This window comes from Pinus tabuliformis, chromosome 3_2 (assembly GCF_031772625.1).
Source record: "Pinus tabuliformis cultivar Carrire ecotype Pingquan chromosome 3_2, CPIR1, whole genome shotgun sequence".
Taxonomy (NCBI): Eukaryota; Viridiplantae; Streptophyta; class Pinopsida; order Pinales; family Pinaceae; genus Pinus; species Pinus tabuliformis.
In genome coordinates, this window is record NC_142302.1 from 1134557074 (window position 1) to 1134701252 (window position 144179).

The window sequence follows — 144179 nt, forward strand, 5'->3', positions numbered from 1 at the left end:
GTTATAGGTTAAGGAACAACGTTTGGCGGAGGTGGTAGAGCGTTATCTTGTGTTGTCAGAGGTCATGGGTTCAATTCCATCGGACCCCTAACAAATTTTTCATAACCATTCCAAGGCCATGTGGCAGCCTTCGGGCTTGCCATGTGTTAGCACCTGATTGGTCCCCAAAAGGGAATATTCCATGGAATATACTTTTTTTAATATTTCCCAAAACCAAATAATTCTTGGTCAAATGTCCAAAAATTGCAGTTTACTAGACTTTTCAAATTGCAATAACACCTTTATATGATGTCGGTTTTTCAAACTGTTCGCGGTGCCGGAAGTAGGAAGGCGAGATATAACTAGTTTCTTAGGTTCGAAACTCTTTCGAACACTTTGAAATATGAGCTATCACTAAGGTCATTGATCAATATCTGATCAGTCCTCCCCATTAGGAATCTTTTGGACCCCAAAAGACTGATATATTGATCTGTATAGTATATGAGAGTACAACACCCTCTTCTTTTCAACCTCCATACACTTGCCTTGCATGGCTAGTTCCTTTGAACCAAAAAGCGAAGGTAGTCGACACTTCCCTTCCTGGATGCACTTGTCCTCCAGTTAAGAACTGTCTTCCTCGAAATCATTCAAATTTCTCTTGAGAAGTTTACAGAAGGTAGTTGAACATCACTTCCTTGATCATCGGCCCAAGGTGGCTCAAACAAACGTGAGATTACATCATAAATATATGCATACTTAACTGAAATTTTCATATGTACCAATGAAAGTATGTTTTACTGCATCAAGAAGTCCAACCACTTCTTACCAAGCCACTTCTATGGCGACTTTTGCTGCTGGAAATATTCTTCTGACATCTTGTCAAAAACAACATAATGCAAGAAACAACTTGACGACATAAATTCACATCATGTGAATCATCACCATGTCTCTTACATCTTGTGTACAAATGATCGACTAAATCACAAGCTGACAAAAACATACCTTTTCAAACAACTGACTCTCCAAGTCAAGCATGTACAAAAAGAAATTGACAATTCCTTTTCAAAGTAGAAAGAATTCCACCTCTTGTGAAGCACTTCATCATTATCTCCCTTTTTCAATATTGGAGACAAAATCAACTTTTCCAAGTCGATATGACATTGCATGCATGTTTAAACAAAGCAATCGACCATCAAGTCAATTACACATACATGTTCAAATACAATGAAATCATCAACATTCCTTTGTTCATACATACCATTCTCATGTATGTATTCCATTCTTCAACTTTCTCTCAAGAAAAATCATAAGTACAATATCCTCAATCATATGTAAATGTACTTACAAAGATGAAATGAACATAATTTTGCTGCAATAAAGCGAGTCTCATACTCAACTTTTTCATTCACCTTTTTGGCAAAACCTTGCAACTTTCATTCCATTGGCAAAGAAATGTATCAAATCAAAAGACATGTAATTTTTAATTGGATAAGGACTCTAACCATTTCTTACCAATCCACATCAAAGGCGCTTCCTTTAACTGCATATTGACATCAACATGTGAATCATCCTGAAACACATCAATTATGGAAACTTCCTTTCCATTCTTGCCATTCTCTTTTTCCACCTTCTTCAAATTTCGTGGAAGCATTGTTGGATTCAAAATCCAACACTTTTCAGCAATATGTCCTTGCTTATGGAAATAAGTGCAACACATGTTCATCCTCTTTATAGCATAATTTTCCTTGTCCAATGGACCTTTGGCTTCTTTCCTCCTTTTCTTCAAAAGTTTCTTGTATGTGGCCATTTTCTTCCAACATCTAGAAACACTATGGTTAACCAAACCACAAAAGGAACATGCAATTTTTTTCCAATGCTTATGTGGAAATTTACCATGCTTAACATAATCAAAAGAAATGTGATTGAAATTATATTTATACCTTCCTCTTTCACCTTTGTTGCCTTCATGAGAAGGTGAATCGAATGAAGAAGTGGCTCCCTTCGGAACACCATCAATCTCTTCAATGATTTTAGAGCTTTCACAACTCCCTTGTTCGAGTGCATGCTTATGAACACATTCTTCTTTCAAAGTATGTTTCAAACAATTGCATTCCCCATGAATACAATATTTGCAAACTTGAGGTAGAGAACCTAAAATGAAACTCCTTCTAGGAACTATTTCAATTTCCTTCATGGCTGCTTTGGAACTTTCTCCATAAGATTTGTCCATAGCCAAGACCAAAATACTTAGGCCTTTCCTCAACCATTGTTGGCTCAACAATGCCCTGTGCATGTTTTCCCAATCCTTTCCCTTCATAGCCCCTTTTTGACATCAACTTGGACCCTATACCACTTGTATGTTTTTCAAAAGAACCAACATAATCATTCTTAGAGAAAATTCAAAACAAACTAGGATTGTTTACCTCTTCTTCAAACTGATGCTTGACTAAGGCTTCTTTGGAAACAAGGAGCTGTGTCTCCAACTCATGCATCCTTTCTAGGCTCATATTTTCAATATGAAGTTGGCTCTCCATTTCCTACAACTTGTCAAAAAGCAACTGCTTCTCTTCCTTCATGGAATTCAACTGCTCTTGAAGTTTGGTTCTCTTCCTTTCATCTTCATGCATTTGTTTCACCGTATCCATCATGATGAACAAGTCTCACTTCATGTCTTCATCAAATAATCTCGTGAAGGAGGAGGAATTTGAAAACCCACTTGTAGAAGTTGTCATTATAGAAATGAACAAAAGAACTTCAACAAAATTCACAAAGCTTTCAAAGAACTAATGGTTGTAGAGTCAAACTCTTATTCAAGCAGCCTTTTGCAAACAAACCCTCTTGTGCTTCAAGGGTTGCCTTGAGGTCCTTTGGGTAAGGAGAATGCCTTCAACCCTTCTTCCTTCATAAACTCAAGCAACAGTCAATTTACAAACAGTCAAATTCTTTATACTGTTTAAACACCTTTCAAGTCAAACAAGCAACCTATTACTCTGTCAATCAAGCAACCTATTGCTCTGTCAATCAAGAAACCAGATTTGATACCACCTGATCTGAAATGGGGGTTTGATAACTTGTTATGCTTACAAGAACCTCCCACTCAGTTAAACAAATAAATGATCTAGCTTATATATGACATTTGCGGAATTAAATACTTGAAACAAGTGTATGTCTTTTGTTTTTAACTATTTAAGTGCTTTAAGTCCATTTGTTTCTGCTGATATTAAACACATATAACAACCATATAATGCAGCAAATAAACATCTACACATAACAACAAATTTAATCTAGGAGTTCACCCGAATATCGTGGGTTACGTCTCCTTGAGCTTTTGTCATCTTGACTTGGCTCTTTGGGATTATGGCAAAGTTTATTTTACAAGTTCCATGCTTAATTCCAAAGGTTACTGAACTAAACCAATGGGCTTAGAATACCATCTATATCCCTGTCATGGCTGTCATCACTCTACAAACAAATCTAAGCTCCCTTAGACTTGATTCCTTCAATTAGTAGTCTGAGCTACCCTGAGCTTCTTAATGGCACTAACTCCTTTATAATACTTCAACTGTCACTAAAACCTCATCTACTATCTCCAGCACATATCAGACACTGAAAATAGACTGATCATTTGCTCAAAATGAGCACTGCATCCCCAAACTAGGCCTTCCTCCATGGTTGGCACTGGGCTGCCTTAAACTTCCCTATAGCATCTCGGCCTTTAGAAGTCTTCAAATGCTTCTGAAAATCCCTGCAATGGATTCAGAATGCTCATTATAGTCAAGAATGACTATTGGTTCACTAAGAACGAGTACTGGTAGCTCTTACAACTGCCTCCAACTCCTGGTGGCCCTGAGCTCCAAAATCTCCCTGGATGAAAATATCTATGAAGATGACTTCTTCAGCTTCTCTGGACTATTCCATTGGCTTCAAAAGGCTCCAATTAGCCTAGCTAGCCTCTTGTTTCACTCTCTCTAGTCGAAAATTGCTCCTGGAGTGCATTTAGTCAATATCCCCTAGGGATACTCTACTAAACTTGGTTAACTTCACTTAACTCCGGATAAAATGGCATATCCACCTAAGTTTAGCTACTCCACCAAGCTGACCATCGGAGGTAGCCGTTACATTAACTATCTGGTGCACATATGTGGTGGTTAATCCTCAGCGGTTAGGGAAACTCCCTGTAGAACTGGCGGTCATATTAATGTGCAACCGCATGTAAATGGCTTTGCAAACGACAGTTACTCGGTATTGGGACATGTGAACTATTTTATGGGACCGCTGGTGGTCCTAACCCCCAATCCTATAACTGTCACAAAAAATATGCACCGCAACTGTAATAGGTTAAGAAACAACATTTGGCAGAGGTGGTAGAGCGTTGTCCTGTCTTTCTGGAGGTCGCGGGTTCGATTTCGTCGAACCCTTAACAAATTTTGCACAACCATTCTAGGGCCACGTGGCGGTCTTCGGGCTTGCCACGTGTTGACACCTGATTGGTCCCCAAAATGGAATATTCTAGGTAATATTCCTTAGAATATACTTTTTTTAATATGTCCAAAAACCAAATTATTCTTGGTCAAATGTCCAAAAATTGCAGTTTACTGGGTTTTTCAAATTGCGATAACTCCTTCATACGGTGTCGGTTTTTTGAACCGTTCATGGCGCCGAAATTAGGAAGACAAGATCTATCCGGTTGCTCAGGTTTGACACTCTTTAAAACACTTTGAAATCTGAGCTATCACTAAGGTCATTGATCTATATCTGATCACTTACAGTGCTTGCTATTAAAATACAATTGTTAAACCACCTAGATAGTGGACTTCATCTCCTAAATGTTTGGCCAAGCCTTGGTGTGAAATTTCCTGTACAATAATCCCATATTACTATGGATCTAACTTGGGGGTGGTTAATTGCAAGAGAGATTGCAATGTAGCTAGCCTATGGTTGTGTAGAGAGTTGAGGTCCCTCCTTTAGTTTCCAACCATTTCAGTTTATTCAGATAAGTATAATGTTTTATCGATATTTGGTTTATGAATTATGATAGTCTTTTATATGTTTATGATTGATGCATCCTTCTACATTACTCATGAAATAATTCCTGAAATCATTTTCATCTTCATCATTGATAGGCCATCTTATGTATTTATGGTAATAACAAATGCTTGAACTACATGGTTACTACCATGTCCATGAATTGTAGGATATATTATATGTTTATGACTATTTTTCTGAAATTTACTTAGGATTAACATACTATTTTATAAGTTTTTAGTTATATTAAATGTTGGAATTGAGAAGATCATTGCCTTACTCATGGTTGTGTTGGCAGGTATTTACCTTGTGAAAGTTATTGTAAAACTTGAACTCCCTAAAAGTTTCATTTCCTTGTCTATGTTATTTGAATCATAACTCCAATTAATTTCTTAGAATTCACCATTTTATACATGCATGTCAATCTTCTTAAGAGAAAGTGGCAAACTTGTGTGAGTGAATTGCAGACCTATGTAAATAGGTTTTGTTTTCAGGTTTACAACAAATTTCATTTGTTTTGTACATAAGAAAAATAAATAATAAGTAAAAACAAATGGCCCTAAAAAAAATATTGCTTTTCATTTAAAAAACCCAAAAAAAAAAGGTTTTAGGTCAGAGGTTGGATATCTAAAAGTTTTTTTAAATAAAACTATGAAAATTCCTGACCATCTAACCGTCCGACTGTCCGACCTCCCAACTAGCAAATCAAGCCAATTACAAAAATCTTTGTAAATACTACACCTGGTTGCCTGACAATATCACTATCTAACTTGAAAACAAAACATTACTATTATATAGTCGGGGTCGAGATGAAATAAATCAACAATAAGTGAAAATTGCCCGACCATCTGACCTCCCAACTATAAAACTATATGAATAAAATATTATTTTTTCTTGATTTATGTGCAGTTCAAGTTTTCAAATAGATTTTGAAATTCTTTCATTTCACATTTAATTGAATTATATGTTAAATCAACAATAAATTTCTCTAATTTGTTCTCGATTCACGAAAATAAATAGTTGGATTTCTCTAAGGAAAATTAATGAACAAATAAATTCACGCCTTTCTCGTATTTCTAATCAAAATTCATAATTTCTTAGAGTATTTCACCTACATGCAATTTTCTTAAGCCTTGTTTGGAGAAAATTTTGAATTGAGAAAATACAATATCAGTTACAGAAATTATGTGTAAGTAGAATGATATTATGAGTAATTCTTAAATAAATTTAAAATTTTAAATAGGAGAAGGTTATTTATGCTCTGTTTTTTGTTCACGGGCCAGAGAATGAGGAAAAAGGAAAATCTCCAGCATCGAACCAACAAATGAAGCAAATTTGGGAGAAAATTAAAGAAATGGAGAATCCACAATTGAAGGAGGCCAGCTTCAACCCATTCCTCATCTCAGATTCAATTTACAAGACACAAAAGTAGGTACAATGAGATGGGAGGAAATTTTTTATTTCTTTAAAAGATGAGAATGGCTAAACAACACAGGATCCTCCTAAACAAAGAAGAAACGGTTTGAATGAATAAGAGAAATAGAGTTACACAAAGTAGTAGCTAGGGCCAAAATTTTTCCTTATTATGACATGATTTCATGGATTTTCTCTCATGTTGATATTTAAACCCAAACAATATGAAACCATCACAAAAATTTTATAGCCTTATGGAAAATTGAAGTCATATCGACCATCTATAAGCTCATTCCCCCAGAAGTCCACTTTAATGTCAATTTCCTTAAGAATTTTCAAAGCACTGTCTTCAAGAAATGTGGAGCGAATTATGACAGAGTGATTGAAGACTAGTTAAGGAAAGAAGATGAAGGTTTCAAGCTTAGAGAAAATAAGGAGTATCCCATAGCTAGTTTCAATAAACCCATAAGCTTTCTTATCAAAATGCTAACAAGATTATATGGGGAACAAGATCCTAAGCATTGTAAAATTAAATGGATTCCAATAATCCATATTTTTTTTTTGTGAACTTAGGCATTATTACTTTCTATATTACGATATCAAAATTTCTTACATCTTTCTTATGTTCCAGGTGGCTAGCATGCCCGCAAGAAACCAGGCAACCACTTCTCAGCATTATATCCAGACCAAAATTTGAAAATGTTCATATCCTTGGTTCTATCATATTTGTTCTTTCGAACTCTACTAATTATTCTATCTATTAGTCTATAATAAAACATCTAGAAACTATTCTTTTACTACGGTACTTCAAACAAAACTATTCGAGAAAACTACTTCATCAGTCCTCATATAAATAATTAACCAGTGCGGGCGCCTTGGCACTTGTACCAGGAGTCACGTTCTTATGCTCCAAAACCCATTTCATCTCCTGCAGCATTTATTCCATTTTTCCCAGAATTAGATTATTGCGCGAGGCTTGGATCTGAACCTCAGCAATTTCCTTAAGGAGCGTGGACTTTATATTTTCCAATTCTTCCTGTGTCTGACTCCTTAGCTGCTCCTCCCTCTGCTTCCTTTCCTCCTCCTCTTCCTCCCGGACTGCCTGGTTCATTTCCATAGCACGAGCTACTACATGCTTCATAATCCAATAATGTTGGATCGACTTATTAAACAGAGAATTGCGGCTCCGAGTGTTTCCTGGATCTGGTACTAAATCCTCCCATTCACCCCATGGAATCTCCTTGTTCGAGCTAATGGATCTCAGCTCCCGTTCCCACCCATTTATCTGTTCCTGGGTTTCGGGGGAATTCCCAGCCATGTAAGCATTTATCATATACATTCTCTGCTCGGCCTCTGGTTTCCTTCCATGCCACTCCGGGTTACTGCTCGATCCTTCTTCCTGGGTCCAAACTTGTTTCTCTTTCTTCGGAGCCATCTGCCTGCTTGCTTGGAAACTGTTCTTGATTGTGTCTTGCCTACCTATCAAGACAAGAGACCACAAGTCAGTAACTCTGTTGAGAATTTCTACTTCAACCCACTCACTTACCCCCTATCATTAATCTGGTGATCCCAAATTTGCTTATGATAAGAGGTCCTGGACCACTCCGCGACTTGCCCTGCAAGTCGGCCCTTTTCCTTCCCTCCATTCTCTGCTTCTCTGTACTTCCCTCGCTGCCCCTCTTGATGGTTTTCCATGTAATTAGCCATACTAACTCTTCTCCCTGACTGCCGGGGGAAACTGCTTTCCCACCTTTTTACCGGTGGAGTTCTACTCTTGGCCTTTCTTGAATTACCTATATGGTAGACAGTGTCATGGTTCCTGCGGCCAGCAAGAATCCTTAATCTTCTCGACTTAGCTACCCTCTCCGCCCTGCAGCCTTTCTTGGGCTTGGGTTTTTCCTTACTTAGAGAATCGTAGTTCTTTCTTCCCGAGACACCAGCACTTCTGGTGGAGTAAAGACGTTTCTTCCCATATTTGGGAATGCCTATAACCTACTCACATCTACCTTTTGACTTCGTTTTCATGGACATCTCTGAGGAATAACAGAAATTCCTATGTCTATCTATCTCTAGAGCATTAGGATAGGAGAATGAATTTACATACCACCTTTCCTCGCCTGTATCGGAGCTATGGTCTAAACTCTGCGCCTTGCTGCCACCTTTCGTTGTTCCCTGCTGCTGCGTGCTCTGTTGCATGTAAAATCCTGATGCCACCTCAAGCCCTCGGTTGTATAATCCCCTCTGTCCTCCTGTCCTTATCACCACCTATTGTTATAGACATTTTTGTGCCTTACAGCATGAAGCATGAAATGTCAATAATCTAAGGGATCCAAAGTCCCTAAACATGTTGTTCCTACCCCTAGGGGAACAAGGTCAGCAAACCACAGCACTGAATATCAGTTCTCCACCTGAAAACACTCAAAAACAAGCTAATTCTGGATCATGTCAACTGCTCCACTGAGCATCTGCGCTGAATGTCAACTGCTCCACTCTGTACCTGCACTGAATGTCAACTTCAATGAAGGCTACCTGCACTGGGCGAGTTTGGCCAAGTGGCACAGTCATTCCTCAAGGTGTCAATGCCCAGAAAGCTTCCAAAATGACACTTGGATCAGGGAATTCGCCTAGTGATGAGTAAGAGGGTCTAGATCTCCAAGTGGAAGCAAGAACCTCCAAGTGGACTCAAGAACTGAAGAATAACTGAAGTGGGAGAGGACACTAGTAAGCTCCATGCCAAGCTCAAGCTGACTCATCCTTTCTCCAAAAATCCTATATATAGAGCTCTCTCATGAGGTCTAAGGAGGCTGGAATCTTGTGAATGTAAGGAAGTGCTGTTGGTTTGAGTATAGAACTATTGGGTGATTTGCTTGAAGGAGGTGAAGAGGAGATTTCTTTCTGCTGGGAGGTGATGCTGGATTGGGTCTTCTATGGTTGTATCACTTCCTGAACTTTACTTCTTCCATTAATAAAGCATTTGAGGTTCTTCTATATGCATGTATCTCAACGGCGTATTGATACTTGTATATTTGATTTATTCTAATCCTTGAATCAATTATGAATGTATGCTTCTTGTAGTTTCCCTCTCTTGTTATTTTGCAGGATCTTGGTGTAGCTGGGCCAGTGAAAGAGCAAGGAGCTAGGAGCAAGCAGCAAAGAGAGAAGATTGGATCAATCATTAGCGGAAGACAACGGTTAGTGGATCTCTTTCTCCCCTCTCTTACATCTCATAAAGAAGTAATCTCGAATAGCTTTGCTTTGATTGTTGCTGAGGTACTATCACCCTTAGAGTGGGATAGGGTCATTCCGTATTGGATACTTTTCCCAACAACACCTATCCTTTTTCTTTCCCGGCTTTCATCCCCGAGTCCTTTCCTTGGGATTTGTCTCTACCTGTCTGACCGCCTTTACTCGTCATAACTACTACATTCTCCTAGCTGCTCTTGCTGTACCCTTTCTGTACTACCATTGCCACTTTCCATCCCTTTTCGGCCTCTTGTCCCGACTCCCCACGCTCCCTCCAATTCCTTTCTTAATGGCATCTCGGTTCTCTCTTCTGCCCCTTCAAGTGACCCTACCCTACCCTGCCCTGTCAGCTGCCCTACTCCGTCATTTGCACCGCCCCTGTCCTTTCTCAAGATTATCCTATCTGTCACCACCTACTATGATCTTTCCCCACATCTGCCACTTACTAACTTTTCCTGTCCGTTCTCCTTGGAATTGCTATTGCCACCCTTATCGACGTCGAGAAGTTTCTGCAATTGCTCTCTCTCCTCCAGGAGCAGGAGCTCCATTCCTCCGCTATCTATCAACTTTCCCCTGTTCCGGCTCCCCCAGTTCACTAACCAGTCTACCGGTTGATTGCCTGAGCGTCTTACATGGGTGGGGATCAGATAGTCTATTCTGGTAATTAGTTTCCCTATTTCGCTGATTAGCCACGCTGTTCGCCAACTCCTACTTATTTTTTCCATTGGTTTTTTTTGTTGCAGCTGCTTTAGCATGTCCACCACTAGTTTTGAGTCTCCTTCAATTTGGAGGCTCAATAAATTTTCCTAAATCACAATTTCAAGGCCGCACTTCAATGCGTGTAGTTCCGCTTCGTTATTGGTTACCTCCCCACATTCCATCGAGAAAATTCTCAAGGTTTTTCCTCTGTCATTCCTAAAGAGCCCCCTGATTCCTGCTTCGCTCGGATTGTTTTTTGCTGCTCTATCGAAATTTAATTTTGTAAATCCTTGTGGTGGATGCCTGTACTATTTGATTTCTTCAACCTCTCTGAATTGGTCCTTGCTTATATAACTGTCTATCATGCTTTGGGTTAATTCTAGCCACTGCATAATCTTTGCCTCTGTTTGTATAACCTTCCAGTCCTCTTCCTTCCAGCATTCCGTTAAAATTGTTGTTTGGTCAATTTAGTGTGTTCTAAATTTCTATTTAAAATGTCAATCTGGGATTCGTAAACTGACGAAGTGAAGTGTACTATATGTACTAGATAACCATTTCCTTAGACTTTTGTCGTTTTTGAGTTTTTTAGTTTTTTTTTAGATTTATCTTTCCTAATGTGTGATGGCGAAAATGAAAGTTAAGTATGGATGGTGATGGTGATTTCTACAATGATTTTCCAAAACTTAAAAGTGCTCAAAAAGAAAGCTTTAAAACAACTGTAATGAAATCAATTCTTAAGAAGAAGTAAATGTATCAAACAGTGAACTAATGACAATGGCCCAGTATCCTTGCTGCTGAATGAAAATAAAGTAAAAACTGAACTTAAAGCAACTCAAAGCAAAGCAACTAATTCACACTACTTCAACTCTTCAGATCCTTTATCCTTCAGCTCAATCTACCTTGTGGGAAGCAATCATGAACAAGTCAAGCAATATGATATCTAAATGGCAAGAAATTAAATTGCAGAAAGGAAACTAATCACACTACTTCAACTCTTCGGATCCTTTACCCTTCAGCTCAATCTACCTTGTGGGAAGCAATCATGAATAAGTTTAAGAAATATGTTATCTAAATGGCAAGAAATTAAATTACAGAAAGGAAACTAATCACACTACTTCAACTCTTCTGATCCTTTACCCTTCAGCTCAATCTACCTTGTGGGAAGCAATCATGAATAAGTTTAAGCAATATGATAACTAAATCACACTATAATAAGTAATATTCTGATTTCTTGCCAATAGAGTCACTTGACTATAGAAAGAAACCATAAACTGATGAGTAGTATGATGTCTGAGTAACAGAAAAATAAGTAAGCAAATCACAACTTGAAAAAGGACGGTGCTGGAATTAAACTTCAGAAAATGAAAGTTAGCAGGAAGGACAAGATGATATCATATGTCAATAGTTATCAAAAAGATGAAAATTTGCCTGGGATGCCTAAGAAAACCTGCAGAAAAATGTTGATCAGCTGACAGCTATAAGAAAAAGGAAGTGAACATATAAACAACAGTGAATTTAAAAACATCAAAACAGCACGTTATATACAAGCTAATGATTATGAAAACAGAAACATAATGAAATCAAATGACAACTATACAGGGATTTAGTGCGCAGGGGCCCTCTGCCACCTCAGCCAGTCAACGAACAGTTACAAGAACGAGCTTAGTAAAGTAGTCTTCTCATGTATTAAAGCAGCAACAACATATATAAAACAAAGTACAGTGGGGTGCTAATAGAAACAGTTCCAAAAATTACATCGCAAAAGCTTCTACACAGCGTTCATCAACGCATTATTTATAATGAAAAAGTGCTAAAACTAACTAACTGAATCCTATGCTACTAACTGCGTTGCCAAAGACACGTAGATCTCCTCAGCCGAGATCTAGCGTAACTGTCATCATGTCTATTAAATCTTCGGAGTGGTAGCTATTGGATTCAGGTTACGGGGATGATCTCGAGGTGTGCTGGTGTCTTCGTGGGTTGAGGATTGTGCCACGTAAACGTTCACGTGCTCAAAACAGAGACGTGCCACCGCTAAATTCCTTGGTTGGCTTTGCCTTTGACCCTTGTTGACCGTGACCTTCCATGGAAGATTTGGCTGATTTGAAGGGACACGTTCCATGTACCCATCACCTGTAGCTTGCCCATGTGGCTCGTTTCTTCATAGGACACCTGTAGCATAGATTTTAACAAAATAGCTGCGGAATCCTGTGCTGGCTGCAGAAACCTGTGCTGGCTGCGGAAACTGACAAGTTTCCGCAGCTGCCTGAACAAAAATCTAAACCAAACAAAAGTCATAAGCATAGTCAGAAAACCATGTGAAAAGCTCTTTTTAGACTATAATGCATGATTTAACAGCTTGGTGGATGAAGTAAGTGGAAAAAGAAGGCTGAGAGGGTGTATAGGAAGGTGTAGGTTTGAGGCTCAACATACCCCCACTGTGAAGGTGTTGCATGTCCTCATGCAACCAAAATTTAGTTATTTCCCTCTAATCCACATGTTCTGAGGCTTCTGCAAGGACATCTAGCCCTCTTTTCTTCTTCTTTGATGCTAACATCATCCTTGGTTTCCTGACTAGACATTTGAACTTGAGGTTAATCAATGCTCTGCTTAACTTTTTGCACTTTTTCTTCAGCTTCCTATTTTTCTTTTGCCACAGTCCTAAATGGAGCATAGTGTTATCATGGACAATCTTGTCTACCTTACTCTGCTCTTTGAGTGCTTCATTTTCCTGTTTGATATGCCTATTTAGGACTTCTAATTCAAATACTTCCTGTTTCAAAGACTGAACTTGTGCATCAAGTGGCAGAGTGGTACTCGGTCCTGCAGCTGATTGTTCTAAGGATTCCAGGTAGTTATATACCTCTTGTTGATTAGGATCTACCTCAGGTGTCTTTCTCGGACTAGGCTCAAAATCTGGTGGAGGAGGAAGACTGCTCTCTCTTTCTGGCCGAAAAGGGCTTTCCTCACGTGGAGGACTTGATTCAATGCTTGGCTGAGCTGGAGATTTCTCAAGTGTCTCTTCACCTAAATCAATAAAGTGAGACTGTTTTTCTTGGGTTTTATTCCCTCTTCCTTTTAGCCTAGTGCTCCTCCTTAAGTATGGACTAGTACTCTTCTCTTGTGCACTCTGTTTTCCTTTTTTCTTTTTCTTGGCTATAGCAGCAGCCTGAAGGTGTACTAATCTTTCTGATAGAGGTTGATAATCCTCTTCTATGGATTGCTCAGGGGATGGATAGACTTCTTGAATGGTTCTTTTGCCTTTTTCTTTCTTTTGTTTCTTATTTTTAGCTCTATCTTCTTCTTCTTTTTGGATAGTTTCTTGAATTTCTATTGTAGGGGAGTCTTGGACTGTAATGTTCTTTTCTTTCCTCCTACTTTTCCTTGGAATCTTTGGTGGACTGCTTCCTTGATCATCGGCCCAAGGTGGCTCAAACAAACATGAGATTACATCATAAATATATGCATACTTAACTGAAATTTTCATATGTACCAATGAAAGTATGTTTTACTGTGTCAAGAAGTCCAACCACTTCTTACCAAGCCACTTCTATGGCGACTTTTGCTGCTGCAAATCTTCTTCTGACATCTTGTCAAAAACAACATAATGCAAGAAACAACTTGACGACATAAATTCACATCATGTGAATCATCATCATGTCTCTTACATCTTGTGTACAAATGATCGACTAAATCACAAGCTGACAAAAACATACCTTTTCAAACAACTGACTCTCCAAGTCAAGCATGTACAAAAAGAAATTGACGATTCCTTTTCAAAGTAGAAAGAATTCCACCTCTTGTGAAACACTTCATCATTATCTCCCTTTTTCAATATTGGAGACAAAATCAACTTTTCCAAGTCTATATGACATTGCATGCATGTTTAAACAAAGCAATCGACCATCAAGTCAATTACACATACATGTTCAAATACAATGAAATCATCAACATTCCTTTGTTCATACATACCATTCTCATGTATGTATTCCATTCTTCAACTTTCTCTCAAGAAAAATCATAAGTACAATATCCTCAATCATATGTAAATGTACTTACAAAGATGAAATGAACATAATTTTGCTGCAATAAAGCGAGTCTCATACTCAACTTTTTCATTCACCTTTTTGGCAAAACCTTGCAACTTTCATTCCATTGGCAAAGAAATGTATCAAATCAAAAGACATGTAACTTTTAATTGGATAAGGACTCTAACCATTTCTTACCAATCCACATCAAAGGCGCTTCCTTTAAATGCATATTGACATCAACATGTGAATCATCCTGAAACACATCAATTATGGAAACTTCCTTTCCATTCTTGCCATTCTCTTTTTCCACCTTCTTCAAATTTCGTGGAAGCATTGTTGGATTCAAAATCCAACACTTTTCAGCAATATGTACTTGCTTATGGAAATAAGTGCAACACATTTTCATCCTCTTTATAGCATAATTTTTCTTGTCTAATGGACCTTTGGCTTCTTTCCTCCTTTTCTTCAAAAGTATCTTGTATGTGGCCATTTTCTTCCAACATCTAGAAACACTATGGTTAACCAAACCACAAAAGGAACATGCAATTTTTTTCCAATGCTTATGTGGAAATTTACCATGCTTAACATAATCAAAAGAAATTTGATTGAAATTATATTTATACCTTCCTCTTTCACCTTTGTTACCTTCATGGGAAGGTGAATCGAATGAAGAAGTTGCTCCCTTCGAAACACCATCAATCTCTTCAATGATTTTAGAGCTTTCACAACTCCCTTGTTCTAGTGCATGCTTATGAACACATTCTTCTTTGAAAGTATGTTTCAAACAATTGCATTCCCCATGAATACAATATTTGCAAACTTGAGGTAGAGAACCTAAAATGAAACTCCTTCTAGGAACTATTTCAATTTCCTTCATGGCTGCTTTGGAACTTTCTCCATAAGATTTGTCCATAGCCAAGACCCAAATACTTAGGCCTTTCCTCAACCATTGTTGGCTCAACAATGCCCTGTGCATGTTTTCCCAATCCTTTCCCTTCATAGCCCCTTTTTGACATCAACTTGGACCCTATACCACTTGTATGTTTTTCAAAAGAACCAACATAATCATTCTTAGAGAAAATTCAAAACAAACTAGGATTGTTTACCTCTTCTTCAAACAGATGCTTGACTAAGGCTTCTTTGGAAACAAGGAGCTGTGTCTCCAACTCATGCATCCTTTCTAGGCTCATATTTTCAATATGAAGTTGGCTCTCCATTTCCTGCAACTTGTCAAAAAGCAACTGCTTCTCTTCCTTCATGGAATTCAACTGCTCTTGAAGTTTGGTTCTCTTCCTTTCATCTTCATGCATTTGTTTCACCGTATCCATCATGATGAACAAGTCTCACTTCATGTCTTCATCAAATAATCTCGTGAAGGAGGAGGAATTTGAAAACCCACTTGTAGAAGTTGTCATTATAGAAATGAACAAAAGAACTTCAACAAAATTCACAAAGCTTTCAAAGAACTAATGGTTGTAGAGTCAAACTCTTATTCAAGAAGCCTTTTGCAAACAAACCCTCTTGTGCTTCAAGGGTTTCCTTGAGGTCCTTTGGGTAAGGAGAATGCCTTCAACCCTTCTTCCTTCATAAACTCAAGCAACAGTCAGTTTACAAACAGTCAAACAGTCAAATTCTTTATACTGTTTAAACACCTTTCAAGTCAAACAAGCAACCTATTACTCTGTCAATCAAGCAACCTATTGCTCTGTCAATCAAGAAACCAGCTTTGATACCACCTGATCTGAAATGGGGGTTTGATAACTTGTTATGCTTACAAGAACCTCCCACTCAGTTAAAAAAATAAATGATCTAGCTTATATATGACATTTGCGGAATTAAATACTTGAAACAAGTGTATGTTTTCTTTTGTTTTTAACTATTTAAGTGCTTTAAGTCCATTTTTTTCTGCTGATATTAAACACATATAATAACCATATAATTCAGCAAATAAACATCTACACATAACAACAAATTTAATCTAGGATTTCACCCGAATATCTTGGGTTACTTCTCCTTGAGCTTTTGTCATCTTGACTTGGCTCTTTGGGATTATGGAAAAGTTTATTTTACAAGTTCCATGCTTAATTCCAAAGGTTACTGAACTAAACCAATGGGCTTAGAATACCATCTATATCCCTGTCATGGCTGTCATCACTCTACAAACAAATCTAAGCTCCCTTAGACTTGATTCCTTCAATTAGTAGTCTGAGCTACCCTGAGCTTCTTAATGGCACTAACTCCTTTATAATACTTCAACTGTCACTAAAACCTCATCTACTATCTCCATCACATATCAGACACTGAAAATAGGCTGATCATTTGCTCAAAATGAGCACTGCATCCCCAAATTAGGCCTTCCTCCATGGTTGGCACTGGGCTGCCTTAAACTTCCCTATAGCATCTCGGCCTTTAGAAGTCTTCAAATGCTTCTGAAAATCCCTGCAATGGATTCAGAATGCTCATTACAGTCAAGAATGACTATTGGTTCACTAAGAACGAGTACTGGTAGCTCCTACAACTGCCTCCAACTCCTGGTGGCCCTGAGCTCCAAAATCTCCCTGGATGAAAATATCTATGAAGATGACTTCTTCAGCTTCTCTGGACTATTCCATTGGCTTCAAAAGGCTCCAATTAGCCTAGCTAGCCTCTTGTTTCACTCTCTCTAGTCGAAAATTGCTCCTGGAGTTCATTTAGTCAATATCCCCTAGGGATACTCTACTAAACTTGGTTAACTTCACTTAACTCCGGATAAAATGGCATATTCACCTAAGTTTAGCTACTCCACCAAGCTGACCATCGGAGGTAGCTGTTACATTAACTATCTGGTGCACATATGTGGTGGTTAATCCTCGGTGGTTAGGGAAACTCCCTGTAGAACTGGCGGTCATATTAATGTGCAACCGCATGTAAATGGCTTTGCCAACGACAGTTACTCGGTATTGGGACATGTGAACTATTTTATGGGACCGCTGGTGGTCCTAACCCCCAATCCTCTAACTATCATAAAAAATATGCACCACAACTGTAATAGGTTAAGAAACAACATTTGGCAAAGGTGGTAGAGCGTTGTCCTGTCTTTCTGGAGGTCGCGGGTTCGATTTCGTCGAACCCTTAACAAATTTTGCACAACCATTCTAGGGCCACGTGGCGGTCTTCGGGCTTGCCACGTGTTGACACCTGATTGGTCCCCAAAATGGAATATTCTAGGTAATATTCCTTAGAATATACTTTTTTTAATATGTCCAAAAACCAAATTATTCTTGGTCAAATGTCCAAAAATTGCAGTTTACTGGGATTTTCAAATTGCGATAACTCCTTCATACGGTGTCGGTTTTTTGAACCGTTCATGGCGCCGAAATTAGGAAGACAAGATCTATCCGGTTGCTCAGGTTTGACACTCTTTAAAACACTTTGAAATCTGAGCTATCACTAAGGTCATTGATCTATATCTGATCACTTACAGTGCTTGCTATTAAAATACAATTGTTAAACCACCTAGATAGTGGACTTCATCTCCTGAATGTTTGGCCAAGCCTTGGTGTGAAATTTCCTGTACAATAATCCCATAATACTATGGATCTAACTTGGGGGTGGTTAATTACAAGAGAGATTGCAATGTAGCTAGCCTATGGTTGTGTAGAGAGTTGAGGTCCCTCCTTTAGTTTCCAACCATTTCAGTTTATTCAGATAAGTATAATGTTTTATCGATATTTGGTTTATGAATTATGATAGTCTTTTATATGTTTATGATTGATGCATCCTTCTACATTACTCATGAAATAATTCCTGAAATCATTTTCATCTTCATCATTGATAGGCCATCTTATGTATTTATGGTAATAACAAATGCCTGAACTACATGGTTACTACCATGTCCATGAATTGTAGGATATATTATATGTTTATGACTATTTTTCTGAAATTTACTTAGGATTGACATACTATTTTATAATTTTTTAGTTATATTAAATGTTGGAATTGAGAAGATCATTGCCTTACTCATGGTTGTGTTGGCACGTATTTACCTTGTGAAAGTTATTGTAAAATTTGAACTCCCTAAAAGTTTCATTTCCTTGTCTATGTTATTTGAATCATAACTCCAGTTAATTTCTTAGAATTCACTATTTTATACATGCATGTCAATCTTCTTAAGAGAAAGTGGCAAACTTGTGTGAGTGAATTGCAGACCTATGTAAATAGGTTTTGTTTTCAGGTTTACAACAAATTTCATTTGTTTTGTACATAAGAAAAATAAATAATAAGTAAAAACAAATGGCCCTAAAAAAAATATTTCTTTTCATTTAAAAAACCCAAAAAAAAAAGTTTTAGGTCAGAGGTTGGATATCTAAAAGTTTTTTTAAATAAAACTATGAAAATTCCTGACCATCTAACCGTCCGACTGTCCGACCTCCCAACTAGCAAATCGAGCCAATTACAAAAATCTTTGTAAATACTACACCTGGTTGCCTGACAATATCACTATCTAACTTGAAAACAAAACATTACTATTATATAGTCGGGGTCGAGATGAAATAAATCAACAATAAGTGAAAATTGCCCGACCATCTGACCTCCCAACTATACAACTATATGAATAAAATATTATTTTTTCTTGATTTATGTGCAGTTCAAGTTTTCAAATAGATTTTGAAATTCTTTTATTTCACATTTAGTTGAATTATCTGTTAAATCAACAATAAATTTCTCTAATTTGTTCTCGATTCACGAAAATAAATAGTTGGATTTCTCTAAGGAAAATTAATGAACAAATAAATTCACGCCTTTCTCGTATTTCTAATCAAAATTCATAATTTATTAGAGTATTTCACCTACATGCAATTTTCTTAAGCCTTGTTTGGAGAAAATTTTGAATTGAGAAAATACAATATCAGTTACAGATATTATGTGTAAGTAGAATGATATTATGAGTAATTCTTAAATAAATTTAAAATTTTAAATAGGAGAAGGTTATTTATGCTCTGTTTTTTGTTCACGGGCCAGAGAATGAGGAAAAAGGAAATCTCTAGCATCGAACCAACAAATGAAGCAAATTTCGGAGAAAATTAAAGAAATGGAGAATCCACAATTGAAGGAGGCCAACTTCAACCCATTCCTCATCTCAGATTCAATTTACAAGACACAAAAGTAGGTACAATGAGATGGGAGGAAATTTTTTATTTCTTTAAAAGATGAGAATGGCTAAACAACACAGGATCCTCCTAAACAAAGAAGAATCGGTTTGAATGAATAAGAGAAATAGAGTTACACAAAGTAGTAGCTAGGGCCAAAATTTTTCCTTATTATGACACGATTTCATGGATTTTCTCTCATGTTGATATTTAAACCCAAACAATATGAAACCATCACAAAAATTTTATAGCCTTATGGAAAATTGAAGTCATATCGACCATCTATAAGCTCATTCCCCCAGAAGTCCACTTTAATGTCAATTTCCTTAAGAATTTTCAAAGCACTGTCTTCAAGAAATGTGGAGAGAATTATGACAGAGTGATTGAAGACTAGTTAAGGAAAGAAGATGAAGGATTCAAGCTTAGAGAAAATAAGGAGTATCCCATAGCTAGTTTGAATAAACCCATAAGCTTTCTTATCAAAATGCTAACAAGATTATATGGGGAACAAGATCCTAAGCATTGTACAATTAAATGGATTCCAATAATCCATATTTTTTTTTTGTGAACTTAGGCATTATTACTTTCTATATTACGATATCAAAATTTCTTACATCTTTCTTATGTTCCAAGTGGCTAGCATGCCCGCAAGAAACTAGGTAGCCACTTCTCAGCATTATATCCAGACCAAAATTTGAAAATGTTCATATCCTTGGTTCTATCACATTTGTTCTTTCGAACTCTACTAATTATTCTATCTATTAGTCTATAATAAAACATCCAAAAACTATTCTTTTACTACGGTACTTCAAACAAAACTATTCGAGAAACCTACTTCATCAGTCCTCATATAAAGAATTAACCAGGGTGGGCGCCTTGGCACTTGTACCAGGAGTCACGTTCTTATGCTCCAAAACCCATTTCATCTCCTGCAGCATTTATTCCATTTTTCTCGGAATTAGATTATTGCGCGAGGCATGGATCTGGACCTCAGCAATTTCCTTATGGAGCATGGACTTTATATTTTCCAATTCTTCCTATGTCTGACTCCTTAGCTTTCCTGCCTCTGCTTCCTTTCCTCCTCCTCTTCCTCCCGGACTGCCTGGTTCATTTCCATAGCACGGGCTACTACATGCTTCATAATCCAATAATGTTGGATCGACTTATTAAACAGAGAATTGCGGCTCCGAGTGTTTCCTGGATCTGGTACTAAATCCTCCCATTCACCCCATGGAATCTCCTTGTTCGAGCTGATGGATCTCAGCTCCCGTTCCCACCCATTTATCTGTTCCTGGGTTTCGGGGGAATTCCCGGCCATGTAAGCATTTATCATATACATTCTCTGCTCGGCCTCTGGTTTCCTTCCACGCCACTTCGGGTTACTGCTCGATCCTTCTTCTTGAGTCCAAACTTGTTTCTCTTTCTTCGGAGCCATCTTCCTGCTTGCTTGGAAACTGTTCTTGATTGTGTCTTGCCTACCTATCAAGACAAGAGACCACAAGTTAGTAACTCTGTTGAGAATTTCTACTTCAACCCACTCACTTACCCCCCTTGCATTAATCTGGTGATCCCAAATTTGCTTATGATAAGAGGTCCCGGACCACTCCGCGACCTGCCCTGCAAGTCGGCCCTTTTCCTTCCCTCCACTCTCTGCTTCTCTGTACTTCCCTCGATGCCCCTCTTGATGGTTTTCCATGTAATTAGCCATACTAACTCTTCTCCCTGACTGTCGGGGGAAACTGCTTTCCCACCTTTTTTCCGGTGGAGTTCTACTCTTGGCCTTTCTTGAATTGCCTATATGGTAGACAGTGTCATGGTTCCTGCGGCCAGCAGGAATCCTTAATCTTCCCGACTTAGCTACCCTCCCCACCCTGCAGCCTTTCTTGGGCTTGGGTTTTTCCTTCCTTAGAGAATCGTATGTCTTTCTTCCCAAGACACCAACACTTCTGGTGGAGTAAAGACGTTTCTTCCCATATTTGGGAATGCCTATAACCTGCCTACATCTACCTTTTGACTTCGTTTTCATGGACATCTCTGAGGAATAACAGAAATTCCTATGTCTATCTATCTCTAGAGCATTAGGATAGGAGAATGAATTTACATACCACCTTTCCTCGCCTGTATCGGAGCTATGGTCTAAACTATGCGCCTTGCTGCCACCTTTCGTTGTTCCCTGCTACTGCGTGCTCTGTTGCATGTAAAATCCTGATGCCACCTCAAGCCCTCGGTTGTATAATCCCCTCTGTCCTCCTGTCCTTATCACCACCTATCCTTTTTCTTTCCTGGCTTTCATCCCCGAGTCCTTTCCTTGGGATTTGTCTCTACCTGTCTGACCGCCTTTACTCGTCATAACTACTACATTCTCCTAGCTGCTCTTGCTGTACCCTTTCTGTACTACCATTGCCACTTGCCATCCCTTCTCGGCCTCTTGTCCCGACTCCCCACGCTCCCTCCAATTCCTTTCTTAATGGCGTCTCGGTTCTCTCTTCTGCCCCTTCAAGTGACCCTACCCTGCCCTGCCCCGTCAGCTGCCCTGCTCCGTCATTTGCACCGCCCCTGTCCTTTCTCACGATTATCCTATCTGTCACCACCTACTATGATCTTTCCCCGCATCTGCCACTTACTAACTTTTCCTGGCCATTCTCCTTGGAATTGCTATTGCCACCCTTATCGACGTCGAGAAGTTTCTGCAATTGCTCTCTCTCCTCCAGGAGCAGGAGCTCCATTCCTCCGCTGTCTATCAACTTTCCCCTGTTCCGGCTCCCCCAGTTCACTAACCAGTCTACCGGTTGATTGCCTGAGCGTCTTACATGGGTGGGGATCAGATAGTCTATTCTGGTAATTAGTTTCCCTATTTCCCTGATTAGCCACGTTGTTCACCAACTCCTACTTATTTTCTCCACTGGTTTTTTTTGTTGCAGCTGCTTTAGCATGTCCACCACTAGTTTTGAGTCTCCTTCAATTTGGAGGCTCAATAAATTTTCCTGAATCACAATTTCAAGGCCGCACTTCAATGCGTGTAGTTCCGCTTCGTTATTGGTTACCTCCCCACAGTCCATCGAGAAAATTCTCAAGGTTTTTCCTCTGTCATTCCTAAAGAAACCCCAGATTCTTGCTTCTCTCGGATTGTTTTTTTGCTGCTCTATCGAAATTTAATTTTGTAAATCCTTGTGGTGGATGCCTGTACTATTTGATTTCTTTAACCTCTCTGAATTGGTCCTTGCTTATATAACTGTCTATCATGCTTTGGGTTAATTCTAGCCACTGCATAATCTTTTCCTTTGTTTGTATAACCTTCCAGTCCTCTTCCTTCTAGGGTTCCATTAAAATTGTTGTTTGGTCAATTTAGTGTGTTCTAAATTGCTATTTAAAATGTCAATCCGGGATTCGTAAACTGACGAAGTGAAGTGTACTATATGTACTAGATAACCATTTCCTTAGACTTTTGTCGTTTTTGAGTTTTTTAGTTTTTTTTTAGATTTATCTTTCCTAATGTGTGATGGCGAAAATGAAAGTTAAGTATGGATGGTGATGGTGATTTCTACAATGATTTTTCAAAACTTAAAAGTGCTCAAAAAGAAAGCTTTAAAACAACTGTAATGAAATCAATTCTTAAGAAGAAGTAAATGTATCAAACAGTGAACTAATGACAATGGCCCAGTATCCTTGCTGCTGAATGAAAAGAAAGTAAAAACTGAACTTAAAGCAACTCAAAGCAAAGCAACTAATTCACACTACTTCAACTCTTCAGATCCTTTACCCTTCAGCTCAATCTACCTTGTGGGAAGCAATCATGAACAAGTCAAGCAATATGATATCCAAATGGCAAGAAATTAAATTGCAGAAAGGAAACTAATCACACTACTTCAACTCTTCTGATCCTTTACCCTTCAGCTCAATCTACCTTGTGGGAAGCAATCATGAATAAGTTTAAGAAATATGATATCTAAATGGCAAGAAATTAAATTACAGAAAGGAAACTAATCACACTACTTCAACTCTTCTGATCCTTTACCCTTCAGCTCAATCTACCTTGTGGGAAGCAATCATGAATAAGTTTAAGCAATATGATAACTAAATCACACTATAATAAGTAATATTCTGATTTCTTGCCAATAGAGTCACTTGACTATAGAAAGAAACCATAAACTGATGAGTAGTATGATGTCTAAGTAGCAGAAAAATAAGTAAGCAAATCACAACTTGAAAAATGACAGTGCTGGAATTAAACTTCAGAAAATGAAAGTTAGCAGGAAGGACAAGATGATCTCATATGTCAATAGTTATCAAAAAGATGAAAATTTGCCTCGGCTGCCTAAGAAAACCTGCAGAAAAATGTTGATCAGCTGACAGTTATAAGAAAAAGGAAGTGAACATATAAACAACAGTGAATTTAAAAACATCAAAATAGCACGTTATATACAAGCTAATGATTATGAAAACAGAAACATAATGAAATCAAATGACAACTATACAGGGCTTTAGTGCGCAGGGGCCCTCTGCCACCTCAACCAGTCAACGAACAGTTACAAGAACGAGCTAAGTAAAGTAGTCTTCTCATGTATTAAAGCAGCAGCAACATATATAAAACAAAGTACAGTGGGGTGCTAATAGAAACAGTTCCAAAAATTACATCGCAAAAGCTTCTACACAGCGTTCATCAACGTGTTATTTATAATGAAAAAGTGCTGAAACTAACTAACTGAATCCTATGCTACTAACTGCGTTGCCAAAGACACGTAGATCTCCTCAGCCGAGATCTAGCGTAACTGTCATCATGTCTATTAAATCTTCGGAGTGGTAGCTGTTGGATTCAGGTTACGGGGATGATCTCGAGGTCTGCTGGTGTCTTCGTGGGCTGAGGATTGTGCCACGTAAACGTTCACGTGCTCAAAACAGAGACGTGCCACCGCTAAATTCCTTGGTTGGCTTTGCCTTTGACCCTTGTTGACCGTGACCTTCCATGGATGATTTGGCTGATTTGAAGGGACACGTTCCATGTACCCGTCACCTGTAGCTTGCCCATGTGGCTCGTTTCTTCATAGGACACCTGTAGCATAGCTTTTAACAAAATAGCTGCGGAATCCTGTGCTGGCTGCGGAAACCTGTGCTGGCTGCGGAAACCTGTGCTGGCTGCGGAAACTGACAAGTTTTCGCAGCTGCCTGAACAAAAATCTAAACCAAACAACAGTCATAAGCATAGTCAGAAAACCATGTAAAAAGCTCTTTTTAGACCATAATTCATGATTTAACAGCTTGGTGGATGAAGTAAGTGGAAAAAGAAGGCTGAGAGGGTGTATAGGAAGGTGTAGGTTTGAGGCTCAACATACCCCCACTGTGAAGGTGTTGCATGTCCTCATGCAACCAAAATTTAGTTATTTCCCTCTAATCCACATGTTCTGAGGCTTCTGCAAGGACATCTAGCCCTCTTTTCTTCTTCTTTGATGCTAACATCATCCTTGGTTTCCTGACTAGACATTTGAACTTGAGGTTAATCAATGCTCTGCTTAAATTTTTGCACTTTTTCTTCAGCTTCCTATTTTTCTTTTGCCACAGTCCTAAATGGAGCATAGTGTTATCATGGACAATCTTGTCTACCTTACTCTGCTCTTTGAGTGCTTCATTTTCCTGTTTGATATGCCTATTTAGGACTTCTAATTCAAATACTTCCTGTTTCAAAGACTGAACTTGTGCATCAAGTGGCAGAGTGGTACTCGGTCCTGCAGCTAATTGTTCTAAGGATTCCAGGTAGTTATATACCTCTTGTTGATTAGGATCTACCTCAGGTTTCTTTCTCGGACTAGGCTCAAAATCTGGTGGAGGAGGAAGACTGCTCTCTCTTTCTGGCCGAAAAGGGCTTTCCTCATGTGGAGGACTTGATTCAATGCTTGGATGAGCTGGAGATTTCTCAAGTGTCTCTTCACCTAAATCAATAAAGTGAGACTGTTTTTCTTGGGTTTTATTCCCTCTTCCTTTTAGCCTAGTGCTCCTCCTTAAGTATGGACTAGTACTCTTCTCTTGTGCACTCTGTTTTCCTTTTTGCTTTTTCTTGGCTATAGCAGCAACCTAAAGGTGTACTAATCTTTCTGACAGAGGTTGATAATCCTCTTCTATGGATTGCTCAGGGGATGGATAGACTTCTTGAATGGTTCTTTTGCCTTTTTCTTTCTTCTGTTTCTTATTTTTAGCTCTATCTTCTTCTTCTTTTTGGACAGTTTCTTGAATTTCTATTGTAGGGGAGTCTTGGACTATAATGTTCTTTTCTTTCCTCCTACTTTTCCTTGGAATCTTTGGTGGACTGCTTCCAGAGGCCTCTGACGGCTCTTGGAAGTAGTTCTTTGTCAAGAATTCCTCCCAAGTATCCTTAGTTTTCTTTAACTGGTCCTCAATAAGAATTTTTATGAATCCATGATGGTAGAGATGAGGCTCAATGTTGCCTACGTGTTTTTGAACTGTAAAAATCATCTTTTTCAAACTTAATAGCAGAAAATGAGGCAAATTAAGAGTGTGACCCTCTATGAAATTCATCATCAGTCTGGCATGATACATATACATAGAACCAAAATGACTTTCACACGTGATAAATTTCTGGATGACTAACAGTAGACTAGACCATTCCTCTTTTAGTGCATGAACAGGGATGCCTTTTGTAAATACGGTGGTATCCATACCTTGGTTTTGTAGCATGATTCTCCATATTTGATCGTCCACACTTCTATTTTTAAACCACCTTTCACCTTCTTGAGGTAGGCCTGTGGTAGCTGCTATTGTGGCCTCAGTCACTGTAAACTTTAAGTCTCCAATCTCCACTGTTTGTCCATCAAAAGACCGCGCAAAAGCTTTGGTCACCTCCTTGTTATGGCCTTTAAACTTTTGGATAAATCGTAGCCACCTGGCTTTCTTCAGCAATTCCTTAGTTTGAGGATAACCCTCCAAGTATTTCGGTCCTTCCGGCTCGACTCTCAGTAATTTTCCCATCCTCTGTTTTAAATTCTAACTGAGAGTTCTTCTGCGTGTGAGGGTTCAGGAAAAATGGCTCCGTTACAGGGTTTAGGATGACTGTAGTGACTGCAGTCGGGGTTTAGGATGACTGTAGTGACTGCAGTCGGAAATGGAGAACATGGAATGGAAGTACCCAATTTACTGGAGGAATAGAGGGTGAGTGGCAGTAAACAAGTTCAAAACACAATGCGGATGCATGCGAGGAGTATGGTATTAGTGGAGTGGTAAACGAGTGAAATAACGGTGGGATTCTTTCGAATCGGATGACTGTGTATGAAATTTTTTTTTACACGTCTCAACAGACGGCTGCGGAAATTATGGCTAAGAAGAGCCGTAACACAATAGGTCATGTCTCAAGAGTACGGGTAATAAATGGAAGTGCAGTCAATCTTGAGTTTAAACTCGGAATGATCATGAGACCGTTAGAGAAATGAATGCGAGGTGTGTGGAGTGATATCGTGGAATAGGAGTGGTAGTGGAGCTATCGTATCAAATCATTGCACATAGTAGAACTTGTTATGGTTTAATAACTATGCGTAATTATGACTTGAATTGTTATTTGATAAAGATTTTTGATCATACCTTTGTCATTTCTTGCTCAAGGCTTCTAACCAATTGCTCTTCTTTGTTGTCTTGGAGATGCCCCATGTCTTTAGCTCAATTACATCTGCATTTCATGATTATGGCACTAACAGTTGACTGTAAATTTTGAAAACAGAGTGATGCTGGCTGCGGAAATCATTTCTGGCTGCGGAAACTGCTTCTGGCTGCGGAAACGGTCTCCAGCTGCGGAAACTGAGACAGCACCACCTTAACTGCACAAAGATAGTTAGAGAAGAACTAACTGAATGAAAATAGTCCTGAAAGGGACTTTTATTGATGGAGTGAAATGGAATGAGTGGAATGAAATGAAAATGAGGTGGAGTAAAGTGAAATGGAAATGAGAATGAGATGGAGGTGAAGTGAAATGGAAATGAGAATGAGATGGAGGTGAAGTGAAATGGCAAATGAAATGGAGTGAAGATGGAAAGAGAAGGAGAGAAGATTTTTTTTTTTTTTGGAAAATATAGAGTGTCAGGTGTCCCTGATTTTCACTCTACATTTTTTGTATAAGACTGCCAATCTATGATTGCTTTTCAGGCTTATACAATTTTTTTTTTTCACTGAAAGAAACAAAGGCTAGGCTGATGGGGGAGAAGGATTCTTCTCAACCAGCCTTATTGCAGAATTCTCTTGGAACATTTTGACAAATTCCTCTTTCGAGAGTGCCTTATGATAAATTTTCAATCGGTGGCCATTCACAATGAGAGGAGTTTAAAAATCATCAATGGTCTTGATTCTTACCGCTCCATTGTTAAAGACTTTGTCAATCTCATATGGCCCAAGCCAATGAGTCTGAAATTTTCCTTTGAAGTCTTTAAACTTGGAATCAAACAGTAATGCCCAATCTCCCTCTTGAAACTTTCTCTCTTTGATATATCTGTCATGCCACTTAGCTCTTTGATGTTGAACTAGATCAGTCCTTAAAATTGCATCTTGTCTGATCTCATCTAGCTCATTCAACTGCTCCATTCTGTTCTTTTGGGCTTCTGATAGATTCATCCCCAACTGAACTGCCATCTTGAAAGTCTTGACTTGAAACTCAATGGGGAGCAGGACTTCTTTCCCATAAACAAGTTCATAGGGAGAATGTCCTGTTGTGTTCCTCCATGTAGTTCTGTAGGCCCATAAGGCTTTAGGGAGCCTTTCTGCCCAATCTCTTCTGTGTAGATGAACAGTTTTGGTGATGATGTTCTCAAGAACTTTGTTTGTAGATTCCACTTAGCCATTTGCTTGCGGATGGTAAGGAGTAGATTTTCTGTGCTTGATTTTGTATTCTTCCATTAGCTTCTCCATCAAGTTAGATGTAAATTGACTTCCCTGATCTGTCACAATTTCCCTTGGGACACCAAAACGAGTAAAAATATCCTCAAAAAGAAATTGAATAACTGAATTTTCAGCGGCAGAAGGCAACGCTTTAGATTCTACCCATTTAGTGACATAATCAGTGCATACCAATATATACTTCTTTTGTCTAGATGGTGGATTAATGGGTCCAATGAAATCTAAAGCCCATTTTTCAAAGGGTTCGATGAGTACCTGTGGTTGTAATGGCATTTCATTTGAAAGGGTCGGTCTCCCAACTCTTTGGCAGCTATCACACCTTCTGACATATTGTTTTGCATCTTTGAAAAGGGAAGGCCAATAATATCCTAAAGAAAGGATTTTATAGGCCATCCTTTTGTCAGCAAAGTGTCCACTGCATGGTTCATCATGACATGCCTTGAGGATGTCAGGCATTTCATCTTCTCGAACACATCTTCTGATCACACAATCTAGCCCTGTTTTAAACAATTCATTAGAAATCCATGAATAACTTGAACTCTCCTGAATAATTTTTCTCTTTTCATTAGGAAATAAATGTGGAGGTAGCTTCCCTGTAACCAAATAGTTAGCAATATCTGCATACCAAGGAGTCTTAGTAGTTACTGCAAACAAATATTCATCTGGAAACTTATCCTCTACAGGAGAATCTTTGTTAGTATTTTGGATTCTAGACAAGAAATCAGCTACTGTATTTTGTTTCCCTGGCCTATCCAACACAGTAATATTGAATTCTTGTAAAAGTAAAAGCCATCTTGTAACTCTGCCATTAGTAACAGGTTTGTTCATGAGATATCTAATTGCAGAATGATCAGTATGGACAAAAGTTTCATAGCCTGTTATATAATGTCTAAACTTGTTGATTGCATGAACAACAGCTAAGAACTCTTTCTCAGTCATAGTATGGTTTAACTCAGTAGGAGTCAAATTTTTACTGGTGTAGTAAATGGCATAAGGAACTAAATCCTTTTGTCCCAACACAGCTCCTAGAGCTGTATCTGAAGCATCTGTAGAAATATGGAAAGGAAGTTTCCAATTCGGTCCTCTCAAAATGGGTGCTTCAGATATTCTTGTTTTCAAAGTTTCAAATGCAGATTGACAATCAGGATCCCATTTGAATTCACAGTCTTTTGTAAGTAATTTGAAGAGTGGAGATGCTATTTTGGTGAAGTTTTCAATAAATCTTCTATAGTATCCAGTAAATCCAAGAAAACTTCTAACATCTTTTTGACAATTTGGAATAGGCAACTTGGAGATGACTTCAACTTTTGATCTATCAACTTTAATCCCATCTCCTGAAATATGATGTCCTAAAACAATCCTTTCAGTAAACATCATAAAGAATTTTTCATGACTTAATGATAGGTTTGTTTCTTTACATCTTATAAGGACTTTTTCCAAATTCTCTAATGCCTCTTCAAACGAATTACCATAAACTGTAAAATCATCCATATAAACCTCTACACAATCATGGATTAGATCGGAAAAGATTCCTAGTACTGCCCTTTGAAATGTTGCGGGTGCATTACATAATCCAAAAGGAAGTACTCGGTAAGCAAAAGTTCCCCATGGACAGGTAAATGTGGTCTTGTCCTGATCTTCAAGTGCTACCTGAATCTGATTGTAACCACTAAAACCATCCAAAAATGAAAAATACTTTTTGCCTGCTAAAGTATCTAATACCTGATCGATAAAGGGTAAAGGAAAGTGATCCTTCAAAGTTGCTTTGTTCAATTCCCTATAATCAATGCAAACCCTCCATTTACCATTCTTTTTAGGTACTATAACCAAAGGAGAAACCCATCGGCTATCTGAAATTGGATAAATGAAGTTCACATTAAGTAACTTTTGGAGCTCTTCTTTCACTATCTCCCTAAGGTTTGGATTCATCCTTCTCTGAGGTTGTCTGATTGGTCTACTATTTTCCTCAATGTAGATGTGATGAATGCAAGTCTTAGGGTCAATACCTTTCATATCAGTATACTCCCATGCAAATGCAGTAGAATGTTTTTGCAAGATTTTGGTTAGTTCTTCCTGTTGTGATCTTTCCAAATTTTTGTTGATATTCAATGTTTTTCCTAGAGAGATCTCAATGGCGGAACTACCAAATTCTTCCATAGAGAAAAGAGACATTTGTCTAAATGATAGATACTCAATGTCATAATCTAACTGAAATTGTGTGTGGTCATATTCTGAAGATATTTCAAAATTTTCTAATGTGTTCAGAATTTGACTATCTTCACTAACTTCAGAAATGGTAACGACAGGTTGTATAGTATCTTCATCATCAATCCACTCATTATCTCCTATTTCTGTAATTGCTTTTGTTGGAGGATACAGAATGAATTTCTTTGTCGAATTACCATCAGAAATATACATATCCCCAGACCTACAACTGATGAAAGCATCGGTTGTGGCTAGCCAAGGTCTTCCTAAAATGAGAGGATGTCCTTCTAAATTACTCTTGGGAGTTAAAATCATGAAATCCACTGGATACTCCCAAGAGTCTAAGGAGACTGAAATGTCTTCTAATACACCATCTGGTTTAATAATTGATCGATCTGCAAGTTGCAGTAAGGTAGGTGTAAAGAGAAGATTAGGAAGTTTAAGCTGTTCCATAGTCTGTCTACTCATAATGTTGATAGCAGCCCCTAAATCAATCAAAGTATTTGGAATTTCAACCCCATTGATATGTGTTTTGACAATTGGACTACCGGGATCTACATACTTCTGCATAGTAATTTTTCCCATCATGATGTCTGCAATTTTCCCTACCAGGTGGATTCTTCTTGTGTCTCTAGGTTTCCTTCCTGGTCTTTTAAGACTCAACTCCTTTATTGTTTTTGCTAGAATAGGAATCTCTTTAATGGCTTGTAACAAGGGAATCTTGATACAGAAATTCTTCAATTCATCTAGAAAATCATAATCAGGCAACAAGATTTGTTTTTCCACCCCTTTGTCAATTTGTAATCTTTCAGGAAAAGGAGGTGTAGATGAAGATGCAGGTTGCTCAACTATAGGAGTTGTGGGGGTTAGCTCTTTTTCTTTTTCTTTCTAAGGGTTTTGAAGAGATGCTTCAGAACCCTTATTGGCTTCAAGAGATTCTTCCTCAGAAATGCTTTGATTTTTGGCATCTATAGAAGGTTTATCTAGAACTCTACCAGATCTGAGTTGTACATCATTGAGAGGAACAATCATATAGGCAGGAAATTGTTGACCTTCTATCATGTAAGCATTTTGAGGATTTTTATTATTGGGGTTTGGCAATGGCTGAGAAGGAAGTTGATTTGACTTCTGTTGGAATGGAAGCAAGAGTTGAGAATTTGGATTTTGTTGAGGGGGTTGTTGTTGTTGTTGATATGGCAATGATAGTTGTGGGTTTTGATTTGGAAGTTGTGGAACTTGTTGGTTTTGAAAAGATGGAGGATATTGATAAAATTGAGCAAATCTCCCATAAGGATTTTGCATACCTTGTACCCATGATTGAAAAGGATTTTGAGGTTGGGACCAAGGTTGTTGCCAAGGATTCCAATTTGGTGGGGATTGAAAGTTCATAGAGTTGTTAAACCCTTGATTTTGTTGCCCCTGCCAAGGTCTCCTTGCAACAAAACAGAGAGATTCAATTGTATTTGGATTTTCTTGAAAGACAACTTTGAGCCCAGGAATTGAAGGACAATCCTTGGTCTCATGATTCTCTGAACAGATTACACATGTTTCTACAACTTTTGCATCCAAGGGACATTCCCTGAGAGCATGTTTTTTTCTACATTTTGGGCAAAAGATGGCTAAAGCTTCAGCTTCTGCTTTCTGCTTATTGTGGATCTTAAGAGTGTCTAGTTGCTCACTAAGACTCCCTAGGATATCAATTTTGAATTCATCAAGCATATTGCCAATCTCAGCCCTACTTACTGATCTAGTTGCAGATTTATTTGCTCTGATGAGAGAAGGATCTCTAGGCCCTTTTCCAGTTTTAGATTTTCCTCTTGAGAGATGGACACACAGTTCTGCTATATCATGAAGTGGAAGTTGAGATATGTCTCCTTTTCCCATCATGTTCAAAATATCTATCCATTCATCTCTAATGGCTTTTAATAGAAGGGCTTTCAAGGTTTCCTCATCTAGGTTACTCATTTTTTCTCTTTTCAAGTTGTATTGAAATCTTTCAAGTAAATCCTCCAAGTTTTCATCTTCTTTTTGTACCATTTTGAATACCTCATCCTTGTGATTGGTGGGCATACAATAGTCCAGGTACCTATCCAAAAATGTTTGTTTCATATCATTCCAAGTCCTAATGGATTGAGTGAGTAATCCCATGAACCATTTCAAAGCTGCTCCTTTCAATGTTGAAGGAAATAGTTTGAGTTTTTGAGAGTCTTCCAGATAATCATAGGTTCGACATACGACCTCAAACTCAAATAGAAATGTTTCGGGATCTTCATTTCTTAACCCATGAGATTTTGGGAGGATAGATGGTGAAATATTTTTCATTGTTTCTCGAGAATCCTCATCGACTATAGGAAATCCAAATGAGTTATCTCCATCCCTATTTCCCCCATTGTTACCTCTACCTCCTCCATTATTTCCTCCTCCTCCTCTACCTCTACCTCTACCAAATCCGTTTACTCCCTCTTTTGTCATGGTAGTTTCCCTAGAGACTTCAGAGTCCTCTGGTTCCTCTACTAAGGGCGAACGAGGAGGAATTTCTCCCTCTTCTTCCTCAGGTGATTCTACTTCTTCAATTACAATTTGTCTCCCTGTAGAAGGAAAGAAAGGATCTATTCCTAATTCAGATTCGATGGATGGTGTGGGAGAGTCAACTACTACTTCTTGAATTCCAGGAATCCTAGGGCTAGGAGTGTAGGTTGGAGATGATGGAGGTGTCTCTTGTCTATTCCTTGAAGTAGATGGAGTTGTAAAAATCGAACTCTTGGCTCTAGCTAAAAACCTTCCCCTAGAATCTCTTGCTCTATGCATGTCATTTTTTTTTTCTTCAAGTCGGGCTAATAATTCTCTTTCTGATCTTCCAGGTCACTCTAGGTGCAAGAAGAGAGCATACTCAAGAAACTATTAAACCAATAATTTTCTCTTTTCTGATCCTCCAGATCACTCTAAGTGCAAGAGGAGAGCATACTTTGAGAGGTTATCAATTTTCCTTCCTTGAAATTTTCTTGTTTTTTCTTTTTTTTAAGAAATTGGCTACCTAATTTCACTTCCCCGGCAACGACGCCAAAATGTTTGGTCAATTTAGTGTGTTCTAAATTGCTATTTAAAATGTCAATCCGGGATTCGTAAACTGACGAAGTGAAGTGTACTATATGTACTAGATAACCATTTCCTTAGACTTTTGTCATTTTTGAGTTTTTTAGTTTGTTTTTAGATTTATCTTTCCTAATGTGTGATGGCGAAAATGAAAGTTAAGTATGGATGGTGATGGTGATTTCTACAATGATTTTCCAAAACTTAAAAGTGCTCAAAAAGAAAGCTTTAAAACAACTGTAATGAAATCAATTCTTAAGAAGAAGTAAATGTATCAAACAGTGAACTAATGACAATGGCCCAGTATCCTTGCTGCTAAATGAAAAGAAAGTAAAAACTGAACTTAAAGCAACTCAAAGCAAAGCAACTAATTCACACTACTTCAACTCTTCAGATCCTTTACCCTTCAGCTCAATCTACCTTGTGGGAAGCAATCATGAACAAGTCAAGCAATATGATATCTAAATGGCAAGAAATTAAATTGCAGAAAGGAAACTAATCACACTACTTCAACTCTTCTGATCCTTTACCCTTCAGCTCAATCTACCTTGTGGGAAGCAATCATGAATAAGTTTAAGCAATATGATATCTAAATGGCAAGAAATTAAATTACAGAAAGGAAACTAATCACACTACTTCAACTCTTCTGATCCTTTACCCTTCAGCTCAATCTACCTTGTGGGAAGCAATCATGAATAAGTTTAAGCAATATGATAACTAAATCACACTACAATAAGTAATATTCTGATTTCTTGCCAATAGAGTCACTTGACTATAGAAAGAAACCATAAACTGATGAGTAGTATGATGTCTAAGTAACAGAAAAATAAGTAAGCAAATCACAACTTGAAAAAGGACAGTGCTGGAATTAAACTTCAGAAAATGAAAGTTAGCAGGAAGGACAAGATGATCTCATATGTCAATAGTTATCAAAAAGATGAAAATTTGCCCGGGCTGCCTAAGAAAACCTGCAGAAAAATGTTGATCAGCTGACAGCTATAAGAAAAAGGAAGTGAACATATAAACAGCAGTGAATTTAAAAACATCAAAACAGCACGTTATATACAAGCTAATGATTATGAAAACAGAAACATAATGAAATCAAATGACAACTATACAGGGCTTTAGTGCGCAGGGGCCCTCTGCCACCTCAGCCAGTCAACGAACAGTTACAAGAACGAGCTCAACAAAGTAGTCTTCTCATGTATTAAAGCAGCAGCAACATATATAAAACAAAGTACAGTGGGGTGCTAATAGAAACAGTTCCAAAAATTACATCGCAAAAGCTTCTACACAGCGTTCATCAACGCGTTATTTATAATGAAAAAGTGCTGAAACTAACTAACTGAATCCTATGCTACTAACTGCGTTGCCAAAGACACGTAGATCTCCTCAGCCGAGATCTAGCGTAACTGTCATCATGTCTATTAAATCTTCGGAGTGGTAGCTGTTGGATTCAGGTTACGGGGATGATCTCCAGGTGTGCCGGTGTCTTCGTGGGCTGAGGACTGTGCCACGTAAATGTTCATGTGCTCAAAACAGAGACGTGCCACCGCTAAATTCCTTGGTTGGCTTTGCCTTTGACCCTTGTTGACCGTGACCTTCCATGGATGATTTGGCTGATTTGAAGGGACACGTTCCATGTACCCGTCACCTGTAGCTTGCCCATGTGGCTCGTTTCTTCATAGGACACCTGTAGCATAGCTTTTAACAAAATAGCTGCGGAATCCTGTGCTGGCTGTGGAAACTGACAAGTTTCTGCAGCTGCCTGAACAAAAATCTAAACCAAACAACAGTCATAAGCATAGTCAGAAAACCATGTAAAAAGCTCTTTTTAGACTATAATGCAATGATTTAACAGCTTGGTGGATGAAGAAAGTGGAAAAAGAAGGCTGAGAGGGTGTATAGGAAGGTGCAGGTTTGAGGCTCAACAATTGTTTCTCTCATGTTCTTGATTGTTTGTTTCCATATTTCTGCTGGGGTTCGCTTTTCTTCTTTGAAGATCACACTGTTCCGTTCCTTCAAGATGTTCTAAAGCAGGAACCCAGCGGACAGCATCCATGCACAATTTAACACCGGGTTTTGTTAAGGTTTCCTCAGCCAGTTTCCCAAGGTGGTTTTGATGTTTTGGAAGTTTCTATAGCAGCGCTCAAACATCTGATAATGACTGCTCCACAAGGTGTTGCTGACAGTGCATCTGTTCATAAGGTGTTCCATTGTCTCCTCTTGTTCATTGCAGAGCGCACATCGTGAGGGTCCCTGCCTCCCTTTTCTCTGTAATTGATCCCAGGTAAGTGCCCTGCCATGAAACAGGATCCATAAAAAGAAAGTGACTTTTGGCCAGTGTTTTATTTTCCATAAGTTTTTCCATTTCTTTGTCTCTGTCTGTTGATTCTGTTTTGCTTTTAAGTAATACCCTTCTGCTATAGAAAAAGTTCCTTGTATTTGGGTTCCCCATCTTAGGATATCTTGCCCTGTTTTTACCGCCACTTTTCAGGATGCCATTTCTTTGTGGTAATCATCCCATCTTTCAGTGTCGGGGGCCACTACCCAATCCTCCTTCTGCTTCCAATTGCGCCAATATTCCCCTATACCTGGTTTCCAAAATTTTTCGACCACATCCCCCTCTGCCTGGGAGGTGAATGCTTGGATGACTTGAAGGGCTTCCTTATGGAGGAGCTTTTCTCATTGTTGCCAGGATTCCTCCCAAAACTTAGCTTTGTCCCTCACTCTTATCTCCCAAAAATTGTATTCTCTTATCAACTCTTTATTACTTCTCGCTAAATTCCATATTGCGGAGCCTTTTTCCTGTGTCTGACTTCTCATCCCGTCTTCTGGTTTCTCAGCGGCCTCATACTTCCTCTCCCAAATTGTCTTCCATAGGTCTTGGCCACCTTGTGTCCACCTCCACCAGAGCTTTGCCCCCATCACTTGGTTGAGTATGTAGGGGTCCCGCAAGCCTAAGCCTCCATATTTGGTTGGCTTGCTTAGCCAATCCCACGAGAGTAGAGCCCATTTTCTGGTTTTACTGGTTCCCTACCATAAAAATTTCTTGAACATGGCTACTAGTTTTTGGCTAATGGATTTGGGAACGCCTTGGCTATATATCTGATAAATTGGGATGGATTGAATTACTGCTTTTAGAAGAATTATCCAAATGGGAGTGTTCAAAGATCAGAAAGTCCAATTGTCTATCTTTTTCCTGATCTTACTAAGTAGAGGTCCCCAGTTAGCAACCCTGTATTGGTGCTCATTAAGCATAATGCCCAGATACTTTGCTGGGAAAATTCTGATTCTGAATCCCATTGTTCGAGCCAAAAATCTTTGGGCCACTACCTGTGTATTAAAGAAAAATATTTCTGATTTCTCTTTATTGATCTCTGTCCCGGATGCTTGGGTGAACTCAGAGAGGATTTTTAAGATCTGTTGGGCTTCCTTAAGTGAGGCCTGGCCATATAACATTATGTCATCCATGAATTGCTGGTGTTTTGGGGAGATCATTTCCAAAAATTCTTAGTCCCTTCAGCTGTTCCCTGGCTAATCGTGCTTTCACCAACCTGCCCAGTCCTTCTGCTGCTAGGATGAATAGAAACGGGGACAGGGGATCTCCTTGTCTGAGCCCTCTCGAAGGGTTAAACGCTTCGGATGGGGTTCCATTCAACATCACTGACATCACCAGTGTGCTCACCATTGACAGGATCCATTTCACCCATCTCTCATCAAATCCGTGGGCTTTGAGGATGCCTGCTAGGTATTCCCAACTAAGGCGATCATAAGCCTTTGCCAGATCTAATTTAATTAACATGCCTTTATTTCGAGAGTTTTTCAGAGAGTGGATTACCTCTTAGGCGACTATAATTCCATCTGTTATCTACCTTCCTTTTACAAACCATGTTTGTTCCTGTGCAATGAGGTCAGGAAGAATTGGCTTAAGTCTATTCACCATAATTGTAGCTAAGATTTTGTACACTACATTACATATAGATATTGGTCTGAATCCCTGAGGTTCATCCGAGTTTCTAGTCTTTGGAATCAATGCCAGGAAGGAGGCATTAAGGCCCAGATGCATACGCTTTGTACACCTTGATTCCTCCACTAGGTCCACTAGGTCATTACTCATAAAACTCCAGGCGGCTTGGTAAAATTCAATGGTAAAACCATTAGGTCCTGGGGCCTTATTCTTCGCCATTGTATTAACCACTTCCTCCATTTGTTCTTTTGTGATTACCGTGAGTAGAGCCAGATTTTGTTCTCTGGTTACTTTTTTAGGTATATGTTGACATACTCTGGCGATTTCCTCCTCCTTGCTAATGTTTGGTTCTGTTATGATCCCTCTGAAATAGTCCACCATAAGCTTTTCCATTTCTTCCTGTTGCAGTACTCTGTTTCCTTGACTATCTTTTAGTGAAAAGATTCTATTATGTTGTCTGTGGTTCAGCATTGCTTTGTGAAATAATTTGGAGTTATTCTCCCCTTCTTTCAGCCATTGGAATCGTGATTTTTGTTTCCACAGAATTTCTTCTTGCTTTCATCTTTCCTCTAATTGATTAATTATCCTTCCTTACTCCTCGGCCAACTCCTCCCTTCTTCCTCCTTCAATGATTTGTTGTTGGATTCCTTCCATTCTGGACTGTAGTTTCCCTTTCTCTTTTTGACCGTTGCCAAATTCCTCTCTGTTCCATTTCTTTATTTTGCCCTTTATGTCTTTGAGTCTAATTTGGAACGTGTGCATTTTGTTTCTACCTTCCACTCCCATTTTTCTTTCTTGCCACCAGTTCTTTACTTTGGGTAAGAATTCTGGATCTCTTAGCCAAAAGGACTCAAAACGAAATGGTCTCTTTTTATTCTGATTGTTCATAGCTATTTCCAGTTTAATTGGCCAGTGGTCTGACCCTATAGAAGGGAGGATGGAGGCTTCGTAGAAGATGTCCATACCTATTATATGTTCAGAGACTAAGAATCTATCTAATCTTGATGCTATTTGTTTGTTCCCACCTCTTCTATTGTTCCAGGTGAATTTCCCATTTATTGTTGGTATGTCTACCAGATTTAAGTCTGTTTGGACATCTCTGAATCTTTCCATCTCTGGGTCTTCCTTCCTTATTCCTCCTTTCTTCTCCTCTTTGGAGGTTGTCATATTGAAGTCTCCTGCAATAATCCACCTTTGCTCCTGGTGCATATTCTTTAGTTTTTGCAAGTGACTAAGGAATAGGCCTCTATCTACCGGGGTGTGGGGCCCATAAACTGCTGACACTACCACCCATTCACTTTGCCCAATGAGTCTGAATCTGCCAGTCAGGATTCTGGGCATTCCTATCCACCAGTCTGATAGGACTTCTACTGGGTTCCAAATTACTACTATCCCTCCCGCACTTCCTTTAGCATCTATGGTTACTTGCTCATATCTCGGACTTATTTTATTGAGTATTTCCTCCATCTTCTGGCCTGAAATTTTCGTTTCTTGAATAAGCATGATCTGTGGTTTGTCTTTCCTCAATATTTCTGCTAAATGTCTCTGCTTCCCTTTGCTGTTCAAGCCTCTAATATTCCAGGATGTCAAAATCATTGAGGGGTTTGATTTAGGTTTTGAAACACCGCTGAAAGTGGAACCACTCTCCCTGTGTTTACTAGCATTTCCCCCATTAGTTGGATGGAGTCTTTAATATTTTTCCTTCCTCCTTTTTTTTCCCACCCTTGACTTGTCCTTGCTGATCTGTTCTGTTGTCCTGCTGGTTCTCTTGGTGTTCTTCAGGCACTACTTTACCTTTTTCCTGTTTAGCTATATACTGCTGGAAGGTTTCCACATACAACCTCTTCTGGTCTTCTGGGATAAATCACTTATCCAAGTTTCTCCATTCATTTAATAATTTTTGCAGAACTTCTTCTTCTTTGCTAAGAACATCCCTCGTTATCTCCATTTTTGTCTCCATCTGTTTTGCATGTTCTACTTGTTCTTTGCCTGTGTCCATGACATTAGTCGGGGCTTTCCTCTTTGTGTGGGATCTTTCACTGCTGGAGCTATTTTCTGTCTCTTTGTCTTCCTGATTTTCCATGGTTTGATCCTCATCTTCCCCCTCTTCCTGAAGTATTTCAAAGCTATTTGATTTCCCTAGGTTTATTTGTTGTTCCTTCTTGTCTTCTTTGGAGTTTTCTTTGGTTATTTTCCTTCTACTTTTTACCTCTTGGAATCCTTCCTAGTCTGCTGGCCTTCTCTTCTGTTGCTTACTTTTCCTCTCTTCTTCTTCCATTGTAATAGGACATTCCTTAACCAGGTGTCCATATTCATGGCATCTGTGGCATCTAAACGGTATATGCTCATAGTCTAGGTTTTGCTGCCAAACTTCTTCATGATACTCTAGTTCCACGGAATTTGGGATTGGGTTTGCAATGTTCATATACACACATATCTTGGCATACGATGTATACCTTCCTTTCTTCGTAGTTTTCGCTATTTTCACAAAACTACCTATTGTGTTCCTATCCCTTCCAAGATTTCCGGGTCCCAAAAGTCCATGGGTAACCCAAATAATCGACCCCATACTAAAGCTGCTAATTTTTTTTCCTTATCGGTGTTATAGCATTCTTCCCAATATCTCATAAATAAACCAGCATTATAGTAAAAATAAGGGCCACTCTCAAACACTTTCTCTTTATCTTGTAGGTTAGAGAAGATTACTGTAAAGAAGCCTTTAGCTCCCAAATTTAGTTCGATATGTCCTTGGGGCTGCCATTTTTGTTGAATCCATCTGGTAAGGTCTCTTTCAAACGGCCAGACTCCGACAAACTTACAGATAAGGGCATGATCCTTCATGTAGCTTCTGTACCTTTCTAGTTTATTTGGTGGGATTACAAACCTTGGCTTCTCCTTCGCACATGGCAGACATTTTCCCCTTCTACCTGCCTTCCATGTCGCTCCTAGAACAAGACCTGCATTCTACTTCTCCATTGCCGACTGACTGTTATGTCCTTCCGTTGCCGCTACATCCCGATAGGAGGGGATATCTCCCCTCTTGACCTCTTCTGTCATGACTGTGGCTCTCAGATATCCGACTTGTCTTTTGTTGTAGCTCACTGTTGTTTGCACCCTTACCTTTCTTGATTCCTCCCCACCGATTTTACCACATGGTCGCCATTAGGTTTTGGTTGTAGAGCTCCAGCCCATTATTAACTATCAATACTCCATATCATTTTAAGTGAGGGAAAATGTCTAAATTGGACGGATATTTTGTCAGAGAATATCACAGATTCTTTAAAGTTGTCATTAGCATCTCCCCCTGGATACAAACACATTTTCTATATGTCTGCCTATTTGATAGATATTGTCATTTCCTCAATTCCATTCCCACTCATGAAATGGAACTACCCATCTGATCAGCAACTACCCATCCAAAATTATGCTCCTATCTTGTGGGAGTCAAATTTTAAATTTCATTTTTATGATATTTTCCATTTTGTCTTGATTCCTTTCTATGAAATCTTGTTTGGAAAAACACCTCCAAAAAGTACTCAAAATCTGAAAGAAGACCTAGAGTCCATTGGTCATTGGTTTGTGCATGAGTTTTTGTTTTTTGTTTTTTTGTTTTGTTTTGTTTTGTTTTGTTTTTTTTCCCGGTGGTTCACGGTTACCCTTGGTCATTAGGTAGCCGCTACGTCCACAATAATTCTAAGCAGATCGACCCCGAAGGGGGATCACATCCCCTCGGCCTATGTACTGACCAGACCCCAAGGGCTTTCGGGTAGAATCGACCCTATGACCTCCCATATGGTGAGGCACTGATTTGACCGGTTGAGCTAACCCTTGGGGCTTGGTTTGTGCATGAGTTATTTTCCTATATAATATTTTTTGGAAGTGAGGTTGGTCCTCACCTTTTTCCCCGTTATATCCCTGAAATTATTTCTCTTAGAGAAGTTACAAATCAAGCTATTTTAAATGGCCAAGCTAAAAAGTTAAGTAAATTACAGAAGAAAAGTTGGCCTACTTTTAAAATAAGTTTGGTGACATAAATATCAACGACAAAGGACATGGATTCAGGAAAGCCGAAGAGTTTCAAGAAGTTTGGTTACATTATCTACCTCATTATGACTATGATCCTAATGGGATTATTAGCAGTCATTATATAACAGTCAGTTATAAGAAAATATTGACTCATTAGGAGCCTCCCTTTGATGTTATATTCATAGATATTGATGAGTTCTAGTAGGCTATTGGAAGGGGAAAAATATTAGACATTGAAAAAAAAGCAAAAGGTCTATATCTCAATATTTCTTTTGAAGAATTAAAAGATTCAAAATATTTCAATTTAATTTCAACCAAATCACTTCAGATCCTTCTATTGTCTCTCAAAAGGAACAAAAGGTTGAAATTGAAAAGTTAGAAGATGTTTTTGTCACAGGTAAGGAAGCAGAGGTCAAAGAGATGGAAATTCTGAAAGAGAAGCAAGAAAGTGCAGTAACAACAAAAAAAACAGAAAAGAAAAGAACAATCGAACAAGAAATTATTCTAATTAATTCCCCTTGCAGAAACAGACCAGAAGAAACTAGAAACTACATCAGCTGAAGAAATGGAAGTTGATGAGGAGAAAGAGAAGAAAATATCTGCTGAAACCAACACCAAGAAGAATGAGGAGACAATGGAATCTCATAAAAAGATAGATATTATTTCAACTACATCTCCTAAGACCTCAGTAACACCCATTTCTACCAAGATTCCTTGGGAATCATTTCTATTCAAACTAGTTTCTGAGTTAGAGGTGGTTCCAAATACAATTCATTTTATGACAAATTATTATTTCAATTCTTAAATGAAATCAGTTGTAAGAAGAACAAAGAAAAGAAAACATGATTCTTTAGAGACTGTGTCTGAATTCAGCTAGTAGATTCAAGGAGATGTGAAAGAAAAATTTCAAGAATCCTCTCAGGCCTTAGGATATTTTTTTAATTACAACCAATATCATTTGAATGAGCTTGCAACCTCATATGATAACGGTCTACAAAAAATTAAAGTTTTAGATAAAAAAAATTGGAAAAAAGTGAATTGTTTATTGAAGAAAATTGGCAGAAATATTCTGCAACTCTATTTCAAGGATTCGATGTAGAAAGGGAAAATACACAAAAGAATTTTCAAAAAGAATTGAAAGAGGTAAATTCAAAACATGAACAACAAACTCAGGAATTAAGAAAAATGCATGAAAAACAAACTCGTATGTGGAAGGAAGAATTTGAAAGTAATTATGAGATTATGATCATAGCTTTAAAAGAGAAAATTGAATCTCTTGACAATCAACTTAATCAGAATCAAGAAGCCACACAGAGTCTAAGAGTTTTTAGAGAGGCAAATTTACAGATTTGTCTAATTTTAAGAAAAAATCAATCAAATTTCTAAAAAAAGATGGATAAATCTCAAAATTTTATCAAGAAATTATTGACCTAAATGAAAGGATTGATTTGTTAATAGAAGAAGACAAATCTATTAAAAACAAATTTCTGTCTATTCTTGACTGGGAAAAGGAATTTCAATCTGATGAGATTCCAAAAGTTTCAAAGATAGATAAGAGATTGATGCTTGCATCCTTGATCCGTAAGGAAGATGAAGCCAAACAAATCAGAAAATGGATACAAACAACATAAGGAAAAGGTTTGACAATTTGGGAGAAAGGGACATACTTTATAGAAGAATTCAACCTATCAGGTCCCAAGCCACTGAAGGAAATTATTCCAAGAGAATTAAAGTAGTCTATGTAAGAAAATGTTATGAAGGGCTAGGTATAAACCAAAAGGTTAAATTATGGCAACAACAAACTTTCCAGAAATTTCGACAACTTCCTTTTGAACAAATCAAGATTATTGCTAAATTTGAAATCAAGTATCAGAAAAGAAAGAAAAAATTCCAAGGATTGATTTCTAGTTGCCAAATCAGCATTAATAAGTTTTCTTCCAGTCATTTCTCTGAAGTTTCCCAGGTATATTCACAATGGGAAAATCATATCAAAGTTCATGCACCCCACCTATTGCTCAGCCTCAACTATGAGGATTCTGAAGATGAGGAAAGGTTACCTACTTCTCAAGCGGATATCAGTTGAATATGGATAAGATTTATATTTTTAGAATTAAGCATTTACTTTTAGAAAATCTCTTGATTTTATTGTTCCAAGAATTATCTTATTATTATTTTTTTTAGATAGTATTTCTAGACCATTTTGCGTTGGTCAAAGGGTTGAGAAATGGTGAAGATTACAGACTTGTATTTTTTAATCAGTTTTGATGTATCATATTTTTTGAAGACCATTTTTAGTTTTAATGTGCGATGAGCTATGATATTTATGTCAAGACATCATCTTAATTACATATTGGATGCCTCTATTTGTGCTCTATAACTTGTGCTATTTAATTATGAATGAATATTTGAGTATTTTGTTAAACATTTCTTATGACATGTTACAGTCTACACCCTTTTATCACTAGGAGTTGAAATTTTGTTATTTTTTTCATCACTACTTGATCGTTGGAATTTGATATTAAAATATAGGTTTTTATCGATCTTGTTTCTGAGATAGGAGTGTAGAATTTCCTGTAGATTCACAAGCTCATACAATGTACTAAAGAACATGACAAAGATTTACTTCTAATTTCAACCAGTGGAAGCCAATAGATCAATGAAAATAGTAATCGACGAGAGCAAGATAATCAATGGCACATAACACAATGAGTTTTCCTAGGGAAAGCAACTGCTCAAAACCCCACCTATCTGTATTGCATTAATCAGAAATATGATTGAAGATACAAAGCTTGTTCTCACTAGAAGAATTTCCCACAAGTATAATCAACTCTCAACTCACAAGCTATCTCAAGAAAAATCCTTAGCCTATTCTACAGCTATCCAAGCCCCTATTTTCTTGCACAATTCCTAGGATGAATAACTTGTATTTAAAGGGCATTCATGCTTCCAAAATTGCACAATCCAAACATAGGTCTGATTGCATGCATGATATTTACAAGTCAGTAAATCATATAATTGATAGTACATTGTCCCTGCACTCTAGTCTTGACTGGGTCTTTCTTTGAACTGACATGCATGATTTCTCATTAGCAAATCTTCAGTTAATTGGAGTAACACTTGTGGATGCACTAGTGCACCAACATACTATTAGTCCTCTATTAGCTCAAAAAATAGTTAGAACTAATTTAACTGTCTATAACTCAGTAAACTGAGTTAATCTAATTACAACTCAAACCATCAATGATAACAAGGAATCTGAGAAACATTTGACAAATTTTGATCAATATCAGTTGGAGAAAACTTTAGTTTTGCTGAGGAATAAATCGAACTCCAAGAGGAGAGAGTACTAGTATTTGGAAATAAGAAAACAAAGGATAAGCAAAGGAAAACAAGGGAGCACAAGGGGAAGAGTGGAATAACATATACAATGGGAAGAGAATTTGGTTTACATGATTTCTTGATGTCATTAGCATGGGACTTTCCTGGATTGATAGTGGTTTTAGCCTTGCGTTGCATTTCCTAGATAACCATGGTGTGATGGGGTTCATTCTAGGTTGAGATTTGGATTGTAGGAATATTTCGGCTTTGGGTGAGGTGGTCTTAGGAATGAGGAAGAGCTCACAAGGGTCACTCCAATGTTGATTTCACCTATGCATAGGGACGAGGAAGAGCTCACAAGGGTCTCTCCATGCATACCACCCCCACCCACACCTCCGCCCATTTCACCTACCTCACCTCCATATTCACCCATACCACCTCTGCCACCACCGCATTTTAATATGGCAAGCTCGATAAATCTTCCTATGTTCAAAGGAGTGGGAAATGAAGATCCGGACCAGTTTTGGTTCGTAGTAAAAGCTATCTGGGAAGCATAGGGAGTAATATATGATAATATCAAGAAAGCAACATTGGTTAGCGCTTTGCAGGATCGCATGCTAACCTGGTACATACATAATGGACCCATAAATATTAGGGAGAACACTTACATGAATTCCAAAAGACTTCCAACTCGAAATTCCTAAGTTAATTAATTTAATTAAACTTAATTAACTATTTACAAGTTTCTATGAGAATAGAATTACAATTTTAATTCTCAATTTAATTCAAGGATAAATTAAATTGGAATTTCTAGATTCTATTTTTAACATTTCTTGTTGTTATTTTCATCAAGGAGTTATCGTTAATTTCCTTTAGGCAATGCATGCATATATAGATTTCAGAAAATACCAAAAAAAATGTTTGAATAAGATGAAAACCTTAAAATATATTTTTGGAGTTTTTGCATAAAAGCTTCTTAGGAAAATTATCTGTTCGATTTTTTGGAATGAAATTCCAGTTAGTAATTTAAATCACATGATATTTCACATGGTATTATGTTTATTTAAATCCTTTAATCTTTGTTGTTTAAACTAATCCTATCATACTAATAGATTGTGTTCATATTTTTAATTAGAATATATCATATATTTTCCCTAGATTAATCATAGTTATTCTTAGTTTTATTTTAGTTTTAGATAACACAGGGAACCGAGCCCTTATTCCAAAAAGTATACAACCATCTAAACGAAAAAGAGTCTAATTGGGCCTCTAATCAGGAAAATAATCACTAGTTGCAAGAATAATATTTCCGCCTATCAACAATTTGGCACTAGAAGGAGGGCCACATATAGTGTATGGATGATAAACCTATTGAGCCTATTCATCCTATAACATCAAGTTATATTAGTACCTCATCTATGGTTGTTTAGCCAACTGAACCCTTACCTATTTCATCAACATCTATAATCTCACTAGAAGAATCAGCTGAGGTATCATATGTTCTTGTGCATCCTCAAATTCAATTTTCTAGAGTATATACTTGATCTCAAAGCAAAGTCTCATGTTTATCCCATATATTATTTGATATATCTAGAAGGATAAGACACATGCACGAGTTCAAAGCTATAATATAATCCCATTTTGAAGCTAGTCCTAGATCATCAATAGAAACCAATCCTAGAGCTTCTTTTGAGTTCACAACTTTTACAAACCTCCTGTTCCCTTTGGAAGAAGTTGATTGCAAAACTGATCCTATTTCATCTCAAATAGTAATCGCCTTAACTACTTCAGTTTAGATTCCAATTTCATCCACTTCGTTAGCTCTTCAAATATTAGTCCCTCCACCTCTGATTATACCTCCTTCGGGTCCTCCTTTTCAAGGCCTTCACCTCATTCATTAAGTTTAAGTTCATCATGTCCAAAGTCACCTATGGTAGGTCAACCTTGGTTATCCACTGGACCTATTGTTGTAACTTGCAAGTGATCAACATGATCTACCAAAGAATTATGAAAGATGGCTTCCAAAGTATGATGTTGATGGTCCTATTACTACCAAATAGCATGTTAAATAATTTATGCTATCTCTTAAGTTAGGTGTATTTCAACACGAAGACCAAGTTTGCAAATTGTTTCCTTTCACTTTTGAAGGAAAATCAACTGCTTGGTATTTCACCATAGTTGATAGCACTATTACAATTTGGGAATCCTTTGAAAATTTATTTATCTAAAAGTATGGAGAGGATAAAACCAAAGCAACCTTAGTTGTTGAATTATCAAATATCAAAATGGATTCAGGAGAATCAATCAAATATTTTAATCAAAGATTTCTTTCTATCCTTAATAGAATCCCTACAGCTTCTATGTCAAGTGATGATGTGCTAAATGAGGTCTATACTACTGCTCTTCCTCCTAATATTGCATTTACTGTTATTAGAGAAGAAAAATCCACATTAGCCCTAAACATGGAAGAGGTCTTAAATGTTGAAAAACAAATATTAAATATTGCTTTGAAACATGCATTAGGATAAGAAATAAATAAAACGATATCTTCTTTTAAAAAGCCTTCAACTACTAAAACATCCTGTGATGCAGGAAAGTGTTCCCTCTACAGACAGAGGCAACCCCTCTAGCCCTAGAGTGGGTCTAGTCACAACAAGGAAAAAACAACAATTAATTCCCTTAAATAGTCATTGTTGGAGGCCTACCTCAAACCAGTGGTTGATGAATTTTCGTTGCACTGCCCCAGCCTCCATTTCCTTCTCCTTAATGAGCAATCAACCTGAAACACCACAAGGAAACAACAAAGCGCATAACCGAGAAACAACAATGATGTATTTACTCATAAAGTCAAGAAGTCATGAGCTACAAGTAAATTACATGCAAGACATAGGAAATCATCATTGATTGTATTAATAATAAATCAATAGCAAAGCTTACAACCAAGTCTTGATGTCGCAAGCCTTCTTAGAGGGTCCAACTAGTGTGTTTCTTCAAGCATTCACTCTCAAAGATGGGTCTCCAAAATAGCAATATATCTCTCTCTCCTATTCACAAGCTTTAACACAAGGTTAAGGGCACTCCACACCTTCTTGAAAACTATATAGCAATCCCACACTTGTCACACTCACACCAAAACTATCTACCAAACTCAAAAGTAGCAGTAGCATTGTACAGCCAAAAGAACTAGAAGCTAAGGAACTAGCAGACCATAGCAATGGTGAGTGATTTTATAGGAGGAGGAGCCTCCATGAAATGAGGGAGAGGGATTTTTATCCTCAAGGAAGGTAGCACAAAAGGCATAACTACCATCCCAGGGGCGGAAAGGCGACCCAAACTGACCCAACAACCAGGTCTAGAGACATCCAGAAGGCCTACTGTTGGAACAAATTCGCTCAATCTGGATCGTCGCTGGTTGTTAACTAAGCTTTAGTGCCGACATCGCTAGGAAGCAATGTATGCAAACTGGTCGTCGCTAAATATAGCTAATAGCCTCATGCCGGGGCTCGAAATCCAACCGTTGCGGGAAACAGGTGTACTCCTGTGATGGGGTCGCGACAGGACTGTTTTTGACAGGGGTACGTCGCATGTATTAAATGTATTCGCGCGACGAGGCAGAAAACTTAGGAAATGAGGGTCAATTGGCAACATTAGAGAGCATTTGCTGAATATGAGAATGTTTATTTGACACATGACACAGTAGATGGACTGGGATAAAGACAGTGACAAATTACTGTGTAATAGATTCCCCCTAAAGTATGAAGCCCTAGGGAGTGGGAGGGGTGAAATGCTTTACGAAACTATCTGAACTGGAACACCACCTAGAAGAACCTGCAAGTGCAAGTACAACTGATATCTCTGATAGCAAAATACATGTAGTCTAGGCATGGGCGCAGCCATCCAAAAGACATATGAACTTGGTCTGTGGTATGGACGCAGCCACCCAGCTAGTAAGACCATGATAATGATAAAGGTATGGTTGCAGCCATCCATGAAGACTCAGGTATGGTCGCAGCCATCCATCAAAGAGTCATGTATGTAATCACGAACCAATCCACGCAGCCTGAATATGTGTAATCTTAGTCCGGGGTCTTGAAATCCAACCAACCATAGTACAAATCCTAGCATGCGAACAGATGTGCTGAAGTCGAGCATGATAGAAAGTCACTTGATTACCGGTCAATGATGAAAACTGTTAACAAGCGCGAGAGAAACCACCAATAATGCCAATGGCTCTCAAGGTACTACCAGTACAATCCACCAAGTGCGAAAAATGAGCTAAATTCGAACATTCGTGGAATCACCCAATCAACGACCAGTGATGAAAGTCGACCGTTAAGTGCGAAGAACTTGCCATTGAGGCATGCAAGCTCCAAGGTACCAAAGGGGATCTCTAAATTAGTCTCTTGGATAATGAGTTGGCGTCGACAAGAGATGATCCATCGCAGGAGGGCCATAATCCTTCCCTCATCAACGACACAAGATAAGGAACAAGTGGTAGATGGTGAAGCAGAGTATCATAGGAGGAGGTAAGGGTGTGAACTGTAGAAGGATTATACTCTTGAACATATTGGCGACATGACTCTGGAGGGTGGCAGCATTCAAGTACCAAGGGATTGGAGGCTTAATGGAGACAGCATGGATCAGATGGAATGAGGCTAAATGGAAACCCAAAACCCCAGAAGGCCAAATGACAGTGTATGGATATCCCAACCCGACAAGAAGCAAAAGTGTCGATGTTCAAGAGTGACTAGCTGCCACAGGTAACCAATGATAACTTCCAAATTTCCCCCCACCATTGTTGGCAAGTATCCCAATTATTTTTGGAAACAAGCTTGAAAGGGATAGCATATGCTTGTAATATAAGTTCGTCCTTCAGATGAATCCAACCTAGTAATGGTTTAACAAGCCCTAGGGAGGAGAAGCTCGAGTCTCGTCATGGTGACAAGTCCAATTTCGTTAGGGTTTAACGAGTTCGACACAGGAAAAACTCGGAGTCTTTTTCATGTTTAGGGAGTTTGAAAAAGACATGGAAAAGAAAACTCTAGGGGGGTCCTTTTTCATAGATTTGTGTCCCTCAAGCCCGAAAAAGTATAAAACAATACTCAAGAGAACCACTTGACCATTACGATCAAGGAGTACTTTTCGTAGAAAAAAAATCGAAGACGCGTCGTTTCATAACCAATATCGAACCTGAAACGACAAAAGTCCGGTGATCTTTTCATGTTTATACGGTCGGAAAGAGCTCAAAGCAGACTGCCTCTTATTTCGTTTAGCGAGTCAAAAATAATAACTCGACAATATTTTCATATTTTACGAGTCAAAAAAGAGCTTAAAGGTGACTCATCCTAGAGGAACGAGTGGTATAAAGGGTAGCAACTGGTTCTGGCAATGGTGGATTTGATCAAAACATGTAATGGTCAAGAGGTTAGCTAATAAAACCACTCATCATTGTGGTCCCTCAGGAAAGGAAAAACAACCAAGTGAAAGTATATGATCAGCCAAAGAGAAGGTGGCGATGGAATTAAACAACCAAGGCTCATCTAGTAGAATTTAGCGGATAAAAATGGCAATCACAAGATGTAAATCGGGTATGGGTTCATTTTTACACAAGCTTGAACCATGGAGAACTCTGCTTGGATTCAGTTTCATGTTTACACAAGCTTGAAACGAAAAAATATGCTTTATGAGTTCACATGCCCCTAGCATAATGACACAAATCGAGGTACATGCCCCCCAGGCTTCATTGCATTCAACGAGGTGGATGGAATGAAGGTTCTCTTTCGAGATCTTGGAAAGACTCGACTGGATTTTACGAGATCTTAATCAAAGACTCGATTTGGAAAGGCGGTTGTTTCATTTTTTAATGAGGTTGACACAGTAAAAGAACTATCCTCATAACCCTTGTTTCATTTTTTAACGAGGTTGACATAAGAACAAGAACACTCCTCGGGACTCCTGTTCATGGGCCATATGAGAACATGGCTCCCAAGATATCTTCACGGGATGGAAGAACTAAGCTCTGGGAGGAACAATGTCATTAGACACCAATGACAGATCAGGTTCCAATGCCCCCAGTACATGATGTATGAGACCATCTACATGATCATCAGCAGATGAGGAGATGGAACGGGTAGCCACATAATTGACCTGTGGCTGGGAAGGTACTGCTTGCAGATAAGAACCAGCGAGGGATGATGGTGGTACAGAAGGCACCGGGTGACTAAATAACGATAATTGATATATGGTCACCATTCTTCCGTCATGCGGAAAAAAAACCACATGGAAAAGTGAAGAGACGAGGGCCCCCATGGCATAAACATAGTCACAGCCAAGGAGAAGACTAAAATATAAACCACCTTGGACAACCATTACGTCTATATAGACGGTTTTTCCCTCCAAAGTAACAGGAAGCTTCAGGAGGATCCCTAAAGGTTGACTGGTTCCTCCATCAAACGCCAACAGATTCTGTGTGACCGACACAAGCTGTGGGGAGCCCAAAGCTTGCCAAGTAGTGAAAAGCATGAGGCTAACCGACGCACCTTCATCCAAGACAATGCCAGGTACTGCCTTATCATAGGCATGTACTGTAATCTAGAAAGGCACATAGGATGGAAGGTAGAATGTAGTCAAATGACTCCAGTCGAAGGAAATGATTGAACTACTTGGTGGGGGTATCGTATGATTGCCCCCCTACTCTACAAGAATCGAAGAAGGACTCTCTTGATCAGCGGGGATAGGAGGGTCATTTTTGGACTCAGGAGAATCTGACGAGACGAGAAGAACATGAGCATGATGCTCTTCTGAAACAGAGTGATCAACAGGTGGTGAACCCAAGTCGACACTCTCTCTGACCAATGGTTGGTCTGGAACAAGCTTAGCACAACCAGGCTCAGAAAGAGGAGGATGGACAAGAGAAGAATCTAAGTTAATCTCTTTGTCAATCGGGAGAGGATCTGAAGAGAGCCTCTGATAACCAATGGGAAGTCGAGGTGAAGAAGCTGTAAGACTTTCCAAAACAACGGAAGCTTTATCCATGAGCGGACAAAGGTGAAGGGGATGGTTGCCTTCACATAGCCTATAGGGGAATCAAATCTTCCCTTTCTTCTTACCACTACCAATTGAGGATTGAACATCGACATGAGCTTCAGAGGACGATGAGGGACGAGCCAGATCGTGAGACCATACTTCTAAGATCCTAGGAATGCCAGGACAATCACAAAGAAGATGGTCACCCTTGCACAATTTACAAGGAAACTTAACCTTCCACGGAGGAGCAGAAGGTGTTCCAACCTGAGATGTACTCGGGGAAATAGCTACACAGGTGGCCTCGCGTTTATCGAACTTCTTCTTCTTCTTCTTAGTCTCCTAGTTACTAGATGTGGAACTTTCACCATGCGAAGTAGGAGATGAAGATGAAGAAACAGGGGAAGAAGGCGTAGGCTCAACCTTGGAATCAACGTGTCGTGATTCAAATGAAGGAGACGGTGGAACAGGAGTCATGACGCTTGGGACCACCGAGGTTGAAAATAACCAAACGGGCAAACCGATGGTTAACCCAGGTAAGGACAGTGTTGCCATATACGGAGCACCAACATTTCCAAAAGAAGGAAACAGAGCAGGATTTTCATCTAGGGGAATATCTGGGCCGGTAGACTTGGGGAATGTTGCCATCGGGAACAAGCCTGAAAAACACTCCTATCACAACCAAGAACTCAAACTGTTACCAAAAATATTTGGTGGGTAGTAAATTTTATGACACAGGAACAAAACTTGACCTTTTCATGTTTCAAGAGTTGAGAAAAGGACGAAAATGTGACTCTATCTCTTTCGAGGTTTAATGAGCCTGAAAGGACAAGTGCTCAGATGGACCTTTTCTTTTAAGGAGTCTGAAAAGGAATGAAAGTGACTACTCTGGAGAACTAGGCAAAAGGTTTACCAAACAATCTGTAAAACTGCATATACACCTTGGCGATCATATGAAAACCAAGGACTTTCCGTACGGCAGTCAATCTTCCCGAATGCTATGTTCGGTGCATTATAGTTTGCAAGGCGGCAGACACAGCTTCCTAGGGATATAGGATGATAACCTAGTGGGGTCTCCCAACATATACTCGACGGTACTGGGAGCACAATTCTGTACCAGACCGCTATTGAGTCACAGAAGGAGGAACCACCCAACCTTAAGTGAAAGAAATAGTGACTAGGTTTAATGATGCCGGAGCACGTCTCTAGCCTATACATCTAAATAATGTGTGTTATGTTCCAATGCATTGTTAAGTTCATTCAATTCATTTTAGAGTTGATCTTGAATTATGTTTCAGTTTCCAGGCCTTACCGTATGTATACAAAACCTAGGATGCAGCTAGAATGAGTAAAGCATATTTTACTTCAATGAACACCTACCTACAGGAGGGTAGAGAGATCATTCCCAAACCAAGGAAAACCAAGATACGCTAAGAGACACAATGCATAAACACATCAACCCTATAGTGCATGGATACCACTGATGATAGATTATACCATTTGCTTTCCAATATGCAAACTTGAAATGCAAATACACTTTCACTTTCTTATACTAAATGAATGCAAACTTTTGATTTTTTTTTTGAATTTAAAGATACAAACGAGCGAGTGTGAACTGATCGACCCAAACAATTGTGATCTATGCTTGGTAGTGAAGAAATCGAATCAACATAAAAATTCGGTTCAATAATTGTCACTAAAAGGAGAAGCCTCAAACAAATCGACAAGAACGTTGTAGATGAACCTTGGGCAAAGAAGCAACCAAGTCAATTAATTCAAGAATTTGAAAGGAAAAACTAGGTCACAAAGCCAAAAATGCAAGATTCATTCAATAAAACCAAAGAGAGAGTACCTTAACCATAAGCAATAAAAAACAAGCTAATGGGCAAGAGAAAGATAACAGGGGATCAACAGGACTGGTGAATTTAGGAGGTAGAATTGAAAAAACAACTCTACAGGAATCGCCATGGGCATAACACCAGAAACTAGGGATGATCAGCCACTAGTTGTAGCTGTTAGTGCCTAAATCTACCTCAGGCTAAGAAAGGTAGGATCTAGGGTAACATCAAACCATGCTTAACTTGGTAGCTAGCCCTACCAGGTTGGGAGAGGGCTCTCTCCTTGTCAATCTCAAAAAAGATGGCCAATGAAAGCTTGAGATGACTGATGTGATGACTAATTTTAGGCTAGGTATGTGTACATAGGTGTTTGATTGAATTTGATGATGTTTTGTTGGCTCAAATGTGAAAGGCAGATTTGGGTTCGGGGAATGAGACTCAGTTTTGCAGAGATCTCTATGGGGCAAGGTAGGCAAGTGATTTGGTACTTCAAAATGAGTGAGATGGAGAGCTTTTAGACAGGTGAGAAGTTGAAAAGGGCATGAAAAACTCAGGGATCCTTTTCAAACAGCTGAAAACATAGATAACTAAACAAACCCTAGGTAGAGCACTACACTTTCAATGTATTCTACCTTTATCCTTGTTTGATTTAGTTAAGATGAAACAAAGAGAGTTGATGACATACATATAACACATGTAAAATTACAATTACAGAAGAAAACACAATACCAAAGCAAGATGCCACATGAATCCCATAAAGTGTTACAAACCACTGGTCTATTCCTTAGCCAAACTGCTGAAATGAGTATACAATAAGCTCCAAACTTTCCCAAAAGTCAAACCATGCTAATGACTAAAAAATTACAAGATATAGGCAACCAACAACTCATCCTAGCCTCTAGGGGTCGAGCTCATAATTTTATGAGCTGTTCCAACAAAATATAAACTGAGAACTAAAAAGTAGGCAGTGGAACAACTTGCCTCTAAAAACTAGGAAACTGATTCATTCAGTTGCAAACTACCTTTTGATGGATGAATCTACCTCTATGATTGAAAATTTAGCATAATTACATCAAAATATATCATTTCACATTAAATTACATCATGAGTTTGACAATTAGAAGGAAAAAAGTCAAACTGTGAAAAAACTAGGCGACAAACAGAGTTTTTGGCCAAAAATGAGCAAAATTCCTCCAATGCATCGCGCTGATTTCCCTATGCGTAGCGCCTTTTTGCATCTGATTTTGGAGGCCTTCCCGGTGTCCAAATTTTCTCCAAGTGGGCTTGTTGGAAATTTCTACCTATCTAATTTCCATAACAAGTGGCATTTTTGAATTTTTCCTCCACTTTCCACTCCAAAACTAAGTTCTCCCAACACTGCTTCCTGTGTGTCAAAAAAGGGGGCAGAAAGGTCATTTTTGAGGGGGTTTTGAACTTTTTGGAAGCTCAAAACCTGTCAAAATTTCTTAGCCATTTGTGAGAATGCATATTTTTCCATGAAAATCCAAAAATTATAAGTTTTCCTCAAAAGGAGGTCCCCATCAAAAGCGAGCGCCAAGTGGTGCGGCGCATCGGGTAGAAAAGCCTGTTTTTTAAGCCAAAAATTTCAAAATTGAAAAAAGTGTCCCAAATTTCTTTAAATTTGGGGTGAGTGTCCTTCATCAAGTGCTATGTTGGGCCAAGGAAGCCTCAGCCAAGATCTAAAGTCTATCTTTCTCTTTTCGCTTCCTCGATGCCTTCTTCAACTTGGCCTTCAAAATCCTGATTCTTGCTTTGCACACCTTGTTTTTCGTCAAGTAGTGATGGGCCATGTGCCTCAACATAGTTTTCTCATTGTTGGCCTTCTCTAGCATCCTTTCTAGGTGAATGTTTTTTCTCTCAAGCCAATTTTCACGATCAGCTTGAATTTCTTGCTCAGGTGTGGTTAATTTGATTTTCCTCCTCTTGGCAGCTTGCCGGTTTTGCCTTCATGTTTTTGAGCTCCACGGATGAGTGGGACTGATGAGGGAAGTATTTTGATGCTAGCTGTAGGGTTTTAGGGGCTGAAAGGGTTTAGGGAATGATATTTAGGTTTTGGGATGGAAATTATGGTTTTGGGGATATTTGACTAGGGTTTGGGATAGTGGGATTAGGGATTTAGGGTTAGTTGATTAGGGATATGGGAAATGTGGAATGGGTAGATGAGAATGTAAAGAGAGGGAGAAAATTATTGAGGGAATGAAGGAGTGAGGGAGTGAGAAATGGATAGGAGTGGAATTAGCAGCAAGAAATACAACTCATAAACCCTATGCAATTGTTTTTTAACAAAAAATGCAAGGAGGTAGGGTTTTAATTTTTATCCATTAAATCACCATAAGCACCAAGAGAAATTCATTCATTGGTCATGGAGGGATGTTAACTTACTTGGGCAATGAAGAATTTAGAAATTTGAGAGTCTTTGGAGGAATATTTGAATGGATTTCAGGGTTTTTAGCCCAATGCACCACGCCATTTCAATGCGTAGCGCCAGTTATAAAATTACACTGCAGAATGCTGCCCAATGCGCTGCGCCATCTCAATGCATAGCGCCTTTTTTCAGACAAGTTTTGGAGGCCTTCCTGGTGTCAAAATTGGGTGTAGGATAGCTTGTTGGAAATATTATTGAGTTTAATTTCCAACCCAACTTGAATTTTTCAATTTGGAGTTCATTTTCCCTATCAAAAATCAAATCTCCCAAGACTGGTCAAAATGTGCAAAATGAGGCTGCCTCAAGGTAGAGTGTTGTTGCAGTCAACTTTTGAAGGTCTTCCTCAACTCCAAATTGAGCTCATGATAGCGCATTGGAAATATATTTGTGTCTATTTATCATTTGACTAATCAAATTAGTCATTTGGCCAACCAAGCTAGGATAAATCTTGATTTTCCCAAGGTCACTTCAGAGGTGCATCAACTCCCCTGAGGCAACTGTATTTTTGACATTTCTCTAAAACCATGACACCTGTGTAAAACGTGAAGGAGGTTTTTCTTACTTGGCATATTTTGGACAAAAACCTCTCTTAGTTTTCCCAAATTCATCTTTTCTTGCTCAGAAACATCATTGGAGTAAAACCTATCCCAATGTGTGGAACATGGGATTTGTCGAAATGAAGCGAAATGAAGGGGATAAGGGGCTTCTAAATTCTTGAGAAAATTTTGGGAAGTAGAGAGGGATGTTAGGAAGCATGGGAAAGTTGAATTTCAAATATTGCGGGAGGTGAAGGGGTCCAAAATGGAAAAACACAGGCCTAGCCTAGAAAATTGTCAAGTTGTAGCAAGAAAATAGGGTTTGTGCGAAAATGAGGAATTTGATGGATATCAGTGATGGGAAGTGTTTAATAAGGTACATTAAGGATAGGGGAAGGTGTATGAACATTAGGATACAATTTTTGCTGATGATTTGACCATCCAAGAGAAATTACCTTCAAAACCCTAGGAGAGGGAAATGAACCTTACCTAGGCACAACTGAAGCATGAACAAGGTGTAAAATGACCCATTGGAACCTAACATGATGATGAAAACCTCTCAATGATGGTATACTCAGCTGGATGGTGACATGGACCAACATTTGGACAACTTTAATAGGAGTAAAAGCAAACCCTAGACCTAATACCTAGTGACCAAATTTTACTTGAAGACTCACTGAAATGACGAAATTTGAACTAGACACCTTAAAATCACTTTGTAAGAGCATGTTTGATCACTGGAGGAAGGCTGCAAAGACTGACACTAACAGTAGCAACAGAGCGACATCGTCGCGAGAGTACACGTCTCTTCTGCGACGGGCCGATTTTAGGATTCGTCGTGACTCTACGACGGGATTCAGTGACTCACAAAAATTTAGAACAGAGACAAAGCGACGTCGGCGCGACTATTAAACTATTTTCAGTGACAATCATAAAAACAATGACAGATGAACCAAAGACCCCCAAACAAAGACCAGCCTATTCCACAGATAATAAAGGGATTTCCTATATTGACCTAGGTAACCCACAAGAATGATAGTTAATCCCCCAAATTCAAGAGACACTAAATCAAAACAAAAACAAGAGAAGAAACATGCAACGGAATCCCCAGCCAGTCGCCAACTTGTGATGCAAGAAAGTGTTCCCTCTGCGGACAGAGGCAACCCCTCTAGCCCTAGAGTGGGTCTAGTCACAACAAGGACAAAACAACAATTAATTCCCTTAAATAGTCATCGTTGGATGCCTACCTCAAACTGGTGGTTGATGAAGTTCTGTTGCGCTGCCCCAGCTTCCGTTTCCTTCTCCTTAATGAACAATCAGCCTGAAACACCACAAGGAAAAAACAGAGCACGTAGCCGAGAAACAACAATGATATATTTACTCATAAAGTCAAGAAGTCATGAGCTATGAAGTAAATTACATACAAGACATAGGAAATCATCATTGATTGTATTAATAATAAATCAAGAGCAAAGCTTACAACCAAGTCTTGAAGTCGCAAGCCTTCTCAGAGGGTCCAACCAATGTGTTTCTTCAAGCATTCACTCTCAAATATGGGTCTCCAAAATAGCAATATATCTCTCTCTCTTATTCACAAGCTTTAACACAAGGTTAAGGGCACTCCACACCTTCTTGCAAACTATATAGCAATCCCACACTTTTCACACTCACACCAAAACTATCTACCAAACTCAAAAGCAGCAGCAGCACTGTACAACCAAAAGAACTAGCAACTAAGGAACTAGCAGATCATAGCAATGGTGAGTGATTTTATAGGAGGAGGAGCCTCCATGAAATGAGGGAGAGGGAGTTTATCCTCAAGGAACGTAGCACAAGAGGCCAAACCACCATCCCAGGGGCGGAAAGGTGACCCAAACTGACCCAACAACCAGGTCTAGAGACATCCAGAAGGCCGACTGTTGGAACAAATTCGCCCAATCTGGATCATCGCTGGTTGTTAACTAATCTTTAGCGTTGACATCACTAGGAAGCAATGTATGCAGACTGACCATCACTAAAGATAGCTATTAGCCTCGCGCCAGGGCTTGAAATCCGACCGTCGTGGGAAACAGGTGTACTCCGGCGACAGGGTCACAACAGGTCTATTTTTGACAGGGGTCTGTCGTGTGTATTAAATGTATTCGCGTGACGAGGCAGAAAACTTAGGAAATGAGGGTCAATTGGCAACATTAGAGAGCATTTGCTGAATATGAGCATGTTTATTTGACACATGACATAGTAGAGGGACCGGGATAAAGACAGTGAGAAATTACTGTGTAACACAACCGATGACAAAAAAGAAAAAGATAATATAGATTTAGACTATATTGAAAAGGTAATAAAAAAATGTCTAATGAGATAACGGATGTGAAAAATGTCCTTTCTAAAACTCTTGTGATAAAAAAACCTTGGAGACCTTTTAGAAGGAATCCACCTCCCAATCCTAATCAAAATTCTCTTGAAGAATTCAACATTGATGATTATGCTCATGATGATTTTTGTCAAGCTCATAATGATAAACATTCTAAAAAAACTTGTTCCACTTTTATAAACATGTTTAAAGTATTTATTGAAGGTGAGAATGAAAGTCAACCAGAGAATGAAAGCAAGAAAGAAGAATAATCTAGTAAAATTAATGTCTTATGGGATGTTTCTCAAGGAGGACTAATTGATAATGATTTTGTTGAAGATGAAGAAGAAATTAACACTGTACAAACTAGATCAAAAAGTCAAAGTGCTTCTCCAAATCAAGTATCCACATCAAATCCCAATTCTCTGGCTCAAACAAAGAAAACTCAAACTGCTGATAAGGATACTTCTACATCTAATGCTCTTCCTATCACAAAGCATTTAGATTATGATTTAGTTGAAGATATGAAGAAAACTAGAGCTAATATCTCTTTATTTGAATTATCAAAACTCACTCAACAAAGAGATAAATTGATAAAATATCTAGCAAACGATCCATTTGAAAATTTTAATTCCAATTAAGCCCCATCTAAAAAAAAATTGAATATTAAATCAGCTTTGATTGGAGATAGGTCATGCTCTCAAACTCCTCCTTTCCTATTAAATTTTGAAATATGCAACAAAAATGTACTTAATTGCTTAATCGATTTAGGGGCTTCATCTAATGTAATGCCCTTATCTGTTGTTCAGAAATTAAATGACTCCTATAAACTCATCTACCCAAATTGTTCAACTGGATAGATCAAGTGTAGAAATTTTAGGAGAAATAAAAAATGTTTTAATCAGACTTGCCTCAAATCCCCAAAAAAATTATGTCATTGACATTATTGTCACAGATATTCCAGAATCTTATGGTTTAATTCTTAGCTGAGATTGGTCAGAAAAATTTAATGGTTATTTTTCTATGGATTGGTCTAATTTATTCACAAGGGAATAAATTTCTTCTTTCTTGCAGATTGAATTTCCCTTGTACAAATAATGTAGTTGAATACGAGGCTTTATTACAAGGTCTTCGCAAATCCATTGAAATGGATATAAAAAATATCAAAGTTTTAGGCAATTCAGAAATTATTGTAAAACAATGCAATAAAACCATTCATTTTGTATCCAACCTTTTGAAAAATTACAGAAAAGAAGTATGGGACTTAGCTCAGAAATTTGATAACTTTGAGTTAGATTCTATACCCTGTTCTCAAAATTCTGATGCTAATCTACTTGCTAATGTTTCATCAAAGCTACTGCGAGTTGAAATTTTTTCTCCATGACTTTTTTAAGTCGAAATTCTGTTTAAACCTTCAATTCCCGACAATATTCAAACTTTGATAGTATTTGATGATGACGATAAAACCAAATATTTCTTAACCTTTCAAGATACTTTCAAAGGATCTATTATTGATGAAGATCAACATACTGCTCAATTGTGATCTGACTTTCCGAATGATTCAAAAAATCAAAATTTTATTCCAAAATCCATAGTCCGACTGAAAAATTTATATGATTTTCAAAATAAATTCAAAGGGAGTACAAATTTCAAAACTAATAGTTATTCAATGCAATTTGAAGTTGTTAATTTGGGAACAGAAAAACAACCTCAAAATGTTAATTTGGGAAGCAATTTTACACCTACAGAAAGATCCAGATTTATCAAATTATTCAAGCAATACAAGGATGTTTTCTCTTGGACTTATGATGATTTGAAAGTTTATGATACTAAAATCATACAACATGTAATTCCAATCAAATCTGACACTCAACCTTTTCAACAAAAATTAAGGAAAATGAATGCTTTTCAAAAGATCAAAGAAGCCATTGTTATCCATCATTAATCAGTCCAAATTTTGCTAAACAATTTTTTTGTATACATTTGCATAGGATATCTCTTATACAGTAGTTCTTAATCAAAATAATTTTAAAGATATGAAAATTGCTATCTCATACTAAAGTGATAGTTCCCCATCTTACAGTTAGAAATTTGTTGGTTCAAAAGGACTTAGGAGAAAAAAGAGAAAACTGGATGACTACATTGCAAGAATATGATTTAGAAATTAAACCATCTAAAGTCATAAGAGGACAAGGTCTGTGTAAATTATCAGCTGAAGCAGAAGGATATCACCCAAAGGAAGATCAAAGTTCCAATTTTGAAGTAGGATGGTACAATGAATTTGAAATGAATCAAGAACAAATTTTGTACGTACTTGTACCAACAAATACATGGTATGCAGATATAAAACATTTCTTAATTCATGGTACTACTCCAAACCATCTATCAATCAAACAAAAAAGATCTTTATGGTTGAAATGTTCTAAATATCAATTAATTGATGACATTCTTTTTAGAAAAAATTATGATGATGTTTTACTAAGATGCCTTGAGAAATGATGCAGAAAAGGTTTTAGTGGAGTTACATGATGGACCTTCTGGTGGAAATTTTGGAGGAGAAACCACTACACATAAAATCTTACGAGTAGGCTATTATTGGCCCACTCTATTCAAGGATTCTTTTTCATATGCAAGGAAGTGTAAAGAATGTCAAACAACAACAGGAAAAGAAAAAAGACTAGCTCTTCCTCTTCAACATGTTGAAGTCAAAGGACCATTCGAATAATGGGGATTAGATATTAGTGATGATATTAATCCAAACTCTTAAAAATTACATAAATACATTCTCACAGCTATTGATTACTTCACAATATGGACAAAAGCAATTCCTTTGAAACAATTCAATGATGAATAGGTATGATCATTCTTGGAAACCCATTTCAACGTAATTTGGTTTCCAACCTAGCAAAGGATTTATTTTATATCTCTTAGTTGTGATTAAATAAAACATATACATATATATATTCCACTCCTCCTGCAAAGTCTTTCATCATTTAATTACGATTAAATAAAACATATATATTCCACTCCTCATGTGAAGTTTATGCTGGACCCATAGGTGGTTCATCGAGCTATCAATCTTGTTTCAAGGACAACCAAGAACAACCATTTTTAATTAATTGATTGTCAACAATTATGATTCTTCCAGTCATCTTTAACACCGAAATTATAGGAGGTCTATTATTATTTATTTAAATTTTATATTTTTCATTAAATTATTATTATTTTTTAGGCATAGTTTAATTATAAACGAAATAATAATTTTCACCGGACTTCACTTAAATACGCCAATATCATTTCAAGATTTTTTGTTGTTTAAAATACATTTTTGAATGCATAAATGGATTTGGCACCCTAAAAAACCCCTAGGGCACTCGAATTATACAGATTAAACAATTTAAACTCAAGTTTTAAAAATTTCTCTCTCGGATTTTGGTTAAAATTAACCAGAAAAATTATCCTTAAGAAGGTTATTTTGTCTATAAGTTAGACTACGCTATTTTTTTTATACAATATAGAATTTGTATGTAATATTTCAAAAATACATATAGTATCAAGTTATTATTCTTTTTACCTCGACAATCTTCTTTTTCAGTACATTTTTTCAAGAAAAAATATTTTTTGATTAGGCTCAATATAATGTTAAATATGTTATAGTTAAAAATATATATAAATAATAAAAAAATAATATCATTTATGAATAAAATATATCAATGTTCATTTTAATTAAAATTAGTCTATATTAACTTTGTATATAAAGAGACGAATACTTAAAAATAAAATTCCACTAAATGTGTAAATAAAGAGAGGTATAGCTAAAGCACTTGTACTAACATGATTTTTTTAAATACATCAAATTATTATTATTATAATTATACAATAAAAAAAATTATTTAAAATACTTTTAAATAATTAATTATTTAATTTAAATTATTATTAGTAATAATATTATTAATATAAAATAAAACAATGTTCTCTGATCAGGTTGCGAGTTGGTGGTAATAAGACTTGCATATGAATGAGGTTGATAATCCCAAGGTGCCTCCTCACCACCCTCCACATGCACGAAGCACATAGAAAGGTGGTTCTTTGCATGTGAGGAGTTAATGCCATCCTCAAAGGTGGTAGGGGCATAAGTGTGGATGGGATAACCAGTGTTTTCCATGGTAAGTTTGATAAGTTTCTTGACAGTGAACTATGTTTCCCTCCGCTCTGGTTAGAGCAAAAAGGTGGTTTGGAGAAGGCTTCGCCTATGCATTTTCCCTAGGTGCGGGTTCAGTAGCGGTTGTTTCAAGCTCTGGTTCACGGGTATGTTTACAGTTCCTCTATTTGTGCCCCTATGATTTGTTATATCTATTTGTTGGCCTTTGGGTTGAAAGGTTCTAATGCAACTTGGTCACTTCGAAAGGTGGAATATATGGATTTCTATGTGGAGGATACAAAAGTGGAAGCGGTTTCTTTTGTTTCTTGTCTTCCTGTGTCTGTGGTGTTTGGTATTATACTGGTTGTGGTTCTCTCACCGCTTCTCGATATTTTTTTCTCTATCCCCATCTAAGGGGCCTCTTTTCTTGCATGTATGTCAATAGTTTTGAGTTAGAACCTCCAGGGATTTGGTATGAGGGTGGCTCAACTTACAATTATGTCTTTTGGTTCCTCGAAAGGTGGTGCCTACGGGTTCAAGGGGTTTCTTTCTTTCCAGTTGTTTATTTGTGCCAGTCAATTGAATTGGGGTCTGGTTCATTTTCTGGCCTCTCATCTGTTTCCTCTAGCAGGTCCTCGACTATGTCGTGACCCCTGGAAACTTTGTGTTTTTGGGTTAAAGATCCCATTTGGGTGGTTTACGGGGCCTCTATTTGTTAGTTAAAATAATTGCAGGAGCTGAATTCTCATGGCTCGTTCCACCTCCGGAAAGGGCAAGGTTTCCCAGAGCTCACGTGGCCAAAGGAAAAGCTCCAAGGAATCCCCTGGGGGTAACCAACCAATATCCTCTAGGGGCAGAGCTTGGGGCCTAAAGTCACTTTCAAGTATCATCAATGAAGCGGTACCAATGTATCATGAGGGAACCTCGGCTCAGGTTCGTTAGCTGATCGAGGAATGGGAAGAAGAGCTTAATCAGAAAGCATGGATTATGGACATCGATTTGGACGAATGGAAAACATTAACCCCTGGTCTTGGTCATACTAGAGGCAAGGCAACTCAGTTCAAGCAAACGTTGCACTTGTATTGGTTGATGAAGAGCCTCTTGGCCAAAGCATTAGATTAGATTTCGTCTGGTGGGGCCGCGACCACTCATGGGTTTCCAAATTATAGCAAGGAATTTTAGAAAATTTAGTTTCAGTTACAGAAGTGGAATGGGTGCCTCAACCATATTGAGTAGTACATACCATGCATCCCTCAAATAGATCTCCCTAGCTCTAGCGCGAAGGACCCTTCTCATGTCGAGTCTTCGGAAGATGATTAGCTTGTCCCTCTATCTTTCTTTTTATTGTATGCAACTGCCCTATAGTGTCTAGTATGTTTATAGGTATGTTTATAGTTATTTATATTTTAGGTAGTACATTGTCATGGATTATTATACTTATCGCATTTTGTTACTGGATGGTTTATCATGTCATTAGGTGGCCAATAGATCAGGTTTCCCTCTGGTCAAGTTGAGGCCACCTAACCATATGGATATGGATGTAACTTGCCCTATTTTGATGTTAATGAAAAAGAAAGGTCCTACCAAGCTTACAAAAAAAAAACAACAACGACAATGTTTAAAATACAATTAAATAGTTAATTATTTATGATTTGTTATTAAATATAATTAATAAATCAAATTTAATTACGAAAAGAACAAAATAAATGGAACTACTAGCACAACCACATTTATATTAATATAGATTTGGTTGATAAACGTCGATAGCCATATAATATAATAATTTATATTAATAATAATAACAACTTAAAGTAATTTTAGAAATTAATAATAGCACATATAAGAAAATATTATAAAAAATAATTGAAGGCAATTTAATAAGACAAAGCATGAAATTAGATAAAAACATATTAATAAAATTTAATAACCTAAATATATAACATTATTTATGACAGAAAATATGATAAAATAAACAATCAAATTAACGATAAAATATTAATAACAAAAATCAATAACTGAAATAGAAATACAAAACCATATCATTAACCAATGTAAAATGTTGCTAATTAAAAATCTAAAATAATGTTCGTAATTGACACTATTAATAATAATACTATTTTTTAAAATGAAAAATATTATTATTCAAAATACTATTAATATAATAAAAGATAAAACAATATAAATAATACAATAAAAGATAAAACAATATAAATTAAAGAAATAAAAGTTTTAATATAATTACATGAAAATAATTTTAGAAAATTAAAAAAAACCCAATATAAATACAAATACTAAAAAGTATAAGCATAGGAAAAAGAAAATGCATTGAAGAGAACATAAATTTCGACATCAACAACAATTGTTTTGAATCACTAACAAGCATTGACGATAGTTAAGAAAGGATGATTCTCACAATCTCGGTCGTAATGCGACAAAAAAATGAGATGAAATTTTAAACATTACAAACCAATGACAACAACACAAACTTTACTAACATTGAAAGAAATAACAATAACAATAATAACACATTCCACAACTAAATTCAACTCTCAACACTTGATCAAAACATGATTATTTCATAACAGCCTCTTCCAAAACACACCTAGAGTGGTGGAAAAATCAACACCAATTCAAATCAATAGGATAATGATAATGATACTTCACGCTTTCAAGCCAATCCATTCTTTTCTTCCTCCCTAATTCTCTCCGGTGCAAATGATATAAAGTTTGAACATCTAATTTGTTTACACTCAAAACACAAATATGTTCATTGACAAAATCAGGATGGAAGCCATGTCTTCTATCAAACTTTGCGCGAATAAAGATAAAAAAACTAATGGTTTTCGTAATAGAATTAATTGCTCTCATGTAATAATTACCATCATTGTTCTCTATATATGTGAATAATTGACAAAAACATACAATTATAATCAGTACATTGAAAGAAAGTAAATTAACAGAAAGAAAAATATTGATTTATGTCTTTGGTTATTTCATATTCAAACAAAAATATAAAAAGATTCAAAAGAACGAGAGAAAAAAACACAAAAAACTACAATTCAAGCAATCAAACAACAATTGCTCTGAAATAGTCAATTTACTTACTTCAGTAATCAACAATTCTATTCAAATCAACAAAAAGGAAAACAAAGAACTTATGAAGGTGCATACAAATAATTGCAAAAAATAATAACTAAAGAGAAGTAATCTTATTTTTTCTTAAACAGATGCATACAAATAATTGGAACCAAGAAGAAAAAATACAAAAAAATAATTCATGAACAGTAAACTGTATTGAAGATAAATACCCCAAAAATGATATTGACTTTAATCACTCCTCCTCTTTCTTTCTAAGTGTAACATATGCACTATCTTTCATTTTTGCATAACGTTGAAAAGAAAAAGGCAGTGAAATCTGCAAACCATCTATTGATTTCACTCTCGATATAGTTGTAAATGTTAGACCCTGCCTCTCTCTGTCTCCAATATCTATAGTGGCTCGTTGCAAAGTCATCCCCTGTGATTTGTGTATTGTCAATGCCCATGCCATTTTCAAAGGCATTTGCCTCATATTCCCCCTAAGAACAAGCGAAATCGGTACAAGAATTGGAGAATCCTTATCAAATGGAACACCACAATACTTTTCAAACATAATTGTAACAAATTGTGGAAGTTGTGGCAGCTTTGAACTAGGCGCAAAGAAAATATTTTCAATATATCCAAGTGCACCATTAACCAGACCAGCTTCAACCCACAAATTACACATTAACATCATGTGCTCTTCATGACATAGCAATACTTCATGCTCCAATATATCATCATCACTATCACTTATTTTTGTTCTTCTACTACTTTCTACAACACATCTCACAATAGGAGAATTTAACACTTTAAGCATTTTTTGATTGTGCAAATTGACGAGATTATTCGTCACAAATAAGTGAATAGAAGAATCAAACAAAATCCTTTCTTGTCGATCCAAGAAACTATCAACACGGGTCATAAGAAAATCCCAATCAACAAGAGAAGGCTTTGCATTTCTAATATTGGTTAAAAGATTGTGAAAAGATGCTTGTCTCGGATCATCTCCTTGCTGCCTATAAATTTTTTCCAGAGCCACTACAATGTTGAAGATTTCCCACAAAACTTTCCTAGTTTTTCTACCTGCATACAAGGGTTTATCCTTAACAGGAGGCAGCTGGGCAAGGTCACCCACAAGAATGATGGACCTACCACCAAAAGGACAATCCTTATTTTCAGGAAAGGCTTCTCGCAAACGAGAATCTATTTGTATGAATAGACTTGGACCTATAAATTTAATCTCATCAATCAATATATATCGAGCATGCCTCATTTTGTCCTGGAACACTACCAAAGCCTACCTACATAGTGGCTTTATATCTTTTATAAGAATTTTTAAAGCAAAATGTATTGTTTTCCCACATATGTTAAAAGTAGCAATAATAGTTGGAGCAAGAAATAACAAAGGACTTTTTCCATTTGTTGTTGCACTAGAAAGAGCATGAGAAATACACCCAATGAAAGAATACTTCCCTATTCCGGTAGTGCCTGGAATAATCATTTTCAAAGCACCATCATTTTCACCATTATCAAAGTTTTGAAAAATATATTCAAAAGAATCTAGTTGTTTTTCCTATAGAGAGGAAGGTGACAAATATGTGTCCCTAACAAACCCACAATTCAAAACACCTACAGACTATGCATCTTTTACAAAATTGACCCCTTCTTCTAAAAAATCATTTGAGACCATCATTTCCTTCCAATTTTAATCAACATCAAAGTCCCTTCTACCAAGATTATCAAGGTCTGAAATGTTTACACAACTTAAAATAACTAATTGCGAAAAAACCTGCCACTCTTCAAAATCTCGATCAACATTTTCTTCATGTATAAGCGGCTCCACATCCTCTTCATCACCTTCATTTGGAAAAGGGCCTTGATCAACATGCCACGCATGATATCTCCAATTCCTCCAACTCTCAACAATACTTTCAGTAGACAACCCAATATCTGAACCAACATCACGAAACAACTTGTATAAAAGAAACTCACTCCAACAAAACGTTTCAAACTCTTTTGACCCCTCATCAGGAACAACATAAAACCGTGTCCAAACATGAATTATAGCATTCTTATCATGTGGCCTCCATCTGTCCTACCTACGCTTCTCCTCAAAACTCCATGATCTTTTTGTTTCTATCAAGCATAAATGTTCCAAAAAAACAAGTTAACTTTGATAAACCTAAATGAAATTGTTTCTACACAAAAATTCATCAGAATGCAGCGAAACCCTTTGGTACACTTTCTTTCCAACATTCAAGGAGAATAATTTCCGACTATAGACAACAAGAGGCATATTTATCAACTAATGGAATGTCTCTTGATATCCAATGTCATAGTCAATGAGCGTCTCAACAAGGAATCTTCTATACACATATAATAAAAGAGCCTTAGATCCACTCCCACCAGCAACTCTAGACAACATTTCGTGATAACTTTTAGATCTTCTCTCTGCCTTTGAAGCATATTTTTCAATATAATTTAAAACCTGATGTCGAGAAAGAACTGACTGACAATAAACATTTGCTCGCCACATTGTTAAAACATCAACATTGTGAACATTTAAACGGTCATCATTTCGTGTTGGTTCATACTTTTTTCTCCCTTTTTCATCTATAGACAATGTTGACTCTGCATGAACCTCCAATGGAGCATGATAGCAATATGAAAGAACATGCCCTTTTTTACATAGATAAGAATCAACACTACATTTTGTATGCCTCTGCACACAATTCACTAAATGCTCATAATCTTCTTTGGGATTGTAAGAAAAAAGTTGTTTAGTGTTCAACAGACATGGGTCATCATTTAAAGTTAGAAGGATCATGACATTTCGATGATGTATATCACATGGATTCCATTTTGTAACATATTTGTTAAAGTACCTCTTTTCTACTCCAACAACAGTGACATTCGACCAATCCAATGTTTCCATATTCGGTGCTTCATGCAACCACAAAAAACCGTGGATATGGGTGGAACCTCTATGTTTCCACTCATACCTAAAAAGATTGAAAACATGCAGTTAAAATATAATAAGAAATCATAACAACATACATTTTCCTTCAAATCATTATAAAATTGTCGAAAAGGAAGAACAAAAAACCTATACCAAAAGTCTCTAGCACCAAGATATCTCTACAAGACTATGTCACGAAAGATATTGAATCTTTGGTGCATGTACATAGCAACTATATGCGGGTACTGAATAACATTTTGAATATTTCTGGCATGCTCACTTTGTCAATGACAATCTCTGGTTGAAGGCATAACACTATGCAAATCAGGCCACTTTGTGTCAGCCACACTCAATGTAAAAAACAAAGTAGGGCAACCCAACTGGTTGATCATATCAGTTAATTTAGAATGACACTTTGTCTAATAAGCTCTTGTACCCCTAAGACAAGATCCAAAATGCATTAATTTCTTAGCCAACTTATTATTTGGCAAATCATAAAGTTGTTGACGCAACTCCTAAACAGTTGCAAGCACATTTTCATGAATATTTTTCTTCAAAAAAAATGAAGTTGTTCCCTAAATACAATGTCGCATAATCATATTCAACAAGAAATATTAAAATTGAGGATGGCTTCCAAATCTTTGATCATAAAATCTCAATAGATGCAAACCATATTCATGCATCTAAACATTGCAAATTTGAGGATGCAACCAATCAACATCACCTGTAGGGAATAAAGTGGGGAACGCCATATCTAGTAGTCCTTCAGTATTATATTCATTAATGGGAGATGTACCAATATTTGGAAAATCTATTGGTTCAACAGATGTGTTATTTTCATTCTCAATAAATCTTCTGATTCGATCAACTTCCTAGGATTCATTAGGCAAGCGAGAAATAAAGGATGACGGGTGACAGTGCAAACAATTAGCCCCGTCTGTTTCAATCTCTACATCCATCCTAGATATATCATCAAAATAACTATCAACATATTATAACCTTCTAGAAACATCAGTAGGTATTTCCGGGAGAGAAGCAACTAAATCCATGTCAATTTCCACATCCCTATAGTACTTGTCCATTTCAATTTTATAACACAATGCATCCATCACACATTGTCTCTTCACATAGCATTCATAGTATTCAGATTGAACACCTCACCTTCTTACAATCAAAAAATCTAGTTCTTCAACACGTCATGGAAGCTTCTTTGCAATTGAAGAAATATCTTGTGGAAAACATATTGTGTGGCCGCTATATTTATATTGACCACCACAAGCATGTGTCACTTGCAATATTGGATTTACCCGCACTATTAGCATCTCTTCAACTTGTGTCAAAACTCTTAGAACCTCAGGCTGCTCACCTGGATCCATGTTGTTAAAGTGAGAAAATCGATGAGCACCTTTCTCAAACTTACATATTTTACAAATTGGCCCCTCATGCAATCTGACAACTTGTATACCAGGATAACATTCATTACATACATGGCACATATGCACAACAGACAAACTATCAATCCTTGACCAAAAGTTTTTATGCACATCAACCATTTGTTCACTAAAATGATAGCGAACACTTTCATTTTCTCTACGAAACACCATTCTAGCTTGGCGATGATGTGAAACAACTTGTGGAACTGGAGTATTGGTTTTATCATTTATTTCCATAACATAATGGGAAATCATTCTTCTACATTCATTACACCTGACCAAATTTTTCTTGGAAGAAAGAAAATAACCTTTGTAAGAACGAAATATCTACAAAAAAATCAAATTTGTTAATGAAATAAAAAACAATTTACATTTTCTTCATTGTTGCATCGTCCATGTGCAAGTCATCGAACTGATATTGCTTGCAAATTTGTTTCTCGACTATTATTCACCTCAACAGAATTCTGCAAAAAAACATCAACAAAGAAATTTGTAAAACAATATAAATTTAACATTGACAACCACTAAACATTTCAAAATAAATATGCATTAAGCATATGTGCTTCGCCAAGAGGAAAATTATTCTCACATTCTTTGGCTTCAACAATATTCTCTATAGAGCTACGTCGAGAAATATTGGTTCCAACATTTCCAACAGACTGACCCAAATCATCAACCATTCTAGCAAGCATATTACTATCACCAAAAAAATCATATGCAACAACTTCTTCCCTGGAATCAGATTCCCTATCTTCCATTATAACATCTCTTGCACCATTTCCACAGCCCCCAAGGTTCTCATCTCTATCAAGGGTCCCTATGTAAACACAATATTCCAAAACATACAACATCTCAGAAGATATATGGAAGAAGACCAAAATTTGGAGAGAATCAACAACAAAGCAAACAAAAATGAAAAGAAAATGTTCTCCTACATACAGACGAAAGTTTCTAAACTTACAGAAGGTGGAGAGGCGAGAGGGTTTCGAAGGTTGGGCTATTGTTTACAGGTTATTGTAGTGCCTGAGCCATCTTTGGAGGTAACCACAATGATTTTTTCCAGTGATAACCTAAGCACACTACTGGGGGGATCATTTGTCTCTTCTTCCAAAGAATCCATTTGTTTTTTACCCTCATGCTCACGGGTTTGGGATGCGGTTGGTACTTTCTTACAGTTTGGTAAGAGTCCTTTTTAACCATTAATCTCCTCCTCAGGGTTAATTTACTTGGTTTCACTGTCAGAGGTTGTGAACGGCCACGGTTTTCCTGGGGTATTTCTGTTTGATCTTTCGTGGCAGTTAGGTATTTTCTACTGTCATGGCAGATAAGGCTTGTAACGATAGTCAGTCTCCGGGAGACTTGAAATAATTCAATAGGGGTCGGCATCTGTCAGGGGTTTCACCTGATTTTCTCATAACAAAAACCTTCTCTTCAACGATATTGGGTTTATGCATGGATGTGGAGCTGCTTGATTATTCCTCTGACACCTTGGCCCCATCAGATATCTGGGTAGAAGAAAAACACATGTCAAGAGTGGGGAAGGAACCAGAATCAACCCTTCCATCGACTGTGTAGGTAGCCAAACTCTCGATGTTAATGGAAGACATGGAGGTTTCCCTTCAGGGTATGGGTTTCTCGTAACTGTTCGCAACAGTATCAGATGGGTTGTTATGTTTGGGTGAGGGTTTCGAATCTCCTTTCCTTTCCATCCTATCACCCTCGAAGCTCCAGTCCAGGTCACAAGCTTAGTTGAGTACATATATTCTTTAAGGTTGCACGGGTGTATCGATGACAGGGGTTTGTCAAACGGCTTTGGAAGTGCGGGGCATTTGGCCTCCACTCTACAACACTCTTGGAACTACACCTGACGGATATTCTCATCTGGTCCCTACCACAATAGCTCACTCCTTGTGTTTCTTCGATGACATCTCTAGACAAGACATAGGGCCTGAAGAAAATCAATCCTTGGACTCAGACGAAAACCCTTAGGTGGAGGGAGCACCCTCAAGCCCGCAAAAAAGATCTGGGGGAGGAAAAAAACAAAGCTATCAAAAATTAGGGAACGTGGTTGGCTCCTTCTGTTCGAGGCTAGGATAAGCATGGCCCAAGCTGCTCTAATGGAGAGCACGGTTTTGGTGGGCAGGGTTCGTGGCAGGAATTACACCCCAGCTCGCCTTAGGAAATGGACTGCGGAGGTTTGGGGGAACCTGATGGAGAAGCTACTAGCAGTCATCACATTGTCAAGGGGTTGGTTCGCGATCATCTTGTCGTAGCCAAAACCGGTGGATTGGGTCTAGAAGGGGTACAGGCACATCGAAATGACACCAGTCCTACTAAAATGTTGGTCGCTAATGTTTGATCCTGAGAAAGAAATCATGGGAGCAAGTTTGATTTGGGTTCCCCTCCCTGGCCTCCCTCTCTAATTCTGGGCGAAGGATATTTTTTAGTGCATTGACCATGACAGGGCTTACCAGGACACTGGTTGCATGGCTATTGCAAGGATTTTGGTGCATTTAGAAACCAGGGAAGGATTGGTGGAGAGTTATCACTTAAAGATGGGCAAGACCACCAGGTGGAAGATTTTAGACTACGAGGGCATCCCTTTTCACTGTAGGCTATGTCATGAGGTTGGACACATGTATAAAGGCTATCCCCTGCTTTCTGGGAAACATGTAGATCCTATGAGCTCTCTGGTTTTGGCAAGAACCCCAATGTCGGAGGTGGATTTTCCTTCACACTCGAACCTTCCTGGTGTTTCAGTGCCGAGTCAAGATGATTCATGGGTGATGCCTACGTAGCCAGACCCCGGGACCTTAGCACCACCTTTCACCAGATCACAAGCCAGAGAATATACTCCTTTCTCGGGTACTCCTCTTCCCCCTCCTCTATTTTCTAATGATTGTTTGTTATCTGGTAATGCATCTGTATCTATGTTATTGTCTGGTTCGGGTTTTGGGGTTAAAAAATTGTGTTCCCTAAATTATTATTAGTATCATCTCCTTCCCGGCTCCTTATTTCTACCCCCACCATTATTCAGATTCCCCCTCCTCAGGCTCCTAGAGGCAACCCAAGGTCTAGTGGTTCTCACAGCTACAAGCTATGATCCTTACCTATCACTCAGATCTCTTCTTTCGGCCTAGATGAGGATCCCCTCCCTATCATTCCCTCGAAGCCCCCCAAGGGCAAACAATCCCATTTATCTAAAGCTATCAGGAGGGTTGGCATCGAGGTTGCTTCGGTAATTCAAACTTCCATTGACTGGGTCCATAGAGTAAAGGGAAACCCAGCAAAAGTTACCCCATGAAGTGCCTCTCTTTTAATTGTAGGGGTTTGGCCAGCTTGGACAAAAAATTGGCACTAAAAAGTTTATGCAACTTGGAGAGTTTAGATGTCATTTTTATGCAGGGGAAGGGAGCTTGTTAAACAATGTGCTCATGAAATTTCTTTCGGATTGGGTCTTTCATTACTTGGATGTTCGAGGACGATCGGGAGGTTGTGCCCTAGGCTATAACAAAAGATCGATAAGATTGGATAATGTTTGGGGAGGTGAGGGTTACTGGGTGCAGACATCATCTCTACTGATTTCAACCTCCCCCTCAAGCTCATCAACATCTACGGGCCCTACCATAACAGGGAGTCATTCTGGGAAAGACTCCTGGATGCCGACTTCATGCAATCAGAAAACTTGATCATTGGTGGGGACCTAAACTTCTCTTTAGGGCTTGCGGAATCCTGGGGCAATAGGGCCCAGACCGACCCCTTAACAGCCTTTTTCGAAGTCTTGATGGATTCCCATGACCTTCTAAACATTGAAACGACAAATCTTGTGCCGACTTGGAGGAATAGAAGGACTGGGGAGGATGCTTTGGCCATACGGCTGGATCATTTTCTTATTAAGGCTCCATTGTTAGCTAGATTGGACCACATTCATCAATGGGTGGGATCTAGTAGACTATCAGATCATTCCCTGATCTTCTTGGAGATTCAGGATGACAACCATAAACCCCATTCACCTTTCAAGTTCAACTCGACCTGGCTTTCTAAAGCTGAATTCCACAAAATAGTCAGAGAAACTTGGACTCACTATAGCCCTAATGGTCATTCCTCCTCAGTTGAAGTAATTGCAAATAACTTGGCCTGTTTAAAATAAAAAACCATCAGTTGGGCAAGGAACAAACAACAAAAGGATGAGGCAGAACTTCGAAGGATTGAAGGGGACCTCAAACATTTGGAAATCATAGGGCTTTCTAGTTATGCATCTACTGAAACAAAGGAACATCTAATCAAACTAGAAATAGAGAAGATCAGACTTTTGAGACAGAAAGAGGAGACATGGCGCTTAAAGAGTAGAGCGATTTGGCTAAAAGTAGGCGATGAAAACTCCAAGTTCTTTCAACAATATGCTCATGGGAGAAAGTCTATCAATACCATATGGGAGCTGCAAGATCATTCGGGCAGGGAGGCTAGCACTTTCAATCAGCTAGTTGATATGGGAATGCGTCATTTTTCACATATTTACAAGGCTCCTAGGGGCGCCACCCTCCCTGAGATTCTCTGCATTGCTGAGGTACTCCCTAGATTTTGTTGAGCGAGAAGAGGTGGAGGCCTTAAACGAGCCTGTTTCACTGGGGGAATTGGAATCAATGCTAAAATGCTTCAACAAGGACAAAAGGTCGGGGCCGTACAGGTAGCCCATGGAATTCTACATCACTTTCTTTGAGCTAATTGGGTCGGATTTATTATTGGCTATTGAGAAATGCAAAATTACAAGCAGAATGCATGAAGGTTTTAACTCGACCTTCCTAGTCCTCATCCCAAAATTTGACAAACCCCTCACCTTTTGTTGGGTGTGGAGCCTGATTATCTTTTGTATTCAAAGGTCTCAGCTGGATGTATACCCAGGAAGATTGTAAAAGTATAGTAATTTCTAGTCAATCTGGGTTGTTCATTAGTCGGATGATCTGACAGTAGAAGTTATGTTTAGTTTAGGGTTTTTTGCCCTAGAAGGCAACCCCTCACTATATATGAGGGAATTGTATTGCGTCTATGTATATCTGTATTCTGAGCGAGGAAGAGAGAGGAGATTGAAAGTGAAGAGGGCGTTACAGTGGATCTGCTATAGGTTGTATCTCTTCATTTTGTTGGATAATATAAAAAGAATGACTGGCTGTTTCTCTATGGACGTAGCCCAAACTGGGTGAACCACGTATATCTGTGTCTCTCTTGTTTTATGCGTTTTCTATGTTTATATTTCTGCAATATTTTATGTGTTTCATTGCTTTGTAATAAATAATTTTCTAACAACTGGTATCAGAGCCGAAGGTCTATTTGGCTAATAAACTCGCAGGAGAGAAGGGTTCCTGGTTCGAGTGGGAGCAATGGAGGAAGATGGTAGGTTTAGGGTCGAAAAATTTAACAGCCAAAACTACCAGCTATGGAAGATGCAGATGGAAGATTATCTGTATCAGAGAGATCTGTACCTACCATTGAGCGGAAAGACAAAGAAGCCGACAAGTATGACAGACATAGAATGGAATATTCTCGACAGAAAGGCACTTGGAACAATACGGCTGTGCCTAGCAGCGTCGGTAGCGTTTAATATTTTAAAGGAAATGACAACAGAGGGTTTAATGTCGACATTGGCCAAACTATATGAAAAACCCTCGGCCTCAAATAAGGTATTTCTTATGAAGCATTTATTTAATATGAAGATGTCAGAAGGTGGATTTGTTGCTGATCATTTAAATGATTTTAATACAGTTACAAGTTAGTTAAGTTTTGTAGGGGTAAACTTTGATGATAAAGTTAGGGCTCTGTTATTTCTGTGCTTATTGCCAGAAAGTTGGAATGGTTTAGTTATGGCCATTAGTAACTCTGTCTCTGGATCTAGTACTTTAAATTTTGATGATGTTGTAGGTGCAATCCTTAGCGAGGAAATGCAACGGAAAAGCTCCGGTGAGACATCAGGTAATGACTTGACTGCAGAGACTAGGGGAAGAAAAATGGAAAGAGGAAAGAGCCCAAGATATCACAGTAAGTCAAGAAAAGGCAGATCCAAGTCCAAATCGGGGATAATGTGCTAGAAATGTGGGAAGAAAGGACACCTGAAGAAAGACTGCAAGTCTCGAAAGGGAAAAGAAGGAGACGCGCAGCAAGAAACTAATCATGAAGCGAATGTAACAGGTGATGTGTTACAAGATGCTTTGATTCTTTCATTAGAAAATATTATTGATGCTTGGGTGGTAGATTCAGGGGCCTCATTCCATGCCACGCCTGATAAGAAACATTTTCATGATTATGTTCAAGGAGATTTTGGATAGGTTCGATTGGGTGATGATAAATCCTATAAAATCGTTGGAATGGGTACAATTTTCATAAAACAACAGAATGGAAATCAATGGCTATTGAAGGAGGTAAGGCATGTCCCAGATCTAAAGAAAAATCTGATTTCAATAGGGCAGTTGGGAGGTGAAGGTTGTGTAACTACTTTCACAGATAAAACCTGGAAGGTCACTAAAGGATCCTTGGTAATAGCGAAAGGAGGAAAGGTTGGTACATTGTATTTATGCAATGGTATTTCTAATTATGTTAATTATTTAACCTCTACAGGAGAATATACGGCATTGTGGCATCATAAGCTCGGGCACATGAGTGAGAAGGGGATGCAGATTCTTCACTCAAGAAATTTGTTGTCAGGTTTGAAGCATGTTGATTTAAAATTCTGTGAGAATTGTGTTTATGGAAGATAGAAGAGAGTCAGATTCCTTAGGGTTGGGAAAGAAAAGAAGAGCTAAAAATTAGAGCTTGTGCATACAAATGTATCGGGACCTGCTCAGGTATCATCTCTTGGTGGCTCTCGTTATTATGTTACTTTTAGTGATGATGCAACCAGAAAAACCTGGATTTATTGTATTCGAAATAAATCTGATGTATTTGATACTTTCAAGAAATGGAAAGCTTTGGTTGAAAATGAGACAGGAAAAAGGTTGAAGTGTCTCAGAACAGATAATGGAGGTGAATATTGCAACAAAGAGTTTGATAGGTACTGTTCAGAGAATGGAATTCGTAGAGAGAAGATAGTTCCAAGAACAACACAAGAAAATGGCATGTCAGAAAGGATGAACAGGACAATCATGGAGTGTGCAAGGTGCATGAGATTGCATGCAGGATTGCCTTTACAATTTTGGGAAGATGCTGTAGATACTACTATTTATCTAATAAACAGAGGGCCTTCAAGTTCCTTGGATGGTGGTATTCCAAAGGAGGCATGGACAGGTAAAAAGGTAAACTACTCTTTTTTAAAGACTTTTGGTTGTGAAGCCTTTGTCCACAATAACAAAGGAAATAGAACAAAGCTTGAGGCAAAATCAAAGAAATGTACCTTTATTGGATATGATGTTAATGATTTTGGTTATTGCTTTTATGATTATGAAAAACATAAAATCATTAGGAGCAGAGATATCATATTCAATGAAAAGGTTTTGTATAAGGATCAGTTGCAGGAAAAGAAACAGGAAAAAGAAAACAGAGAATACACAGTGCTTGACGAGATCACATAAAAAGTGATGGTGCCTGAAAATCATAATGGTCAACAGCTAGAACAACAACCACAACAGCAACAAGCACTTCAAACACTTGAAAGTGGTGTTAGAAGATCTACCAGGATAAGTAGACCCCCTGAACGATACTCTCCTTCATTATATTTTGTATTGTTGACTGATTCTGGTGAACCAGAATGTTATGAAGAAGCAGTGCATGTAGAAAGTGGGAAGAAGTGGTAGCAAGCCATGAAATAAGAGATGGACTCCTTAGCACATAACCAGACTTGGGACTTAGTCAGGTTACCTGCAGGTAAAACATCATTTCAGAATAAATGGGTTTACAAGTTGAAGGAAGAAGATGGAGGTAGAAAAAGGTATAAAGCTAGACTTGTGGTGAAAGGGTTTGCACATAAAAAGGGTATAGACTTTGATGAGATATTTTCTCATGTTGTGAAAATGACTTCAATTAGAACTATTCTAAGTCTAGTAGCAGCTAAAGATTTGCATCTTGAGCAGTTAGATGTAAAGACAGCCTTTCTCCATGGAGATTTGGAGGAAGAGATATATATGATGCAACCACAAGAATATGAGGTAAAAGGGAAGGAGAAACTAGTGTGCAGGTTGAAGAAGAGCTTGTATGGCTTAAAACAGGCTCCAAGGCAATGGTATCTAAAATTTGACAAGTTTATGTCTAAACAAGGTTATACTAGGCATCACTCTGATCATTGTGTTTATCTCAAAAGGCAAAATGCTGGCAGCTATATTATATTGTTAGTGTATGTAGATGACATGCTTGTTGCAGGTTCTAACATGCAGGAAATAAATGTGCTCAAAAGGAAATTGGCAAACTCATGTGCAATGAAGGATTTGGGTGCTACAAAACAAATCCTTGGTATGAGAATAACTAGAGACAGGAAGAATCACAAATTAACATTGTCTCAAAGTGAGTACATATAAAAGGTGTTGAAAAGGTTTAATATGCAGAATGCAAAACCAGTTAGTATACCTTTGGCTAGCCATTTCAAATTAAGTAAGGAGGCGTGTCCCAAGGCTCAGGAAGAAATGGCTCATATGTCTAAAGTTCCATATGCATCAGCAGTTGGAAGCTTAATGTATGCAATGGTTTGCACAAGGCTTGATATTGCACATGCAGTGGGAGTTGTAAGCAGGTACATGAACAATCTAGGAAAATAACATTGGATGGCGGTGAAGTGGATTCTCGGGTATTTGAGAGGTACCACAAATCAAGCATTTTGCTTTGGTGGTTCAAAAATTGCTCTACAGGGATACGTTGATGCAAATATGGCAGGTGACAGAGAAAACAAGAGGAGCACTACAGGATATGTATTTACTGTAGGTGGAACAACTGTTAGTTGGGTTTCAAAAATCCAAAGTGTTGTTGCACTTTCAACAACAAAAGCAGAGTATGTTGCTGCTACAGAGGCTAGTAAAGAAATGATTTGGTTACAAAGGTTTATGGATGAATTGGGTAAGAAGAAGGAGTTGGGCAGGTTATACAGTGACAGCCAGAGTGCCATACATCTTGCAAAGAACTCTGCATTTCATTCCAAGACTAAGCATATACAGCTCAAGTACCATTTCATACGATCAACATTGGAAGATGGACAGTTGAAGCTGGAAAAGATACACACTAGCCAGAATCCTGCAGATATGTTAACAAAAGTTGTAACCAAGGAGAAACTGAGAATCTGCTCAGTTTCAATTAGTCTTCAAGTATGATGAAGAAGATGAGAAACAACCAGGTCCAAAGTGGAGTCATTGTATAGCAAATGAAGCAGCGGTGGATTTTCTATAATCACTCTCCAAGTGGGAGATTGTTGGGTGTGGAGCCTGATTATCTTCTGTATTCAAAGGTCTCAGCCAGATGTATACCCAGGAAGACTATACACCCCTCAACGCGGGTGTATAAAAGTCTAGTAATTTCTATTCAATCTAGGTTGTTCATTAGGTGGATGATCTGACGGTAGAAATTATGTTTAGTTTAGGGTTTTTTGCCCTAGAAGGAAACCCCTCACTATATATGAGGGAATTTTATTGTGTCTATGTATATCTGTATTCTGAGTGAGGAAGAGAGAGGAGATTGAGAGTGAAAAGGGTGTTACAATGGATCTGTTGTAGGTTGTATCTCTTTAGTTTGTTGGATAATATAAAAAGAAGGACTGGCTGTTTCTCCATGGGCGTAGCCCAAACTGGTTGAACCACGTATATTTGTGTCTCTCTTGTTTTATACGTTTTCTGTGTTTATATTTCTGCGATATTTTATGTGTTCCATTGCTCTGTAATATATAATTTTCTAACACCTTTGACAACTATCGACCCATTTCCCTCTGCAATTGCATCTATAAAATTATATCCACAACTATCGCCACTCGTGTAAAACCAATCTTATCCAGGATTATTTCCAAGGAGCAGTTTTCTTTCCTCAGTCATCGTCAGATCGATGAAGCCATTGGGACCGCCCAGGAAGGCCTCCACTCGATCAAGAAACAAAACAAAAAGTCCATTATCCTTAAGATCGATCTTTCCAAAGCCTTTGATCAGGCTAGTTGGTCCTACCTGCAGCTCATTCTCACTCATATTGGTTTCCCTCATTCCTTCATTAACTGGATCATGTGTTGTTTCTCTTCCACTTCCTATAGTATTCTCATCAATGGGGTGACTTCTGGTTTTTTTCATGTTAAACAGGGGCTAAGACAAGGATGCCCTCTATCCCCCCTGCTTTTTCTACTGATCATGGAAGGCTTAAGCAGACTGATAAAAAATGCTCGCTCGGTGGGAGCTCTGGGGGGAGTCCTAATATCGAACATGACATCCCTCTCTCATCTTTTGTTTGTAGACGATGTTCTTATTTTTTTAAATGGTTCTTTCTGTGATTCCTATTGTTTCAAGAACATTCTATCACTTTTTTGTAAAGCTACAGGTATGGTGCCAAACTATGACAAATCCACCATCATTTTTGTGTCATGCCTTCAAAATGAGGAAAGGTATGCATCTCAACAATTTTCCTTTGTCAAACAAGAGCTGGATTCAGGCCTAAAATACCTAGGGTTCAAGCTGAAGCCAAATGGGTATCGCATCGCCTACTAGGCCTAGCTTATTGCAAAAATTGAAAGCCGTATAAACATCTGGAAGCAACATTGGCTCTCTAGAGTGGGCAGGCTCACTTTGACAAAATCGGTGCTCAAGGCCATTCTGGTCTATTGGATCACCCTTGCCTGGATCCCTAAAGGCATTATCAATAGGATTCAATAGATTTGCTGCAGATTCCTATGGCGGGGTCAAAATGTGGGGAGGACATTTGCCTGGGTCCATTGGGACAAGATTGGAAAGCCAAAAAATTGGGGTGGATGGGGAATAAAATATCTCCAGATCTTTGCAAAGGCACTGGCAGCAAAGATGGGTTGGAAAATAATCAAATCTAAAAGCCTATGGAAAGAGGTAGTCTACTTTAAGTACATCCATCCCCTATCAATAATTGATTGGATTCACAGACCCAGTCAGTCTTTACCTGGTGCATCCATCATCTGGAAGGCCATCTCCCAATCTTTAAGTATAATCAAGGATGGCTTAGCATGGAGAATTGGTAATGGCGAGCAGGTTAGAATAGGCACTGATGCCTAGACTGGATGTGGCAATGCTCACATTCTCCCGAGGGCTCTGAGAAAATTTCTTTCAGGGACTGGTATCACCCAGATTGCTCAAATTGCTGAGGTTGGAAATGGCCAATGGGCTCCTCAGTGATGGCTGGATTATAGATTCCTGGGTATCCCAGATAGATGGAGTAGAGTCTGGCACTACTTCATTGGTGCACTAGAGGAAGCCAATATCAGATTAATAGAGAGGGAGGATGAGATCATCTGGGCCCCTACCCCTCACGGTCGGTACACCCCAAAAGATGGATATGCGACTCTTATGAATGCCCAGGATGTTGGAATAAACTACTCGTGGTGGCGCCACCTTTGGAAACTAAAAGCCCCCTAGAAGTCATGGTTTTTCATGTGGTGTATCCTCTTGAACAAAGCTCCAACAGAAATAAACCTCATGAAATGGGCCTTTCAAGGTCCCTCCAGATGCTGCTTTTGCAAATCCAACACAGAGGATATGGACCATCTCTTCCAACATTATCTTGTTACAACTCATTTTTGGTCTGCCATTATCATCTCCCTAAACATGAAAAGAAAATGGGAAGGTCAAAATACACTACAAGAAAAAAGGACATTGGTGAGGGGAGAAAAATGTCACCATAAGCTCATTGGTGACGGTCAAAAGAGCCTTCGTCACCAAAAACTGAACGTCACCAAAAGTGACGTTGCTAAAAGTATAGGTGTTGTAGTGACATTCAAAGTCTATCACCAATAATGATTTATAATGATGGATAGTGACTGTCACCATTTCATATGAGCAATGGTGACGGACCATAGCCTCCATCACCAAAAACTAAACGTCACCAAAGGTGGTGTCACCAAAAGTATAGGTGTTGTAGTGACATTCAAAGTCCGTCACCAATAATGATTTATAATGATGGATAGTGACCGTCACCATTTCATATGAGCAATGGTGATGGACCACGTCCTCCATCACAAAAAACTGAACGTCACCAAAGGTGGCGTCACCAAAAGTATAGGTGTTATGGTGACATTCAAGGTCCGTCACGAATATTGATTATAATGATGGATAGTGACCGTCACCATTTCATATGAACAACAACGATTTATTGTGATGGACCTTTCATGGCCATCACTATTGGTGCATATATATGGTGACATTCGTTAACCCTCACCAAAAGCCACATTGACATAAGTATAGGTGTTGTGGTGACATTCAAGGTCCGTCGCGAATAATGACTATAATGACGGACATCGACCGTCACCATTTCATATCAACAACAATGATTTATGGTTACATAAATTTGAGGTTCATCACTATTGATGCATATATATGGTGGCGTTTTTTGACCATCACCATTTCATATTTTGGTGACGATTGAAAAATGTCACCAAAGCTCATTGGTGATGGTCAAAAGCTCATTCCATATGGATCATTTCAAGGCACGATGGAATCGAACCACCAATCTCTTGCTTGTAAAGCAGGTGCTCTTCCATTGAGCTATCACCCTTTGAATAATTAGACTTTTGAAATTAGACCTTGAAACTTCATAAATTGTAAATTCTACAACTTTCAATAAATTAAAGTCTCGAAAATATTTTACTAAACAAGCAAAGCAACATCGAAGCTGCAGGTCCCTACCTAATGGTTATGGAAGTTATGAAAAGTGGTTGGAGGGAAAAATAATTATGTATAAGAGAATCAATATGTTCAGCTGAATACTCAATTAGAAGTGAAAGTCTGAAGACATTTATAATCTATAAATGACCTATAACTAGAAAATGCACCAAATATTGCAAAGGAAATGTCATAAGTTGATAACATATGGAAGAAGAACATTGATGAAGACAGATGCAATATGTTATAGGTTGACTGAAAGAAAAATCTCAATGTTGTTGTTGTTTGGTGTTTAGATATCTGAATGATATCTAAACTTCTGTGAAAATGTAACACAGATCTCCAGAAACCATGAACGACATATGATAATATATATATATATATATATATATATATAAACCAACATGCAATTTGGAATTTCACAAGTCCACACTCAAAACATGACAACAACCAACAAATAAAAGAAATTGACTTGGACAGGAATCAATAGCTTCCCCTTCATTCTTGAGCTGCTTCTGTTTATTTGAATTTGACTCATGACATTCTTTATCTAACAAGGAATCAAAATCATCACTAGTATTAAATTCATCCAACACGAACTTTAGATATCCCATTAACATCTGTGTTTTTGTTGCCATGCCTGAAAACCATGGAGTTTCCTATTGATAGTAGAATAAGATGTGTGCCTACTGCTCAAGAACACATTCCTTATTAACCATTGTTACCTGACAAAAACCAAAGAGACAACACAATATCAGTGTACGCAAAATAACCTACCGAAATATAATCATAACTTAGCAAAGAAGTCTAAAACATGTTCTTAATTAATAAACTTTGTATTTGGAAATATTGTTTCTTTAGATTTAAAAAAGACTATGTTGTACAACACTTCTGTCTATTTATCCAGGAAATTATATCATAGCATATGTCACACAGTAGCAATCTACAGTACCTAAAGTAAAAACACAAATTTTCTCAAGAAAATAGATTTAGAAAAGAGATTTGAAAACTATAAGTTTGTCATCAAAGCTTTACTTAATATAACAACAAAATAGTTGGAGTTTGAAAATCAAAATCATTCATAGGAAATGAATAGGACAATGGCCAAGGTCATTGTTCATACAAATAAAGCTAGAGTCACTATTTCCATTGCAGATAACTGAAATTTGGGCAGTGGTATAACAATTAGAGCTTATTTTCTGGGAAGACTCGTCAATACCATCATTCTTTTTCCATGGTCTATTGTGTCTCTAGATCCAGATCAAATAGCTTGCCATTCTCAAGTTCTACCTTTCAAGTACTGATTTTTGGCTCACCCTTTAAAACACAATTCTACCACTCCATTTTATTTTGTTTTGTCAAGAGAATTGGCAGGACCTTCCCATCCTCTGTTTTACATAATCAATAACCATCCATCAATGATATAAAGAATAACATAGACACAACAAAGGCCAAAGATGTTCTTGTTGTATACCTATGTTCTAGGATTCATCTAACCTTACTGGTGCAAAGAGCTCATCCTGAAAAAATAACACTCACGTGGAATTTAGAAAAAAATATTAAATCAAGCTCCAAGTAAACCAATCAAAAAATTAACATCCCTTTAATCAATAAAATCTCTGACTTAAAATAAAAGTGGCCTAGAATTGAATGTTATATCAACCATGTCAAGTAACTAACATCAAGTGAGAAACACAATCCATGCATATTGGATTAGTGAAATAATTGATCTGGTAAAGCTAAAAAACGAGTGACTTAGAGCTAAGAAACACAAATAAATGACTTAGAACTAAGACATGAGGTTTCCCTTTCAACCCTGTCGTTAAATAACTCTTCTTTATGTCAGTTACCATTAAACTTTTTTTGATACCAGGTGGAAGTGGTATTGTAACATTAACCTCTGATAGTCTGTTTCCACGACTACTTCTCAAGATCTGCTCCATTACCATCATTTGGGGCTATATAAGATACACGCAAAAACCATTAACATGAAAATCAAATCTACATCCTTGTAAAAAAATGGGAGGAAAAAAGTATCCACAAATTGAAACAGACTGTAGGATACCTCATTCCTGCAACTTGATTATCTTGTCATGAACAATAAAAAAAAAATCAGGAGAAATGTAATTTTTGCCACATTTTGACAATGAAATCTTTTGCATATTCTATGAAAAATTGATGAAAAAAGTCAACTAAAGCTTGTCAGCATCAAGATTATAGTAAAACATAAAGGAACCGCTCCAACACATATGTAATCCTAAACATAAGTATCTATACATATAAGTATTTACTAAGGACATTGTATTTTGTGAAAATATGGAAGTCAAATCTTTGAAATAACACAATTTATGGTACCACTACCTTATGAAGTCCATTCATTCGAGTATTTATGAAGTCCATTCAGGAATTTATTCAAAGTTCAAAGTTCAAACAATTAACATGTAGCCTAAAAAAACTCAGATTTGAAAAGGAGATAACCCAAAGATGTAGAGTATATATCTCACATTTATATATCCTAATTTCCAGACATTGAAATGACACTTTTTAGCATACTATTGTGAATTCAGCCCAAAATGCTAGAAAAAAATATTGATGGTTATTTTGCTAATATAGAAGTTTTATACATGCATTTATTTAAACAGATAGCTTGCAATGTCAAACATATCTAAGGATGCACACAATACGTTGCATCTTTAGCATTGGTGTGTGAACTTGAGACAATGAAGTCCAACATTAACAGTTTTCCTACAATATGCACTAGCAAAATAGGTGAACAATAGTATTGTAGGTATGTGTTATGAATATATGTATTGCAGGCCAATAAGAGTATGGTTGGAACATTCATGTCCAACCCTTCCAATTTTTCCTATAATTTTCACTGGTCTAATAGGTGAACAATAGAACTGTAGGTGTGCATTCTGTATCACTTACCTAAATCCAACACCTTCAACATAGAAATTTCAAAGAATATGTCCAAAACTGGTAGGTAATTTTCAAAATGAAAGAGTTGGCTTGATTGTTTCTGGAGAAGACTAGATTCTTACATTGTTCAATGTAAATTCATGACACTTTTCCAAGCTTAGATGGAACAAAAAGGAACCAAGCTAGAAGGTTATTTAAAGAATCCTTACTTAGCTAGGGTAAAATGTTAGCCCTTTTTTGTCAAAAATCATAAATGTAAAAACTTTAAGAAATTCAGTGAAGAGACTAGAGAAATTTTCTTATCAAACCACTGACGTAAACAAAGCTAAGAAATATTGCTTTGTAGAAGAGATATTCATGGTCAAATTAACAAGAAAGTGACCTTTTAACATAGTTATTGCACTAGTGCTCATGTCGTAGTGTCCTAGGGCATGATAGGGAATATAGGGAGTGCTCATGTACATCTAGAGAAGAGGTGGGGAGACATCAAGATGTAGTCAGGAGGACTACAAGCGATGAAGGGAAAATACTTGAGGTACTCAACCTCTTGGATTATGCCTTGCTACAGGAGCCCAGAAGAGAGAGTAGCAGGACTAGCGTATGTGGGTAGAGATGGATGCAGATGAAGCAGCAGAGAGTGCTATAGTGCAGGAGTCCTTGGGTAGCGCGAGGCTAGCAGGCTACAATAGTGTGATCCCTAGTTGTGGTCACAAAGGATCCCTAGCTGTAGTCATGAAGGGAAACCTAGACACAGTCTTGAAGGAGCTCTAGTCACAGTCGAAAAGGAAGCCCTAGCTATAGTAAAAGGTAGCCCTAACCACAGTCAAAAGGAGGCTTAGCCACAAAAAGGGAGAGGCCTATGACACAGTCTAGAGAGAGGCCTAAGATGCAGTCAAGAGAGGCATAAAGACGCAGTCAAGAGAGGCCAGATACACAGCAAAAAGAAGGCTCTTATCCACATCAAAGGAGGCCTTAATCCATAGCAAGAGGGAGTTCCTTATCAGCCATCAAGAAGAAGCATATAGCCATAATCAAGGAAGGTCTAAAGCAGCACTCAGAGAGGGCCTAGATGCAATCAAATGTAGGCCCTAGCCACTGTAAGAAGGATCCATAAGACAACAAGAAAGAAGACTTAAAAGCAACGTGGAAGTCATATTTTTTGTTGTAGGTACAACGTGTGAAAGAGAGGTTGTTTTGAGTGTTGTTCTTGGGTGCTCTTGTAGGGAGAAGGGTCAAAGTTTGAAGATTAAGATCACAGCAAGAACAGGCATTCAATGTGGGTTAAATAGGGTTGTTCTATAACTATTCCAGGAATATTGAAGGGTTGAAAAGAGGTCGAGTATCTTGCTTGAAGCTTCAACTAAAGGATGAAAATCAACTAAAGGATGACTTAGCTTAATAAAGTTCATGATGGCCTTTTACAATCATATACTTATGAGTGAACCCAACTCTTATTATTGGTACTTATCCTAGTGTCTTGATAGGTGGGATATAGAGGACAAATACGATCTCCCTTTCTGCATTGCATTCCTCCCACCTTGAAAATCAAAAGGGGACATAATGAATTTCATATACACATACTTAATAGATATATATTCCCAATCTATTTCCATCTACTAGTTGCGCCTGCTTGAGCTAGGCTCAAGCAATTAGTCAATCCAAAGCATGCATATCCCTACTTATTCTCCACACACCTCTGGGTGGATCTCTCTATCCCTGTAGTGCCAGTAAAAGGGTTTGGGTATGGTAAGGGCTGCTAGCTAGTTTTTTGAACCTTTGTATTTACATCTATTTTCGCCTGACTTTACCCTACTCTCATCTCTATGTAGTCTCAAATTAAACCAACTACACAATCAGAAATGTTGTTCTTGTGTGGTATCTCAAAATACTTTTCAAACATAAAATTACAACATACTGTCACAAGGAGACTAATCATGGTTTAACAGATCAAACTTGACATCTTACATTAACAATTTCCTTTTACGTGATGCCAATCTTTTGCCCAAGCCTTGGAACCATGCCTAAAGGGGTGTACTACATGACCGGGGGTTTGCACTGCCAGTAAACTTAATTATAACTAATGATGAGAACAAGATAACAATGTTTATACACCAAATTTCTTAAAGTAAATATTAGCTTCCTGTATGAATTACAGTGCACTGATAGAAACAGAGTTAGTTTCCAACAAAAAGCAACCAAAAAAGTAGCAAAAGTCATAGGAGACACCTATTTTGCTTCTCCGGTGCTGGTCTTTTAAGACCTCCACCACCATCATCACTTCCACATTCATCCTCTTGCACCTCAAGAGTTGCAGGTACCACTCTGCCCCTGTTTCTTGAAATATCTCTGATAGGAGTCTCTGCAGCCTTCTCAAAACAAGGAATCATAAGTGGATTGGTTCTGTGAGGCATCAACTCCTCACCACTTTCAACAGCTTCCATCATCAACTTCTAGTCTTTAAAATCAAACTAAAAAACAAATTGGCTGTAAAAAGCTTCTCCAGATGCCATTTCTGTAGCTTTGGGAGCATTGGGGACAACAAAATGTTTTCCATTTTCATCGACATTTATTTCAACTCTACCATCCTTTACTAGAAATTATAACGCAAAGATGTTTTCTACTGTCTGGGAAAATGATATTCTATTTAGAACCAAATTATCTAATCTGGCTTGCTTCTATTTTCGCAAAATGTTAAATATGCTTGCCATATTCTTGTCTGTTTCTGATTTTTCATCTTCCGGGGACTCTTTCACTGCTTCAGGTCGAGTGTTTTCTATCGGCTTAATCTGTTTTCTCTGTACTATAGCTTTCCTTTGCTTGGGTTCATTATCCATTGGTCCAAGCATAGTGCAAATTCTTACCACATGCTAGAAAACAAAAGCAGCTAAAAGCCCAATATTTCTCCATGATATTTGAGTTTGATCGTCATTTCCCTCTAAAGACCTGCTTCCATATGCTTTGTCACTATAGTTTCTTAGAATATCACTACTAATAAAATCAACTGGAGTGTCACCATCATTTTTTTGTGATCTGTTAACAGTAGTGAGGAGTGTGGATGTGAGATCAAAGAGTGTATCAGCATCTTTAACTTGCTCATGAGGTCTCTAAATAAAATTGTGCAAGCTTTCCACTTTGCTAATTATAGCCTAAAATTTACCATATTCTACTTTTAAAATATTTTCTCTCTCCTCAGCAATTGAAGTCTTGAGGGGATGATAATGGTACCTTAATATAAAATGTTGCACCATACTCTGATTGTTACCACTGCATGCAGTAGCATCTTTTTTCTCTCTTGGGGGCTTAGTGTGGCCTTGTTGTGATCCTTTTACCCCACGAGAGGAATCTTCTAGTGTCTAACTCAATGTTTCTTCCTCTTTAACTCTAGCTTGGGTACCAAGCTGGTGGGCTCCAGTATTGCAACAATAATGCTGCAACTCTTGGGACTCCCTTCTTTACTTTTATCAACCTGGTAGTTCGTAACAAACTTGAAAGCCACAGTGCTATATGCACAAGTACTAGCTCTTGCCGCAGCTGTCACTGGATCAGCTGGCACAAGTCCGCTAGGAGCTTAAGCCAACTTCTATGAGCTCTCAGAAGAAGCTTTTAATGGTGATGGATGAAAGCTAACTCAACCAGAGGCTAATCTACTTGCAGAAAGAAGTTGAAAGCTAGAAAGGAACGCAAACCCTAGCAAACCCTAGTTCTACCAACTAATCCTATTTGTGCAAGTAAAAGGATGAAAGCTACAGAAATGGATGCCATTGACTTCTAGCAAGGTAAAATGCATGTGATTAAGCTACTTCTGAAAAGAAATATGAAGAACACATCTTTTTGCATTTTTGAGTAATTTGTCAGGATTATTTTGCATATGCTTTAACTATTTTTGACTATGCAGAGGTTGACTGGCGAAAGGAAATGGAGTGGGTGCTTGCGGGAGGTTGGGAAGGTTATAAAAGGGCCTAAGGGGTCCCTAACACCCTTCCAAAGAGTTTCATGGTGATCAGATTCCAAGAAACCACTTTCGTGAGCTTCTACAGGAAGTCTACAGGGGTTCTACAGGATGTTCTGTGGCTTCTACAGGATGTTTCTACAAGATGTTCCGAAAGGAGATTTTTGAAGGGTTGATGGTGGAGAAGAGGTGGAGAAGTGGGTATGGAGGTTGATGATGATGTGGAGTGGTCCAGGACCTAGCGAACGAAGCGGGTGAGTGATAAGGATGGTTGGATTTGTTCAAGGAGGGGTAGAGCAATGTTGCACAAAAATATGGGGATTAGGTCAAAGTGAGGGAATGTAGCAAATGTGAGGCAAGAATCAGAGTTGGAGGGTGGAGCAGGCAGTATTGATGGAGTAGGGGTAGGCAAAGAGGTTTTATAGGTGCTCTGCAAGTTATTTTCCCAAACTATTCAAACAAAGATTCGAAAAACTAAAGACCTAGCTACTTTAACCTAATCTGACCTAAATATCAGCAAAGAAAATGAGTAGAAGTTTATTGCAACGACATCATGTGAAATAGCTATGCAAACTATGAAATCATGAAACTGAACATGTAACCTCAACTGGTATCAACTTCTGCAAATGAGAATCTACACTACTAATTGCATGATGAAGCAAAGACAGTGTTTTTGGTAGCTGCAAGGACACCTTGGTCTCAGCTCATGATCCCACAGAGGGAGAGGTGAGATCAGGAGTGCTTGATGGCCTTTTTCTAAAGATCTTATCTGTTATTAACCTATCAAATAAATCTGAACATGAAAAAACCCTTTTAATCATCAACAATGACCTATATAATCAAGCAAAACTGTAATCTGCTTAACATAAATTATTTGATGAAGACATTCAAAACATGTAACAGTACAAGAAGGAAGCCTTGGCACTTGGGTTGGGCCAAACCCCAAGAGCTATAGGCTTCTAAGAAAAGCTCAGATCTGATGCCAAATGAAACTTCTTTCCATTATTCAAAAATAACCATGTCACAAGAAAGTTGTATAGGAGAAACTACAAAAAATGAGCTGAGAAATTAGCAGCACTATGGTGAAAAATACAATTGTTCCCCAAAGTAACCTACGAAGGTTGGAAGCCTTCCTATTTATGCACTACGAGGGTCTCCAACAGCCCTCCTTAACTTGAGGGGCTTGGCTGCTGAAACTGCCAGTGATCAGTCACTTTACACAAAACTGCTGGCTACCCTTGGGAATCCTTTTCAGTGGCCTGCTGAACTCCGAGCTGAGGGTGGAGATTTCGAGGAAGGGGCCATTTAGTGCAGGAGACACCCTTCCTACAAATCCTCACCCTTGTTCCTTCATGCTTGGCTATTATCTCGCTCATAAATGCTTTGCTTTGGTCCAAAATTTGTCCAAAAACCTGCAATAACCACGTGTTAGCCTTCTTGGTCAAGTGACTACCCTCATTTGTTCAACCAACATAAATATACTCAAAAAACATGCATAAACTATGAAAAATGGTGGATTGATGAAGAACAGTAGGAAAAATGAGCCCAATAAGTTACCCATTCTTGGGGCTCATCATCACCCCCCTGCTAAATGGGTTGCTCATCCTCTGAGCAACTAATCTAACTCATCATCCTTGATAGCTTTGATTGCCTATCTCACATCCCAGGCCTCCGCGGTGATGTCTTCTTCCTGGTCGTGAAATCCTGATTTTCTTTCCACTTCCTCCCACTGTTTGTTTTCCTCCTCTTCCTTAACTCCTTCTAGCAATCCCAAAAGCAAGGGAGGACTGAATTTCAGGCCGATCCAATTGGCCTGCAGATTTTGCATTGATTGTTTGTAGAGGGGTACCCTTTCCAAGGCCTCCCTCATTCTAGTTGGAGAGTGGTATTCTCTTATCTTCAAGCTGTGGGGCAGTGTGTTCCACCGCCTTGTGCAGGCATGAAGGCAGTTATCCCCCAACAGTCTCTCCATGTCCTCAAAGTGGGCAATAGCTTGAGCCTGTTGCTCAATGTAATCTGGTAAATCCTGAGGGCTGTTGGCCAAGTGCTGGTGGGCGCTTATCAATGCTGAGGGATCCTCCGGCTCTGCTCTGATCATTAGTGGCTCACTGAGTTCCCTGCTCATAATATTTCGGACCTCTGCTGCTCTTTTTTCCTCATGATTCATCCAAGAGGCCATGGCCATAAGTTGGACATCTCCTACCACAGTGCAAATAAAACTATGATAATTTAGCCTTGTCCTCTGATGAGCTGCTGGCACATAGAGCCATAAATTGATGATAGTTTTGAAATGGAGTAGTGCCCCTTTAGGCCAAGGTGTTAATCTGGAACTGCAACCATTGATCTTTAAGGTACAAAGCGTATGACTTGGCAGGCTACCTACATTGTATGGCCTCTATTTCCCAGCTGGCCATGCAGGCCAGTTGGGCTTCCTTCTCATGTACCTGTTGCCTTAGAGACTGTATCTCCTCTGCTGCCTGCAACTCCTTTTCCTGTAACTGTTTTGTTAGTGCCTCGATCTCAGCCTACAACCCATCCTTTCTTTGTTGTTCATCCAAGGTTTCTTTGTCTGTTGGAGGCTTTTCCCGTTGCTGCTGTTCTCCTAGAATGGAGGGCCTGTCTTCCTTATGGATTCCCTGTAGCTGTAGTTGCTGTTTCAGTAGCTCGTTCTCTTCCTGTAGTTTGGCCCTCTGACAGCTTTCCACATGCTTCACCATAGCCAATTCTTTCCTTGACTCCTTGAGTTGTTCCTCTAGGGGGCCTATGTCTGCCACACCCTTGGACTTGGCGATCCTCATCCAAGTATGAGTCCTAATCCTTTCTTCCTCTAGTGCAAAAAATAGCGGCACTGCAAATTTCTGGGGAATTATTTTCCCACCTTCTAACAAGTTATAGTATGTGCCCAAACTGGGCTGAGGACTTGGTTCCAATATTTCCTCTGTCCTTTCTCCTTCCTGTGGTTGTTTGGCCACCTTTTCCTCCAACTTCTTAGTCTCCTTTAGCTTAGCCTGAGTTTCCTGTAGAGCTTTCTCAGCTTCCTGTAGAACAGTCTTTGTGTCCATTGTCTTCAGTCTTTCTCTCTAGGTGGAAGTTTTTGGGCTTCCTCGCTCATAGGTGATGGAAATATTTGAAGGAGACCCTTCTTTTGGTTTAGGGGTTGTGTCCTCGATGATAATTGGCTCCTTTTACTGTGGTTGGGGTCTGCCTACTTTGATCCGTGTGCTCCTTCTTGCCTTAAAGTACATGGAGGTTTGCCTCTTCCACTTCCATTTTTGTTTTGGAGGTGTTTTTAAGGCACCCAGCACCACTGCTGCCTCTCTTGCCAATATTTCTGGCGATTTTCCTCTTTGCTATTCTGTTTCCATGCTTCCTGTATAAGCCTCTATGTCAACTATTTCTGCCTGAACTGTGGAAATCTTGGGATCTATTTTTACTTTTTTCTTTGGTGTGACTTTTGTTGCTGTGCCAGCCTTTACTTCTGATGTTTCTGCCTTCTCTGCCCTCCTCTGCAGTCTCTTTTCCCTTGGTGTTAGTGTTGTTGTTCCTTGCGCTGTTTTAGGCTCAACAATTTGGCCCTTTTCCTCTTTCTATTTTTGTCCTGCTTGTGTTTGTTTGTCCTGTGTTTCTTTACCACTAGTTTTCTCTCCTACCTCAATGTGTTCCCCTTCTTCACTGTTGGATGAGGTGAGCTCCTCGGCCAGAATTCTAATATCGTCATCTTTGGTCATGTTTCGGAAAATTTCCCAAGAGAGGGGGACAATGTAGGTGTGAAGGGCATCTTCTACTAAAAGTTTGATGAGCCCATGATGGGCTAACTGATCTGGTGTCCCTTCTTTCAATTTTGTGCCACATTCACTTAATGACTACAGAAGAAAATAGGGGATGCTCAACTTTTGTTCTGGAGGTAAATCCATTCCATGTCTTACTTCATTTAGCAACCTGAAGTGATAGTCGTAGACAATGTTGAATCTCCCTTCACAGGTAATGTATTTCATGATTTGGAAGTTGACTTCGCTCCAAAGAGGAGGTAAGCTAGCTCTCTGGACCCCGTTTTTGTCTTCTACAGGATGTTCTTTAGCCAGGAAGAATGCTTTCTTGGCTGCCTGGCCCAATGACCTTTCCTCTTTTCTCCATGGGAGTCCTAATGGGAGGCCAGTAACACGAATGATGAGCTCAGGGGTAACTTCTAGGGTCAAACCCCTAAAATTCACTGTGGGCTGTGTCTTTGATTCAGGTTTTAGGGACATTAAGAATTCCTCCGTTATTTCATTGTCATGACCCTGAATTTTGTCACAAAAGGACATCCAATTGGCATGGGTGAAGAGGTCTACCACCTCTGGATGCTCCCGCAGCTTGCTGGGGTCTGAAGATTCTCTCCTGATAAACCCTCCTGGCATGGTGAGAGTGCCCTATTTTATGCTCTGTCAGAAAAGGGAATGCTGTCTATGGGTTTTTTCCCTGGACTCAAGGAAGAATTCTTGGCTGTTTGATATCAATGAGCAACAATTCCTTGGTTTCAAGACTGTTGTGACTCAGCTCTCAGCTATCTGGTTATGAATGGGAGAGTGTTGCTTTTACAATCAAAGGATAGAGACCAAATTTTCTTCTTAGGACACGTTTAGATATGAAAATTTAAGATTTTCATCCACAGGATGGCTCTCACAGCCGCATATGCTTTCCTTATAGGAGAATTTTAGCAACAGGAAATGTGGAGAAGAGTTTCGATGCAGAAAAACTGAGGAATATCGTTCAACACACAAGCAAACTGCTATTTCCAACTCATAGGCTAATTTTTATCGGACTCCCCAATTTGAAACAGTTCAATTCACCACCTTTTTGAAACATACCATGCATGGAAGAGTGTTTTCGAGCCTACCTCTCTCGGAACTCCAAATTCGACGAAGAGAGGTCCAGGCTTTTCTGCTCCAGAAAGCTGTGCAGAAATTCGTGTAGAGCTGCTTCCTGTAGAACTCTTGCAGGCTTCTGCAAGATGTCACTGCACTTCTGAATGAGCCCGGTACGTGGGAGATTTTTTGAACAGGCCGAAAAACTCGGCGGAGGACGACGGGTTAACAGATTTCAGAGGTAGAGGACAGGTACTTCGGCCGAGGACGTTGCAAGTGCAAATGAACAGTAGGTGGTGAGAGTCTTCAACCGATTATTTTTTAACTGCGGCGCAATTCGTGGCGAGGGAGTGAGGTGGCCAGACCGAACCGTTGATCCAACGTCACGACCATCATTCTTCTGCATGTCTCTGATCGCCATCACCTCCCCTCTGCCATTAACCGCCGCCACCACTACCAGTCCCGTTGATTTTCCCTGACTGGACTCTCCAAATGTGTCGGATGCACATCTCGGCGGAAAATTTGAACGTAACTGGGCTTGTTCGGATCCCACGAGGATTTGTAACTGGCTGAGGGTGGCTAGTTTGACTGGCCACCGATCCCGTTCAATCCAAACCATTTTCACAGCCATGCAATTTTCAAAATATAGTTTATGCAATTGACGAATGAGGTTAGACACTTACCTGCGCGGCCGTGGACGCGTTATGCAGACCTCGGGTCTTGGAACCACTACTTCGCTTGCTGCTGCCTCATGCACGGGTGTTAGAACCCATTCCTCCATTCGTTGATGCTGTATGTACGAGTTTTGGAACCTGATCCTTTGGTTGTCATTGCTGCATGCACAAGTTTGGCTTCGTTTCAGCTGCCGAGGATGTTTTCACATTTAAGAGGAGCCTTCTGCATGTTCCCTTCGTTGATTTCGGTTGTCCCTGTCTTTAGAGTATGTCTTTCTAGAGGGATCAGCCACTACAGGATTCCTGTAGGATATCCTGTAGCTGCTTCTCCTCTTGGAATGCAGGCTAAATGAGCAGGGCTATATTGCGGATGAGGGATTTGATGATGAAGAGTCTAGATGGAGATTGACAGGTAGGGTGAGCTGGACATCATTGCTTAATTTTTCATTGAGAAAAGAAAAATTTCTTGTTGGCAATCTGAGGAAAACAGGGTTTCTTGTATGACTGTGCAGGAACACATGACTAGGTGGGTGACGGAGGTGTAGAGAGATGGAACAGGGTGCCATATGGTGATGGGTGGAAACAGGGGTGGCTGCAGACCTAACAAACAGATTCCCACCATCAGATTCCCCTCCAAAATCGATTTTGGCTTGCCCGAAGGTTCTACAGGATGTTTCCTGTAGAAGACATAAACTTCATGTAGAAGAGGCAGAGCTTCCTGTAGAAGGTGGAATCTGAACCCAAATGCAATCAAATCCTAGGAAAGGTGAGTGGTCATGGAGGAAGTGTCTGTGAGGGTGTCCTGTAGCCTGGTGCGGACCCCTGTCCTTGTTTTGCGCGACCTTCCTAACCTGCAATATATTCCCTGCAACCTGCAATTATTCCACAGAGATTAGGCCTCTTTTTTTTTCTTTTTTTTTTGAGAGAGAGACAGTTGGGGCACCTCCATGAGGTTTTCACCCTCACTGCCTGCCTCGGGCGCTTCTAAGAAGTTTTCACCCAGGGATCTTTTTTATTTCACTTCTCTATTTTTTTTTTTTTTTTTTTTTTTTTTTTTTTTATGCTCAAGGTGTGGGTGGAGTAGAGACAGGGCCCTGCTCCACTACCAGCACTGATTTTTCCAAAGTTTCAATGAACTCCTACCTCGAAAGGGGTTTCCTGTAGATTTTCAATCGATGCCCATTGACGAGCATGGGGATGGCTTTTTCATCAATGGTCCTGATAAGGACTAAACCATTGTCATTGCATTTCTCCACTGTATATGGTCCTAACCACCTTGTCCTCAGTTTCCCTTTGAAATCCTTGTATCTTGAGTCATACAGCAGCACCCAATCTCCTGGTTGGAATTACTTTTCATTAAGGTGCCGGTCATGCCATATCTTCCTCTGCAGTTGAACTAATTCTGAGTGGAGGAGGGCCTGCATTCTCTGTTCATCTAATCCATTCAGCTGCAGTAATCTTTTCCGTTGTGCATGGCTGAGATCTAGGTCCAGCTGAGCTGCCACCCTCAATGTGTTGTACTCGAATTCTATGGACAGCAGAGCCTTCTTCCCATAGACCAGCTCATAAGGTGTGAAACCTGTTGTAGTTTTCCAAGTGGTGTTGTAAGCCCAAGTGGCCTAAACCAAGCGGTCTGCCCAATCCTTCCTGCTGTTGTTCACCACTTTAGTCAAAATCTCTTCCAGCGATCTATTAGTAACCTCCACCTGCCCATTAGCTTGCGGATGATAAGGGGTGGAAGTTTTTTGCTTGATCTTGTTATGAGAGAGCAGGTCTTCAATCAGGTTAGAGGTGAACTGACTTCCTTGATCGGTGACCAGCTCTCTTGGGTACCCAAATTTGTAGAAGATATTTTCCCTTAAAAACTCAGCCACTTTTTCTTTTGTCGCTGCCTTGATTGCCTTGGTTTCTGCCCACTTTGTCAGGTAGTTTGTGCACACAATGATGTAAGACCTTTGCTTCGAAGGAGGGTTGATAGGACCCACGAAATCCATGCCCCACTTCTCAAATGGGTCGAAGGTCACTTGAGGTTGGAGGGGCATTTCATCCCTTGGAGTCGGCTTCCCCATCCTTTGACATTGGTCACATTCGCTGATGTATCTTCTGACATCTTGATGAAGAGTGGGCCAATAGTAGCCTGCCTACAGAATTTTGAAGGCAGTCCTTTTCACTGCAAAGTGACCTCCACAGGGTCCATCGTGACAGGTCAGGAGGATGTCAAAAACTTCCTCCTCCCTAACACAATGCCTCAAGATATGATCTGGGCCAAGTTTAAACAGGTTGCCCCCGATCCAAGTGAATGGGGCACTTTTCCTCACAATTTTGCTCTTCTCTCTTGAGGATAGGTGTGGAGGGAACTATGCTGAGACCAAGTAATTTGTTATATCAGCAAACCATGGTGAGAGTACTGAAATAGCAAACAAGTGTTCGTCTGGCATCTGGTCATCCACTGCCCCTTCTTCACCTGCAGGCAAATCCAATCTAGACAGAAAGTCAGCAACAACATTTTCCTTACCTAGCTTGTCCATAATGGTCAAATCAAATTTCTGCAACAAGAGTAACCATCTAATGATACGAGCATTCACATTAGGCTTATTCATTAAATATCGAATTGCAGCATGATCAGTGTGTACGAATGTTTGATAACCAGTGATGTAGTGTCTGAACTTGTTTAGGGAATGTACTATGGCCAGGAACTCTTTTTCGGTTAAAATATAGTTCATTTCCGCCTTGGACAGGTTTTTGCTGTCAAAGTATATGGCATATGGTAGTTTCTCCTCAACTTGTCCTAAGGCTACCCCTATGGCTTTGTTCGAGGCATTGGTGTGGATGTGGAAAGGTAGGGCCCAGTTTGGACCTCTCAAGATCGGGGCGGACACCAGCTTATCTTTCAACTCATCCAGAGCCCCTTGACAGTCGTTAGTCCATTTAAACTCAACATCTTTCCCTAAGAGGCCAAACAATGGCGAGGCTAGCTTACTAAAATCTTTAATGAATCTTCTGTAATATCCTACTAAGCCTAGAAAACTCCGAACATCTCTTACCTTTTGAGGAGGTGGAACCTTTTGGATGATAACAATTTTGTTAGGATCCACCTGTAATCCTTGTTGAGAAATGGTATGACCTAACACGGTCCCTTCAGTCATCAGGAATTCACATTTTTCAGGACTGAGGGACAAGTTCATCTCAATACATTTGTTTAAAACTTTTCCCAGGTTAGACAATGCTTCTTGGAAGTTAGACCCATAAGGAGTAAAGTCATCCATATAAATTTCCACCGAATCGTGAACCAGCTCAGCAAATATGCTCAATACTACTCTCTGGAAAGTGGTAGGAGCGTTGCATAGCCTAAAGGGAAGGACCCGGTAGGCAAAGGTTCCCCAAGGACAAGTGAAGGTGGTCTTATCTTGGTCTTCCGGGCTGATTTGGATTTGATTATACCCGTTGAACCCATCTAGGAAAGAAAAGAACTTCTTCCCTGCCAGCCCATCTAGCACTTGATCTATGAAAGGCAAAGGGAAATGGTCCTTCTTGGTGGCTTTGTTAAGTTCTCGATAATCTACACAGATTCTCCACTTCCCATTTTTCTTGGGCACAAGCACCAGAGGAGAAACCCATTCGCTGTCCGAAATGGGGTAGATGAATCCTGCATCCAACAACTTTTGCAATTCTTCTTTAATGATGTCCTTAAGGGCTGGATTCATTCTCCTCTGAGGCTACCTGACTGATTTACAATCCTCTTTAATGTAAATGTGATGGGTACAGACTGAAGGGTGGACTCCTTTCATCTCCTTATAGCTCCAGGCAAAAGCATCTAAATGGTGGCTCAATAAGCTACAGAGCTCCTTTTCTTGGGAGGGAGATAGGGATGAGTTGATCTTTAAGGTTCTTTCAGGGCCAAATTCCACATTCTTAACTCTGGGTGAGGTCGGATTGGCCACACAGAGGTCCACTAAAGCGCTGGCTTGGGTACCTTCCACTAACTCCTCTAACGACAGTGCACTGGGAGGTGGATTTTGAATCAAATTCTCGATCAAGTCATCCTCAGTCAGAGGACCTCCCCTAGTGGCTTCTACTGTGCACAATGGTGCAGAGTAGACTTCACCCTCATCTTCCTCCTCCAACCAGAGTGGTAAGTCATGTTCTAACAGAGGTTGGGCAGGAGGGTATAAGACTAGCTATTTGGACATAGGCCCATTTTTTATGGTCATGCTTCCAGCTCGACAACTGATGTAAGTATCGGCAGTAGCTAACCAAGGCCTTCCCAAGATGAGGGGGTATCTAGTGAGTTTTGCCTTTGGTTGAAGGACCAAAAAGTCCGCAGGGTACTCCCAAGAATCAACAGAGACCAGGACATCCTCCACAATCCCTTCGGGAGTCACGGTGGAGCGGTCTGCCAACTGCAGTACTATTGAGGTCTTTCTTAAGGAACTCTGGAGGTTAAGTTTAAGCATGGTGTCCCTAGTCATCACATTAATGGAAGCCCCTAGATCGATCAAGGTGTGGGGGATTATGGTGCCATTGATGTGGACATCAACTACAGGACTCCCAGGGTCCAAATATTTTGGACAGATTACTTGTCCCAACATCAGATCGGACAGTTGTCCTATGACATTGATAGTCGGGGCATCTCTCTTTCGCCTGCCTGGGTGCCTGAAACACTTCTCCTTGATCAATTTTTTGTAGATTGGTACATCTTTTATGGCCTGGAGAAGTGGGATTTTCACACACAACTGTTTAAGTTCTCCCAGAAGTTCAGTCTCCTCTATGTTTGGTTGCGTGGCTACTGTTAGTCTCTCAGGAAAGAGTGGAATGGCTTTGGGTTCACTTTCCTATTTCTCTTCCTCTTCCTCCGGGGGAGGAGGTTGGTGATCTAGAAGGACCTTTCTAGATCGTAGGTTGGTCTCCTGAATCTCCACAGCATAGGTAGGGCATGTCGCCTCTCCAGTGTATACCTGTTGGGCCTGTCTATTGTTGGGGTTCGGGTTCGGTTGAGCAGGCATCTGGGGTTGTCTTGGAGGAGCAGGAGGTAAAGGTTGTGGTTGAGTAGGAGATGGAGGAAAAATAGGGAGAGGAGAGTTGTATTGGGGCCTCCACCCCAGTTGAGGTGCATTCCACTGAGGTTGTAGCTGGACATGAGAGTGAAACGAATGAGCAGCAGGTTCAGTATGGTATTGAGCTGGATAAGACCAAGGAGGATCTGTGGACCAGGAAGGATGAGCAGGGGGGCCCCAAGAAGGCATGTGAGCAGATGGATTGGGGTTGTAATAAGTTTTGGAGGTTCCTTGCATCCCCTGCTGATAAGGTCTGGAGCCATGCGACCTCCTTTGGTTAAGGAAGTAGAGTGGCTCAGTGGCCCCTTCAGTCCCTTAGTACATGGCTTTCAGTCCAGGTAAGGTTGGGCACTGGTTCATGGGGTGGTCTTCCTCACAAATGAAACATACCTCTACTGAGTGCAATGGACACTCGTTCTTAGGATGCTTCCTTGTACATCTGGGACAAAAAATGGCCAAAGCCTTCTCAACCTCCTCTTTCTTCTGCTGGATTCGGAAGGTATCCAGTTGCATGGCAATAGTTTGTCTCATCTCACTTTTGAGGTCTTCCATCTGATTAGCAAACTCATGCTTGGAGAAGGTGGTACTAGCTGAGAGTGGATTCCCCCTACCTCGTTTCTGAGCTGCCCTAGAGTGGTTTCTAAACACAGTATTTATGTCCTCATAAGGTAGTTGGTAGATGTCTCCTCCAGCTAGCAGATGGAGGGTATCTAGAAGGTCTTCGGGGACTCCTCAGAGCAGAACCAGCTTTAGAGATTCAGGGTCAAGCGTGCACCTGGCACGTTTATAGCTAAGTTGGAACCTCTCCTCATAGTCTTCTAAAGAGTCATCACTTCCCATGGCCATACGAAAGATTTCTCCCTTTGTTTCCTTTGACCTACAGTAGTCCCGGTATTTGTTGTTAAAGGCTTGCTGCATCTGAGCCCAAGTTGTGATACTGTTTCCAGGTAACCCCTTGAACCAGCGTAGTGCTGCATCCTTAAGGGTAGAGGGAAAGTGTTATAGCTCTGATACCACTTGTTATAGCTCTGATACCACTTGTTATAGATCTAACCCAAAAATATTATAGATCTGATATGAAAATATAAGATAATGCAAATAAACCCAGAAATAATATGAAATGATTCTTTATTAATCAAACCCTTAAGGTAGGGCAACACCATACATTCACTCCTTAAGGAAGGAGAGCACTCCACAAGCCATATGCCTGTTCATACAATAATTCTTGACACTCTTGATGTGGAGTCTCTAGCCTCTATATAGGCCTCATACATACAATACCATGGGTCATTACCATGGTTCCCTCATACCATCAAACTAATACCATGGGCCCATTACATTATTACTAACTACTTGTGGTCCCTTACATGATATGGGTTAACCACCTTATTTATTACTATGGCCCATCCCATTATTACATTATTACCTTGGGTACCTCCCTTGGTACCCCATATTATCCCCCCTAGGTATGTAACATTCCACCCCCCTTAGCATGTTTCGTCCCCGAAACATGGGAAGAACACAAATAATAAGATCTACTCAAAAGAGTAGTCCACTGGTACCATGCATGTGCATCTAGCCATCCAAGAGAAAGGTGAACTCTCGATCTCACTGGTGCCTCGCTCGCTTGAGATGGAAGTTGACCGTGGTAGCTCTTCTGTGCTGATGTGTAGTAGGTGGATCTTCGCTCCTCACTATCCGTCATATGGGGGTTGTTATCCTTGTGGCTAATTGGTTGCCATCTTGTTGGTTGTTTTCTTGCGGGGTGATGTGGGTGATGATATGTTGAAGTTTTAACCCACAGTGTCTTTTTCTTTAATTCACCCTACTGTGGTGCCTGTTGTGGTGTCTTCTTTTCCAATATGACTTCAACCACTGAGCCCTCATCTGATGTACCTGTAACCTTTTCTGCTTCAGCCTCTGTTTGTGTTTGATTGTCGATCAGCAAAGGCTCATCATCTGATATGTCAGTCCCTGGGACATCTTCTGCTTCAACGTTCGTGGACTCTACCTGTTTATTGATGGAAATATCCTGTAATGTAATTTTCTTCTTTTTATACCAGAGCTTCAGGAATTTCTTCTGCACATTAATATTGATAGTACCCACTAATTCCATCCAAGGGTATCCCAAAACAACATCCATGTTATCCATATCTGAAGCATAAAAATCACCATGCAACACATACTTATCCATAGAAATCTTCAAATCCTTATACAATTGAACATCCTCATCATCCACCTGTGTGTTTTCAATGTGTTTTTCTGGAACTTGCAATTTTTTTACCAAATTAACATTGATAAAATTATGCTTGCAACTAGGATTTATAGAAACAATGATCTTCTCTTTCTGAATCAATCCATGAACCTGCAATAAGGATATACCAGTAGGAAATAGCCCCACATGTTTCTCCTTATCTTGTTTTCTGGCATGAGACCATCTGTCTAAAAGTAATTTTTCAAATTCTTCATCGGGCAGGTTGGAACACTTCTTTTGGTTAAGTAATCCCCACCATGTGGCTGCCTCGTCTTCAAAATTACACACTACAAAAGTTCTCCAATGATGTGTCCATAATAACTTGTGTTTTTGTATGTATTCTTCAATAGTAGGACCATTATCTTTTCCTGTAAATAATAGAACCTTGCTAGAAGCCATGAAGAGGGTTTTGAAAAAAAAATGGTGAAAATTTGAATTTGTCACAATTCTGTCAATATTGCTCAAAATCCCTATTATGACCTGTTTTCAAAAATGGAACAATCATTCTGCATCTACCCATGTGATAGAAATTTTGATACAGGCACTAGAATTTCAGATCTGCGTTGCAACTCTCCCGCCGTGACTAAAATTTCTGCAAAAAAGAGTTGATTTTAAATCAGCGATATCTCCCTCATCCGGACTCCGATTTGACTGATTTTTTTTTTTGAAATTGAGTGTTTTTTCACACAGAATCCAGATCTACAATTATATTTTTCAGATCTTGCACCAAGATGTCCAGATCTGTGCCACAAATTCGCTGCCCCGAAAAATTGTCTGCAACCCCACTGATTTTTAAATCAGCGATATCTCCTTCATCCGGACTCCGATTCAGCTGATTTTTTTTTTTAAATCGGGTATTTTTTCACATAGAATCCAGATATGCAATTAGATTTTTTAGATCTTGCACCAAAACATACATATCTGATCTACAAACTCGCCGCCCCCGAAATCCTGCAAAAAATTAAAAAAAAAAATTCTCCACTTTTGCCCAAGAAAGTGCTCTGATTCCAATTGTTATAGCTCTGATATCACTTGTTATAGATCTAACCCAAAAATATTATAGATCTGATATGAAAATATAAGATAATGCAAATAAACCCAGAAATAATATGAAAGGATTCTTTATTGATATCAAACCCTTATTGTAGGGTAACACCATACATTCACTCCTTAAGGAAGGAGAACACTCCACAAGCCATATGCCTGTTCATACAATAATCCTTGACACAATTCCTTGACATGGAGTCTCTAGCCTCTATATAGGCCTCATATATACAATACCATGGGTCATTACCATGGTTCCCTCATACCATCAAACTAATACCATGGCTCCATCACATTATTACTAACTACTTGTGGTCCCTTACATGATATGGGTTAACCACCTTATTTATTACTATGGCCCATCCCATTATTACATTATTACCTTGGGTACCTCCCTTGGTACCCCATATTATCCCCCCTAGGTATATAACAGAAAGAGTTTCAACTTTTGCTCATATTCTGCATAGTCATAAGTTCGACAAAGAACAACAAACTCAAACAGGAAGGTATCAGGGTCTTCAGTGGTCAATCCATGGAAATGAGGTAATGCTGAGCGACTTATGTTTTTCATCTTCATGTCCTCGTTGGTCTCTCGGATGGGAAAGGTACCTTCTATTCTCTCATCATCTTCCCTACCGTTTCTGTTTTCAGCCATGGTCTCAAAAGGAATGTTTTCTTGCTCTTCTTTTGTTATAGGATCTTTGTATATCTCAGGAGGTTCACCTATAGGTTCTTCTGGATCACTGCCACCAAAGAAGAGAGAAGGGTGACTCAGTGATGTGGTGGGGGTGTTGGGTAGGAATTTTCCAGTATTATCTCTATTCCTACGAGGCATGAAATGAAATATTTTTGTTTGCTTTTGTTTTTTTCTGCTTGTACTTGCAAAACTGAAATAGATTGAATTGCAACTAACTAAAATCTATCTTGCTGAAATGAAAATGCAGAATTGAAATGAAAACAGGAACAGACTAATCTATTTTGCTGAAATGAAATTGCAGGAATGAAATGCTAGGCTACGCTTGCAGAATTGAAATTGTGGAATTGAAATGCTAATCTATGAAAGTAGGAAAGGTCTATTCTATTTTTGCATAAATGAAATTGCAGAATGGAAATGAAATAAACTACTCAGCAGAAGGTTGTAGTAGAAAATAGAAGAAAAGCAGCAATCACAAATACTCTGACGCTTCCCTGGCAACGGCGCCAAAAAGAATGGTGGGCTCCAGTATTGCAACAATAATGCTGCAACTCCTGGGACTCCCTTCTTTACTTTTATCAACCCAGTAGTTCGTAACAAACTTGGAAGCGACGGTGCTATATGCACAAGTACTAGCTCTTGCCGCAGCTGTCACTGGATTAGCTGGCACAAGCCCGCTAGGAGCTTAAGCCAACTTCTATGAGCTCTCAGAAGAAGCTTTTAATGGTGATGGATGAAAGCTAACTCAGCCAGAGGCTAATCTACTTGCAGAAAGAAGTTGAAAGCTAGAAAGGAACGCAAACCCTAGCAAACCCTAGTTCTACCAACTAATCCTATTGGTGCAAGTAAAAGGATGAAAGCTATAGAAATGGATGCCATTGACTTCTAGCAAGGCAAAATGGATGTGATTAAGCTAATTCTGAAAAGAAATATGAAGAACACATCTTTTTGCATTTTTGAGTAATTTGTCAGGATTATTTTGCATATGCTTTAACTATTTTTGGCTGTGCAGAGGTTGACTGGAGAAAGGAAATGGAGTGGGCACTTGCAGGAGGTTGGGAAGGTTAGAAAAGGGCCTAAGGGGTCCCTAACACCCTTCTAGAGAGTTTCATGGTGATCGGATTCCAAGAAACTACTTTCGTGAGCTTCTACAAGAAGTCTGCAAGGGTTCTACAGGATGTTCTGTGGCTTCTACAGGATGTTTCTACGAGATGTTTTGAAAAGATATTTTTGAAGGGTTGATGGTGGAGAAGAGGTGGAGAAGTGGGTATGGAGGTTGATGATGATGTGGAGTGGTCCAGGACCTGGCAAACGAAGCGGGTGAGTGATAAGGATGGTTGGATTTGTTCAAGGAGGGGTAGAGAAATGTTGCACAAAAATATGGGGATTAGGTCAAAGTGAGGGAACGTAGCAAATGTGAGTCAAGAATCAGACTTGGAGGGTGGAGTAGGCAGTATTGATGGAGTAGGGGTAGGCAAAGAGGTTTTACAGGTGCTCTGTAAGTTATTTTCCCAAACTATTCAAACAAAGATTCGAAAAACTAAAGACCTAGCTACTTTAACCTAATATGACCTAAATATTAGCAAAGAAAATGAGTAGAAGTTTATTGCAATGAAATCATGTGAAATAGCTATACAAACTAAGAAATCATGAACCTGAACATGTAACCTCAATCGGTATCAACTTCCACAAATGAGAATCTACACTACTAATTGCATGATGAAGCAAAGACAGTGTTTTTGGTAGCTGCAAGGACACCTTGGTTTCAGCTCATGGTCCCACAGAGGGAGAGGTGAGATCAGGGTGCTTGATGGCCTTTTTCTGAAGATCTTCTCTATTATTAACCTATCAAATAAATCTGAACATGAAAAAACCCTTTTAATCATCAACAATGACATATATAATCAAGCAAAATTGTAATCTACTTAACAAAAATGATTTGATGAAGACATTCAAAACATGTAACAGTACAAGAAGGAAGCCTTGGCACTTGGGTTGGGCCCAACCCCAAGAGCTATAGGCTCCTAAGAAAAGCTCAAATCTAATGCCAAATGAAACTACTTTCCATTATTCAAAAATAACCATGTCACAAGAAAGTTGTACAACAGAAACTACAAAAAATGAGTTGAGAAACTAGCAGCACTATGGTGCAAATTACAACTGTTCCCCAAAGTAACCTACGAAGGCTGGAAGCCTTCATATTTATGCACTACGAGGGTCTACAACAACCCTCCTTAACTCGAGGGGCTCGGCTGCTCAAACTGCCAGTGATCAGTCACTTTACACAAAACTACTCAGTTGCCCTTGGGAATCCTTTTCGGTGGCCTGCTGAACTCCGAGCTAAGGGTGTAGATTTCGAGGAAGGGGCCATTTAGTGCAGGAGACACCCTTCCTATGAATCCTCACCCCTTTTCCTTCATGCTTGGCCGTTATCTGGCTCATAAATGCTTTGCTTTGGTCCAAAATTTGTCCAAAAACCTGCAATAACCACATGTTAGCCTTCTTGGTCAAGTGACTACCCTCATTCATTCAACTAACATAAATATACTCAAACACATGCATAAACTATGAAAAATGGTGGATTGATGAAGAAAAGTAGGCAAAATGAGCCCAATAAGTTACCCATTTTTGGGGCTCATCACAAGCCTTCTACCCATCCTTTCTATCACCTGCTTTTGGAGTTGATAGAAATGAAAATATTCAACCAAAGCTGGAAGGAAGGGCTTGCAATTGAGATTTCTGATTGAAGAACTGTTGTGAAATGGAAAGAGAGCAAGAAAAGATTTTTGTGTTGCATTGAAATGAGGGATGGCAGGGAGTTTTGATTTCCCCTACCCTGAGAAGTTTGCTTTGTAATAGAAGATGGATGAAGGCCCATTGTAATGGATATAAATTCCCAAGACATACGCATTGTCAAATGAAATGTGTAGGTGTAGTGTGCCAGTTAAGCTTGAGGATTGGGAGAAGTGACACAAGTGGGAAGTGGCCATATTATTGAAGAATTGTTTACATTGAGGAAGGACACCATTTAAATATGGTAAGAATGTCAATTCTAACGTCGAGAGTTTCCAACACCACTTTCTCATTTACATGAGGGATTTTACAATTTGTATATCTTTGTCTTAGTCCCATGGTGAATATATTAGTGTGAGGATCCACTGTTTCATGATCCATATGTTGGATGCTTTGCTGAACTTGAGCTTTATAAGGAAATCTCTTTAGATATCCAAAACGTCTTAGAAATTTATTTGAACAATTATTGTCTTGCAACAATGTTTATTGATGATAAATTTCTTGGTAATGTACACATGCATAGAAGAGTGTGACTGATGGCATGGATACTCAGCCTTTCGGGTCGAAATGGCCACCTCTAAAGATAATATTTGGAATATCCTTTGAGCCTTTCTTTGAGATGGCATCCAAGAAGTTGGAGTGAAGACATCAAGGAACTCTATATTTTGACATATTCCAGCTAAATCGCCAAACATGCAAGAGAAACTAAAACCAGGGGTTATATAAGTAATAGCCCTAGTGTATGGGAAATCTAGGCTTTTAGAGGAATATTTCCGCATTTAATAATTGGATGAGGATGAATATTTCTATTACACTATGTGTTGTTATTGATATGTTTGGACGTTTTGGGTGAACACTTGGCCCATCTTCAAGAACATCCAATAATGTTCGAGTCCAAGACAGATTTAAAGAGATCATTTATCAAATTAGTTGTCCAGCTATGAAAGATAATCAAGTTTTGGAAGAGATACATCGTAGTACTATCAAAGCAAATAGTGGACCATGTTAAAAAATGGATCAAAAAGGTTTTCAGAATGTGTGCTAAAATTTGACATTTAGCATTGTCCTAGCATTTTCTTATCAACTTTCATGGAGGCAAAAAGTGACAGGAGAAACTTGCACGATAATGACGGCCACTAGAATGAGAAACACAATAGATTAGAAAAATGGAATCTATTTCTATGATGACACATGGGAAGATACTTATTACTCTCAACATGGTTGTACAGGAAAAATAGTTTTTCCCTTGAGTATAGTTGATGTATCATAATGTAGCAGTTGTTTCCCTACTGCAATAAAACAAATATATCCATCTCAAGGTGAAAGAATAAGACCAACATATCTTTGAATGATATGCGATATGTGTTGTGCTCAACAGCTAGGAAATTCTCTATCAGTCATAGTGTGATGAAGCGATGGGTTCGGGTTTCTGTGCCCGTGTTGTCAAAGTATATCGATACAAGTGATGAAAAAACATATGTTTAATTCCATGGAACATATCTTATTTTCATTACTTGTCCAAGATAAATCCATGGCCATAGTTGAGAAACGTAATCAAAAGAAAATAAATATGTAGTTTATTTAAACAAATGTGGCATGAGCGGAAAACATATGCACCAAATTACAAAATGCGAAAGTCAAAGTTCTGTATAAAAGTTTTAAATTAAAAAAATTTCAAACAGTTGCCAGGAAGTTTAACGAATGCAACTGCCCAGCACTCATCCAATGGCCATTCGAGGAGGGTCGAAGCCATCCATCAATATGAAGAGATCTATAAAAGAAAACAGGGACTTTGAAGAAGGGATCCCTGATTTTTCATACCCAAATGTTACCCGATTATTGAGCAAGGGCCTGACGAGTTAGTGAGGGTTTCCCTTTTGTTTTTGTTTCAATCTATTTTCATGCTTAGATTTTTTCTAATATGATGTCATTGGTGGACCTTAATATATGGCATTGCACCATACTTTGATTGTTACCACTGCATGTGGTAGCATCTTCGTTCTCTCTCGGGGGCTTACTGTGGCCTTGTTGTGATCCTTTTACCCCACGAGAGGAATCTTACAGTGTCTAACTTAGTGTTTCTTCCTCTTTAACTCTATCTTGGGTACCAAGCTTTCTACCCATCCCTTCTATCACTTACTTTTGGAGTTGAGAGCAATGCAGAAATTCAACCAAAGCTAGAAGGAAGGGCTTGAAATCTATGTTACTAGAAACCAAAAAGGGGAAACAAAACGAGAAATGACAACGAGACGAGAAACGGAGTTTAGAGATTTCACATTCAAGAAACGAGGAGAGAGAAAAACAAGACAAATATGAAACATACAACCAAGCATTTGTTTCACATTCAAGAAACAAGGAGAGAGAAAAAACAAGAAAAATATGAAACATAAAACCAAGCATTCATCATTAACATTCTTGAATACTATGGTTCATAGGTAGTTGCTCATAGGCTTTAGCTGCTCACATTGGCCATTCCTTAATACTTATAGTGATCAACAAAGCTTCCATTTCTCACATAAGCCATTCTTGAATACCCATGTTTGATCCTCTAAGCTGGCAAATACAATAGTGAAGAAACACTTGGCACCGAATTCAAGTTTGATTTAGCCTTTGAATTTTTCGGATGAGTACATGATCCCACATACATTGTATATATTCTTGGATGTGACATGAGTGGACCTCAAATTTGGGATCTATTGTATCATTTTCCACACAGTTATTGGGTTATTGTTTTCATGGTTCAGTAACAAGATGGTGGAGATTGAATTGATCTCCATTAAAAATAGAGGGTTGTCTCGAACTATTGCCACATCTTTAATCCATTATAATAGAAAACTATTATTTATAATAATAAAAATAATATATTTTAAAAGTATAGTTGAACTAGATATTAAATTGCTAGTTTGTGAGAAAAAAAAATTAACTAAAATATTTAACTACTAATTTATAAAAATATATATAAAATATTTATACACTTTACTAATTTATAAAAGAGATTTGATCCCTTTAGGGTGTTGGTATATCCGAAATTAAGATGGATCTAGGCTAGTATATATTATTTACCATAATTATTGTTAAAGTGTATAATGACTATCTCATATTTGTATTTGCATTGATTAAATTATTATTATATGTAGTCATGTTTTATATTAATTATTTTAATGCATCATATATATATGGTTTTGTATAGTAAATTTATTTTTATGTTAAATTTTAATAGTTAAATTTAGATATTCTTTCTTGATATTAGTTATTTTTTATTAATTTTCATTTTATTCTATTGAATCCATTAAAATTTGTTATCTGAGTCAATGTTTCCAATTAACAAGTGTGGTTGATCAATATAAATAAGTGAAATAAATTATTAAATTGTGATTTTTTTTAATTTCTACTTAGTTAAATATTATATATAAATATCACTTGTGGTTATAACATACCAAATCATTCATTTTTAGTTGTTAAATATGATTATGTTAAAATAACTTTAAAAAAATATTATCACCCATCGTTAGAACTTACCAAACCATTCTTTTTTAGTCCCTAGATTTGTTTATGTTAAAATAACTTTTGAAAAAATGTTATCGCCAATAGTTTTGTTATATTCCATGGTTTTCTACTTTATATTAATTTAATTTTCTAGTTTTTGCACATGGTTTTGTTAGATTCCATGGTTCTGTATTTAATATTTATTTAATTTATTAGTTTTTTCTCATCAATTTTCTTTCATAAATTAAAACAAGCGAGAGAGACATTGAAGCCTTGAAAATAAATGTCATAATCTAGGTATTTTATTATAGGCCCCTCTTAATATATTTTTGGTTGTTAGATTTTTGTGCCAAGAGACCCTTTCCACCTGGGGAATATGTTATAATATTTGACATTTTAACTCAAGTCAAATAAAACAAAATCATAAAATTCTCCAATGCATAGTTTTTTCTTGCCCATGGTTTTTTCCCATGGTACTCCTAACCCATGGTTTTTGTCCATGGTATTTTTCTGCAATGTAGCCTATTCAAAGGCTAATAACTAAAGCAACATAGATCCATTTTAACTGTGGATCAAGCGTTAAGAGGATCAAATCACTTAAAGAGGTTTGTAGCTAGAGAGAGAGAGAGAGATTTGATCTCTCTTGATGCTCGAGAGAGATAGATCTACGTTGGTTATTTATAAATGAAGAGGAGTATTTTATTGTACTAGTACTCATATTTGTTTTGTATTTAAAATTTATTAAATGATGGATTTCTATTTTTTTTTTTTTTTTTTTGAGACTTGTTTATTTTTATAAATTTACAATTATTTCTACCATTATTTTTATGTAATTATGAAACTTTCCATATTTATCATAGTTGAAATTATGTTTGTATTATAGACATATTAAACAATAGCGTGTTGCTCTTAAGCTTTATTATTGTAAATTACCTAACATAATCTCTCTTATGACTGATGGAAAAAGTATTTGTGAGATAAAACTATTAATGGGATGGATATAGATAATTATTATTTTTTATATATTAAATTAATGTCTTTGGTTGATGATATTTAATATTATAGATAGTCTAATAGTTGATACAATTTTCTATAGGATGGTTTTATCAAAATCCTTTTCCAATCATTTGAGAGATTATAAACCAAACCAATGGCAATAAAAAATATTGTGTCCCAATGTTTATATAAAATAATTAATTAACTAGAAAAATTAACTAAATTATTTAACTACTAATTTATAAAAATATATATAAAATATCTATATACATTACTAATTTATAAAAATATATATTAAAAAAAACCTTATACATTTAAATTTATAATTTTATATAAAAATACACATTTTAAATATTAGATACAATCACTAAATCCACTTTTAAATAAAAGCAACACAAAAATAACAAAAAAAAAAATTGTAAAAACTTAACCATACACTACTACACATCAATGGCTACAATTAAAAAAATAACATAACTTTAACTAATAAAATCCCTAAATAGTCAACGTTGTTAAAGATATATTAAGCACTATTGCAAGGTGTTGTCACTAGGGAGAACACCCAACCTATTTGCAACAAACCTATTCCGTTAGCACCTAAGCTATATATGGTTGACTTCTAACCATAGACTATGAAAATGCCTTCAAAAACTATCCAGAAAACCAATGTTTTTTATGATTCATGTCGACATCCAATCGGGAAGAGATCCATATTGCAAATGAACCAAATTAACATTTTCCATAAAACAATTTCAAGAAACGAACCGTTTTTTGAAAACCCAATTTCTTGCATTAAAAAATGAAAACCCAATTTCTTGCATTAAAAAATGAAAACTACAGTATAAAAACATTGTTTTCCGTATTGTTCCATTTTTTATACGGTTTTTTCCAGAAACGAAGACTTCCATTTCATTTTTGGTAATAGAGCTTGAAATTGACATTTCTGATTAAGAACTGTAGTGAAATGGAAAGAGAGCAAGAAAATCTTTTTGTGTTGCATTGAAATGAGGGAGGGCAGGGAGTTACCCTGAGAAGTCTACGTTGTTGTTTTTTTCGTTGTTTTCTTGGTGTGGTATACTACCAAACTACTATTTTTGTAATTTCTGGTGTGTTATACTACCAAAATACTATAAGAATTGAGCGTATATTTAATATAAATTTCATTACCAATATAGTCACAAAACCCAAATAACCTAACTTCAGGTGAAAAAGTTGGTAGATTATTTGAAGCAATTGAAATCGAGGAAGGAATTAAAGGAGAGAAAGGGTACCTGTGCAAGTACTTTCTTGGGCTCTTGAAAGAAGACCAAGGCTTCTAATCCTTCCATCGTATTTCAAATTTTCCTAGCGAAAATAGATCCATGTTTTATGAGCAAGCCATTGAAGAGATCATCCTCAATCTCATTTATCCACGCATCCAAATTCAACCATGAAACAATAACTGCCAGCTAATTACTGCAACATTTCATGTGAAAATATAAAACAAATTTGCAAATCAATTCTAAGAATGGCCATCGATCTAGAAACCCTAAAAATTGATCCAAGGCCTATTTCCATATAGCCACAGATCACATTGTACTATGCCCATGGTCTTTCCTTTTTTTTTCAACTACTCAACATACATTTCATGTGAAAATATAAAACAAATTTGCAAATCAATTCTAAGTATGGCCATCGATCTAGAAACCCTAAAGATATATCCAGCGACCTGTACCTGTTTCCATATAGATTGTACTGTGCCCATGGTCTTTCCTTTTTTTTTCAACTAATCAACATTCATTCGAATACACTAAGGCAGGAAAGAAAACTTGTTCTAGTCTTTCCTTTTTTTTTCAACTACTCAATATTCATTCGAATACACTAAGGCTAGTAAGAAAATGCGACATAATGGTCTTTCCTCTTTTTCAACTACTCAACATTCATTTTAATACACTAAGACAGGGAAGAAAACACGGCAAAATGGTATTTCCTTTTTTTCAACTACTCAACATTCATTCGAATACACTAAGGCGGGAAAGAAAACCCGGCATAAATTAAATTTTTAATTTGGATGATCGTTAAGTTTTTTAATAATAATTTTTTATCTTTTTATAAGTTTAAAAACAATATATTTTATGAATATATTAAAATGTATGGAATGTATATTTTCTTATCTTATTGTATACTCATTTCAAAAACTTATATTTTTTATTTTTCAAAATTACAAAATAATTAACCATGTTGTAAGTTGTAGTTTTAAACAAATTCACATTTGGATTTTATATAATTAAACAATAAATATATATATATATATATATATATAGATATATGTTTATGTTTAATTATCTAATACTAATATAATGGGTTTCCATGTTATTTAAACAAATGAGATTTGGTTTTATAATTATTATGTCAAACTTTATAGCTAAAAATTAACTTTTAACAATGCATTCTTTTATAACCAATTTGGATGTAGTTCATTGTTATGGCAGTAAAAAATGAATCTCATGAGTCAATTTGGTTGTAGTTCACTGTGATAGTAGTAAAAAATGAATCTCATGAGCCTGGTCCCACCCACACATTGGTATAGTTCTACCCAAGGAACCATTGATCTTTCTTCATGAATTGGTAATATTGTACCAAGAAGCACCATAATGTATGACATTTCTATTTCCCACAATTGAAAAAGCACCATAAATCCTTCTACATGAGAATTTTGCATTAGTATTGTTGAACTAAACATGGCAATACTTTCATGTGGCAACAAGAATTCCCAAAACCCTCATCCCCCCTATCATAATATATCTTAGAATCCGTCATGTTGGAGTGTAGTATCCCTATTAAGCATATAGGAGTGTAGGGGAACACAACCTCAAAGTCAATTGGAAGCCAAGGGGAAAGGTTTGTGCATCTAAGAGGGATACCTCGATTACATAGATGTGGTTTTCTAAGCTTTTGCATTAATCAAATGCATATTTGAGGGGAATTTAGCCATAAAAAATGCTTGACTGAATTTTCATACACAAGGGTTGATTCTACTTCGAATTTTGATACTTTGTGTTTACTCACTTTAATGTCATTACATATAACTAATAATTTGCAAGTCCTTGTCCCATTTGATCTCATTTTATTTCAATTGTGAAGTGACTAACCCTTGAACCCCAAATCCTCATAGCTAAGATTGACAAAGTATGCATTGCCTCATTTCCTCTCATTTTACTTCAATTAAATGGAGCAACTATGCCTTAGTCCCAAACCCACACAACTAAGCTTTGCACACTATAGAATCCTCTCTCTCTCTGGTATTGCACTTGGTTTAGATATACTTTTCTTAGAAGAGAAGCAATGTCTCATTAAATACCTTACATGTTAACTTATCATCTAATCCCATTACATTTTCCAAGCATTGAGGATATTAATAAAATTTCAAAATTCAATTTCACACTCATTTGATGTAATCGCCATGTTCCATCAATTTCAGGTAAACTCTACAAATAAATGTAAGTAATTATTTTGATTTTTTTCATTGATTCTAAATTAGCAAGTGAGAAAACTATAGATGCATCTTTATTTTTAAAGCACAATCATCCAAAAAAACTCATCAAAGCCTAAAGATAGGTTAAAACCTTTATGGAGTAAAAAATATTGTTAGTATCCCCTAGAATAACACTACTTTCAGAAGCTGGGTTCAGATTTTACCACAAATGCAAGAACCAAAGTGAGAAGATTATTTTAAAGTTTTTATAACATGATATATTATAAAAAATTGAAGAAGCACACAATACAAAAAATATGTGTATCTAGTATCATTCTAGATAGAGAAAAGTACTCGTTAGGCTATCTATGACATGAGAAATAATTGCTACCCACCTACTTTCAAAACCATCATGGACATTTAAATATTAAAAAAGGAATTGATTAGGCTACCTATGACTAAATAAAAGTCATTCCCCACCTTTCCAAACTATCATGTACATTTAAGCTATCATATTTTATCAACATCCTTTCTATGATGCAAAATGTTACAACTTTCCATTATATTTATGCATTATATGAGTTGATGTACTTGTAAGGTGCATAAATTCCAAAATAATTGTCCAAATACCCATGTTTCCACTAAATTAATTGTTTATGTAAGAGACACATTCTATTGTAGGAAGCATGCATCAATCAAACACTGCTCTACTCATAGTTTACAAACCCAACCAAATTTTCATACACAAACACATTCAAGACTAATCCACAATAAGAAACAATGCTCAAAACAATATTCTTCATCAAACATCTACCAATGCATAAATAATGAGGAGACAAGAGACACATAGAATATGAGATCAACCAGGGCCAAAACCTCTCCAACATGAGAGGAAAACCCAAACAATATCTTCTTTTAATATAGACTTCAATTGACGAATATCAAGACCATGGCCTAGACCCTTGACTCAATGACCTCTCCAAGACCAAGTCACAAGCCTCCTTGATTCAACTTCCTTATTTTTCCTTGAGTCAACGATGATCATCCTTCTTCCTTCAATAACTCGACTATCCTTCAAATTCCAATTCCATGGATCAGATCTGTAGTTCTTGGCCCTCTTGCATAAACCCTAGAACATGTGGTTGACCAACCTTTTGAACCTTGATCTTCTTTGCTTGGATGGTATGAAATATTATTATAATTTTGCATGTAACCTTGCTTATCTTCTTCCTTGATTCAACTTCTTGGACAACAACGAGATCTTTGACCTTTTCTGTAGTAGATAGTTCTTCCTTCCTTCGCACGTGTGGATCTATTAGCCCTAAAATAGACCCATAAACAACACCAAAATCTTCTCTCTTTGTTTCCTTCTCTTGGTTGGTTATCTTCGCACTTCTTATTACAGACTTACTTAACCAAATTTGTTTGTCCACAAATGGAGGATGAGCTACCCTATATATAGTGTTTTGTCCATCAAAAACACGTGCTAGGAAGTGTTAAGGAGTGCTAGGGGAACACAAGGGAGAAATAGGTGAAAATAATGCATGCAAATGAACGATTAAGATTTTGTGGCAGGAAGTGTTAGTGAGTTACAGGTGTGCTAAGGAGGGAGTCATAAGGTATGCTAGGCAGTGTTAAGGCATATTAGAAGCCAAGGAAACATGCCAAGATGTGTCAGGTGCTAGGGTGTGCCAATGCATGCCACGGAGTGTTATGGAGTGCCAGGGAAACAGAAGGGAGCACTAGTTTCAAATGCATGGAAACGAATGACTAAGAGTGTGTGACAAGGAGTGTCAACAAGTTCTAGGTGTGCTAAGGAGGGGACAACAAGGTATGTTAGGTGGTGCCAAGAAATGATAGAGTGTTAGGGTGACATGCCAGAGTATGCTAATGCGTGTCATGGTGTGCCAATGTGTGTCAGGGAGTGTTAGGGAGTGCAACATAAACACAAAGGAAAACTAGTTCAAAATGCATGGAAATGAATGAAAAAGAGCATATGATAGGGAGTGTCAGCGAATTCCAAGTGTGCTCAGGAGGGAGTGACAAAGTTATATGCTACGTACTTCCAAGGCATGCAAGAGTGCCATGACATGTCAAGGAGTGGTACGGTATGATAGGGAGTGCTAAAGCATGCCATGGCATGTAGGGAATGCCAACATGTGCCACATAGTGTGTTGGGCATAGAATCCCCCCATAGCATTTTTTGGGGCTCAAAGCCCAAGTTTTGGTCAAATATGTTGTAAGACTTCGCGAATTGCGGGCACGGAGTGTGAAATGTACATTGAGTCATAGGGTTGTTTGCCCTAAGTTTTATAATGTAATATAATGTCATGTCAGCCTACCCATGGTCTGCGAACCATGGGATTGTATAAAAAAGAGTGAGGCTCTAAGTTGTAAAGGAATGGATGGATTCATTAAGGTAATGGATGCAATGATCTAGTAGTGGATAAAGAAAAGGTCTAGGTGTCTTGGGTCGTAGTAGTAGGAAGAGGCTCCGCAGCTGAGTGCGCAGAGGCCTAGTAGAGTCCGCAGCTGAGTGCGTGGACCCCTGCAGCTGAGTGCACAGGGTGGAGTCGAGTCTGTAACCCAAGAATAAAAATAATAAAGAGAAGTTTGATTCCAAATATTGTGTATCTACTTTTGCATTACTTTCTATGCATTTATATTGTTTTGTTTATTTCACGCACTTATATGAATACTGAACACTATTAAGTATAATTGGGCTCATGCAGGTAAGTTAAGTAATCGAATAATATCGGGTAATAGTAAGGAAATTGGGTAATAACACGGATCACGCCTCGAGTAGGGATGCGCGAAGGCAACATTGCAGGCTGCGAGGTACTAATAGGGGCGTGTAGCGACGTGCGCGCAGGGTTAAAACGCGGACCACCGAAAAACCATTAGACATCTCTAGGGTGTGGAAACCTCGTTCTAGCACCCTCCCATACTACTTCGAGTGAGCCCTCAGTCCACGCTCCATGGACTGTTGCCAAAAGGGCCAGTAGTACCGGGATTTGTTTGGCTAAATCATCTCTGAAGCTGGGTCAGGCCCATACAAGCCAACAAATGGTTTTGTTGTCGGTATCGGGATTTGCATAAGGGATGTCTGATGTCATGTCACTGGAATCTAACAAAGAAAGAAATTGAAGGGCGGTTGGACAAGAAGATTCACGAGTTCACAACATAGGAAAACAGGAATCCACGAGTATCTAAGGAACAGTGGTTGGAGCGCTACTTATATACGGAAATCCATGAAATTTTCTTTGCATCCTTTCCTTCTGAGCTATATGAGTGGATTGCGAAGCTAGCAAATAGTCAAGGAAGGTGTAGGCTCGACAAACCAATCATGTGGACTCCGAAATTAGTGCATAGACTAGAAGCATCAGGAGATAAGATCGCATGAGCTGTGGACCATTGGCTCGATCGAATTATAGGAGGATTTATCACTAAGTTCGCAGTAGATATGACCATCAGCTACAGTGAGGTGGAGCGACGCTTCCTCAAAGGACCGCGAGGTAAGTATATTAAATCTTTGAACACTTGGATTAAGATGCTATTGTGTGAAAAGCAGGTTATGCGAATAAATTAATGTTTGGGACTACGCAAAGTGGGAAGATCTATAGAAGCAGAGGTAGTGAAGAATTAGAAACCAGTCCCTTAATTTCACCCTCGCGGGAAAGTGAGGAAGAGCTCGCGAAAGTTTCTCTGAGAAGCGCGGTCAATCTGATAAGGTAGTGAATTCCGCGCTTACCACCTCCACCTACACTGCCACCTGTCTCACCCTCCTCACCTCCATCTCCACCCACCCCACCTCCGCCACCACCACAGTTCAGTATGGTGAGTGCGATCAAACTACCAGTATTCAGAGGAGTAGGGAATGAAGATCTGGACCAATTCTGGTTCGTGGTAAGGGCAGTATGGGAAGCACAAGGAGTCATGGATGACAATATCAAAAAGGCTACGCTGGTAAGCGCGTTGCAGGATCACGCATTAACATGGTACATCAAGCATTCTAATGACCATCCAAACGTAAGAATCACAGAAATCCAGACCACGCTGAACAGGGAATTTAGCAGGCCAAAGTTGGAGACACAATCAATTATCGGGTTTAAGGAGATCGCAATGCTCTTGGGTGAGACCCCCTGGGATCTAGACCAAAGACTAAAGAGTATGATTCGCGAAGCCAATATGACTTTGACGGATGGACAGCACCGCGCATGGTTTGTAGCGTCACTAACACCGCATTTAAGGATGGCGCTGTCACAACAAAAGCTTTCCACCCAGGCCGAAGCTTTAGAGATGGCAATGAGATTGCATGAGACCCCTATACAAGACCCTGGTCTGGGAGTCCAACAAATCCACGTGCAACTGCAAAATCTATGTCTAGAGATGCAGAGTTTGAAACAGGATAGGACACCTCGGCCAGAGGTGCGTAAGGAGGTATGGTGCATAAAATGCAAAGGCCAGGGGCATGTCAAGGACCATTGTCAGTGTTCACGAATTACTTAGTGGGAGGAGGGCTGATGCCATTAAGACCTGAGGCACAAGCAGGACCAAGCACGACATCTGCACTATGGTGCGCGATCTGTCAGATAGGGGGGAAACACACTATGGATAACTATCATCTATTACAGAAGTATACACAAATGTCCCAACAATTGTTTTGTAATTCTGTAGGTTGGTAGGCCATGATGAACACACCTGCAGAAGCTATGAACTACTGATGGATAGGACTCCTACCTATAGGGTGCAAACCGAAACGTGAGCCCTCGACCCAAATACAGGAATGGCGCATGCTGGATTTCAGGGGCGCGGACGAGGTCGAGGTGGAATAGGACCAAGAAGGGGTCGCAAACAGCTAATTTGTTACAATTTCAGAGGGCCAAGGCACTATGCCTGCTTTTGTATAAACTCGACAAGGAAATCATTTGTGTACTGTACTCAGTTTGATCATGAGGCAAAAGACTGCCCTACATTGATAGCGAGGTTGTGCGAAAAAGGGGTACTCTAGCCACCTCCGACTCAAAATTTGCAGATGATGAGGTCTAAGCCGTGCAAAGAAGACCCGAATGTAAACATAGTGCTCAGGAGCGGTATGACCACTGGCAATGATAAAGGTAAGTAGTCAGAAGAAAGCACGTGGGTTCGCAAGGCTCCTACAAAGGAACCCAAATTTGATTTAGAATGTTCAAAGGAGACATTCATGTAAGCTAAGAAGAGCTTCACAAAGGCCTCCACTTCAGGTAGTAAGGATCAACTAGAACCAAGGATGGATCCTTCAATGCTCACTACCTTTCTGCAGACATGCATGAAACTGCTATGTGACAACAAGGCAGTAAAAGGACTATAGGAACTTATCACTAGGTGCGCGGGGTCAGCAAAACTGCGCGTGGCCTGGAAACTGGGAAAGCATGCATTACGCACAGGAAGGGAAATGAGGTTGACTGCGCAAATTGGAAAATATGAAATGGATCATGTAATCTTGGATCTTGGATCGGATGCAAATGTACTGCCGAAACAAACCTAGGAATGCATGGGCAGACCCACGCTACAATGGTCTCCTATTCAGTTGTGAATGGCGAACCAATAGAAGATCCTACCCATGGGAAGATTGCAAGGGGTAATGGTGGATATTGAAGGTGCGAGCGCGTAGGTGGATTTTGAACTGATAGAGATTGTTGATGACAACAATTCCTATCCCGCGCTACTAGGAATATACTGGGCCACCGAAATGAACAGAGTCATAAATCTGAAGAAGCGCAAAATGATCTTTGAGAAAAAGTCAGTATGCGTAGTAGTACCACTAGATCCAGCTGAAGGAGTGCGATACACTAAATTGGTGCACGATGATGATAGTGATGATGATCTCGATTGCATCTACAAGATAACTGCACAAGAACAGGATTGGGTAAACCCGACTACAGATGGTAGGATTTCGTGGGAGCGTGAAAGCTCCTACACTTTAGGTTTAGACGAAGAAATAGAGCGATGGCAGAATCGGCTGCACGAAGTAACAACGATTAATTGAAACGTGATGGTTAGATCACTGCGCTACATGACAACAAAGGTAAGGGATCTGCCTACATATGATGGGTTGACAACAGTGGATGAATTCCTAAACAAATTTAAAAGCGCAGTACCAGAACAACAGCGGTTCAATGCTCTAAAATGGGCACTGCGCGCGACACCCGTAAGATGGTGGGGTACACATCAAAGAAGTTTTGAGGACTGGTGCGGATGCAAGAGGATGATGCACCTACGATTTGGAAAACCCCAGCTAAGGATGAGAGCTGGTTACCAAGGGCAGAATAACTTGCGCACCCACCTTTCTCGATGGGTACAGACATATGACATGCAGCTCGCACAAGCACACACCACTCCCAGAATAGAGAATCAGAACAAAATGCAACAGTAGGAAAGGCGAAGTGCGCCAAGGACTATCCATGGAGAAGCATTCAAAAAAGTGTGTGAAGTGCTTAAAAGGGTTCACCAGGTGAGATGCACTGACAAGGACCTACGCATACCAACGGTTCGATGGGCCTATAGGACAGTGTGCAAAACCCTGACCACGGAAACGACTCCAAGGTTGCGGAATAGAGGAGGGACCGTAATTTCTGAAGAGCATTCAAAGTGGAATACACATGTAATAGCACCTGCAGGTGTGACAGTGCGTGAAGCCTAGGACGAAGAAATCACACAGTTACGCAAAGTAGCACATAAGACTTTGGGAAGCCATTCGGCAAGGGTGTTGGCATTATGATACAGGTATGACACAGGTGTTGTCCTTGATGGCAACTCTCTCAGATGAAATATCATAGTATAGTAGGTAAACAACAAAGAATGAAGAAAGAAAGGTATACGCAGGCTAACCATTGACCAAGCCGCATATACACTCAGGTTCACTGTATACAAAGTCGCGTATACGAACAAGGTATATGCAGGTTCACCATTGACCAAGTCACGTATACACACAGGTTCACTATATACAAAGGTGCGTATAATGTACACACACACTTTCACAGAAGGAAAGACGCGTACATGTTGGAAAACTAAGTTTTGGTCCATGGTATTTGGTCTGAGGTATTGACCCCAGGTATTGGGTCCAAGGTATCGGTCCTACGTGATTTTGGACCATGGTATTGAGAGAGGCTTAAACCTATATAAGGAGAAGAATATCATTAGGCCAAAGTACAAGTGTGCAAGTGATAAATATCTAATGAAGTGTGACATCTAGTATGCAGGTTATGGGTATGTGATGCTTTGCTAAGGATGCACCTATGTGGCAAATGAAGGTTGATGGACCGGGATCATGAAGACTAAAATGCATTATCATTATATGGTATGATCATGAATAGTTCAAATCTGAATACTGACACATGTGTTATCCTTTATATCTGATGATCTAGGTATATCTGAAGTGAAAAATTGCAACGAAGGTATAAGTAATTATTTTCAGATCTGTATGCTGGCTCCCTTTGGTGAAATGGCGTATACACACTAGTTCGACACAGCCAAATAGCGTATACATTATGAGATTTGATATTTGAGGTTGTTGTTGGTTCTAGTGGTTGTTGTAGAGTTTTGGGTTCTGCTCTGTGTTCTGGTGACTGTGTTTTTATGACAAGGTTTCAGTGATTCAGTTGTTGGGTGATTCAGAGATTGATGATGCAGATATAGTTGATGGTTGTATTGCACTGGTGATTGATTTTGTATTGATGGATCTAGTCTGAAAATTTATGAAACCTAGTCCCTGGAAGAAAAGAGAAGGTCATAGCCTTCTGTAGGTCGGTGCCTACTTACTAGTAAATATATCAGCTAGTACAAGTGCTAGGGGGCTGTAGCTCCCTTCCAGTAGAAGCTTGAGAACGAGAGAAGATTGTAGCCTTCTATAGGTGAGTGCCTACATACTGGTATGAGTCTGCACCAGTACAAGATTGTAAACATGTTTTTTCTTATCTTAAATAAAATAGCAGCAGGTGGTTTTTGTCCCACATTGGGTTTCCACCTTATATCATGGTGTTCATGTGTGTCTCTTATGTGTGATGATCTATTCTGTTTTTACTGCACCTGGTTACTGTTTATATGGTTAATGATGTTCTGATGCACTGATTAAAGTTCAACATACGATGAATTAACTTAATCATAAGTTTGTTGGATATACGCTAGTTGTGTGTACACGCGATTTCCCTTAACTGAAGTAGCGTATATGAATCTGATTATGGAAATGAAAAATTTATTGATTTTCTAATACTGATTCACCCCCCCCCCCCTCTCAGTATTATTTCCAACAATTGGTATCAGAGCAGGTCCTTCAGAAGAAGCTTGATCACTTGAAGGAAGATCCATCATCATGAGTAATCAAGAAAGAGAGGGATCCATCAGACCACCAATCTTCGATGGGAGCAATTTTTTTTACTGGAAGATAAGAACCACAACCTATCTACAATCGCTTGGAACAGATATTTGGGAAATCGTGGAAGGAGGATATACATTTCCATCAGCAATTCCTATAGATACGACAGGTAGAAAGCAATATGAAATCAATGCCAAAGTTGTTACTATCTTATTGTGAAGTTTGTCAAGGTCATGTAGATCAAATCAGCCAAAGAAATATGGGACAAAATCATTCTGAGCTACGAAGGAGACTCTCAAGTAAAACGTGCTAAGCTTCAAATTCTAAGAATAAGTATGAAACTCTTAAGGTGCATAGTGATGAAAGCATAGCTAGTTACTTCCTACATATAGATGAGGTTGTCAATTGCATGAAGAATCTAGGTGAAGAAATTAAGGAAGTTGTCTTAGTTGAGAAAGTTTTGAGATCTTTGTCTGCTAAATTTGAACCCAAAATGTTTGCCATAGAAGAAAAGCAGGATCTACAAAATATCACTATGACGCAGCTTCACGGAATCTTAACTGCTTTTGAAATGATAAAAGGTGGACCATCAGATATGAGAGAAGCCACATTTAAAGTATCAACAAAGGGAAAAGAAAAAATTAATGAATCAGGATACATTTCAGAAGAAGAATATGAGATAAATTTTGTCAAGAAGCTTCAATGGGGATTTGGAAGGTTCAAAGGTAAGCTACCTTTCAAATGTTTTTTCTTGTGGTAGGGTTGGTCATTACGTTGCTAGATACCCTCATAACAAAGGAAATATTTCTGAAGAAGGTAATAGAAGTTATTATACTCATGGCTTGTCCAATAGTGATGAAGATAATCAAGAAATTAAACTTCTCATGGCATATGAAAATAATGACATAGAAAAAGAAGAAGTTACCAGATTAAAAGATCAGTTGGAGACAGTAACCAGAGTAAGGGAGCAGCTGCAGGATGTAGTGATATCATTAATAAATGAAATAAATTATCAAAGCATCACAATCCAGAGACTTGAATCTAAGATCCTCTCTCTAAAAGAAGATCTTGAAGAATCAAAGAAGCAGAATGAAGAAGCTCTTGAAGAACAAGAACATGAAGTTCTTGAATTAAGGCAACAAGTGGAAAAAGGAAGAAAAGTTGGAGAAAACATAAAGAAGCAATATCTAGAAAAGGAAGAACAACATTAGGTTGAGGTAAATATCTTAAAAGATAAATTAGAAGAAAAGCATAAACTGTTACGATTACAAGATAGTACTAATATTTTGGATAATATTCTTAGTAGTCAAAGGTCTCCTACCATCAAAACTGATCTTGGTTTTCATGAATTTGTTGAAGGGGAATCTAGCTCACAAGGTGAGGTGAGGAACTCTAATGAGAAATCTGAAATGCTCAACAAGGAGATGAGAGGTCAACCCCATCAACTACCAAGGAAAGAAATTCTTCAAAGAAAATCTTCTACTCCTAACTGTGGAAGTGATAGATGGTTATTTCCTCCGATGAATAATGTTGAATGTTATGTATGTCATAATCTTGGACATGTTGCAGCCAGATGCAGAAGTAGAATGGCTCAAGACCGTCACATAGAAAAATCATCACGTTCCAGGTACTTTAAGGGATATTGCTTTGCTTGCAATATGTTTGGTCACAAAGCTATTGATTGCAATAAAAAGAATATGAAACATGTAAGATGTTATGCATGGAACAAGTTTGGAAATAAAGTAAAGGAATGCAGGAGCAAAATTCGGACACCAAAGCAAAAGGAGTATACATCATCCCAATCCCAAGTATTGAAGAAGACAAAATTATTGTCAGAAAGATGTGGCATAACTCAGTTAGCAGACATAATAGACCCAGGGGAAGTTGAAAGTGTAAACCTTCAGTATTCCAATTTTCATGCGCAGCTATTATAAAGCGAAGTCGCATATATACGTGAGTTAGAGGCTGCACAATCACGTATATGGTGCTCTGAAGAAAAAGTAGTAGGACAGACTCAGGAAAATAAGTCTGATATGGTTGGCACAGGTACAGGGGGAGCATATGATTCGAATAATGCATTGTTGGCATTATGGTTAGAAGTCTTTGGTGATGATGCTTATGTGGCTAAATGATACATCTTGCTACTTATTTTTGGTTGGCCAAGAGAATGGTATTGCAGGTTACAGGTCTGGATGCTGGTGACAGATGCTTATGGTGCAGATCATATATGGTGTATGATAGTTGCTGATGACTATCATGGTCTTGTTTAGATTGCTGGTCTTTGTTATAAAAGTCATGAATATCATTTAGTGTAAAGGTCTTGCAAAGACCTAATTTGTACCCCCACTATGTATGGGAAGGATGATGTAATAATTTCTATTTTCAGTCATGTATAAACATTTGGTATACCCCCACTTGGTGGGGTAGATGAGTCAAAATGGTGTATCCCCACTTAGTTGGGAGATTGATGTATGTATGGGCATTTGGTGATAGGAAGGTCATACTCACTTAGTTGAGTTGTAGAGTCATGTTATTCTTTTGAAAATTATTTTTTCAGACTCGGCATGTGCTCAGGGGGAGCATGGACGGATTGATACATCTTAGCATGTACAAAGGGGGAGCTCAATCAGAGATTTCAGCATGTACTGTTGGAAATAATACTGAGAGGGGGCGGGGTGAATCAGTATTATCAACTCAATGAAACTTTTTCATTTCCAAACTTTGATTCATATATGCTGCTTCAGTTAAGTAAATTCAATAAACTTATGATTCAGTTAATTGATCTTCAATTAGTGCATTAGAACATTGTCAATCATATTAACAGAAAATAGGTGCAGTAAAATAGAACAGATCATCACACACAAACCATGCACATGAACACCATCATATAAGGTGGAAACCCAATGTGGGAGAAAACCACCTACGGCAAGTCATCTCAATCTTCTTCTTAATAAGAAAATCCTTTTACAATATTTTTGTACTGGTGCAGTCTTATACCAGTACGCTGGCTTCTACCTGCAGAGAGCTAGAACTCCCATAGATCTTGTACTAGCCGATCCATTTACTAGTACGCAGGCTGCTACCTGCTACAATGCTCTTGTACTAGCTAAGATACTAGTACGTAGGCGCCAGCCTACAATCTTCTTTCCTCCGGGTACCACGTTTCATCAATTTTCAGACTGGATACACTGAAGCACAACATCATAATCTGAAGGCCATGTTTCATCAAATTTTCATACTAGACCCATAAATATCATTGAAGCACAAAACAATCACTACTAGCATCATCAATCTCTGAATCACTGAAACACTGAAACCCTGTCAACAACACAGTCACCAGAACACAGAGCAGAACTCTGCAATAACAATCAGAACCAACTGCACCATCAAAATCATGCATCAGAGTGCATACGCTACTTGGAAGTGCCGAACCCGTGTGTATACACAACTTCATCAAGATGAACCAGCGTATATGTCATTAATCACTTATTCATAACTTTGTTGCACTTCCTGATTTCAGACATAACCAGATCATGACATATACAAGGATAATATATGTGTTAGCACCCAGATCTAGTCCATCAGATCTCATAAATATGAGTTATTATGATCCTGATCCACTATTAGTTCTCATCCATGAATACTGAAGCTAAACACAATCAGCCAAACAAGATTTGCAGAATACTGACACCTTTAAACTGTCATCAGAACCCTTCAACAACCAGAACCACCTGTAACTTCAAATATCATAGCTCAAAAGGTATACGCTACTACAATGAACTCAACCTACATACGCGCTTACACCAAAGCCAACCCACATACAGATCTATAAATATTCAATCATGACTTGCAGCGATTTCAAACTTAAGCTATACCCAGTTCAGATCATTACATGCGTCAGTATACAGATCGAGAATAAACATAATCAATCATATAGAGATAGTTCATTTCAAACCATTTGATCCCGATCTATCCTTAGATCTTGTTCTCCATCCACCGGTGATATCCCTTCTTAGCTCAGATCAAGCAATGCATCATCAACCCATAACCTGCATACTAGATCTCATACTTCCTCAGATATTCAAGACTTTTTGGATACCCTTGCCTAATGATCTTCTTCTCCTTTTATAGTCTTAGGCCTTGCTCAATACCATGGTCCAAAACCATAACAAACCAATACCACGGACCCAATACTTGGGATCAACACGTCTGACGAGGTACCATGGTCCAAAACCATAGGTTCAAATACCAAGGACTAACTACCACGGACCAAAGGTAAGTTCTCCAATATATACGCGCTTTTCCTTGCATGAAAGTGTGTGTATACGCATACGCGCCTTGGAAATGTCTAACCCGCGTGTATACGCGGCTCGGTCACAATGAACCTGCGTATATGTATTTTCTCTTCATACTTGTAGTTTGATCATCAATTCCTTGCTGCTAACCTTCTGCTCATCAATTCCTTGCTGCTGACCTTGTGTGATTTGCCATCAAGGACAACACTTGTCTCATAATGCCAACAATCTCCCCCTTTAGACTTGATGGCAAAGCTAACTTGTCACACTTAGAACTATCATCTAATTCCTTTGAGCAGTCCTGCATCCCATGCATTCAGTCACATATGATATCTCTTCTGATAATTCATTAAGTGAGATGTTCTTCTATGAGAGGGTTGCCATCAAGTACAACACATGCATCATAATGCCAACCTGTACTTAGGGGGAGTATGGACAACAGAATGTATATCAAGGGAGAGAATATCTTGGTCTACCCTTTGCCCTTGATGTCAAAGGGGGAGAGTGACCTGGTGTGGTTGTTGCCATCAAGTCCAAAGGGGGAGATTGTTGGCATTATGATACAGGTATGACACAGGTGTTGTCCTTGATGGAAACTGTCTCATATGAAAGATCACAGTATAGCAGGTAAACAACAAAGAATGAAGAAATAAAGGTAACGCAGGTTAACCATTGACCAAGCCGCATATACACGCAAGTTCATTGTATACAAAGTCACGTATACGAACAAGGTATACACAAGTTCACCGTTGACCAAGTCGCATATACACCCAGGTTCACTATATACAAAGGCACGTATAACGTACACATGCACTTTCACAGAAGGAAAGGCACGTACATGTTGGAAAACTAAGTTTAAGTCCGTGGTATTTGGTCCATGGTATTTTGGTATTGGTCCATGGTATTTGGTCCAAGGTATTGCCCCAAGTATTGGGTCTAAGGTATCGGTCCTATGTTGGTCCTATGTGGTTTTGGACCATGGTATGGAGAGAGGCCTAAACCTATATAAGGAGAAGAATATCATTAGGCCAAAGTGCAAGTGTGCAAGTGATGAATATCTGATGAAGTGTGAGATCTAGTATGCAGGTTATGGGTATGTGATGCTTTGCTAAGGATGCACCTATGTGGAAAATGAAGGTTGATGGACCGGGATCATGAAGACTAAAATGCATTATCATTATATGGTATGATCATGAATAGTTCAGATCTAAATACTGACGCATGTTTTATCCTTTATATATGATGATCTGGGTATATCTGAAGTAGAAAATTGCAGTGAAGGTATAAGTAATTATTTTCAGATCTGTACGTTGGTTCCCTTTGGTGAAAGGGCGTATACACGCTAGTTCGACACAGCCAAGTAGCGTATACATTATGAGATTTGATATTTGAGGTTGTTGTTGGTTCTAATGGTTGTTGCAGAGTTCTAGGTTCTGCTCTGTGTTCTAGTAACTGTGTTTTGATGACAGGGTTTTAGTGATTGAGTTGTTGGGTGATTCAGAGATTGATGCTGCAGATATAGTTGATGGTTGTATTGCAGTGGTAATTGATTTTGTATTGATGGATCCAGTCTGGAAATTTATGAAATGTGGTCCCCGGAAGAAAAGAGAAGGTCGTAGCCTTCTGTAGGTCGGTGCCTACATACTAGTAAATATATCAGCTAGTACAAGAGCTAGGGGGTTGTAGCTCCCTTCCAGTAGAAGCTGGAGAACGAGAGAAGGTTGTAGCCTTCTACAGGTGGGTGCCTACATACTGGTATGAGTCTGCGCTAGTACAAGATTGTAAACAAGTTTTTTATTATCTTAAAGAAAACAGCAGTAGGTGGTTTTTGTCCCGCATTGGGTTTCCACCTTATATCACGGTGTTCATGTGTGTCTCTTATGTGTGATGATCTATTCTATTTTTACTACACCTGGTTACTATTTATATGGTTAATGATGTTTTGATGCACTGATTAAAGATCAAGATATGATGAATTAACTGAATCATAAGTTTGCTGGATATATGATAGTTACAGTAAACACAGTTGTGTGTACACGTGAGTTCCCTTAACTGAAGTAGCGTATATGAATCTGATTATGGAAATGAAAAAGTTATTGATTTGCTAATACTAATTCACCCCCCCACCCCCTCTTAGTATTATTTCCAACAAAGGGAACCTTAGACTTCATAAACTTGAAAAGGATTAGGTATGGCTAAGGAAGAAAAGCATTTTGATGGACGCAGAGGTCAAGAAGTTGGAAGACGAAATAAAGGAAGCCTTTCTCAAAAAACCAAGGGTGGTACGGAAAGGTGCGCACACCCATATTGATAAGTGGGAGAACTATCGTCGAGATTTAATTAGTTTGTTTCCGTGGCTAGGACCGTATATCACCAAACGCAGTAATCAGGAAAGCATGCTACAAACAATAGAGCGCGTGGCATCGATTGTCACGAAGAAAACTGAGTGTTTCTTGCGGATTATCCTAAGGGATGAAATGGAGCCCCACACGGGTGGTGCAACCACCTGAATAGTCGTCAGAAGAACATTCTCAGCGCTCCAGGTAGTTGAAAGAGAGTGCAGGACTATAAAAGAGTCTGCTTGGGAGCTGCGCGATAAGGAAGGTGCACATAGAGTCAGCATGTTACAAGGTTCGCGCCCGCGCACGGAGGGCTGCGCTGCCACACAGGTAGGCTGGGAAGTGACCGTTGGTGTCACTGTTCATGATGAGATGTCTGATTTGAGGCCAAATGGAGTGGGCAGTAGATATTTAAGACAACATTTATGGGCAAGATTTCGAAAAATCTGCCACCAAGAAAGAATTGATGGCCCGAAATTGTGGGGAACGATGGAATTTGAATTCAAAAGGTGCTATAAAACTCCAGGGGCTAGCCACAAGACAACACTTGTTCACTTGAGACTTGAGCAGTTGAATAGAGCACAGAGTGTTGAGCGCCGAGCGATATTCGAGCCCCTAAGTTCGCAAAAGACCGCATACAGTACAGACAAGATGACGACTACTAGGGGAGGTTTGGGCTTTGAAGAAGGAACCACCAACAAGGCCGCACCGACCCATATGGTACACGATGTTCCCGAAGGTACTAGGGTTGCGCTAGAAATCCCAAAATCATCTCGAATGCTTAGACTGAAAAAATATAAGTAGGCCATGGGACCAATCTGCATGTCCTCGAGGAATCCGCGGTTCGATAAGCTATCAATGGAGGAAAAGGGCAAGGCTGTCACCATTGAGACAGATGAAGAGGAGGAGGACTTACAGGCTCTGATTGCCAAGGTAGAGGAAGAAGAAGACGTGGAGGCAGACATCCAACCGATGTGCTCTGCAGCAAAATTGCCTGAGTATGTCCCTCTGCGAAAAGGGAAAGCTAAGGTACCAAAGGATCTGGATGCAACGAAGAGTGCACTCTAGACCCCGCTCCTCCCCAATGGAATTACCTTTGAGGGTCCACTCCTAGGACGTGTGCCTACCCTGAAATTTGAAGATTGGGACCTCCTGGACAATGAAAAGTTCCGGCACTTAGAGACGGCGAGCCTAATAAAATAGAATACGGAGCGGCTAGTGATCACATTAGAACCACAAAAATGGATGCACAGTATTGAGAAGGCCAGGTTGCTTCATCTGTTGTGGATACCACACTTTCACTGTGCGCCCATCACCATTTTCGTCATTAGGCAGTTACATTTCCTGGTGCATGATGGGTACTTATGGTTGGAGGAGCCTATTCCCATCACAGCGGATCTCATCCACAAAATTTCTTGGCTTCCATGTAAGGGAAAGGACCCCGCGACGATAGCAGGAAAAAGCAGTGATTTGGCTCTCACAGAAGCCATGAAGAAAAAATATAATCTTAAGAAGAAAAAGAGGGGTTACGCTATCACCAGTATCAAGGATAAAGGGGTGCGCGTAGCCACCCAACTCCTAGTTGGTAAAGTAATGAGAAAATGTCACAGCGATGAAGTACCAACGTCGGTAGTTGCATTGGCCAAACAGTGTGCGGAAGGGGTCCAGTTCAACTGGGCCGAGTTCCTCTACGAAGAATTTTTGCTCAACTGCCAGGAGGCCTAGGAATAGGGTAAGACCTTCCACTATGCGTGGTTGCTCTTATCCATCTTGCTGGTAGCAGGAGAACTGCCAAAGGATAGCTAGTTCCCGAGCATCGACCAAGACTTACCAGAGGCCACGAAGTACGCTTCACTTTGGGCCACCAAGGATGCAAAACAAATTCATGATAACAAGATTTTCTGGGTGCTCATGGAGGTGAGCATCTGAATGTGGATTAATAGGAGGCCGCGCCTGTCCCCCACGGTGCACAACAGTCTGCAGAGTTTTGCAGACTTCAAGGCGAACATGCACAACATCTACATCCGGGCGCGAAAGGATCCAGCGCAGTAGTGGACAAAGCTCCCATTCATAGCCACTAACGAAGCGATATTTATAGTGTTAGAGACATGGCCTCCCGGGTGGCACGCCCCGGATTTGGCAGAGTTGGAAAAGGCGGCTGCACAGAAAAGAAAGGATGAGGCCAAGCTGCGTGTCACACAGCTAGTCGAGAAAAGGCGTAACAAAAAAGTGGCAGCCGAGGTAAGGGCAGTTCGTGAAGTGGCACAAGAAGCCGCGGAGAAAAAGAAGGCCGCCTAAGTAGCAGTAGTAGAGGCCGCGCAAGTAGAGGAGGGCTAGGAAGTGTCTGTAGGACAAGAGGCAGAGGACACAGACCTTGCAGAAGAGGGTGCGAACCCAGGAACCACTTCGACCCAACTCAAACGGTCGCATGTCACAGAGAGATTAGGTCCATGGAAAAAGGTCAAGGCCTCGAAGGTGGCCATCAACCCGATCAAATTAACTGAAGAAGACCTTTACGACATCGGCAAGACGGTTCGCGATGTCACCAAGGAAGCGCTCCAAGAAGTTATGACGGAGCAGCAGACTGTGTTGGGGGCCCTAAGGGCGCAGCTGCAGGAGTTACAAGTGTGGCCCTCGTAGGAGGGTACCTTGTCTACCCATGTCGCAGCAGGCACATTAGCAGCAGAACAGATGCTACGCGCAAAAATGGCCAATACGATAACATTGCTGGATGGAGCGCTAGTCTCAGAAAACAAAATGGAGCGGGTGACGCTTAATACAATGAAAGGCATTGGCCTTAACTTGGTTGCCCTTCCTCGTGACACACTTTATTAGCTGCAGGATGGGATAATAGCCGAACTCCGTGCCAGAGAGAGTCGCGCAATCCAGGTTTTGAGCGAGTAGAAGATTAATATAGAACAGCTTAGCTTGCAACGCGACAAGTTGGTATCGCAAAACAAACAGTTGGTACAGACAGTCGATGATGCCTACCGACACATCCCAGAGTTGTCTATTGCAGTGGACCTACCAACAGAAGTGCGGATCCATTGTTTGGCAAGTGGAGTCCGTGATGCGCGTGAGGAAATAACAAGAGTGCAGCTGGAGCTGAATCTCCAGATTACCGAGTTGTAGTTGAAGGCACAGCCTTCCATTTCCCCAGAGGTCAGAGAACAGCACACCAACACTATTGCAGTAGGGATGGAAGAGATTGGAGGTGCAGTCCGCGACTGTACCAACATGTTGGAGCAGGTGTTGGAGGTCCTCACTACGTTGCAGGAGGACCCCAACATTCAGCGATTGGAGACCGAGGCACGCAAACTCCAACAACAATATGACAACATTAGAGGGACTACGCAGACAGTAGTCCTTACTCAGTGGCTTGCAAGGATGCAGCAGGCCAAGGCCTTAAAAGAGCAGGTGGACGCGGCACGCCACAAAGAAGCAGTTCTAAAAGCGTGCGTCCAGCCGTGGATTGATGAAGCCTTCACAATCACGACAAATATTGAAGGAAAGCTTGCACAGATTCAAGGAATGCATGCATATATGCAGCACAGCACGCCAGAAACAAAGGGTTCAGACGCAAGAATGCAGCAGGTTCAGCAGGTAGCAACGCAGTGCGTTGCAGACATTCAGGCCATTCGGGACTAGTTGGAGGGACTCCGCGCCAAGATCACCGGGCTGACAGAGTGACTCAAGGGCAAGTCATGATGTTTGTTTTGGGGGCCTGTTGGGCATAGAATCCCCCCACAGCACGTTTTTGGGCTCAAAGCCCAAGTTTTGGTCAAATATGCTGTAAGACTCCACGAATTGCGGGCGCGAAGTGTGAAATGTACATTGAGTCATAAGGTTGTCCATCCTAAGTTTTGTAATGTAATGTAATGTCATGTCGGCCTACCGATGGTCCGCAAACCATGGGATTGTATAAATAAGAGAGAGGCTCTAAGTTGTAAAGGAATGGATGGATTGATTAAGGTAATGGATGCAATGATCTAGTGATCTGAAAATCACTCGCGAGTGATATCAGTTAATTAATTAATGAAGGTGTTACAGACTCATGTGCTGATGTGTGTGTCTATTATCTTGGGCAATGGATTGATAAAATTTCAAAATAAATAGACACTGGAAAACAGTAAGAGAAACACAGCAAGCAAAATGCAAAACACAAAAATTTAATAAGGAGTTCACCCTATCCTCCAAGGCTACGTCTCCAGTCCAGCTTTCAATGGTGGCCTTCTTTTATTGTGTCTTTAAGCAGAGTGTTACAATGAGGAGCTCAATTTGAGTCCCCTAGAACAGATGATGCTTAGTAGGGTGGTTCTTGGATTCCCCAAGCCACTAGAGTGCACAGACACTTCCTTACCAAGTCTCGACCTCGACTAGTCTTAATGGGATGAGTCCAATTTGGTACTCAGTTCTCGACAGATATCCTCACAGGGATTGCTTGAACCTCTCAAGCCTTCTCGATTCTATCTACTCGATGTTGCCTTAGCTCTGCAGGTCAGCTCGACTTCTGTTCTCTGCTTCTTGCTCTATTTTGCGTCTTCTGTCTTCTGTCTTCTCCGTCTGTTCATGGCTTAAAGCTAGTTTGTCACTTGATTGTTCGCCTCCTCTTTTGTCCCTTCTGTTCGCCTGCCTCTACTCGCTTGGAATTCCCTGCTTCTGCATCATCGCCACTGTGTAACATCTCACAAGGAGGTGGCCACTTGTCCCTTCACGAACTGAGCACCAGCTCTTCCTCAAACGGTTCGGTATTTCAGTTACCTTGTGAAATGATTCATCCGCCAGGTCAACGGTTGAATCAGACTTCAAACCTTATGCATTGTAGCTTATTTTCTCCTTCCGAATACGTTTCCCATCGGGCGCAATCTCCGCCGTTAGATTTGGGGCCTCCAAATCCTACAGTTATCGCTCTTATTGTGTGGTTGACTTGCTCGAACGTTAGCCCATGATGAGAGCGGTTTTCTCTCTCATCCACCAGACACACGTCGTCCAATGTATGGAATCGCTCGTTCTCCTGACAAACCCACTTACCGCCTGAAACGCCTCCGATATTCCACCGGTTTTAGAGTATGGGACTCGCCTTCAGTTTTAACGCTTTTCCCACAGTTCTCCGGCTTCCCTTGTGACCGTGTACTCAGGGCTTTTCCTTCTCGAGGGGTTTTGCCCAGCGATGTGCGATTAGTGAATCACACATCAAAAACAGCCTCTGTTTTCTGATCTGAGCTTCCTAACTGCTAATTTTGCGCCACTGCGTGGTCTCCATGGGCCTTAGTCAACGCACTTTGACCGAAGTCCTCATCGTTCTGTGCTGGATACAAACTGCCACTGTCCAGAGGTCTTCCTGATAGCTCATTGTTCACAAGTTTTTTAAGTCTGTCATGATTCAATACAGTCATAGAACTCTGATAATTTTCATGGATCCAATTCGGATCACGGCCTTCCCACTGAAAAAGCTTTTGGACCACCAAAATTTGGCTTTAAAGCATCGACTAAGTGAGGGTACAATTGTCTCACCTGTCCAATCTCTATCCATTTTGCACTAATTGGCTTTGAACCCTTTAGCCCAACTCTGAGGTACTCAACATCTCCCCTGTGTGTCGTCCTCACCTTCCTATCCAAAACTGTGTCTTCCTGTAATTCATTAAGATATTCAGGTAGCAGGTCATCAATAGAAGGCAATTGGCTCTGCTCTTCGGGATCCTCAATTAGTGAAGGTTCAAATAATCTCAAGCTATCTACATTTACAACTGAGTAGACGTGCATGTAAGCTGGTAGATCAAGGTGAAAAGAATTCTCACCAATTTTCTCAAGTATCTTGAAAGGTCCATACCTGATAGGCTTTAGCTTTTTACCTTCACCTTGCATTCTGTCCTTGCTGATATATAGCCAGACTTGATCACCAACTTGGAAACTATGCTCCATCCGATGCTTGTCATGCCTTGCCTTATATTTGGCTTGGCTCCTTTCCAGTTGTTCCTGTACTGCCTGGTGGATCTCTTGGATTTGTTCAATGAACCTAGTTGCCCTATCCACATCGTTGTGTCCCTCAACTATTGTGTCCTTACCAAAGACAAAATCCAAGGGTGACCTGGGTGTAAAACCAAAACAGGTCTCAAAAGGAGATCTCTGTGTAGAAGAATGTTTGGCTCTGTTGTAAGCATGCTGCACATAACACAAATGTTCATCCCAAAGCTTAGGATGCTTGCTGCAATATCCTCTGAGTAATTGGATCACTGTCCTGTTGACTACTTCTATCTGGCTATCGGTTTGTGAATGGAAAGTTGTGCTTTTATTTAGTTTGGTGTCCATCAATTCCCACAGAATCGACCAAAACTTTCCCACAAATTGGGTGCCTCGATCAGATAAAATGGAAGTAGGTAACCCAAAATGAACCCATACATGTTGAAAGAACAGTTTTGTAGTTTGTTCAGTTGTAATATGTTTATTACAAGGTATCAAAATACACATTTTGTTGAACCTATCCACAACAACATACAGATAATCATGACCTTTCCTAGATTTAGGCAATCCTCCAACAAAATCCATGGAAACACTTTCCCAAGGATGAGAAGGAACTAGTTATGGAGTGTACAAGACTAGTTTTCTATTGCTGGGTTTGTTTTTAGCACACATAGTACACCCTCTTACATATCTAGAAACTGTCTCATTCATTTTTGACCAATAACAAAACCTTTGCAGCTGTGCAACTGTTTTACTTACCCCAAAGTGACCTGATATTAGAGAAGTGTGTGCTTCTCGAATTATCTTTACTCTTTCAGTTTGTGGAATGCATAACTTCCCCCAATGATATAGGAGTCGGTCCTTAATATGATAATCCAATTCTTCTACTCGTTTGCCTTGACCTAAAGTTGCATATACATCTTTAAAGTCTATATCTTGAGCATATTGTTCAATGTATCTCTCATGTAACACAGAATTATGCTTAAGTATAGTAGATGCATTTATAATGGGTCTAGATAACATATCTGCAACTTTATAGTGTATGCCCTTTTTATATTTGATGACCAAATGAAACTGTTGTAGAAAACCCATCCATCTATAGTGTCTTGATTGCTGCAACTTAGTTTGGGAGTGTAGATATTGAAGTGGTTGATGATCGGTATGTATTACTGTCTCTTTGCCCATTAAGTAATGTTTCCACTTTTTCACACTCTGTACTAATGCATACAATTCCTTATCATATGTAGGATAGTTAACTACTGCAGAATTAAAAGTTTCATAATGATAACATATGGGTTTACCGTGCTGTATCAACACTGCTCCCATGGCATAGTCACTGGCATCCATTTGGATCTCAAAGGGTCTTTGAAGATCAGGCAGTGCTAGTACTAGTGCTGTACTAATCTTTTCTTTCAAGGTGTCAAAGGATTTCTGCTGTTTGCCTCCCCACTGAAACACCTTGTTCAATCCTGTTAAAGCATGTAAGGGATCTATAATTAAGGAAAAGTTAGAAATGAACTTTCTCCAATATTGTGCTGCTCCTAAAAAGCTCCTAACTTCTATAGCAGATTTGGGTTTAAGCCAGTTTACAATGACTGCCACCTTAGAGGGATCTATCTTCAATTCACCACCCCCAACTATATGTCCCAAATAATTCAAAGATGTTTTGTCAAATTCACATTTTGAGAGTTTAACATAAAGTTTTTCTCTTTTCAAAACATCTAGTTTCTGCTTAACATGCTTTAAATGTTCTTCCCATGTTTTGCTAAATATCAGAATGTCATCCAGATATACAATAACAAAATCATCAAGAAAAGGTCTGAGAACATCATTCATTATTCTCATGAAAGTAGCAAGAGCATTAGTTAAGCCAAAAGGCATAACCAGCCACTCATAAAATCCCTACTTTGTTTTGAAAGCAGTCTTCCATGCATCTTGTTCTGCAACTCTGACCTGATGATATCCACTATGCAAGTCTAACTTGGAAAAATAAACAGCTTCTTTCAATTGATCTAATAGATCATCTATGCGAGGAAGGGGATAACGATTTTTTATTGTTATCTTATTCAATGCTTGATAATCAATGCACATTCTCCACGAGCCATCTTTCTTTCTCACCAAAATGATTGGAGATCCACATGGTGATGTGCTAGGTCTGATGAACCCCTTCTCGAGCAACTCCTGCACCTGCTTCTTGATTTCTGCGTTCTCTAAAGCAGACAACCTGTACATTCCAATGTTAGGCAATGGAGCATCTTGCTACAAATTAATTTCATGCACTATTTCCTTTTTGGGTGGCAGACCTTTAGGTTCTTGAAACAAGATATCATACTCTGAAACAACTTTTTCTAAATCAGCTTGTTGTTTAGCATCACAGCCCTCAAATACATTGGTTTTATCAAGTTTCTTTTCCTTTACAACCATCAGTAAAAAAAAATTACATGAGTTTATCATTCGTTTCATCTACCCTGAGTTTATGAGAGTATAATTATTTTTGAGCTTATGAGCTCTTACAAAGTATTCAATTCCATCTTTAATGAGTACATACTTGTTCTCAGCTCTATAGAAAATAGCTTTTATGTCATACAAGTAAGGGCTTCCTAAGACAATTCGACATATATCCAAAGGAATTATGTCTAACTCAACCTCATCTACAAATGCTGACCCAAAAGAAAACTTGAGTTTGCATTGTCTAGTCACTTGTAGTTGTGCTTTATCACTTAGCCATCCTAATGGGTATGGTTTCTTGTGAGGTGTAGTCAGTAATCCCAATTTCTTTACAATTGCTTCAGAAATTAAATTTACTTGTGAGCCACTATCAAACAAAGTATCAATCTTTTTATGTTTGGAAATAACCCGTCGGAAAAACTCATGTCTATTTCTCTCATTTTCTTCATCAATAGTAGATTGTGCAGAATTACTCGTAGATGCTCCAGAATTCTTCCCTTTTATACCTATGGCTGCAATGGTTGTTTCATCTCCTGAGTCTGACCCCAAATCTTTTTGAATAGCTGCAGCAGTCTTCTTCTTTCCCTCGAACTTCTTAGGTCTCAGCTTCGGATACAGAATCCAACAGTACTCATCATCATGCCCATCCTTCTTATAGTGAGTGCATGAAGACTTGCTCTTCTGTGCAGTATTTACCTTCCTTGCTTTCCATTTCTGTTTTCTTTTCTCCTTATTCTTGCTTGCAGTGGGTTGGGATGATCCCCCAACTTCCGGGTTTCCATTCTTTCCTCTAGCTTCTAGATGTGTAGCTTGAATAGATACCTCATCTATACTAGTGGGATTAAACATGAGGATAGTGTGCCTCATGTAGTTGTGTAGACCACCAATGTACTTCAACAGAGTCTCAGGTGAGTCTAATGAGATTCCTAGAATCAATGCTCTCTTTCTAAATTATTGGGTGTAACCTTGTACACTTTTCCCTTTCAACTGTCGAAGATTTTGCCAACTCATCATGGCTTGCTGCATGTAGGCCAATGGATATAACTGCTTTTTGATTGCAGAAACAAATTAACTCTAGACAGAAATAGTATTACCATGTCTCTTCATGTTAGCTTGGGTCTTGCCTTCCCACCAAACCAAGGCAGTGCCTCAAAGGCGTAGGCTTGCCAGCTGAATCTTGCTCTTGTCTGAATCAATACTCTGCACTCTACAATAAACATCAATTTGTCTAACCCAATTGTCTAGCTTTTCTGCATTCAACTCTCCATCATATATTGGTAAATCAAATTTAACATCTAGTTTAATCAAAGATGTCTTCTTTTTATATTCAGGGCTATTAGGAGGTGTGCGAAAGCTTTCTTCTTTCCCCTTGCCTTTGGAGTGGTCATGGAGGAAAGACTCTTCTTCTCTTTTATCTTGTTTGAAGCCTGATGAGTCTTCATCCTTATGTTTTCTAAAATCCTTATACATTTCCTCTACCATGGACCTTATGGCTAGGAAACTATCTATGAATTGAGGGTCTAGCCCCATAGAACCTTCCTCTGACATTGTCTTCTGAGGATAGACTCTTCCAATCTTAGGATTAGTTTCGACCAACTCTCCTTCTCCTAATTTGAGCTTTGATCTAGTTAGCATTCAACAGCTAAATCCAGCACAAGCTTGTCTAACCTTAACAACCCTAAGCTCTGATACCACTTGATCTGAAAATCACTCGTGAGTGATCTCAGTTAATTAATTAATGAAGGTATTACAGACTCATGTGCTGGTGTGTGTGTCTATTATCTTAGGCAACGGATCGATAAGATTGCAAAATAAACAGACACTGGAAAACAGTAAGAGAAACATAGCAAGCAAAATGCAAAACACAACAATTTAATAAGGAGTTCACCCTATTCTCTAGGGTTACATCTCCGGTCCAGCTTTCAGTGGTGGCCTTCTTTTATTGTGTCTTTAAGCAGATTTTTACAATGAGGAGCTCAATTTGAGTCTCCTGGAACAGATGATGCTTAGTAGGGTGGTTCTTGGATTCCCCAAGCCACTAGAGTGCATAGACTCTTCCTTACCAAGTCTCGACCTTGACTAGTCTTAATGGGATGAGTCCAATTTGGTACTCAGTTCCCGATAGATATCCTCACAGGGATTGCTTGAACCTCTCAAGCCTTCTCGATTTTGTCTGCTCGATGCTGCCTTAGCTCTGTAGGTTAGCTCGACTTCTGTTCTCTACTTCTTGCTCTATGCTGTATCTTCTGTCTTCTATCTTCTCCATCTGTTCATGGCTTAAAGCCAGTTCGTCCCTTGACTCTTCACCTCCTCTTCCGTCCCTTCAGTTTGCCTGCCTCTATTCGCTTGGAATTCCCTGCTTTTGCGTCATCACCACTGTGTAACGTCTCATAGGGAGGTGGCCACTTGTCCCTTCATGAACTGAGTGCTAGCTCTTCCTCAAATGGTTCGGTATTTCGGTTACCTTGTGAAATGATTCATCTGCCAAGTCAGCAGTCAAATCGGACTTCAAACCTTATGCGTTGTAGCTTATTTTCTCCTTCTGAATCTGGTTTCCCATCGGGCGCAATCTCCACTATTAGATCTGGGGCCTCCAGATCCTATGGTTATCACTCTTATCGCGTGATTGACTTGCTCGAATGTTAGCCCGTGATGAGAGCGGTTTTCTCTCTCATCCGCCAGACATGCGTCGTCCAATGTATGGAATCGCTCGTTCTCCTGACAAACCCGCTTACCGCCCGAAACGCCTCCGATATTCCGCCGGTTTTGGAGCACAAGACCCACCTTCGGTTTTAACGCTTTTCCCATGGTTCTTCGGCTTCCCTTATGATTTTGTGCTCGGGGATTTTCCTTCTCGAGGGGTTTTCCCCAGCAATGCACGATTAGCGCTTTGTGCTAATCGCGCATCAGAAACATCCTTTATTTTCTTATTTGAGCTTCCTAACTGCTAGTTTTGTGCCACTACATGATCTCCATGGGCCTCGATCAGTGTGCTTTGACTGAGGTCCTCGTCGTTCCATGCTGGTGTTGTGGTCACCAACAACCCCCCCTCTTTGCTCGATATTAGCAATAACGTCGAGCAAAGGGGGGACCCTGAACAAAAAATCCCAAAAAATATTTTGTTAAATTTTTGTATTTTTCTCCCTAAGGCTTAAATCGCATCGCAAAGAAAGGTTAAAGCATTACTTAAAGCGTGAAAAGTAAAACTGCGAAAGAGCGACGCGAAGTTCATCACGTCGCATGCATCTCAAACGCGCTCTAAAAGGAGGACCTCCAAGAAGCGCTGATCGCCGATATGCGACATCGCACATCGCAAACGTCACGCTATGGCACCATGAACCATTAAATAAAATCCACGATCTGCGATCTGCGATATTTGCGATCTGCGATACCCGATATCTGCGATCTGTGATCTGAAAAGACTCATCACACGATAAACCCAAAGACCAAGTGCGCGCCTTAAAGGAAATTAATGACCGCATGCTTGAGTATCAAGGAATGATTGCATCGCATTTATCAAAGAGTCAAGTCATGATGCATGTCAGGATTACGCATTCATTAGAGTTTAATGCTTTTATGTCAATCTTTTCATTTCCCTTCTTCTTTGCGTAGACTGCAAGACACGCAACTGATATAAATCTATATGCAGGAAACATCTGAGAGAAAGGGGAAAGCGCCAATCAAATAGCAGAGAGAAGATGCCTCCGCAAACGAATGCCGCATGCAGCAGGACCGCGGATTCCAGACTATCAGACAACTGGCACTGATGAAATTAGACTATCCAGGACTCAGAGTCAAAGGCGCACAAAAGCAGCGTGTTCACAAAAGATCTTAAAGCTCAGACTGGGTAAAGCAAAAAGAGAAACGCAAAAGAAGGAGGACGCTCCAGAAAAGCCTGGAACAAAGAGCGGAAACAATTCTCGAAACAGGGGATTGTCCATACAGCGCGACTCCTAACCCACTCAGTCATTCGCACGACCGGAAACCGAAACAGCAACAGCAAAATCAGTTCGAGAAGAACCTGGGTTGTGCTAAGTATACACGCGGCGAATACACCCAGCTAGAGAAAGGTTTTCGAAAATATCTTCTGGTCTGTCAGAAGGAGGTGCCAGCTCTTGTTATTTCCACTTTTATCTCCCGAGCAAAAGAAGAAGGCAGCCAGCCGACTCTTCCCAGGAAAGTGTTGCACTGTTGACAGCACTAAAGAGAATATACAGAAACGGTCAGAAATTAGATTTAAAGTTTTAGAAATAAATTTGCTTTTAGTAAAGGGCAGTCATTTGAAGCCGATTCCCTAGATTCATGTAATTAATATCAATTAGCTAGTAGTATTTAACCCTTCTCATGGCATTTGGAGAAGGGTCCGGAAATCTGTCAAAAAACTTGTCCTCAGAACATGCACTTCTGCACCCTCAGAGGAGGTTTTTGATGAATGGATGGATCGAGATTTATTTATGTTTGCATTTTAATGTCTGTTACTGATGTTGCACTTCTGTACTCTTAGCAGATATTAGAAACAAGTAGAAGTAAATCATTATTGCTTGAAGTTTATTAGTGAAATCAGTCATAAATGGTACTTTTATCTCTTGACTAAATTCTGCTAGTATCCCTAAAGTAATATACAGCTGAGTTCTTTATATGTTACTGTATGAATGTCTGTATTACCATTTGGCACTTCTGTACGGTGGAGTCATTTTATTTATGCTTGACATATAGAAAACTGATTATGCGATATGCTGTTCACAACTACTCTGCCTAACTTCTTATGCAGAATGGTTTATCTTTATCGATTTATATTCTGATAACGGTTGAATGATCTTTATTACCAGCTGTTGTTAGAAATCTTTCTAGATCACATAACCAAAGAGAACACCCCGGGTTAGCGTAGATTAGATGTATTGTTTCTCTTCATTAGATCACATTAGCGTAGAAGTAGTTTAGCTGTTAGAATTAAGACTAGTTCAGAGAAACCTTTTAGATTAATATCATCAAACTCTACACACACACGCACAC

General features: G+C 38.9%; 1 protein-coding gene across 1 annotated transcript; it reads right to left on the reverse strand.

The window, feature by feature from the left end:
• Nucleotides 1-21858: 21858 nt before the first annotated feature.
• On the reverse strand, nt 21859-67702 carry LOC149184701 (uncharacterized). Its single transcript, XM_089415419.1, has 2 exons — nt 66772-67702; nt 21859-22100 (listed from the first exon to the last, which is right to left on the reverse strand). The coding sequence occupies exons 1-2, from the start codon at nt 67700-67702 to the stop codon at nt 21859-21861; spliced, it is 1173 nt and encodes a 390-aa protein (XP_089271545.1).
• Nucleotides 67703-144179: the final 76477 nt, after the last annotated feature.

Coding starts and splice junctions, on each gene's coding strand:
- LOC149184701 (XM_089415419.1), bottom strand. CDS start 67,702: ATGAGGCATGCTCGATATATATTGATTGATGAGATTAAATTTATAGGT. Junction 22,101..66,771: donor GAGAGTGAAATCAATAGATG/GTTTGCAGATTT, acceptor AGGTGGTGACAG/ATAGGATAATCGTGAGAAAG.